Source organism: Bufo bufo, chromosome 1 (assembly GCF_905171765.1).
Source record: "Bufo bufo chromosome 1, aBufBuf1.1, whole genome shotgun sequence".
In the NCBI taxonomy this organism is placed as follows: Eukaryota; Metazoa; Chordata; class Amphibia; order Anura; family Bufonidae; genus Bufo; species Bufo bufo.
The window spans coordinates 688,226,571-688,370,749 of NC_053389.1; the positions used below are offsets into that span (position 1 = coordinate 688,226,571).

The window sequence follows — 144,179 nt, forward strand, 5'->3', positions numbered from 1 at the left end:
GCAGCTGCACGCAAATCATGACGCTGCTAAGCTGTCAGTGACAGCAGGGCACCCCAGAGAGAAGGCAGGAACCGTTCTTGGGTGTCCCTGCCTTCTAGATTGTTGTATACAAAGTGGAGCGCTGTGTATACAGATCTAGTGTTGGGCAATAAATCAGTATTAACGATATACCGCAGTATTTTAGTGACGTCATAGGGGCAGACACACGTCACAGTGCTGAATGCCTCTAAAATATCCGGCGCACATTACAGCCGGCACAGTAGAGAAGGAGAGAGTCCCTCCCCACTGTGATCCGGCTGCCGCTGCGCCACCAATGAGAAGGTAATAATGAGGAGGAGGGGAGGGGCTGTGGCCGCTGCACCACCAATGAGAATTACCCTCAATACAAATATAGACTGCGGGTGCCGGGCGTATCACATACCCGGCACCCGGTCTCAATGACAGGAAGCGGCGATCCCGCAAACTGAGGCAATTTACCCCTCAAATGCGGCACCTGAGGGGTTAATTGGCACGGTTCGGTGGGATCCCTGTCATTGAGGCCGAGTGCCGGCTGTGTGATATGGCTGGCACCCGCAGTCTATATTTGTATTATGGGGTTAATTACATTAATTGGTGGCACAGTGCACCCCCCCATAGCCCAGTATTCTAAATTATAATCATTGGTGGCGCAGTGCACCCAAGCCCCCCAGTATTATAATCATTGGTGGCAGTGGCCACAGGGTCCCCTCCCCTCAGAGGCGGCTCTTCCATTAGGCCACTTAGGCCACCGCCTAAGGCCTCGCGCTGGTGGGGGCCTCGCTCTGGCTCCCACCCGACACCGCCACAAGTACTTGCGGCAGTGTCGGGTGGGAGCGTCCTTAGGTCAAAACATTCCAGGCCCCGAATGCTATTCCCCACCCCCCTTGTACTTGTCTGTCCACTAATCTGCTAGGCTGCTGGGCTGCGCGGTCATGAATTCAGTCACTTGACAGCGCAACCCAGTCGTGCGGTGCGTTACGTGCGTAATCTCACGAGACCGGCGGGAGGTCACAGGTCTCGCAGGATTACGCGCCACAGGATGGGGTTGCGCTGTCAAGTGACTGAAGTTAAACTCATGCCCGCGCAGCGCAGCAGCCTAGCAGATCAGTGGACAAGTACAAGGTGGGGGGGAAATTTCATAATATGAAGCAGTGTGTGGGCAAATTTGTGAGGCAGTGTGGGGGGACAAATTACTTAATGGGGCACTGTGGGGGGACAAATTACTTAATGGGGCACTGTGGGGGGACAAATTACTTAATGGGGACAGTGTGGGGGGACAAATTACTTAATGGGGCACTGTGGGGGGACAAATTACTTAATGGGGCACTGTGGGGGGACAAATTACTTAATGGGGCAGTGTGGGGGGACAAATTACTTAATGGGGGAAGTGTGGGGGGACAAATTACTTAATGGGGCACTGTGGGGGGACAAATTACTTAATGGGGCAGTGTGGGGGGACAAATTACTTAATGGGGGCAGTGTGGGGGGACAAATTACTTAATGGGGGCAGTGTGGGGGGACAAATTACTTAATGGGGCAGTGTGGGGGGACAAATTACTTAATGGGGGCAGTGTGGGGGCAAATTACTTAATGTGGGCTGTGTGGGGGGGCAAATCACTTAATGTGGGCAGTGTGGGGGCAATTTACTTAATGGGGGCAATGTGGGGGGCAGTGTTACTAATGAGAGCATTCTAGAAGGGAATTACTATTGGTGGGACTATGAGGAGTACTATTACTATGGGGGGCACTAATATTTCTTCAGGATAGTATTTGGGGGCACAGTGAGCAGCAGGATAACACTGTGGGGACTCCAGGTTGGGGGATGATGATAGAAATGTGAGGAATCTAAGATGTCTGTGTGTCACACACTGCAGAGACGAGGCGGCTGAGAGAAGTTGTACGGACCGAATGGAGAAGACGATGACAGAGAAGATCTACATCCGAGGAGACGTCACCTGGAGGCCCTGGATGTGACAGGTATGTGCTGCTGTATAGCGAGTACAGCACAATGCGGTGTGTGGGGGGAGGGTCGATTTAGAGAACTGGGCCAGGGTTAATGCAAAGTGTTAATATGCACTGTGAATATAAGCCCTGTACTGTGTTGTCACTGTGCATATTAACCCTTTACTGTGATGTCACTGCATATTAAAGGGGTACTCCGGGATAGGAAAATAAATCCCCTATCCAAAGGATAGGAGACAAGTGTCTGATCAGGGGGGTCTGGCCGTTGGGATCCCCCACGATCTCCTGTATGGTACTCCGGATCTCCTTGTGCCCAAAGCGGTGGTCAACACTCCCTCTCCATGTATCTATGGGAGAGCCGCAGATACAACACTTGTGTATCTCCGAGTCCTCCATAGAGATACATGGAGGGGGAGTGTTGACCACACCACCGCTCCGTGCGGTGGTTGACACAGCTTATTTCTTGAGGATTGAGGCGGGGCGCCGTACAGTAGATCACGAGCATCCCAACAATCTTTGTGGGGGCCTCATGTTCGAGTTTCGCCTAAGGCCTCACAAAGTCTAGAGCCACCTCTGCCTCCCCTCTTCATTGGTGGCAGTGGTAGTTTCTGATCGGAGCCCCAGCAGTGAAATCTCAGGGCTCCGATCTGTTACCATGGCAGCCAGGACGCTACTGAAGCCATCCATGGCTGCCATGGTAATCTCCCTGCTGCCGTGTGTACAAAGCACAGGGCAGCAGGGACAATGTGAGATCCTATGCACTCTAATAGATCTCTATTTGGGGGCATAGGACAAGGGATGAAAAGATCCCAGGTTCTATCCCCATAAGGGGGAAAATAGTTATTAAATAAAAAGTAAAAAAAAAAAAGTAAAAACAAAACACCAAAACATTAAAATTTGAAATCACCCCCTTTCCCAATTTACATAACAAAATATATAAACAATAAAAAAAACTAATTAGGTATCGCCACATCCGAAAAAGTCCAAACGTATTGAAAAATATCTCTTGAACACCGTAACAGAAAAGAATTAAAAAAACACACGATTCTCAATTTTTTTGTCTCCTTCTCACGTAAAAAATAGGATAGGACAGTTCTATTATGGCCCGCACGTTCCATAAATTGCATTTAATTTTTCTTTTGCGTGGTATCGAGTATTGCATTACATTTTTATGGGACAGATATTGAATCAAAATTTTGGTATTGTGACAACCCTAGTCACAGGGGTATAAGTCCTTGAATGGCATCTAGTGGCTGTAAACCCCCAGAGCCAGGAGACCGGCGCTGGATAACAGTCGCTGCACTCTGGGGGTTGCTGCACAGAGAGGCCGGGACTGAGAACATGCCCCTTCCGAAGAAGCTGTGCGAAACGCGCGTCAGGGGTGCGCTCACCTAGGTTTCCAGGTTGGTTTCCCCCACATTTTACTTTATGTATGTTTTCCATGCTGGTTGTGTATTTAGGTGTTGGGTGCATGTTGCAATTCATTTAGCCATTTGGTGTGATTAATATCATCCACACATTGCACCCATTTACACTCATAACTGAGGCTAGCATGGCAACATTTATATTACTAAATAAGCTTACGCCACTATTTGGTCTGGATATGAGATTATTTATCTCAGTTATTTGCCATTAGGCTTACTCAGACTAACAGGTGACGTATGCTTACGGGATAGACCCACCATCTGGTACCTTGGTGTGGCACTGGTCCACAGTGCCACCAGATTACTGCTACTTGTTCATCAATTTTATTCATTATTGTCTATGTTGTTGTCCTTTATGTGACTATTTAATAAAATATATTATTCATGCATATGTGTTTTGTTGTTTTTCGGATATATTGAGTTGTTGCTCACATATGATTTTCTCATTTCTTTGAGAAACTATTTTCGGTTCTACTCTGGGGGCTGCAGTAATATGGCTGTAGTGTGTATATGGGAAGCGTCAGTCTTTAGTAAATGACCCTCAATGTTTTATTTGACTGAAAGGCATCTTTATGATGCCAAGGTGCCCTTCCTGACAATGTGCACCTATGATGGGCACACTCTGAACAACCCACTTTATCAGGGTTTTCCGCTAGGATGTCCCATTTTCTGTGGGAGCTGTGTAGATGGCTGATTGCTGCTATCTCCAGCACTCCCATAGTCAATGAATGGAGCAGCAGGGGGCACGACCACTCCATCAGACTTGGGATGAACGGTGACCCCGTTCTTGGCGGGCAACTAAGAGATATTACTGCATGGGGGCATCAAGGAGACATTATAATGTATGAGGGCAAGAAGGAAACACAAGTACATGTTTTGAGTGTTTCTAAATGGGCATTTATCGCAATATATATCGTTATCGCGATACATTTAATATTGTTATCGTGGGAATATTTTTTATATTGCACAACCCTATACAGATCAGGAAGCAATGTGCTGCTTCCTGTCCCGGACCGGTGCAGCCGGGGCCGGGGAGTGCAGGAGCTGTCGGGTCTTCCATAGACCACAATCAAGCCCTCCACTGAGGCTGTACAGCACAATATAAGGGTCCATTCACACGTCCACAAAATGAGTCTGCATCCTTTCCGCAACTTTGCGGAACGGGTGTGGACCCATTCATTTTCAACGGGGCCCGCAAAAGATGCGGACAGCACACCGTGTGCTGTCCACATCCACACTTCCGTTCCGCGGCCCTGCAAAAACAATACAACATGTCCTATTCTTGTCCGCATTCACAGACAAGAAAAGGCATTTCTATTAGGCTCCATTCACACGACCGCAAATGGGTCCACATCTGTTCTGCAATTTTGCGTAACGGGTGCGGACCAATTCATTATCTATGGGGACGGAATGGATGCCTCCATCAGCCCCCAATCGTTGGTGGAATTGGTGGTGCATGTAAAAATAATACTCACCCACCGCTTATGAAGTTGTCTCCCGGTCCTCCTCTCCGACGCTGCCCGGACTCGTCCCTTCGTTGCATGAACTATTCGAAAGGCCGCGCATGCGCAGAACTATATTCTTTTGTGCTGTATTGGAGCCGCGCATGCGCGGCTCTCTTCTAGACGCGGCTCAAAAGAATATCGATCTGCGCATGTCCGGCCAGCGACGTGCGCACTCACAGTGTGAGTGAGAGGCCGGCCGCAGCAAAACTACTGCCCAAGCGCGGCCCATGGATGCGGCCGGCAAGCAGTGGCCGTACCCATGGGCAGCGAAGATAAACAATGAATTTAGAAAATTTGATTTAAAAGAAATAGTATTTTTTTTTGATGATATATATAAAAAATAAATTTAATGGGGGATAAATAATTTAATAAAAGAGGATTAATAAGATGGGAATACCCCTTTAAGGACCAGGCTGTTTTTTGAAAATCTGACCAGTATCACTTTATGTGTGAATAACTTTTAAACGCTTTTACGTATCCAGGCCATTCTGAGATTTTTTTTCCGTCATATATTGTACTTCATGACAGTGGTAAAATGGAGTCAAAAAAATAAATTTTTATTTATAAAACAATACCAAATTTACCAAACATTTGGAAAAATTAGCAAATTTCCAAGTTTCAATTTCTCTACTTCTATAATACATAGTAATACCTCCAAAACTAGTAATTACTTTACATTTTCCATATGTCTACTTCATGTTTGGATCATTTCGGGAATGCAATTAAATTTTTTGGGGATGTTACAAGGCTTAGAAGTTTAGAAGCAAATCTTGAAATTTTTCTGAAATTTTCAAAAACCCACTTTTTAAGGACCAGTTTAGGAAAGATGTTACCCTACAATTGCCACAAGTACCACACCTAAAAAAGCCTTGTAGACCTATCCAATTTGAAATGGTTGGCTCCCACAGTTAAAAAACAACAACAAAATAGGGACTCAACCATTTCAAATTGGATAGGTCTACAAGGCTTTTTTAGGTGTGGTACTTGTGGCAATTGTAGGGTAACATCTTTCCCTAAAAGAACTAATGAAATAATATCCATCAACAACAATCATCGTCATCTAATTAGAGACTGTCTGACATGCAATTCCGAAAACGTAATTTACGCCATTGAATGTCCATGTAAACGACTATATATTGGTAGGACTAAGAGAACATTAAAAAAGCGAATTTCGGAACACATGAATAATATACGGAAAGGAGTAGAAAACCACTCATTATCATATCACTTCAAAATTAGCCATAGACAAAGTAGTAAAAGAATGGAGAGGAGGCAACCACATAGAGAAAATGTCCAGACTCGAAACAAAGAGAATATTTGAATTTGATTCCCTGATACCCAAGGGGCTTAACGCAGAATTTGAACTCTTTGGATTTTTATGAGTGAGATGGGGATCCATGTGTCGACGACAAACCGCATGTCTGGTATATTGCATGCGGTTTTTCCTCTACACAGGGGTCTCCATCCATATACTTAATTTCCCACAACAAGTTTTATGTATATAATATGTTTTATATATATAATGTTTTAAAGTGTTTTAAATATATGTATTTATTTATATTTTATGTAATGTTCCTCACTGATTATCGTTTATGGCCCATTATTATGATGTATGGCTTGTGGGGTAATAGTAAAAAGAAGAAAAAGAAAAAACGCATGGAAACCGCATCAAAAACGCATGGGGTGACCATGCGTTTTTTCTTTAGGAGGTATATAAGTCCAAGTTATACTAGTGGGTGAAATTATATAACTATATTTCATTGCTAAGAGTTATAAATATCCCTTTTAAGATTAGCCATTTCTGAGATCAAGTCAGAAGGGCAATTTTGGACACCTGTGTCAATTAGCAAACAGGTTTTGGTGTTTAAAGGAGTGACCAATGAAACCAGAGAAGATGGAGTATATAAGAGGGGCTTTGGTAGGGGTGAAGCATACCACTGAGGAAGGGGCAATACGTTGGACCCCGAAACGCGTCTGGTGCTACACCCCCTACCTAACCATTGAAGGATCCAAGCACCTTAAATCGACCATTTGACTGACTATACCTGGATACTCCTCCCGACGAGAAATCTCTGATATAACACCACTGCAAAATCCCAAGCATAACATCATTGCGGAATCTTCCATTCAGAGGCCGTAAGCCAGGGACTCTGGCAGTGACGTGAAACAGAACTACAGAGCCGTCGAGGAAAAACCTCCTGATACATTGTGCCGAATAACCACGGACACATTAAGGGAGAGGAATAGATCCAAAGTCTGCAAAGTCTTCGGTCGAATATAAGGTAATCAATCAACCTATACTTGCAAGTAATTTTGTAGCGGGACGCGCTACTTGTTTCGTTTCGGTGGGACGCTGCCGATATCGAGAGTGGACATAAAGACTTGACTTTATATACCTGATTTTATACACCGATACCCAGGTGCAACAACTATATGACATTATTTATCTTGGGACTATTGATTTACAACCACTATGCATTTCTAAGAATATTGCCTTGATTTTACATATTGTGTTAATCGAATCACCTATAGTGCCAATCGATTATTTTTATTTTATTTTTTATTGTATGCTGCCGAATATAATTCTCATTTGAGTATATAATCGATCATTTTTATGCTATCGAAGAAAATATCATATTGTATATACAATTGAACTCCAGCATTTTGATTGATTATAATCACAAATAAAGTATTTAACTGTTTAACCACATGGTCACGGTTTCTTGAGTGCCCTGTTATACTATTTATTAATGCTCTGTTTCTCCCTGCAGCGGGCGTGTGCTGGGGAGATTAGCAGTGGGGTGATTGCTCAGCTGCTCTATTCCTATGTGCTAGTGTTTCTGACTAATGGAGAGCTGAGTCATGGACCTATCAGGTTCTGATCCAGGGACTCGGAGCTCTATTTAAACCCCTTCCTGGCCATACACCAGTACCAGTGATAGCCTCTGACTCACTAGCTGTGTTCCTGAATCCTGTGCATATTGGATTGCTCGTTCCTCTGACCTTGGCTTGTCTTCTGACCACTCTTTGTCTCTCATTTGGCCCTGCATTGTCTGTCTAGTTCTGATATCAGATTGTCTTCTGACCACACTCTGTCTCTCTTTTGGTACTGCATAGCTTGTCTGGTTCTCACCCATTTACGCATGACTCTGGTATTGTGTTGGTCTGTCTCTGCACTTAAATCGCACAGTGGCCGTTGACCAGTTGCGGTCTAGCAATCTAGGTCTTGCACTGCAAGTAGGTAGAGAACAAGGGCTGGGGTTCTAGCCTTAGTGCTCAATGTCTTTGTCTATTTCTACCTACAGTTGTAACAGTGAACATTTAAGATTAGCAGATAATTTGAAGGTGAAATTAGAGCCAGTAGTTTTCAATCAATAGGATGACAATCGGGTGTGAGTGGTTTCGGCCAGTTTTTCTTAGATTGGGTCAGGATGGCTTGCCATTATAGATTGAACAATGAATTCTGAATTATACCAGCAAATTCTAAAGGAAAATATCAGTACATCTGTCCCTGAGCTGAATCTGAAGAGAATGTGGGTCATGCAGCAAGACAATGACCCTAAGCACACAAATCGATCTACCAAGGAATGGATAAAGAATCATAAAGGTAAATTTTTGGAATGACTACGTCAAAGTCCTGACCCTAATCCAATAGAAATATTACGGAAGGACCTGAAGCAAGCAGTTCATGGGAGGAATCCTACCAACATAGCAAAGGTGAAGCTGTTTTTTATGGAGGAGTGGACTACAGTATGTGCAGGACTAATCAACAATTATTGGAAACGTTTAGTTATTGCTGCACAAGGGATTCACACAACATACTGAAAGCAAAGGTTCCCATACTTTTATCGTTCACAGACGTGCTAGTGGATCATTTTCCTCAATAGATTCATGATCAAGTCTAATATTCATCTATTTGATTTGGTTATCTTTATCTACTTTTCGGAATCAAAATCAGAATTTTAGGTAAATACAGTATATGCAGAAATATAGAAAATTCTGAAGGGTTCACACAGTTTCAAGCACAACTGTAGATCAAAACAGGTTCAGATGATTCCTTGATTCCCTTTATCACACTATTCCATAACTTTACTGGTTAACTTGACTGGTTGCTCTAAAGCCCTAGACTTTAAAGCCATGGTTTCCACATATTGCACTGATGAGTGTCAAAAAATTCAAAAACAGATGTATAGCAGTTTTAGGGTATACTTTTGCTGGATACCAGTGGTTTACATATGACAATGATGTCACTGTGCCATTCTCTTAAAGCTCCAGGCCTAGTTGTCTTTGTCTTACGAGAGTGAACTTTGGAGCAAGGAGACATATGCTCCCATGCCCCGCCGTTCACTCTCATGTGCCATAGATCATTAGGCACTGAGAGAACGGTGCGATGACATCATTATCATCATTATGACAGCACTGACAGCAGTATGGTGGCTTTTACTACTACTGAAAGCACAATTGGGGAAATTATTACTGATGGTGGGCACTATGGTGGGCTTTATTACTACTGGGGCGCTACAGGGGGAATTATTACTACTGGAGGTCATTGTGGTGGGCTTTTTAACTACTGAGGCATTGAAGGGGTAATTTATTACTATTGGGGGCAAAGGGGAACATTATTACTACTGCGGTACTATGGGAGCATTATTATTGGGCACACTGTGGAGGGTACTACTACTAACAGGGGAACTCTGGGGAAGCATTATTATTATTTTTGGGACAATATTACTAAGCACTCTGGGAGATAATTACAATTGGTGCAACTTTTGGGAACACTATTACTGTGGTGGGTGTCCTGACACTGTATTAGCTTGGAACAGTTATTTTTGGTGCACACTATGGTGGTGGCACTGTTACTGTCAGGGGCAATATTTTGAGGACATGATTTAGCAATAATTATTAATGGGGCTCTATTTGTGCAGCACTAGTATTTTCAGGAGTTATATGTTTCTGCAGTATAGTATGTGATGGCATTGGAGAGCACCGCAGGCACATTTTTGGGGGTGGCAACAGAATGACACTATAGGGGCATCAGGATGGAGAGCTTGTGTTGAAAAGGTAGGGAGCATGAAATGTGAAAAACCTAAGATGTCCATATGGCAAACTATGCAGAGACATGTGGCTGGAAGAAGTTATCATGGAGTCTTGGGCCAAATGGAGAAGAGGAAAGAGAATGTCTACAAGAGAGAAAACGTCACTGGATGTAATAGGTATATGGGGCTGTATTCTCCTGTATGTTTGGTAGCATGGAATGTACACTGCTCAAAAAAATAAAGGGAACACTTAAACAACACAATGTAACTCCAAGTCAATCACACTTCTGTGAAATCAAACTGTCCACTTAGGAAGCAACACTGAGTGACAATCAATTTCACATGCTGTTGTGCAAATGGGATAGACAACAGGTGGAAATTATAGGCAATTAGCAAGACACCCCCAATAAAGGAGTGGTTCTTCAGGTGGTAATCACAGACCACTTCTAGGTTCCTATGCTTCCTGGCTGATGTTTTGGTCACCTTTGAATGCTGGCGGTGCTTTCACTCTAGTGGTAGCATGAGACGGAGTCTACAACCCACACAAGTGGCTCAGGTAGTGCAGCTTATCCAGGATGGCACATCAATGAGAGCTGTGGCAAGAAGGTTTGCTGTGTCTGTCAGCGTAGTGTCCAGAGCATGGAGGCGCTACCAGGAGACAGGCCAGTACATCAGGAGACGTGGAGGAGGCCATAGGAGGGCAACAACACAGCAGCAGGACCGCTACCTCCGCCTTTGTGCAAGGAGGAACAGGAGGAGCACTGCCAGAGCCCTGCAAAATGACCTCCAGCAGGCCACAAATGTGCATGTGTCTGCTCAAACGGTCAGAAACAGACTCCATGAGGGTGATATGAGGGCCTGACGTCCACAGGTGGGGGTTGTGCTTACAGCCCAACACCGTGCAGGACGTTTGGCATTTGCCAGAGAACACCAAGATTGGCAAATTCGCCACTGGCGCCCTGTGCTCTTCACAGATGAAAAGATGAAAGCAGGTTCACACTGAGCACATGTGACAGACGTGACAGAGTCTGGAGACGCCGTGGAGAACGTTCTGCTGCCTGCAACATCCTCCAGCATGACCGGTTTGCATTGGGTCAGTAATGGTGTGGGGTGGCATTTCTTTGGAGGGCCACACAGCCCTCCATGTGCTCACCAGAGGTAGCCTGACTGCCATTAGGTACCGAGATGAGATCCTCAGACCCCTTGTGAGACCATATGCTGGTGCGGTTGGCCCTGGGTTCCTCCTAATGCAAGACAATGCTAGACCTCATGTGGCTGGAGTGTGTCAGCAGTTCCTGCAAGATGAAGGCATTGATGCTATGGACTGGTCCGCCCGTTCCCCAGACCTGAATCCAATTGAGCACATCTGGGACATCATGTCTCGCTCTATACATCCAGCAACGTCACGTTGCACCACAGACTGTCCAGGAGTTGGCAGATGCTTTAGTCCAGGTCTGGGAGGAGATCCCTCAGGAGACCGTCCGCCACCTCATCAGGAGCATGCACAGGCGTTGTAGGGAGGTCATACAGGCACGTGGAGGCCACACACACTACTGAGCCTCATTTTGACTTGTTTTAAGGACATTACATCAAAGTTGGATCAGCCTGTAGTGTGTTTTTCCACTTTAATTTTGAGTGTGACTCCAAATCCAGACCTCCATGGGTTGAAAAATTTGATTTCCATTTTTTTAATTTTTGTGTGATTTTGTTGTCAGAACATTCAACTATGTAAAGAACAAAGTATTTCAGAAGAATATTTAATTAATTCAGATCTAGGATGTGTTATTTTTGTGTTCCCTTTATTTTTTTGAGCAGTGTACCTTGAAAAGTGATAGTTCAGGAAGATTTGATAGGAAGATTAGTACAACATGCTGCACAATTCTTTCCATCAAATCTGAAGGGACTGCTGACAGAGACTCAGAACAGAGCCTCTCGCAGAAGCATGAGAATTGCCTAATTTTGCTAACATTTATTGCTGATTGCCCCCTTGGGGTTACTCATTTGGAACGTCTTGTCAGTAGGGGGGTACTTGGCAAGAGAAGATTGAAAAATGTAGTGGTATAAGTGGCCAGATTAGTGAAAAGGAATGCTGTGAATGACTCTCACTATTGTACAATAAGGACTAATCCTTGGAATTTGTGATAATATTCACATACCTTTAGTTATACAAAAAAACTATTGTGCAATTCATGTTAATTCGGTAGAAGGCCTTTTCCTCACTACTGTTCCTCTAAGCTGTGTTCTCTAAATGTGAAAGAGTTAAAAATTCCAAACTCTACAGCAGGTAAAGCTCTTATTGAACTTGTTATTCCTCATTAGTATGCTGCTTTAACCCTCCCCTTTCCAGAGTGCACAGCTTAGGGTACTTTCACACTAGCGGCAGGACGGATCGGACAGGCTGTTCTCCCTGTCGGATCCATCCTGCCGCTATTTCGCTGTGCCGCCGGACTGCCGCTCCATCCCCATTGACTATAATGGGGAAGGGGCGGAGCTCTGGCGCAACACGGCAGTGCACGGCGAAAGGCCGCCAGACTAAAAGTACTGCATGTCTGACTTTTTAGTCCTGCGGCCTCTCACCGTGCTGCGCCGGAGCTCCGTCCCCATTATAGTCAATGGGGACGAAGCGGCAGTCCGGCGGAACGGCGAAATAGCGGCAGGACCGATCCGACAGGGTGAACAGCCTGTCGTATCCGTCCTGCCGCTAGTGTGAAAGTAGCCTTAGCATCCACATCGGAAGCTCACTGGTTACCTGCAGTTCCATACATTAGCAATGACACCTCAAGAAGGTTGTCCAAGACTTTGATATTGATGGATCAATAGTAAATTGGCATGGATCTGCACCGACCAGCTGTTACCTTGCTCTGGGATGGACTTCCATTGTCTAGTGGACAGAGCTGGTAACTGCAGCACTGTTCCCATTCACTTCACTGAGAGCAGCACTGCAGTTACCAGCTCCATCCACTACATAATGTTTGGAGCTGTGTAGTTCTGGCTCCAACTTCTGAAGTTACAAGGTAAGAGCTGATTATGGGGGTGCAGGGTGTTGGACTCCGCCAAGCTGATATTGATGGCCTATCATAAGGATAGACCATCAATATAAAAATCCTAATCCTCATTACATAGGTGGCATAGCTCTATTGAAACTCAATAAAAAGAAGTGGTGGTGACACTAGGAAATCTCTTCACTTGATGGCTCTACTATTTTCCAGTCAGCAGGGGTACAACCGTGCAAATGAAGTGAAGCCAAAGAGAGACCAAGCAGCACTTTCTACCACCAGGGGTATCACAAGAGACACAGTAGTGATTCACCCCCACTGTCTGTGAGGAGACCCCTTTATTATTCTGGTTTATAGACAGATGTGTAATAAATAATAATATATAGTGTTATAGTATAATAATAGTATAAATGCTTATTTAATCAGTTTTCATTTTTATTATAGACATACTTTGTGTAAATAGTTTTTTTTTTTTCACTAGTAACTCTCAGTATAAATTATATTGATGTAATCCCTTATTGTGCCACTTCAGCTAATATTACTTGAAAAATTTGCTGCCTATGAATTCACATCTCTTTTCAAGGCACATTCTCCTTATATCCTCTGCTGCTACAATCCCTCTTCACTGCCCTATTATGTGGGTGGCAATGTAACAGTCAAAAATAAGCTTTAAAATGGAAAAATAATAGTCCTTTAATAGCTCCATTATATGATTATCCTATTTTCAGATTATGGCATATATGTGTGCTATATTATATAATATGGAATTGTTCCAGCTCTTTTATTTCCTTCGTTTTCAGATACCAATAGACATGCACTTTCTGCCGGTCCACGTATTAACATATGAATTAAAAGATTAATGAACCGGGTGGGATGACAGTTACTGTAAATATAAAGTGGTCAGTACAGGAAACCCAATGCAAGGCATTCGTGAATATAAAGTAAGCCTGTGAACAATTTATTCTTTCGTTGTCGGTTGCCAACCATTTATCTTTCCATATTCATGTGCTGCCGTGTTCAAAATCAATTTAAGTTAAGTAACCTGAGAATGATCCTCAAATGAATTTATGTGTATGCCAGCATCATCTGCTCCGCGAGCTTCAGAATATGCACATGAGCAATCTGCCAACAAAACAAGCCTGTCGCCATTACAAACCCTGGCATGTTTCATATACCCCAATTCAAAAAATGGACGCATCTCATCAGTCACCCCTATATATACACTCACCTAAAGAATTATTAGGAACACCATACTAATACGGTGTTGGACCCCCTTTTGCCTTCAGAACTGCCTTAATTCTACGTGGCATTGATTCAGCAAGGTGCTGATAGCATTCTTTAGAAATGTTGGCCCATATTGATAGGATAGCATCTTGCAGTTGATGGAGATTTGAGGGATGCACATCCAGGGCACGAAGCTCCTGTTCCACCACATCCCAAAGATGCTCTATTGGGTTGAGATCTGGTGACTGTGGGGGCCATTTTAGTACAGTGAACTTATTGTCATGTTCAAGAAACCAATTTGAAATGATTCGAGCTTTGTGACATGGTGCATTATCCTGCTGTAAGTAGCCATCAGAGGATGGATACATGTTCTCATTCTGTTTACGCCAAATTCGGACTCTACCATTTGAATGTCTCAACAGAAATCGAGACTCATCAGACCAGGCAACATTTTTCCAGTCTTCAGCAGTCCAATTTTGGTGAGCTCGTGCAAATTGTAGCCTCTTTTTCCTATTTGTAGTGGAGATGAGTGGTACCCGGTGGGGTCTTCTGCTGTTGTAGCCCATCCGCCTCAAGGTTGTGCGTGTTGTGGCTTCACAAATGCTTTGCTGCATACCTCGGTTGTAACGAGTGGTTATTTCAGTCAACGTTGCTTTTCTATCAGCTTGAATCAGTCGGCCCATTCTCCTCTGACCTCTAGCATCCACAAGGCATTTTTGCCCACAGGACTGCCGCATACTGGATGTTTTTCCCTTTTCACACCATTCTTTGTAAACCCTAGAAATGGTTGTGCGTGAAAATCCCAGTAACTGGGCAGATTGTGAAATACTCAGACCGGCCCGTCTGGCACCAACAACCATGCCACGCTCAAAATTGCTTAAATCACCTTTCTTTCCCATTCTGACATTCAGTTTGGAGTTCAGGAGATTGTCTTGACCAGGACCACACCCCTAAATGCATTGAAGCAACTGCCATGTGATTGGTTGACTAGATAATTGCAATAATGAGAAATAGAACAGGTGTTCCTAATAATTCTTTAGGTGAGTGTATATATCAATACTGACATGAAAAATTAAAAATAACATTACCAAAAAATCTTTAAAAATATGTTTAAAGGGGTTGTCCCACGAAAAATATTCTACAGTTTTCAAACCAGCACCTGGATCTGAATACTTTTGTAATAGCATATAATAAAAAAATTTGCATAGCCACTGAGTTATTCAATAAAACGTATCTGTATAGTAAAACATGTTCGTTTTTTCTTTACTTATTTCTTTGTCCAGCTCACTTAGAAGGCCGCACATGCTCAGTTTCATCCTTCTACTGCCTCCTGAGCTGTGATAGGCAGAGCATGGACACGCCCTCTGAGCTGCAGCAGAAAAGACACTCCCCTGAGCTGCCAGCTTGATGTAAATCCAGCAGAGCAATGAATGTGGAGATCTCTGGATCCATATGAGGTACAGGGCCGGTTCTAGCTTTGTTAGAATGAGGTTGCCATGTACTATATGATGTCTGATTTTCATTTTTTTAAATTACTCATGGGATAACTGTCATGCCCTGCTCAGACTATGTGCGGAGGTCTGCCAGATTAGCAGCACGCGTCTAGTCTTTTGTTTTGTTTTGGAGTTGTGCTAGATCCGCCTCCCTTCAGGTGCACTGGGTGGGGTCGTTGGTTTAAATTACTCCTTCTCCCAGTGTTCCGTGCGGGTTATAGCTTCTGTCAGGCTGTGGAAGCAAGGAGTGAAGGATTGGCTTTTCCTGCTCTGATAAGATAAGTTGGTTTCTGATTTATATGGTTTGCTGTCTAGGCTGTTTGAGTGCCGTCTGTTCCCTTCTGGTGCTGAGGGAGCAGGCTGCCCCTTTTCCCCTTTCACCATCTCAGGGATTCTAGGGTATTCTCAGCCCAGCCACGAGGACACATTATTCCCACCTTCAGGGTCTAAATGTGGGCTTAGCAGAATAGGGAGAGCTGTAGGGATTTGCTAGGAGGTGACCTTATCCCCAGCTTCTCGCCTAGAAACTTGTTTGTTTTGTTATCTGTGTATATGATATCCTGTCTGCCATGACATTAACCCTTTTAAACAAGAGGTCATTTTCCCTTTAAAATTTGCAGTGCAGGTCAATTTCCACTGCGGATTTTAAAGCAGACTTTAAATCCCATCTACTTTTCTGCTACTCTAAGGCCTCATGCACACGAACGTTATTTTGGTCTGCATCCGAGCCGCAGTATTTGCAGGTCAGATGTGGACTCATTCACTTCAATGGGGCCTCAAAAAATGCGGACAGCACTCCGTTTTGCGGACAAGAATAGGCAGTTATATTAATGGCTGTCCGTGCCATTCCGCAAATTGGGGAACGCACACGGATGCCATCTGTGTTTTGCGGATCCGCAATTTGCAGACCGCAAAACATACAACGGTCATGTGCTTGAGGCCAGATCCACATGCATTTCTGTGCGGATTTATGTGCATTTCTGCAGCATGTCCGCACCAAAAACTGCAATGTCTACCAATGGATTTTGGTGCATATTTGATGCGATTTTGCCTCAAATCTCAGCCTTCCATTGAAAATGGTAAAATCCGCAGCTAAAACCACAAACATAATTGACATGCTGCAGATTTTTATATCCGCAATGCAGGTCAATTTCCGCAAGGAAAAAATCTGCAAAGTGTACATGAGATTTGTGAAATCTCATACACTTTGTTGATACTGTAATACGTTGCAGTTTTTCTGCACAGGAATCTGCGCCGTAAAACCACACATATTTCGCAACGTATGCAGATAGCCTAAGGGTGGGGACATACACAGGTTTTTGTAGCAGTCTTTGAACCGATAGACCTTGGTTTATAACTCTGTGTGATCACTACGCGCCTAGGCCAAGATGTCGACGGTGTGTGTCCCTGTGGGTGGGAGAACAATGATGAACTAAAATAACAGAAAGAGTCACACAGAACCAAACCTCTGCATGAATGGATCATCTAATTAGAAGAATGGCGTGTAGTGATCCATTCTGCACTGTAAGTGAAATTGGACGTCACATCCCAAGCCTAGAGTGGCAAACAGTGTCTACACAAACCATCAGAAGGCATTTGCATGACAATGGGCTATGAGCCAGCAATGGAGGCTAGAATGGAGGTCCATCCTCTTCAGTGATAAGTCCCGCTTTTTTCTAGAGATTAGTCTGGAGACCATGTGGGCAACACCATGAAGATGTCTTCACAAGGGAACATCACATTGGTCCTACTCCGGGGATTATGGTGTGGGTGGGTCTATTTTATAAATAATGCCCCTGTGCCCCTATTATAAATAATAATGCCCTATGCCCCCTGAATAAAAGAAATAAGGCTCTGGTGCCCCCAAATAAATAATAGAGCCACAATTGCTACCAAAAATTAAACCTTGCATGAACTTTACACTGCGTGCAGAATTATTAGGCAAATGAGTATTTTGACCACATCATCCTCTTTATGCATGTTGTCTTACTTCAAGCTGTATAGGCTCGAAAGCCTACTACCAATTAAGCATATTAGGTGATGTGCATCTCTGTAATGAGAAGGGGTGTGGTCTAATGATATCAACACCCTATATTAGGTGTGCATAATTATTAGGCAACTTCCTTTCCTTTGGCAAAATGGGTCAAAAGAAGGACTTGACAGGCTCAGAAAAGTCAAAAATAGTGAGATATCTTGCAGAGGGATGCAGCACTCTTAAAATTGCAAAGCTTCTGAAGCGTGATCATCAAACAATCAAGCGTTTCATTCAAAATAGTCAACAGGGTCGCAAGAAGCGTGTGGAAAAACCAAGGCGCAAAATAACTGCCCATGAACTGAGAAAAGTCAAGCGTGCAGCTGCCAAGTGCTGCCACTTGCCACCAGTTTAACCATATTTCAGAGCTGCAACATCACTGGAGTGCTCAAAAGCACAAGGTGTGCAATACTCAGAGACATGGCCAAGGTAAGAAAGGCTGAAAGACGACCACCACTGAACAAGACACACAAGCTGAAACGTCAAGACTGGGCCAAGAAATATCTCAAGACTGATTTTTCTAAGGTTTTAGAAAGGAGCCTTTTCGGGTTGAGGGTGGAGTCAGGCTCAACTCCCAGTCCTACTGCCAGTTTCTGGAAGACACCTTCTTCAAGCAGTGGTACAGGAAGAAGTCTGCATCCTTCAAGAAAAACATGATTTTCATGCAGGACAATGCTTCATCACACGCGTCCAAGTACTCCACAGCGTGGCTGGCAAGAAAGGGTATAAAAGAAGAAAATCTAATGACATGGCCTCCTTGTTCACCTGATCTGAACCCCATTGAGAACCTGTGGTCCATCATCAAATGTGAGATTTACAAGGAGGGAAAACAGTACACCTCTCTGAACAGTGTCTGGGAGGCTGTGGTTGCTGCTGCACGCAATGTTGATGGTGAACAGATCAAAACACTGACAGAATCCATGGATGGCAGGCTTTTGAGTGTCCTTGCAAAGAAAGGTGGCTATATTGGTCACTGATTTGTTTTTGTTTTGTTTTTGAATGTCAGAAATGTATATTTGTGAATGTTGAGATGTTATATTGGTTTCACTGGTAAAAATAAATAATTGAAATGGGTACAGTATATATTTGTTTTTTGTTAAGTTGCCTAATAATTATGCACAGTAATAGTCACCTGCACACACAGATATCCCCCTAAAATAGCTAAAACTAAAAACAAACTAAAAACTACTTCCAAAAATATTCAGCTTTGATATTAATGAGTTTTTTGGGTTCATTGAGAACATGGTTGTTGTTCAATAATAAAATTAATCCTCAAAAATACAACTTGCCTAATAATTCTGCACTCCCTGTATATATCAATAGATGTCTCTTGCTCTCCTACACCTGAATTTGAACAGTGCTGCGGTAGCACAGCAGTACCGCCCCTGCTGCAACCAAAATCTCAGCCACAAGAGTTCTAAACCATTGCTACTGCACAAGCTGTCTGCATCAATATCACCCTCGATTGCGTCATAAGGGTTCCTTGACTCTCTCTTTTTTATGCTGAGATCAGCGTCAATCACGGCATACAAAGGGTTAAGTGATGATCAGAGTTTGCTCTGTTCTCCGCAGTTAGGGCGGAGCTGCAGCTGGCTCCGCTCCCGATCACATGGATACCGTAGCAGCACCTATGCAACCACCAGGACAAGCACGCTTGTTATGATGCAGCTATTTATTATACTCACTTATATGGCGCTGACATATTCCGCAGCGTTTTACACCTTGTCATCATAAGCTCTCTCCAAGGGAGCTCACATTCCAAGTTCCTTATCTCGTGATGAGCACACTCCTCACTAGTAGTCCCAGCCTTAGTAAAAAAATAAAAATAATCAACTGCTAGTGGTCTCAAATGCATAGTAAAACATTATTATTGGTAGTGATTCTATACATATCATGCAGTTTTCATGTTAAGAAATAAAGGCCCCTATCTATATAGTCTTTCCTTTAATTTCTCACGAATGCTTGACGCCCGAAGAACAGTGCTGTGACAGACAAGGGAATTAATTACATAGCTGGCTGGAAATTATATGATAGAAATTACCAGCACAAAATGGCTAAAATAACATATTAATAACACTTAAGGTAATATTTCACCTAGGTCACGAAGAGTTTTTAAATCACTGTGAAGCATTGTATAATTAACACTCTAATAGAGAATTTTCCTCTTAAACCCCAAGAAGCCACACTTTTACACACCTCCAAGACCAGACTCATTTTTAATATGTTCACTGCATAGGGACTATTTGTTTCACTTTATCTAAAGTAGGTCTTACTTTAGATAAAAACTTAATATATTCTAATTTTGTCAGAATGGTTCCAGTTGTAGTAAGATTCATCACTATTGAATACCTGCATTGTAATCTATTACTAAAGATGCAATAATCATGGTGACAACAGTTTTAGACTGTACAACATTTATCCCATATGTTGACTGATGGAAAAGAGTGCAGAAATAAAGGGGTTGTTTCATTTGAGACAATGGGGGCATATCGCAGGCTAAAGTGGTCGCTGAAGGACTCCAGTCCGGCCACCACCAAGCGCTCTCCCCATAGAAGAGAATGGGAGCGCAACGTGCATGACCGTCACCGCTCCCATTCACTTCTAGGGGCCTGACGGGAGTATCCAAGCCGGAGTTCGGCTATTTTCAGTGGCCCCATAGAAATAAATGGAGGGCGGCTGTGTGCCCTGCACCAGCGGTGGGACCCGCACCTATGAGACAATGTGAGCATATCCTGTCTCAGATGAGACAACCCCTTTAACTGTTGACTCCTAAGGCCAAGCTCTTGATGAACACTTTAACGCAAGCCAAACAAAGCATAGAGCTCACACAAAACTATCATTTAGGTGAGGGCAAGACCATTAGCCAACAAACCAAACCGTACAAGACGGAAAACACCATTCTGAAAATATGCCAACCCTTGTCAAATAAATTCCACATAGATATTTTAGTCTGTCCTTTCTCTGAACAAGATGCTGCCCATGAAATTGCTGTGAGTCGGACCTTACACTGCTGTAATTTGCCCACTAGCTCCTGGTACTACCCATACGGTACAGGTAGGTTTAGCGTTAGGTCCCGGGCCTCTTGAGAAACCTTGGCGTGGTGCACGGGCTCAGGTATGTCCTTAATATAAGAACATACTGGCTAAAGTCTCATTTTTAACATCAGTGTGAGGGTTTAGTCAGATGTTACTGTTTGCATCCACCACAGTAGTGCACCTATTCTTGTAACTATTTAGCCACTCTATATAAAAATAAAACACCAGGCCAAGATGGCCTATCGGCAGAAGCACCCAGGTTCCCTCCTTGCTTACTTCTATGCTAAACTCTTTCAGCGGGGATCCTTTTTGGAAAACTTCTATAAAGCATGGACTCCAGCCAAAGCCAAACAGACGTGACAGATGTGGTGTAGTATCGCCCGATATCCCTCTAAAATATTGATTAGAAACTTTTGACGAGGATCCTGGCTGATAGACTTCAGGAATTCTTACCCACATAGTTAACACTTTACCAATTAGGCATTGTTACGGGGTGGCACTCTACTAAAAGTACGGGCCTGACAATTTAATTTTCCCTCTTTCCTTCTGTCCTTTCTTAAAGGGTTTTTGCCACTTCAGCAAATAGCATTTATTATGCAGAGAACGTTTCCATGGTTACGACCACCCTGCAGTCCAGCAGCAGTGGCTGTGTTTGCACACTATAGAAAAAAGTACCAGCTTACGTGAGCTCCCACAGTCCCGTCCACAAGAGAGGCTGTCATTTTTTCTTGTAGTGAGCAAGCACGACCACCACTGATGGATTACAGGGTGGTTGTAACTATGGAAACGAGCAGTGTATAATGTGATGGAAAAATGAACCAAGCCAGCAAAGGAGGCAAGTGCCTTGTATTAACTTTCTCTACATGATAAATGGATGTGGACAGCACACATATAACATTTGTGTGCTGTCCACATTTTTTTGCGGCCCCATAGAAATAAATTGGTCCGCATTTGATCCGTAAAAAAATGCAAGCCGAAAATACATTCATGTGCATGAGGCCTAAGTGTGTATACATATGTACATAGCTTTCAGTCACTGATAGTTGACCGGGGGCGGTCATAACAATGGTCGTAACCATGGAAATGAGCAGTGTATAATGTGATGGAAAAATGAATCCAGCCAACAAAGGAAGCAATATGGATAATACCAATACATTAGTAAGTGCCTTGTATTAACTTTCTCTACGTTATAAATGCTATTTGCTGAAGTGAGACAACCTCTTGTGTAATCTTGTGTACTCTCCGTTATTCACTGATCATCATCCATTATTTATTACACAGGTTATTGCGGATTATTAGAACAGCAAATATATGTATCTACCTTTACTACTGCTGATTGCAAGCAACTCTCCTTCTGCTTACTCTGCCACCTGGGATAATATATAGGGAGGTTTATAGAAAGGGGACATGGAAGGGCTGCTGGTCGGCAGAGGTGCCAGAAACCAAACCAAACTGCATTCAGATTGTCAGTAAATATGTAAAACTCCCAATAGGCTGCCCCTACCCAATATGGTCCAGCAGTGGGATCCACATGGAGATCACCAATAATTTCCAGGCCACACCTGTACTTGCTGGGCTGTACTTGTACATGGTATTTGAAACAAATGACGTGTACAGGTGCAGCCTGGAAAGTACAGATGTGGACTGGCAGTTATTGGTGATTTTCATGTGGATCCCACTGCTGGACCGGATCGTGGTCACTGGCACTTGTCTTATGGGGGCACTATGGTTCTGTTATGAGGGCACAGCCTACATTCAACAGTAGGGCTTAATAGGGCTTTCGTAGTTCTTTTTTCTTTAAGGGTTTTCCAAGATTTTTATACTGGGACCTATCCTCAGGATACCTCAGTATCTGATCGGTGGGGGTCTGACACCCCGGACCCTCACTGATCAGCTATTTGAGAATCGCCGCTGCCTTCTCGCAGCTCACCAAACACAGTGCCGTACACTGTATAGCGGCTGTGCTAGGTATTGCAGCCCAGCCCCATTCAATTGACACATAAATATGTCATCACCAGCCTAGGGAAAGCAAAGAGAAGGCCACTGCCAGGGGCAGACTGGAAACTTAAAGTGGCCCTGGGAAAAAGTGGCCTCATCCTGCGGGGGTCGGGTACAAATTGACAGAAGGCGTGGCAACACAAGTAGGCAGGGCAGCAATACCATAACTCAAAATACCGTCCCAGCAGAACCATATACCACAGTGCAGCACAATATATTGCCCTAAACGCTGTCCCTCTGTGGTGGCCATCAATTGCTGCCATTTTCTGTCCTCTTCCTGTCACGGCCTTTGGCTTGCGCTGTGACACTGTTGCCACACTTGCGATTGCCCGCGGCAACGTGTTGCTGTGAGAGCATGCGGTGGCAGTGTCTCGGCCTTCTGGGTGATTGCCGTCATATGGTTGCCACGCATGCTGTTGCCGGTGCTAACGTGTGGTTTGGTTTGCTTGTGTGTGCCCTTCCCCTTTAAGTGGCTTCCTTCCTCTGTCTGGTGTTGGAAGGGTTAACTCCCTTCCTAGTGTTTTGTGAACACTGGGTTTGTGTGGGTGTGGCTGCTTGGGCTATTTAGCCTCTGCTGGATACCTGAAGCTGATTGTTCCTCCAGCCTTGGTGTATGCTGGTGGTTCACTGTTCCTGGCTTTTATCTTCTGTCCAGTTAGGGCCATCCTTGTGGTCATTGATGTTCTTATGGTGTCTCCTTCCCTTCTTATGTTTTGGTTTGCGTGGGTTATGTTCAGGGTGTTGTATGTCTTGTGTGGTGTTACATGGCTGGTGATGTTTGGTGTCCAGCATGTTTGCTAGACATTCCCCTGTCTCACGTTTATTGCAGCTATGGGGGTCCTGGGTCCCTGTGTGGTTTGTGGTGTGTGCTGTGTCCTTTAATGTTGGTGTGGACAGCAGCACTTGTGCACGGGTTCCAGTCAGTGTGACTGTGGCAGGTAAGTGTGTTATGGGTTTCGCTTACCTGCCATCTCCATATGCTGTATGTGTTCCCCTCTCCTTGCAGCCTGGCCTCCGATAGAGACTCCTGTTCCTCCATGACTGGGATGAACAGGTCGTCTCTTCCCGGCTCCTTAGTGAAGGATTACCAGGGCGACTTAGGATCTCTAGGAATCCAGAGTATGAGTCGTCCTACCATCGGGGTCCACTCATACGTTGAGGAGTCAGGGAGAGGATTAGGGACGCTGTAGGAGGTGACCTGCTCCCTTATTACTCCTTTTGGCCAGGCTGATCCCTTTTTTACCATTTGACACCGCACGGTGGAGTGTTTCCGCAACTCCCCGCCGTGACACTTCCTCCAGTTGTCTCTTATTAAGATATGGAGCAGTGGGCTTATGAGGTGAGATGCGGGCCATTGCAGTTGAATTTGGGAGGGCATGTGCAGTCGCTGGCTGGGTACATGAGTAGAGTTGAGCGGACACCTGGATGTTCGGGTTCGGCAGGTTCGGCCGAACTTGAAAAAAAATTTTGGGTTCGGGACCCGAATTTGACCCGAACTTGACCCCGAACCCGAACCCCATTGAAGTCAATGGAGACACGAACTTGTGAGCACTAAAATGGCTGTAAAAATGTCATAGAAAGAGCTAGAGGGCTGCAAAAGGCAGCAAAATGTGCTTAAGAGCATGGCAAATGCTCTGCAAACAAATGTGGATAGGGAAATGAAATAAAAAAAACATAAAAGACCTTAAAAAAATAAAAATTAGGAATGATGTAGGAGGAAGAGGTTGAGGAGGCGGTGAATGGGTGGATATGGCCATGTAGGCTCACGTGGCGGTCTAGGTGGAAGCGACGGCGAAGGAGGAATAGGTAGCCAACACAGATGTGTGTTATTTTGCATTTTTACATAGGGGTATCCCCCAAAATATTGGGACATATAAAAAATAAAAAAAGGAATAAGTGCACTTGAGTACAAGGATGGATGGTTGAGGCGGTTAGAACTGTCTATTCTGCACAAGGTACAGACAAGTCCTGAGGGATCCAAGTCTGGTTCATTTTAATGAACGTGACCTTGTCCCCGTTGGCTGTGGACAGATGGCTGCGTCTGTCTGTAATGACGTCTCCTGCCGTGCTAAATACATGTTCAGAGAGAACACTGGCTGCAGGGCAGGCCAGCACCTCCAAGGCATACAGGGCAAGCTCTGGCCATGTGGACAATTTGGAGACCCAGAAGTTAAATGGGGGAGAACCATCAGTCAGTACGTGTAGGCGTGTGCACAGATACTGTTCCACCATGTTGTTCAAATGCTGCCTCCTGCTAACATGCTCCATATCAGCAGTTGGGGCCGGTTGTTGCGGCGAGGTGACAAAGCTTTTCCACATGTCGGCCATGCTAACCCTGCCTTCTGAGGTGCTGGCGCTGACACAGCTGTGTTGGCAACCTCTTCCTCCTCCCCTGCCTTCGCCTTGTGCTTCCACTTGTCCCCCGGCGTCAGTTGGGAATGCTCTCAGAAGCGCGTCTACCAGCGTGCGCCTGTAGTCGCGCATCTTCCGATCACGCTCCAGTGAGGGAATTAAGGACGGCACATTGCTTTGTAACGGGGATCCAGCAGGGTGGCCATCCAGTAGTCAGCACACGTTAAAATGTGGGCAACTCTGCTGTCGTTGCACAGGCACTTGCAGCATGTAGTCGCTCATGTGTACCAGGCTGCCCAGAGGTAAGGACAAGCTGTCCTCTGTGGGAGGCGTATCGTCTGCGTTCTCCGTATCCCCCCAACCATGCACCAGTGATGGGCCCGAGCTGCGTTGGATGCCACCCTGCTGTGAACATGCTTCATCCCCATTCTCCTCCTCATCTTCCTCGTCCTCCAGTAGTGGGCCCTGGCTGGCCAAATTTGTACCTGGCCTCTGCTGTTGCAAAAATCCTCTTTCTGAGCCACTTCTAAAAGACTGACCTGAAAGTGTTAGAGATGACCCCTCTTCCTCCTCCTCGTCCTGGGCCACATCCTCTTCCATCATCGCCCTAAGTGTTTTCTCAAGGAGACATAGAAGTGGTATTGTAACGCTGATAACGGCATCATCGCCACTGGCCATGTTGGTGGAGTACTCGAAACAGCGCAACAGGGCACACAGGTCTCGCATGGAGGCCCAGTCATTGGTGGTGAAGTGGTGCTGTTCCGCAGTGCGACTCACCTGTGCGTGCTGCAGCTGAAACTCCACTATGGCCTGCTGCTGCTCGAACAGTCTCTCCAGCATGTGCAAGGTGGAGTTCCACCTGGTAGGCACGTCGCATATGAGGCGGTGAGCGGGAAGGCTGAAGTCACGCTGTAGAGCAGACAGCCGAGCGGCGGCAGGATGAGAACGCCGGAAGCTCGCACAGACGGCCCACACTTTACGCAGCAGCTCTGACATGTCAAGGTAGTTGTGAATGAATTTCTGCACCACCAAATTCAGCACATGCGCCAGGCAAGGGATGTGCGTCAAACCGGCTAGTCCCAGAGCTGCAACGAGATTTCGCCCATTATCGCACACCACCAGGCCGGGCTTGAGGCTCACTGGCAGCAACCACTCGTCGGTCTGTTTGTTCTATACCCCGCCACAACTCCTGCTGTCACGGATGAAGAAGGCAGATAGCTGGAACATATAAATAAATGAGCGACTGGCTTGATCCCAAACTAAGGAGCTTATAGGTGAGCCCTATAAAACCCTAAGAGCTCTCCCTGACTGCTATGCACATGCAAGGGTCTGTATGGTAGACGATTGCATGCCCGCATACCTAATACTGTGTGACACCTGAAAACCCTATAATAGTGAGGGGACACGACCACCGGCTCCCTGCACTTAATACGGACGGAGTCAGGGTCACCTAGAATCAAGCCAGCAAGGAAACACAATAAAGTAAATGACTTATCTGAACAAACAGCAGAAGCAGCCTCCAGCAGTGAACACCTCATCCAGGAAGTAGTATAAACCGCAAAGTGAGGCAGTATGGGAGGGATTATAAAGGAAGACGATTAGTCGAAATAAGTGACACCTGGCAGAAGGAAAGGAGATGAGAAAGTGAAACCAAAACAAAGAACATCATACAAGAGGTAGAGAAGAACGTCTTATAGGAAACGTTTGTCCAGCTCACCTAGTCGGCATGTAGTATCCTGTGTGCCCGGAGTCAAGCCAGTAAGTTCCTGGACGTAGGCAAAATGAAATAAGAAAAAGACGATTCCGGCAGTTTTTTTTTTACGCATTTCGGAGACCTTCTCCTTAGTCGTAACAATGTGGTCTGAGAGTTTAGAGAAATTTAAAGACCCATGTACCCTCCCCCAATGGTGGGTGGTGGTAACATGATGTCATGAATCAATCAACCCACAGACTCACACCCGGAGTATCATTCTCAGTAAACATTCATTAAAATGGCCCCACAAGATTCTCCTCCTGCATCCCTGTGCTTGGACCACACACATCACAGCTGGAGACGTTCGCTTATCAAAAGCAAGCACAAGCACAGGGTGTGAGAAAACGCATCATGTGAATAAGGATATACAAAGTATCAAAATACAAATAAAATGTAAACTGTAGAAAACTCTACTTGCGAAAATGGATAAAGATGGATTACAAATGCCGCAATCATCACATCATTGTAATATAGTATAAAATGTAATATATGAATAGACGTGTTGGAATAAACCATAATGGGCGTACTTGGTATAACATGTGATGTAATAAATAGCACATGATATAATACATAACAGGTGACATCTAGAGACAAATGCAGGATTGAATCCTAGTTACCAATATAAAGGGGGTTTATTGATAAATGTACATCAATTCTTTCTTTTGATTAAGACCTGTTGGCACCCTTGTATTTAGCAGAAAGATCCAAAAGGCTTCTCTCAAGAGTATTTTCTTTTGGTAATCTCCTCCCCTGGTTGGTGCTATTACTTTCTCGATTGCAAAAGCACGGAGGGATCCCATGCTATGGCCATGCGTGTGAATGAAGTGTTTGGCAGCACCCGAAATATTAAGGATGGATGGATTTGAAATGTAGTTCAAATGTTCGAGTATTCTATTTTTGAACTTACGTATGGTGCTGCCAACGTACATCATGTCACACTCCACACATTGTATAACATGGATCACCCCTGTGCTGTTGCAATTGATGTATGTTTTTATGGGGAAAGTAGTTGAGTGGTCAGCATTATGAAAGCTTTTTTGAACTGATACATATTTGCATGTTTTACAAGGATGGCTACCACACTTGGTGAAGCCTTTGTAATTAATCCACGCACTCTGCATTTTTTTTTTTTATTGGCCACAAACAGGGAAGAAGAAAGGGAGCTTGCCATGGTTAGTGCTTTTCTAGGTACTATTTTGCAGCCATTTTTCAAAGCTTTGTACAGAATGTTATCATCAAATAAAATAGGCAGACACCTCTGTACAATGCTTCGTATTTTGTTGAACTGCCGGCTGTATGTCAAAACCAGGGTAGGTGGATCTTTTTCTGCTATCTCACATTTATTTGTCTCCTTAATTTGTGTATGATCATTATTAATAGTTTCCTTATTAATTTAATTTTTTACACTGATCTTTCGATCTACAGTTGTTTTGTAGGTATATTTTTAGATATTTTTAGTTCCAAATAATAGATCATATCTGGATTTATTTGACACTATATGAAGTCCTCTTTCTAACATCCATCTTGGATATCCTCAGATTTTTAGTCTCGTCTTAATATTTTCACATTCTTTATGGAAGGCCACCTCAGTATTACAATTTCTGCGTGCGCGCATAAACTCACCCACATGTATGGCCCTTATAACATGTTCCGGATGGTGGCTATTTGCATGCAAAATGGAATTACCTGCAATGGTTTTTCTGTGGGTCTCTGTATAGATTACAGCATCTGGGACACCTGTTAATCTCAAATCAAGGAAAACAAGAAAAGAACGTCTGCCAGATCTTCTCACAGAACTGGCGGTGACAGTAAACCCTCCCTCTAAGGGTGGACTCCGGACACTCAGAGCCCACCTTCTCAGGATGAGACCTATGGAAAGCCCTGATGAGACGAGTGGCCTTAATGTCCGCCACTGGGACCCACATCCTCTCCTCAGGACCATAACCCTCCCAATGAACGAGGTACTGGAGAGAACCGCGGATAATGCGAGAATCCACAATCCTAGAGACCTGAAATTCTAGATTACCATCAACAATAATTGGAGGAGGAGGCAAAGAGGAGGGTACAGTGGGTTGGACATAAGGTTTTAATAGAGACTTGTGAAAAACATTATGGATCTTCCAAGTCTGAGGAAGATCAAGACGGAAGGCAACGGGGTTGATGACGGACAAGATCTTGTAAGGCCCAATAAACTTAGGACCCAACTTCCAGGAGGGAACCTTCAGTTTGATATTCTTTGTAGACAACCACACCAGATCACCAACATTCAGGTCCGGACCAGGTACACGTCTCTTATCCGCCACACGCTTATATCTCTCACTCATCCTCTTCAGATTACCCTGAATCTTTTGCCAAATAAATGACAAAGACGAGGAATATCTCTCCTCATCAGGTAAACCAGAAGACCCCTCTACAGAGAATGTCCCAAACTGTGGATGAAACCCATATGCACCAAAAAATGGTGACTTATCAGAGGACTCCTGGCGACGGTTATTTAAAGCAAACTCAGCAAGAGACAAAAAAGAATACCAATCCTCCTGATTCTCCACCACAAAACAGCGCAGATATGTCTCCAGATTCTGATTGACGCGTTCGGTCTGACCATTCGACTGCGGGTGAAAAGCAGAAGAGAACGACAACCGAACCCCCAAGCGAGAACAGAAGGCCTTCCAGAATCTGGAAACAAATTGCGTGCCCCTATCAGAAACGATGTCTGAAGGAATGCCATGCAATTTAACAATATGATCAACAAACGCTTGCGCCAGCGTCTTAGCATTGGGTAACCCAGGAAAGGGAATGAAATGTGCCATTTTGCTAAAACGGTCCACTACCGTAATGAAGTCCATGGACAGATGCGTCCAAGGACGGGAAGGAATGGGTAATGGGAGGAGAGAACCCGATGGTCGTGAGTGAGGGACCTTGGCACGAGCGCAGGTCTCGCAGGCTGCCACAAAACCCTCAACTGTCTTACGAAGAGCCGGCCACCAGAATCTCCGAGCAATGAGATCCACTGTGGCTCTACTCCCCGGTGCCCAGCAAGGACAGTATCGTGGTGCTCCTTAAAAACCTTGTGTCGTAAAGCGAGAGGCACAAACAACCTCCCAGGAGGACAAAGATCAGGAGCCTCTGCCTGGGCTGCCTGAACCTCTGCCTCCAAATCAGGATAAAGAGCAGAGACGACCACCCCTTCAGCCAAAATGGGACCCGGGTCTTCAAAGTTCCCCCTTCCCGGAAAACAACGTGACAGGGCATCCGCCTTCACATTTTTAACCCCAGGGCGGAACGTAACAACAAAATTAAACCTAGAAAAGAACAAAGACCATCTGGCCTGTCTCGGGTTCAGACGCTTGGCCGATTCCAAGTAGGCCAGATTCTTATAGTCGGTAAACACGGTAATAGGGTGTATGGCTCCCTCTAACCAATAGCGCCATTCCTCAAAAGCTAATTTGATGGCCAACAACTCCCTATCTCCCACATCGTAATTTCTCTCTGCAGAGGAGAGTTTCCTTGAGAAAAAGGCACACAGTCGCCATTTGGCAGGAGAGGGACCCTGAGATAAGACCGCACCCACACCCACCTTAGAAGCATCCACCTCAACAATAAAAGGTAGAGAGACATTAGGTTGACCAAAATGGGAGCGGAAGCAAAACTCTCTTTAATACTAGAAAAGGCTTTAAGCGCATCTACCGACCACGGGGAAAAATCCACCCCCTTTTTAGTCATATCAGCGAGTGGCTTAACAACAGAGGAATAATTCAAAATGAACTTTCTGTAATAATTGGCAAAAACCGCATCAGCGCCTTCTGATTCTCAGGAAGCTCCCAATCAAGCACAGCGCGGACCTTCTCAGGGTCCGTCCGAAAACCAGAAGCGGAGAGAAGAAAACCAAGAAATTGAATCTCCGGAACTGCAAACACACATTTTTCCAGTTTAGCGTATAATTTATTCTCCTGCAGAACCAGCAAGACCTGACATAGGTGGTCCCGATGAGTCTTAATATCAGGAGAAAAAATCTAAATGTCATCTAGATACACCAGTACAAATTTCCCCATTAAATGATAAAAAATGCTGTTCACAAAATGTTGGAAGACGGCCGGAGCATTCATCAAACCAAAGGGCATACCCAAATTCTCGAAATGAGCCTCAGGGGTATTGAAGTCCGTCTTCCATTCGTCCCCCTCTTAAATCCAACTTAGAAAAAACTTTAGCCCCAACAATCTGGTTAAACAAGTCCGGGATCAGAGGAAGCGGATATGGGTCACAAATCGTGATACGGTTCAGCTCCCTGAAATCCAGACAAGGTCTTAAAGAAGCATCTTTTTTCTTAACAAAAAAAAAACCAGCGGCAACAGGTGACTTCGGGGGTCGGATGTGTCCCTTTCTCAGGCTCTCAGAGATATAATTACGCATAGCGACTCTTTCAGGTTGGGAGAGGTTGTATAGTCGTGATTTTGGTAGCTTGGCGCCTGGGATGAGATTAATAGGGCAGTCGTACTCCCGGTGAGGGGGCAACTCCTGGACACCACTCTTGGAAAACACATCCGAAAATTCAGAGAGAAAAGATGGCACAGTCTTGGTAGAAACCTCTGAAAGAGACGCCGTGAGGCAATTCTCTCTGCAAAACTCACTCCAACCATTTATTTGCCTTGCTTGCCAATCAATGGTGGGGTTATGTTTAGTGAGCCAGGGTAGCCCCAAGACTAGAGGAGTAGGTAATCCACTTAAGACGAAACATGACATATCCTCAACATGAGCGTCACCCACAGTCAAACGGATATTGTGAACTATGCCCTTTAACGATATTTGAGAAAGTGGAGCGGAATCGATAGCAAAAACAGGTATATCCTTTTCCAAAGTGCATACCTGGAAACCATGCGTTGTTGCAAATTGATTATCAATGAGATTGACAGCTGCTCCATTATCTACAAAAATCTCACAATGTTCTTGCCCTCTATCGCCACCCTGGCAGGTAGGAGAAAACGGGAACTACAAGCAAACGGCAAACCTTCAATTTCCGCATCAACCTTGCCAATAGTAGCAAATGGAACGTTTTTAAAGGTTTTTTTTTGTTTTGTTTTTATTACCCTCAGAAAACGACATGAATCTCTTAGAGGGGCAAACATTAGCCAAATGATTTATACCCCCACAACAGAAACAAACCCTCCTCTTAGGGCTGAATCCTCTACTATCAGAGGCAAGCAAACCCAGCTGCATGGCATCCTCCTCAGAGGGGATTGAGACATACTGAAACCCCTGCGCACTGAATGAGACAGCCCCACTGTCCTTGGGCTGAATATGACAGGAAAGAGTAGTCTCCTCTCTCTCTCTAAGACGCCTGTCAATACGAACAGCTATGGCTGACTCTAACGACGCTGGTCTCTCATGAAAAGCGAATGCATCTTTCAATCTTTCCGAAAGACCATGGCAAAATTGACTTCGGAGTGCAGCATCATTCCAACCAGTATCAGCTGCCCAACTCCGAAATTCAGAACAATATATCTCTGCGGACTGTTTACCCTGGCATAAAAGACGCAGTTTAGATTCAGCCAGAGCAATACGATCCGGGTCATCATATATCTGCCCCAGGGCTACAAAAAATTCATCCACCGATTGGAGGGGCAGCGAAAAGGTCCAAGACTGAGCGTTATCCCTGAGCAGTGAGATGATGATCCCCACCCTCTGCTCCTCATCACCAGAGGAATGGGGAAGTAGGCGAAAATGGAGTTTGCAAGCCTCTCTAAAGCGAACAAAATTCTCACTACCCCCGGAGAACGTATCCGGGAGCGAGATCTTAGGCTCGGAACAAACTCTATGAACGCCAGCAGAACCGGTCACCTAAAACTGAGACACAGTTTTACGAAGATCTGCTACCTCCAGCGAAAGACCTTGCATGCGGTCAATCAAGGCTGAAACCGGATCCATGCTTAAGACGGTTATGGTGGTTTATAATGCCACGGATGAAGTTAGCAGATAGCTGGAACATATAAATAAACGAGAGACTGGCTTGATCCCAAACTAAGGAGCTTATAGGTGAGCCCTATAAAACCCTAAGAGCTCTCCCTGACTGCTATGCACCTGCAAGTGTCTGTATGGTAGACAATTGCATGCCCGCGTACCTAATACTGTGTGACACCTGAAAACCCTATAATAGTGAGGGGACACGACCACCGTCTCCCTGCACTTAATACGGACAGAGTCAGGGTCACCTAGAATCAAGCCAGCAAGAAAACACAATAAAGTAAATGACTTATTTGAACAAACAGCAGAAGCAGCCTCCAGCAGTGAAGACCTCATCCAGGAAGTAGTATAAACCGCAAAGTGATGGAGTATGGGAGAGATTATAAAGGAAGACGATTAGTCGAAATAAGTGACACCTGGCAGAAGGAAAGGAGATGAGAAAGTGAAACCAAAGCAAAGAACATCATACAAGAGGTAGAGAAGAACGTCTGCCAGATCTTCTCACAGAACTGGTGGTGACACCTGCTCGGTGTGGGGCCTGTCCCCCAAACACATCAGTTTCAGAATGGCCTGCTGACGTTTACCCCTGGCTGTGCTGAAGTTGGTGGTGAAGGTCTGTCGCTGACCGGATGAGGAGGTGGTAGAAGAGGAGGAGGAAGCTGAGTAGGAGGAGGAGGCAACAGGAGGTAAAGAATGATGCCCTGCGATCCTTGGCGGCGTAAGGACGTGCGCCAAACAGCTCTCCGCCTGGGGCCCAGCTGCCACTACATTTACCCAGTGTGCAGTTAGGGAGATATAGCGTCCCTGGCCGTGCTCACTGGTCCACGTATCTGTGGTTAGGTGGACCTTACCACAAATGGCGTTGCGCAGTGCACACTTGATTTTATCCGATACTTGGTTGTGCAGGGAGGGCACGGCTCTCCTGGAGAAGTAGTGGAGGCTGGGAACGACGTACTGTGGGACAGCAAGCAACATGAGCTGTTTGAAGCTGTCCTTCTCCACCAGCCTGAATGACAGCATTTCAAAGGCCAGTAGTTTAGAAATGCTGGCATTCAGGGCCAGGGATCGAGGGTGGCTAGGTGGGAATTTACGCTTTCTCTCAAAGGTTTGTGAGATGGAGAGCTGAACGCTTCCGTGTGACATGGTGGAGATGCTTGGTGACGGAGGTGGTGTTGTTGGTGGCACATCCTCTGTTTGCTGGGCGGCAGGTGCCAACGTTCCTCCAGAAGCGGAGGAAGACGCCGAGGCAGCAGCAGAAGAGGGAGCAGGAGGGGTCTGAGCCCTTTCTTGGTTTTGAAGGTGCTTACTCCACTGCAGCCCGTGTCTCGCATGTAGATGCCTGGTCATGCAGGTTGTGCTAAGGTTCAGAACATTAATGCCTCGCTTCAGGCTCTGATGGCCCAGCGAGCAAACCACTCAGGTCTTGTCGTCAGCACATTGTGTGAAGAAGTGCCATGCCAGGGAACTCCTTGAAGCTGCCATTGGTGTGCTCGATCCCTGGTGACGGTGGCCAGTAGCAGGCAAACTGTTTTGGCGACGGCTGCTCTGCTTTTGCACCCTGCTCCCGCTTTTGCTACACTGTTGGCTCGGTCTCACCACTGCCTCTTCCTCCGAACTCTGAAAGTCAGTGGCACGACCTTCATTCCATGTGGGGTCTAGGACCTCATCGTCCCCTGCATCGTCTTCCACCCAGTCTTCCTCCCTGACCTCCTTTTCGGTCTGCACACTGCAGAAAGACGCAGCAGTTGGCACCTGTGTTTCGTCATCATCAGAGACGTGCTGAGGTGGTATGTCCTCATCAGGAAACATAAGTGGTTGTGCGTCAGTGCATTCTATGTCTTCCACCCCTGGGGAAGGGCTAGGTGGATGCCCTTGGGAAACCCTGCCAGCAGAGTCTTCAAACAGCATAAGAGACTGCTGCATGACTTGAGGCTCAGACAGGTTCCCTGATATGCACGGGGGTGATGTGACAGACTGATGGGCATGGGTTTCAGGCGCCACCTGTGCGCTTTCTGCAGAAGACTGGGTGGGAGATAATGTGAACGTGCTGGATCCACTGTCGGCCACCAAATTGACTAGCGCCTGTACCTGCTCAGGCCTTACCATCCTTAGAACGGCATTAGGCCCGACCAAATATCGCTGTAGTTTCTGGTGGCTACTGGGACCTGAGGTAGTAGTTTCAGTAGGATGTGTAGCTGTGGCAGAACGGCCACGTCCTCTCCCTGCACCAGAGGCTCCACCAACACCACCACCACGACCGCGTCCCTTATTAGATGTTTGCCTCATAGTTAGCGTTCACAAAGCAAAGTAAAAAGTTGTTAAGTCTGTTAAAAATAATTAACCGCCAATAAAAACCCTGATGTAGGGTATTGCACTCAATTATTTAATATTTTTTTTAACTCTATATGACAGCGGTATTTGTGGCCTAAATTTCACAGTAACTTATGCACGTCTAATCCCAGATGTGCAGTATATCAGAGGGTTTTTTCACCCAAGTAAGCACAAAGATGTATTTCTGGCTTAAATGTGACAGTCACTTATGCATGTCTAATCCCAAATGTGCAGTATATTAGAGGGTTTTTTCACCCCAGTAAGCACAAAGATGTATTTCTGGCCAAAATGTGACACTCACTTATGCACGTCTAATCCCAGATGTGCAGTATATTAGAGGGTTTTTTCACCCCAGTAAGCAAAAAGATGTATTTCTGGCCTAAATGTGAAAGTCACTTATGCATATCTAATCCCAGATGTGCAGTATATTAGAGGGTTTTTTCACCCCAGTAAGCAAAAAGATGTATTTCTGGCCTAAATGTGACAGTCACTTATGCACGTCTAAACCCAGATGTGCAGTATATTAGAGGGTTTTTTCACCCCAGTAAGCAAAAAGATGTATTTCTGGCCTAAATGTGAAAGTCACTTATGCATATCTAATCCCAGATGTGCAGTATATTAGAGGGTTTTTTCACCCCAGTAAGCAAAAAGATGTATTTCTGGCCTAAATGTGAAAGTCACTTATGCATATCTAATCCCAGATGTGCAGTATATTAGAGGGTTTTTTCACCCCAGTAAGCAAAAAGATGTATTTCTGGCCTAAATGTGACAGTCACTTATGCACGTCTAATCCCAGATGTGCAGTATATTAGAGGTTTTTTTCACCCCAGTAAGCAAAAAGATGTATTTCTGGCCTAAATGTGACAGTCACTTATGCACGTCTAAACCCAGATGTGCAGTATATTAGAGGGTTTTTTTCACCCCAGTAAGCAAAAAGATGTATTTCTGGCCTAAATGTGACAGTCACTTATGCAGGTCTAATCCCAGATGTGCAGTATATTAGAGGGTTTTTTCACCCCAGTAAGCAAAAAGATGTATTTCTGGACTAAATGTGACAGTCACTTATGCATGTCTAATCCCAGATATGCAGTATATTAGACGTTTTTTTCACCCCAGTAAGCAAAAAGATGTATTTCTGGCCTAAATGTGACACTCACTTATGCACGTCTAATCCTAGATGTGCACTATATGAAAAAAATAAAATCTTTTAACCCCAGTAAGCAAAAAGCTGTATTTCTGGACTTGCAGACATGCAGATAGCCTGTGCTGGTGCACTATCGCTGCATAAAATGGCTGCCGATTATGTATTGATATTGACAAACAGAAGTAAAAAAAGTTCGTTTTCAGCAGTAGTTGGCTCAGGGCAGGCTTAAAAATATTGTACACTGCACCCACAAAACACATTTGCTGTAGATTGCTGAGTAAAAAAAGCAGTTCTTGATAAGATCGCTCCCTGATCTCTCCCTCACAGCAGCTGCAGCCTCTCCCTACACTAATCTGAGCAGAGTGATGGGCGGCGCTACGTGACTCCAGCTTAAATAGAGGCTGGGTCACATGCTGCAGTTGGACAATCACAGCCATGCCAATAGTAGGCATGGCGGTGATGGCCTTTTGGGGCAAGTAGTATGACGCTTGTTGATTGGCTGCTGTGCAGCCTTTCAAAAAGCGCCAAGAGAGCACCGAACCCGAACTTTTACGTAAATGATCCGGTTCGGGTGCTGAAAAACCTAAAGTTCGGTATGAACCCGAACTTTACAGTTCGGGTTCGCTCAACTCTATACATGAGTCTCTGACTCTCACAGCGTTAAAGGGAACCTGTCACCTGGATTTTGGGTATAGAGCTGAGGACATGGGCTGCTAGATCGCCGCTAGCACATTCACAATATCCAGTCCTTACAGCTCTCTGTGCTTTTATTGTGTAAAAAAAAACGATTGTATAGATATGTAAATGAACCTTAGATGAGTCTTGTCTCCTCCATGCTTCAGAGATGAGTCCAGCCTTCTCTCACTCTGAGCCCAGCCACGCCCACTGTGAAGGAGCCCAGCACCGCCCCGCATCCTCCAAATCTCCTCCTTGCTCACCGACGTCACAAAGCTATAGCGGCGTAATCTCGCAATGCGTGAGCTAGCGCATGCACAGTTCATTCCTTGAGGCTGATGCCAGCACAGGGAAGGAACACTATGCCGACACTGCACATGCGCTAGCTCACGCATCGCGAGATTACGGTGCTCTAGCTTTGTGAAGTTGGGGAGCACGGAGGAGATTCGGAGTATGCGGGGCGGTGCTGGGCTCCTTCACAGTGGGCGTGGCTGGGCTCCGAAAACGTTAATAGCCTCATTTACATATATATAAAATTGACACAATAAAAGCACAGAGAGCTATGGGGACTGGGTATTGCGGATGTACTAGCGGCGATCTAGCAGCCCATGTCCTCAGCTCTATACACAAAATCCAGGTGACAGGTTCCCTTCAGGTTCAGGGCTCAACCTGGACATATCCCCATCTTCTCCTACTCAGCCCCTCTGAGATGAGCATTTCATGCTCCGATACTCTCTCTCCCTTGCCCTGAATCTCGCAAGGGCTTTTTCTGGAGATCCGGTGACGTACCGAGCTCTCCATGGGTAAGCTAGGCGGAGACTTCCGCTTCGCAGTGAGCCCGGTGACATCACCTGCACTAATGGACGGGCTTTAGCGCTGCCCTAGTCGTTTAGCAGCGCTAATGGCTACCGATCAGTGCCGGTGACGTCATTGGGAACACTGCAAGGCGAGAGCCTCCGTCTGGCAGTGTGCCATCGTAAATAAAAAAGCCAAGTATGTTAACGAATCTCCAGAAAAAAAAAACTTGCCCTTCACGATTCAGTGCAGGGCAATGCTCCGAGGCTCATATCAGGGGGCCTGCCTGGGTCGAAAACAACTCTTAATCACCACTGAGAGCTAATTATGTACCTGGCCAGCATCAATGAGGAAGGCTTGGGCGGCCCCCGAGGCATCGGCCCACCGGGAAATGTCCCTGTAAGGTCTATGGCCAATCCGCCTCTCACCGCTGCCTTCTCAAACAGCTAATCAGCGGGGTTCCCAGGTGTCTGACCCCCACTGATCAGATACTTATGACCTATCCAGAGAATAGGTCATCAGTAAAAAAAATAATCTCGGAAAACCTCTTTAAAGGCAGGGAAGACATCAAAATAATAAAAACTTGTACTCGATATCCAAAGCCCTTCCATTCCATCCTCCTGCAGCAGTGATGTTCCTGGTGACCACTGCCGCTAACGGAAGGCCTCATCGGCCACGTGTGGTATACAGACGTGTACACCATCACAGCGGCCTGAGTACAGGGAGGGGCAGTGACACAGGCGGTGTTCGGGACGGTGAGAATACGTATTATTATTATATTAGCTTCCCTTCCACAACTCCTGTAACCTTAAAAAAATAAAAAAATAAAAATAAATCTGGCATCCCATCCCCGGATTTCTCCATGAAAAACTATAGTTTTGTAAGCTGTATCTTTTCCTTTGCAAAACGTTTTTTTTTTTTTTTGTTGCTGTTAGAAAGCTGCACACTGTAACGTGTGAACATTCCTGAGTCTCCGGGTGGGAACAGACGCCACAAAGAATCGCAACCTTCTACACAGAACACGACACCACATAGGCAAGCGGCATGAGAAAAGCGCACGCGCAGACCATGCAAGGGCCTGCCCCGGGTGGCAATACCCATCTGCGCAGGCGCATACGGACACTTGTTACCAGCGCACTACTGAGCATGCGTGGAAGAGTTTCGCGTTTTGCATAGTTAGTTGAGGCAACGCGAGAGTAAGTCTGCGCATGCACGGTCCTGAACGGTGAGTACCCGGGGGCTGCTAGCGCTGGAATGATCAGTGCTGAGCGCTGTCACTTACCGGCAGGGTGTGTTAGTACGTGGTGTCTGGTCACTGCAGTGAGCTCTCTGTACATGTACGGCTCCGGTTAGAAAGCGGATATTGGTTATCAGCTGTCTGCTGATGTCACAGTCAGAGTTTACAGCTACTTTGTGGTGGAGATGCCTGTGGCTGCCCCGGTGCCGCCATGTGGCCTCCTCACACTGTATAAAGTAAGGTATACCGCATGATAGGTCCCAGGGCTGTGTTCACACCAGGCTGCCCCCTGTGAGCTGATACGGTGTATTTACATTAGTAGATACATTGTTTCAAGCACAGGGTAGGACCTTTGTGCTGCTATAGGTGATTTTTGGAGGGTACATATGGCATACCCCATGTTAGTGCTGTATGGGGAGTCCCATTCACTGACAGCAAAAAGACCTACTGAAATAAAATAAAAAAAGACAAAGTAAAGCAGAAAGTTGCCTCACAGCACCACCCCATTGTGTTCTATGACTTGTGTTATGAGAAGAACTGCCCATCTCCTGCCCATATGACCACTATGGCGTGTGGCCATTGTAGAAGTGGCGCCCATAGTGGACGTAGTGCATGGGTCACCGTTACTGTGAACACTACCTGCTCCAGTGCACATACCGTTATAAAGTGCACTTTAATACAAATCCGTCCCCTAAATCTGACGTGAATGACAATGTTCCGTTTTGCAGCGGTTGTCAGGCTGGACGACCTGTCCTAGGGCGCCACGGAAGCTGTGTGGGAGATATCTCCGCACATGTGGAAACCAGCATTACATTCTTTGCTGCTCATTGGTGAGATTTTATTTTTGGGGCGGCCATAGTTTTTCACTGCTGTCAGACAGACGATGTATACGCTGACCGCTCTCTCCCATACACACCCATCCTCGCCTTGGCTGAATGTGTATTCAGTGGGGAGAGCGGTGAAGACCGCCATCTCCAATGGCGGCTAATCTCCCAGGAGAACAAGAATTTCCGAGGGGGTTTATGTGCCTTTCTGCAGCATATCCGCACCAAAACGTCTAACAGCGGATTTGCTGCAGATCTCGTCCTAACATTGAAAAGGGTGAAATCCACAGCTATAACCGCAAACCTAATTGATAGTCTGACCATGTGGAAATCGGCAATGCAGGTCCATTTCCGCACTGAGATGTACATGAGATCTGTGTAATCCCAGATGCTTTGCTGGTTCTGTACTACGCTGCAGGTTTTCTTCGCCGCTGAAAAACCGCACATATTCTGCAACGTGTGCAGGTGGTCTTCAGGGTGCATTCACAATATGGATGTATCCATAGGCCCCCCCCTTCACCAGACAGGGATAGAAAGTGTCCTTTTGGCCTCTGCGGTGCGGTATACGGTGGTATACCTTTTATTTATATATGATTATTTTTTTTTTTTTGCTTCCTCTATAAAATACTGAGCTCAACTTCACTATTCTATTTTTTTTTTTACATGAATACCTTTGGTTATTATATGCCTACATAGTGCAAACACTGGAGGCATGGGCAGACACAAAGAATGTACCCCACCCCCCATGCCAAGTTCTCAACCTAACCTATGCCCTTCTAACATTACATACATCAATACAAAACACAAGTGGGTGCCCCCATAATGCTCCTCTCCCCCTTCCCCATAGTGCCCCCATAATGTGTGCCAGTATAAAATGCCCCTGTAGTGCTCCTTCCCACCCCCATAGTGCCCCCATAATGTGTGCCAGTATAAAATGCCCCTGTAGTGCTCCTTCCCACCCCCATAGTGCCCCCATAATGTATGCCAGTATAAAATGCCCCTGTAGTGCTCCTTCCCACCCCCATAGTTCACACATAATGTGTGCCAGTATAAAATGCCCCTGTAGTGCTCCTTCCCACCCCCATAGTTCACACATAATGTGTGCCAGTATAAAATGCCCCTGTAGTGCTCCTTCCCACCCCCATAGTTCACACATATTGTGTGCCAGTATAAAATGCTTCCCATTGGATGCCCACATAGTGCTCCTCTCCCCCTTCCCTATACTGGGCAACAGCATAGTGTAAATGAAAAAAATAAACACTTACCTCCATGCTGCTTTCAGCGACGCGATGCAGGCCTCTTTCAGCGCTGTACGCTGCCCGGCGACGTCATTGTGCCACCTGCATCGGCCTCTGGCCTAGTGCCTGTAGCCTATCAGAGGAACAGGGTAGGGAGGTGCATCTCCCCTGCCCCTCCGCAGCGTTCAACTGTGTCGCCACTCTAAGAACAGTGATATAACAGTTGAATGTGGAGAGACGAGTGCTTCCACGATCCATAGAAATGAATGGAGCATGGTAGGAGTTGTAGTTTACCGACCCCAGTCTTACATTATATGTCTTTTAATTTGAGAGACAGAATCTGTTTTAAAGGGAACTTGTCACCACGAAAATGCAGTGTAATCTGCAGGCATCATGTTATAGAGCAGGAGGAGCTGAGCAGATGGATAGATAGTTTTATGGGAAAAGATTCAGTAAAACTTGTATTTTATTCATCTAAATTCCTGCTTATTTTGAGCTTTGCAGTCACGGAGGCGGTCCTATCAGTGATTGACAGCTATGTCTGTATACACAGTCCCAGAGGGAAGCTGTCAGTCACTGGTAGGACCGCCTCCTGGACTGCAAAGCTCAAAATAAGCAGGAATTTAGATGAATAAAATACAAGTTTTACTGAATCTTTTCCCATAAAACTATATATCAATCTGCTCAGCTCCTCCTGCTCTATAACATGTTCAACGTGACAGGTTAGGAACGGTCAGGAACGGTCAGGAACTGTCAGGAACTGTCTCTTGGGACGTAGCTGCTGCATTGTTCAGATGTTGATTTTATTAATTATATATATATATATTTTTTTACAGATGAAGTTATGTTTAAGATGGATCCTGACACCCCTACAATTAGACCTAGGAGAATTCAGAACCAAAATGTAATCCATCGCCTCGAACGTCGGAAAATCAGTTCTGGGAAGCCAGGTTCTCACTGGCACCAAGTTCGCATCTTCCATCAGAATGTCTTTCCTAACTACACGGTGGTCAACGTGGAAAAGCCACCTTGTTTTCTGCGCAAATTCTCCCCTGACGGGAGATACTTTATTGCCTTCTCCTCAGATCAGACCTCCTTAGAGATTTATGAATATCAAGGCTGCCAGGCAGCTGAAGACCTTTTAAATGGATACGAAGGCGAAATCTTGGCCAACTCTAACGATCAGAGGTCTGTGAACATCCGAGGCCGGTTATTTGAGCGCTTTTTTGTTCTCCTCCATATCACTAATGTGGCTTCAAACGGGGAGCACTTGAACAGAGAATGCAGCTTATTCACTGATGACTGTCGCTATGTCATTGTGGGGTCAGCAGCCTATCTGCCCGAGGAACCATATCCACCTTTTTATGAAATTTATCGTAACAGCGAGTCTGTGACTCCCAACCCACGATCCCCACTAGAGGACTATTCCCTTCACATCATAGACCTGCACACAGGCAGACTCTGCGACACAAGGACCTTTAAATGTGACAAAATCATCCTCTCGCACAACCAAGGCCTGTACTTGTATAAAAACATTTTAGCTATTCTCTCTGTGCAGCAGCAAACAATTCACGTTTTTCAGGTGACCGCAGAAGGCACCTTCATTGATGTACGGACGATAGGACGATTCTGCTACGAGGACGACCTTTTAATATTGTCAGCCGTGTACCCCGAAGTTCAACGTGAAACTCAAACTGGAATGGCAAACTTATACAAAGAGCCATTTATTAATTCGTTGAAGCACAGACTTCTGGTGTACTTGTGGAGACGGGCAGAGCGAGATGGAAGTGCTATGGCCAAAAGGCGTTTTTTCCAGTATTTTGATCAGTTGAGACAGCTCCGAATGTGGAAAATGCAACTACTGGATGAAAGCCACCTATTTATCAAGTATACCAGTGAGGATGTGGTGACTTTACGGGTCAACGACCCATCACAGGTACAGGTATAAAGAAATTCCTAAATTACTTTTGTGGGGGGTGGTAACAATTTATTTAAAGGGGTGTTTTCCCACAATTGACATTTAGGGGGTCAATTGTGAAGCTGAAATACGCTTATGTTGCGACTTCTCCCCGCTCACGCCAGGTCTAAAGAAGTGGGCAGCCCGGTCTAGGAAGCTATCTTACATTTAGAACTGGCGGAGGGTCCGCTGAAGTTATGGAGAGGCCGGCGCCTCTTTATGACTATGGCGGATCCACCGTCAGCTTAGAGGTTTATTAAGACCGGCGACTAAAACTTCGGTCTTCATAAATGTGTCCCTTAATGTCTGATCATGCCTCGCTACTGGGACCTCCACTGATCACTAGCATTGGGATTCCAGTCTCCCCATTTCTCCTCACTACATGACCGCAGTGAGAAGTAGGTTTAATTGACTGATGATCAAGCACATGGAGGGAGAGAGCTGAATGTAGTGCACAGGTATCTCTGTCAGTCCCATAGGTTTGGGGGTGCAGTTGCAGTTTGCAGTCCTGCAGGGCATTGCGATAGTGAGGTCACGGTTACTTAGGCAAACGAGGGTTGCTCTTGGTTGCTCACAGTTTGTAGGGAAACCCTGGGCAGGCGTACAGCAGTGATGGAGAGGCTGGCACAGGGGTCCTCTGGGGCACTCTCTGTGTATAGGGACCAGGCCGGTGGTAGCTGAGGTGCCCTGGGTGTTGCAGGATTAATGTGCCGGTGGCAAGATCTCTTTAAGATTCGTGACGCCCGTGCCTGTAACGGTGGCACACCGATTTACAGTAGTAAGAACTGAGGAACACAGTTTGTAGTGAACCAAAACTTTCTTTACTGGAACAGTTAACTATTTGCAGTTCTTTTAGGTTCAGTTCCATATGACAGAAGCAAATCACAAGCAGGCTTTTATAAATGGCAGGCACAATGTTCTTGCAAGATACTCAGAGGGTTAAACACACTCACAGATCAGGCTGCACCTTTTCCTCAGAAATCCTGTGCACTATTCCTCAGAACTCCTGTCTGTCTTAATCCCAAGGCCCGTATGCCCTATTGGTGGCTTTATCCTTGGTAAAGAAACTTCCTCAGGTATATATCTCCTTGCATTAGATAGATCCTTCTGCCCTTCAGCTCTCTTGTCTGGCTGGAAACACTTCTGCTCTGCTCTGTACTGTACTTGGTAGGAACTGCAGGTTTCTCAGGAGGTAACTCTTCCCCTGGTAATAACTTCTGAGCTAACTCTGGCTCAAGAACCTCAGGCAGGCTAGACTGCACTCACTAGCCTCCTGGACTACACTACTCTCTTCCTGTCTGGGCCTAACTATATATATTAGGGGTTCCCTAGCTCCCTATACTGTCTAGGAGGAGGAACTACACCCTAACAGGCCTGATACACATTTAAAGGGACACTGACAGGCCAAAACAACATATATAGTTAGATATATCACATTACAGGTCTTATACAGTCTTTTAAAAGCATATAAGTATCCCCCCTGTCCACCTTATAAAGAGCGAAATATAAAGTTTTATAACCTGCTTCTCCGTTCAGCAATCTGCCCAAGGGGCGGCGTTTCATGTGAAAATGCGCCCAGCCAGCCTTCCCAACTGCCGTTCTTAAGCCCCACCCAGCTCATCATTATTCACTTCGCTGGGCGGCGGCTAGAACTCTCCCCAGTCCCGATCCTGCGCCTGCTCAATTCAATCCTCCGGGCATCGTTCATGCCCAATCTTCTGCGCCCCGCCGTGCCGTTAGATCGCGCCTGCGTACACACACCAGCCTGCGTCTTCGAAGACGCAGGCTGGTGTGTGTACGCAGGCGCGATCTAACGGCACGGCGGGGCGCAGGCGCAGAAGATTGGGCATGAACGATGCCCGGAGGATTGAATTGAGCAGGCGCAGGATCGGGACTGGGGAGAGTTCTAGCCGCCGCCCAGCGAAGTGAATAATGATGAGCTAGGTGGGGCTTAAGAACGGCAGTTGGGAAGGCTGGCTGGGCGCATTTTCACATGAAACGCCGCCCCTTGGGCAGATTGCTGAACGGAGAAGCAGGTTATAAAACTTTATATTTCGCTCTTTATAAGGTGGACAGGGGGGATACTTATATGCTTTTAAAAGACTGTATAAGACCTGTAATGTGATATATCTAACTATATATGCTGATTTGGCCTATCAGTGTCCCTTTAAAGCAGGAAAATGTACATAAAACATCATATAAATTACAATGGTCATATTAGCCCTTGTGTAGTGCCCACATTTACCTAGTGGGACACTACACAGTGCAAATGCCCCGACCCCTGCTCCATTCAGACTCCTAAATCTACGACCACTCAGACTGTGGACCCCGGTTCTACAGATCTTTGGGTTGCCTAGATCCACATGGAGCTGAAAAGTTGCAGATGGGTCGCTGCAGATTTGTGTGTGGCACATCTGCAGTATTTTATAGTACCAGCAACGTGGGTGAGATTCTGAGAAGAATTGACCTTTGGTTCAGGTATTAAATCTGTAACATTTCAATTCATGATGCAGATTTCACACTGTGCAATCCCCGGTAAATGCACAGCAAAATCCATGAAAAATCCACATGTAACTCATGCAGATTTTGCCATGGATTTATCGCAGATTTTTCCACCGCGGATTACATATTGTGTGTACTTACTGTGCATTTACACGGCCCGAGAATCGGACGGATTATCGGGAACGACCGTTGCTGCGAACAGTGGTTCCCAACAATCTGGCCATGTAAATGTACCGGCGACCTCCCGATGAACTAGCGAAACGCTCGTTCTTTGGGTGATCCTGTCATTCATGCAGATTATGGCTTTTGGGCAGCAAATCGTGTGGTCTAAACAGCGATCTGCTGCTCAGAAACCATGATTCTGTATAAAGATGACTGATCGCTATATAAATCCATCCTCCTCATACAGTGAAGGAGATCTCTGCATGTAGATGCATGGTCTCCTTCACTGAACAAGTAGCCGAATGTCGGGAAGGAACGCTTCCTTCCCGACAATCGGCCACTCAGTCGGCCCGTGTAAATCCAGCTTTATCCTAAAGGTTTAAAGGGAACCTGTCACCAGGATTTTGGGTATAGAGCTGAGGACATGGGTTGCTAGATGGCCGCTAGCACATCCGCAATACCCAGTCCCCATAGCTCTGTGTGCTTTTATTGTGTAAAAAAGCAGATTTGATAAATATGCAAATTAACCTGAGATGAGTCAGAGCTTGAAAATATGACTCTTCTCTGGTCACACAAGTAAGATATGACTCTTTTATGTTAATTTGCATATGTATCAAATCGTTTTTTTTACACAATAAAAGCACACAGAGCTATGGGGACTGGGTATTGCGGATGTGCTAGCGGCCATCTAGCAACCCATGTCCTCAGCTCTATACCCAAAATCCTGGTGACAGGTTCCCTTTAACTGTCTCTCTAGGGCCAGTAAATAGCCGCAAATAGCTGCTAGAACAGAAATGCATGTGAAACACAAGAAAACACACGACCACATTAGTGTTGGTAGATTCGGATTTGTCCACTCTTAGACGAATCTGAATCTTTTAGATTCATGTACTGTTGGTCGCGGCCCATTCAAAACTGTATTACAAGACGAATCCGAACCCGCAATCCAGAATGAGTCCAGGTTCATATTCATTCTGCATTACAGTTCTGCATGCGTGAGACTCGCATAGTCTCACGTTACTGGCAACCACCTTCATGTGGCAGATCCTATACATTCTATTACAGGTATGGCAATCGGGAACTCCAACTAGGGTTGTAGCGGGTATCGAATTATCGATACCCAATTGACACTTTTGTACCGGTATCGATTCGATACTGGGATTTGACATTAACCGATACTAGGCTGCACTGCTGCGTAGCCTAGTATCAGAGAAAATTGCGCACGCTGCTCTCAGCGCGTGCCATGTTTTTCTCAGCGGTACAGGGGAGAATGAGTCTCTAATTCCCCCCCCCCCCCCGTGCCGCTTCCGCCACCAATAAGAAGAGAGAGGGGCGGAGGAGGGGAGGGGCTGTGGCCACTGCGCCACCAATTATAACTCACCCATTAATACAAATACAGGAGGCTTCTATGACAGGGCGCTGCGATCTGTGGCAGTTAACCCCTCAGGAGCCGCACCTGAGGGGTTAACTGCCGTGGATCGCAGTGCCCTGTCATAGAGGTCGGGTGCAGGCTATGTGATTCTGCCGCCGGCACCCGCCTCCTGTATTTATATTAAGAGGTTACTTCTCTTCATTGGGGGTGCAGTGCGCCCCCCCCACCCCCAGTACTAAAAACATTGGTGAAGCAGTGAGGCCCCCCCCCCCCCCCCAATCCCCACAGTATTATAATCATTGTGGCAGTGGCCACAGGGTCCCCTCCCCTTCATTCATTGGTGATGTAGTGGCAGCTTGTGATCGCAGCCCCAGCATGGCAGCCAGGATGCTACTGAAGCCCTGGCTGCTATGGTAAGCTCCCTGCTGCTGTGTGTACTATGCACAGGGCAGCAGGGAGAGTGTGAGGTCCTATTGACCCTAATAGAGCTCTATTAGGTTGAATAGAACAAGGGATGAAAAGATCCCAGGTTCTAGGCCCTAAGGGGGGCTAATAGTTATTAACCCCTTCAACCCCGGGCCTGTTTTCACCTTCTTGCCCAGGCCATTTTTTGCAAATCTGACATGTTTCACTTTGTGGTGATAACTTTAACACGCTTTGACTTATCCAGGCCATTCTGAGATAGTTTTTTCGTCACATATTGTACTTCATGACACTGGTAAAATGGAGTCAAAAAAATTTATTTTTATTTATAAAAAAATATTTACCAAATTTGCAAAAAAATTTGAAAGATTTGCAAGTTTCAAAGTTTTAATTTCTCTACTTTTATAATACATAGTAATACCTACAAAAATAGTTATTACCAGGGCTGTGGAGTCGGTAGATAAATGTTCCGACTCCGACTCCTCAGTTTTATGTACTTCCGACTCCGACTCCTCTGTATTAATATGCGAATGTATTTTATACATTCCTTGAGGGAAAGAAACGCAACCTACCACAGGACTACTGGCTGGGAAGCCAACAGTCTACTGTATTGCACAGTTTAAGCAAAAGACAAACACAATAAAAACAAATGAGGATCCAGGAAGGGGCATTTATTCTAAAACATGATTTTCCTAGGAGAATCCCATAGTCATGTTTAAAGTTTAAGCTAACAATCAGAGTTTACAAGTTTTTATAGCCTTAGCTAAATGACAGCAGTTTTTCCAATGGTTTACAGCTTCATTCTTGAACTATTGGCCCTCCATTCCCTTCACTTATACAAGTGTCTCACTCTCTAGTCCTGCAAAAAACACATTTATTTAATCCCTTATCAGTGAGAGGCTAGGTTACACATGGACGCTGCATTCCCTGTAAAAGCAGAACACAACACTACGGAAAGTATAAGTATTGCAGCTCCTAATTGTGCGTTGCGTGCCATATAGTGAAGCACATGAAAAGCTTCTTCACGGTCACTTAACGTGTTCGTTTTGCGGTTACGTGAGGCACTGCATGCATTGGTCTTTATTCTTACAGTAGAGAAGTCATTAATTATAACTTTTTGTGAATTGGGACATTTAAACTTGCTTTTTTTTTTTTTTATTCCAATCTAAATTTAGTAGGAGTCGGAGTCGGTGCATTGTTTGCCGACTCCGACTCCAGGTACCCAAAATTTCCCCCGACTCCGACTCCTCGACTCCGACTCCACAGCCCTGGTTATTACCGTATTTTTTGCGCCATAAGACAGACTTTTTCCCCCCAAAAGTGGGGGGAAAATGCCCCTGCGTCTTATGGGGCGAATGCTTCCATTTTACATCACAGTCTGCGATGCTACAGCATTGCAGACTGCGATGTATGAGCTGGGAGAGAGGAGGGGCTGGAGTCCAGAACTAGGGGCGGGGCCCGGTGCAGTCACTGTACTCTTACACCGGGCCCCGCCGCTCACCGAAGTATTTATAAACATGAATCCTTATCTTGTTATTAAGTTGAACTAACGCTGCGCTCTCCCATGTTCCCATGTTCCCCTCTATCCCCACAGCACTTACGAACAAGCTTCAATAGCAGGCAAAGCGGACGGCAGCAGTAACGTTACTCACTGACGTCGCGCGCCTGCTCCTCCCACTTTATGAATGAAGCAGGCGGAGCAGACGCGCGCAAGGTCAGTGAGTGACGTTACTGCTGCCGTCCGCTCTGCCTGCTATTGAAGCTTGTTCGTAAGTGCTGTGGGGATAGAGGGGAACATGGGAACATGGGAGAGCGCAGCGTTAGTTAAACTTAATAACAGGATAAGGATTCATGTTTATAAATACTTCGGTGAGCAGAGGGCCGGTGTATTGGGGGACACTGTTATGAGGGGGATCTGTGGATGACATATAGCAGTGTCATCCACAGATCCCCCCCCCCCCCCCCATAACAGTTCCATCCACAGATCCCCCCCACCCCATAACAATGCCATCCACAGATCCCCCCCACCCCATAACAATGCCATCCACAGATCCCCCCCACCCCATAACAATGCCATCCACAGATCCCCCCCACCCCATGACAATGCCATCCACAGATTCCCCCCACCCCATAACAATGCCATCCACAGATCCCCCCACCCCATAACAATGCCATCCACAGATCCCCCCACCCCATGACAATGCCATCCACAGATCCACCCACCCCATAACAATGCCATCCACAGATCCCCCCCACCCCATAACAATGCCATCCACAGATCTCCCACCCCATAACAATGCCATCCACAGATCTCCCACCCCATAGCAATGCCATCCACAGATCTCCCACCCCATAGCAATGCCATCCACAGATCTCCCACCCCATAGCAATGCCATCCACAGATCTCCCACCCCATAGCAATGCCATCCACAGATCTCCCACCCCATAACAATGCCATCCACAGATCTCCCACCCCATAACAATGCCATCCACAGATCTCCCACCCCATAACAGTGCCATCCACAGATCTCCCACCCCATAGCAGTGCCATCCACAGATCTCCCACCCCATAGCAGTGCCATCCACAGATCTCCCACCCCATAGCAGTGCCATCCACAGATCTCCCACCCCATAGCAGTGCCATCCACAGATCTCCCACCCCATAGCAGTGCCATCCACAGATCTCCCACCCCATAGCAGTGCCATCCACAGATCTCCCACCCCATAGCAGTGCCATCCACAGATCTCCCACCCCATAGCAGTGCCATCCACAGATCTCCCACCCCATAGCAGTGCCATCCACAGATCTCCCACCCCATAGCAGTGCCATCCACAGATCTCCCACCCCATAGCAGTGCCATCCACAGATCTCCCACCCCATAGCAGTGCCATCCACAGATCTCCCACCCCATAGCAGTGCCATCCACAGATCTCCCACCCCATAGCAGTGCCATCCACAGATCTCCCACCCCATAGCAGTGCCATCCACAGATCTCCCACCCCATAGCACTGCCATCCACAGATCTCCCACCCCATAGCAGTGCCATCCACAGATCTCCCACCCCATAGCAGTGCCATCCACAGATCTCCCACCCCATAGCAGTGCCATCCACAGATCTCCCACCCCATAGCAGTGCCATCCACAGATCTCCCACCCCATAGCAGTGCCATCCACAGATCTCCCACCCCATAGCAGTGCCATCCACAGATCTCCCACCCCATAGCAGTGCCATCCACAGATCTCCCACCCCATAGCAGTGCCATCCACAGATCTCCCACCCCATAGCAGTGCCATCCACAGATCTCCCACCCCATAGCAGTGCCATCCACAGATCTCCCACCCCATAGCAGTGCCATCCACAGATCTCCCACCCCATAGCAGTGCCATCCACAGATCTCCCACCCCATAGCAGTGCCATCCACAGATCTCCCACCCCATAGCAGTGCCATCCACAGATCTCCCACCCCATAGCAGTGCCATCCACAGATCTCCCACCCCATAGCAGTGCCATCCACAGATCTCCCACCCCATAGCAGTGCCATCCACAGATCTCCCACCCCATAGCAGTGCCATCCACAGATCTCCCACCCCATAGCAGTGCCATCCACAGATCTCCCACCCCATAGCAGTGCCATCCACAGATTTCCCACCCCATAGCAGTGCCATCCACAGATCTCCCACCCCATAGCAGTGCCATCCACAGATCTCCCACCCCATAGCAGTGCCATCCACAGATCTCCCACCCCATAGCAGTGCCATCCACAGATCTCCCACCCCATAGCAGTGCCATCCACAGATCTCCCACCCCATAGCAGTGCCATCCACAGATCTCCCACCCCATAGCAGTGCCATCCACAGATCTCCCACCCCATAGCAGTGCCATCCACAGATCTCCCACCCCATAACAGTGCCATCCACAGATCTCCCACCCCATAGCAGTGCCATCCACAGATCTCCCACCCCATAGCAGTGCCATCCACAGATCTCCCACCCCATAGCAGTGCCATCCACAGATCTCCCACCCCATAGCAGTGCCATCCACAGATCTCCCACCCCATAGCAGTGCCATCCACAGATCTCCCACCCCATAGCAGTGCCATCCACAGATCTCCCACCCCATAGCAATGCCATCCACAGATCTCCCACCCCATAGCAGTGCCATCCACAGATCTCCCACCCCATAGCAGTGCCATCCACAGATCTCCCACCCCATAGCAGTGCCATCCACAGATCTCCCACCCCATAGCAGTGCCATCCACAGATCTCCCACCCCATAGCAATGCCATCCACAGATCTCCCACCCCATAGCAGTGCCATCCACAGATCTCCCACCCCATAGCAGTGCCATCCACAGATCTCCCACCCCATAGCAGTGCCATCCACAGATCTCCCACCCCATAGCAGTGCCATCCACAGATCTCCCACCCCATAGCAGTGCCATCCACAGATCTCCCCCCCCATAGCAGTGCCATCCACAGATCTCCCACCCCATAGCAGTGCCATCCACAGATCTCCCACCCCATAGCAGTGCCATCCACAGATCTCCCACCCCATAGCAGTGCCATCCACAGATCTCCCACCCCATAGCAGTGCCATCCACAGATCCCCCATAGCAGTGCCTTATAAGACTTAACGTTTAATAAATATTCAGATAAAAAGTACGGACATAACACATAATATCAAAAAAGTGTGCACACCACAAACGTGTCACAAACAACATAATTACCAAACATAGACAATCACCATGGGAAACCACAGTAGTATGGTTACACCCATGTGAACAAGGTAACGCAATACCCCAACACAGGTATAAATTCCACAGAAAATAATAAACGGGAACAGTCTTACCGGTGGGTGACGGACATCTGGGTGTAGTGGCGCAGTCCCAGAAGCCAGTGTTACTTGTGGGGCAGGGTCCAGATGAGAATCGCTGTCCCTAAGAATCCCTACCAGGCCTATAGAGCGCTAGGGTCCGCACGTCCAGGAGCTAACCCAACAATATTGGACGCCCTAGACAACCCTACTTGGGGGTACACAGCGATTTAATTCCCTGCGGTGCGATAGATTCCTACGCGTTTCGTCGCTAAATTAAAGCCCGATGTAGAGGTGGACGTTATACACGTAACCAACCCAACCAACAAGGTTTTTTAGAACAGGGATCCCACTACCTCCTCCGCAATCGGAATACACAAGGGTCGACAACATAATAACATCAGTTACGAATAACCAGGTGATTAATCTATCTTCTAGACCCATATCCACTGCCGAAATTACACTACTCGGCCGTGGACTATCATTTGTCCCCACCTCCAACTTTGAAACATTCAATTGGATTAAAGATCTCCACCTGTTTGCGCACAGATTTAGATGGCACAAACATTTTAAAATCCAACAAAAAAAGGAAAGCCGCGAACTGGGCATCCCGGTGGAGATCTTGGAGGACGTGAAAACCCTCTTATAACCTTGATTCCGAGCTACCATCCAACAAAGAGTTTGGCCCTTTCACGAAATTGAAGAATAAAAGTTGCAGAATGCCACCACAGGGGGATATCTCCTGTATAGACGTGTTTCTTAAACACACGATCGCTGACTTAACCATGCTTGAACCATCTCCCTTTAGACATAATTGTAGGCAAGAAGAGAGGAGGGCCATCAGTGATCTGGAAAAGGAGGTGTCCATCACTTTCAAGCTGTCCGATAAGGGGGGCAACGTGGTAGTGATGGACACCTCTGCATATCGCTCTATGTGTCTCACTATCCTGAAAGATAGGAATAATTACGAATCCATTCCTATGGACCCCACTACACAATACAGAGCAGAACTTCATGAGATTCTGTTGAAAGCGAAACTTAACCATCTTATTAGTCAGAACGAATTTGACTACCTGTATCCCCTACACCCAGTGATGGCAACATTTTACTGCCTACCCAAGATACACAAGGGGGTGTCACCCCTGAAGGGGCGCCCCATTGTGTCTGGGGTAGGTAGTCTCTCACAAAATTGTGGGATCTACATAGATCAACTGCTGAGACCATTTGTTGAAAGTCTCCCTTCATATATCAGGGACACTGGTGATCTTCTGACCAAACTTGAGGTCATCTCAATTGAGGATAACTGGTTCCTCGCATCAATCGATGTAGAGGCCCTGTATTCCTCAATACCCCATGAAGCAGGTATCTCGGCCATTAGTCATTTTTTGAGGGCAAGGGGTCAACAGTTCTTGAGCCACAACGATCTCATTATTGAACTCCTTCGGTTCGTACTAATACGTAACTGTTTCCTTTTTAATGGCACGTACTTCCACCAGCTCAGGGGCACCGCGATGGGCAGTTCTTGTGCGCCGTCGTACGCAAACCTGCTCCTGGGCTGGTGGGAAGAAACCATGGTATTTGGTGATCCCCGATGACCGGTCTCACCAATGTAGTATTGTGGTCACGCTTCATCTATGGCATTTTTGTCATCTGGAGCGGGCCAGAACGGTCTTTCCAGGAGTTCGTGGCTGATCTCAACAACAACTTGATAAACCTGAGATTTACATCGGTTATTGAGAAAGATCACCTGCCATTCTTGGACATCTTAATTCGTAAGGGCTCATCAGGGCAAATTGAGACCTGTATCTATCGCAAACCAACATCTACTAATTCCCTGTTGAAATGGGAGAGCAACCACCCAGGTCCCCTGAAACGGGTATCCCCACAGGGCAATACCTGCGTCTTAGACGTAATTGCTCGAATGATGCAGAATTTATCAACCAGGCAGGTGACCTACGCAGAAGGTTCCGTGAACGGGGCTCCCCAGACAAGGTTCTGCGTATTGCTTTTCAGAAAGCATTAGCTCGAGAACGTACAGACTTGCTCCATGCTACCAATCACCCAGAGAGGAAGACCACGAACACCATGAGAGTGATAGGTACATTTGACACGGCGGCTGGTCAAGTCTGCAGTATTATCTCCAAACATTGGGAGACTCTCCTAATGGACCCAGATCTGGGTGATGCCCTTAAGCCCTACCCCTCCATTACGTATAGGAGGGGTAGGAATTTGAGAGACCGTCTGGTGCATAGCCACTTCGCCGGAGCATCCAGCCACAAAACTTGGCTGGGTGGTCCTCTGATGGGCTGCTATAGATGTGGCAGTTGCAGTTTTTGCAACTATGTACAAACTGGGTTCCATCAGAATCAATAAACATAGATATCACGGGGTATAGAAAATATATATCAAGGTTCCAGCATAGAGAAAAAAAAACTAAAATCCTGAATTTAATGATATACCTTAAAAAGATCTCAATTGGATCTACTATACACAACACAAAAAATGCAAAAATACATATAGGATATGTGGCCGATAATTTCATCCAGCTCTAAATAATAACCTGGGGTATGGGAATAGTTGTCCCTATATCTACCCCTATCCTACAACCTCAGCACAGGGAAGGCTCCTGATGGGGGAGGCCCCCTGTCCACGTACCTAGACTGCTATCCCTCAAATATCCCTGAAGGGATGCTACAGGGATTGTTCTAGAGTGCCCCAGGTATGAGGTGAGGATAATGGAGTGCTATTGGTACAACAATAGCTGGATGAAAGAAAGACAAGTACAGACGAAACATATAGATAGTCAGGGTAGTCATACACCTGGTTTACCTCGACGCGTTTCCCCCTAGACAATGCTATGGGATCATCAGGAGGTTAAATACAATACTGTTAGTCTATACAGTGTAAGTGTAACAGGATAAATACTAGCATATAGCCAGGTCACAAAAACAAAATCAGATGGTCGCTCTACATATAAATGATACAGGGGGCTGTATTAAGGCCAATATATATGCATTATAGCACCATTCCAGGCCAATCACGGACAGACACTATCGTATGTAGTTATGGTGCCTAGGTCAGAGCTCCTTGAGACCAAAGGTGTGTTCCGCATCCTGTTGGGCAAGAAATAATCATACACCCAAATCGGTACATTATTCATAGCTAATATAAGCAGAGTACAATATTGTTTAGTGTTAACTCACAGTTCAGATGGTATGATATACCCCAGCAGGGCATCGTCCCTGTTGTCTCACTGTGAGACGGGCTGAATAAGACCCACAATCATGAAAGCCTCCCCTCAGTCACCGTTCCCCCTGGTAGGTCCTTTGTGTTGTGTATAGTAGATCCAATTGAGATCTTTTTAAGGTATATCATTAAATTCGGGATTTTAGTTTTTTTTCCTCTATGCTGGAACCTTTATGTACAAACTGGCAAATCTTTCGCTAATCGTGACAATGGGTACAATCATCACATAAATGGCTTTATCAACTGTCGCACGTCAGGAGTGGTGTACCTAATCACTTGCGACTGTGGTGCCCAATACGTTGGCAAAACGAAAAGAGAGTTTCGCCGCCATATCGGGGAACACTTGAACGATGTCCGGAACAAAAGGGACACCTCTGTGGCAAGACATGTGAACGAATGTCACCATGGTCTGACGAGTGTCCTTAAATTCAAGGGCATTGAAGTAATCACCAGACCCCCTAGGGGAGGGGACTGGGACAAACGTATCCTCCAGAGGGAGACCTGGTGGATATACAAGTTGAATACTCCCTGCCCAAATGGACTCAATGAACAGTTGAGTTTTGGCTGTTTCATTTAATTGCTACATCTATCAGGGCTCCAGATGGCGACCAAAACGGTCGCCAATGCGTCTTAAAATTTGCAGATGGCGACAAGACTTTTTAGTCTTGTCGCCATTTGCGACTGTACCGCCGCGATCCTGCGCAGTAGCACACTGCACAGTGGAGAAGGAAGGAGCCCCTCCCTCTCCACTGTGACGCGGCCGCCACTACCACCAATGGGGATATAGCAGGGAGGAGGAGGGGAGGAGCTGTCGCCACTGCGCCACCAATGAATGTAAAACATAAGTGTCGGCAGCGGTATCACAGACCCGGCCTCAATAACAGGGCATGCGATCCGCGGCCATTAACCCCTCAGGTGCCCCAGATCGCATGCCCTGTTATTGAGGCCGGGTGCCGGGTCTGTGATACCGCTGCAGACACTTGTATAAAGGAGTCAAAGAGGACCTTTCATGGGTCCAAAGTAGGGATCGACCGATATTGATTTTTTAGGACCGATACCGATAATTTGTCAACTTTCAGGCCGATAGCCGATAATTTATACCGATATTCTGGGTATTTTTATTTTTGAGGGGAAAAAAAATTTTCCTACACAAATCTGCTGAAAATTAATGTTTATTGTTAACGTGTATTATTATTTTATTTTTTTTGTAAATCTTTTTCATTTATACTTAATATTTTTGTGTTTTTTTTTTTACTAACTTTTAGCCCCCTTAGGGACTAGAACCCTTGTCCCATTCACCCTGATAGATCTCTATCAGAGTGAATAGGATCTCGCACTCTCCCTGCTGCCCTGCTGCTCTGTGCACACAGCAGCATGGAGCTGACTATGGCAGCCGGGGCTTCAATAGCGTCCTGGCTGCCATGGTAACCGATCGGAGCCCCAGGCTTACACTGCTGGGGCTCCGATCGGAGGAGCAGGGGAGAGGGGATCCTGTGGCCACTGCCACCAATGATTAGAACGGGGGGGGGGGGGGGGGCGCACTGCGCCACCAATGTTTTTACTATTGGGATGGGGGTGGGGGGCGCACTGCGCCACCAATGACTAATACTAGGGGGCTTGAGGGGGGGGGGGCGCACTGCGCCACCAATGTTTTTACTATTGGGGTGGGGGGCGCACTGCGCCACCAATGATTAAAGGGAATCTGTCACTAGCAATGTTTAAAAAATTTTTTTTCATGGATCCATGTTTAATAAAGTACCTTTTTTCCATCTGTGTTCTTCTTTTCCATGTCAGTCTTGTCCTTTCTTCTAAAAATCGATTCTTAGGATATGCAAATGACGCTGTAAGGAGCCCAGAGGGGCGTTTTTCTTTCTCCACGGTGCCCAGGAACGCCCCTCTGAAGTGCCGTGCCCGCCTAAATATGAAAACTACTAACGCCTCCATGTTTAGCTGAATCGCCTCCCAGAGGCGCGGCTAAGTCCTCAACACCCCCCCTCCTCCTCCTCAGCGCCGTGCTCTGCGAACACCCGATCCTCCTCTCGTCGGCGTCCCAAATCCCGCGCAGGCGCAGTGCCGGCGATTGCCTGCGCTCTGATAATACGGCTGAGGGCAACAGCTTCAACATCGTCACTGGGCATGCGCCGAGCCCAGTGACGATGTTGAAGCTGTTGCCCTCAGCCGTATTATCAGAGCGCAGGCAATCGCCGGCACTGCGCCTGCGCGGGATTTGGGACGCCGACGAGAGGAGGATCGGGTGTTCGCAGAGCGCGGCGCTGAGGAGGGAGGGGGAGGGGGGGGTGTGAATGTTGAGGACTTAGCCGCGCCTCTGGGAGGCGATTCAGCTAAACATGGAGGCGTTAGTAGTTTTCATATTTAGGTACTTTTTTAAACATTGCTAGTGACAGATTCCCTTTAATGCTGGGGGGCTTGGAGGGGGCGCACTGCGCCACCAATGATTAATACTAGGGGGCTTGAGGGGGGGGGGGCGCACTGCGCACTGCGCCACCAATGAAGATACCTCTCTTTCACATACAGGAGGCGGGAGCTGGCTGCAGAATCACATAGCCGGCTCCCGACCTCTATGAGCGGTAGCTGCGATCCGCGGCACCTAAGAGGTTAACTACCGCGGACCGCAGCTGCCGTTCATAGAGGTCGGGAGCCGGCTATGTGATTCTGCAGCCAGCTCCCGCCTCCTGTATTTGAATCAATGAAAGACTCATCTTCATTGGTGGCGCAGCGGCCACAGCCCCTCCCCTCCTCTTGTCTTCCGTCCTGTCATTGGAGGCAGCGGCAGCAGCATCACAGGGGGAGGAGACACTGCTTCCTTCTCCCCTGTGCTGCGGAGGGAACACAGAACGCGCTGAGAGCAGCGCGTTCTGTGTTCCCAATACGTTATCGGTATATCGGCAAAATAGATGCCGATACCGATAACGTTCAAAATCCTCAATATCGGCCGATAATATCGGCCAAACCGATAATCGGTCGATCCCTAGTCCAAAGAATATGAACTTATCAGCAGGCTGCATAGAGCGGCGCCCAGGGATCTAAGTGCACTTACTATTATTCCTGGGCGCCGCTCCGTTCGTCCGCTGTGGCCCCCGGTATTTTCAGCATTCAGAGGAAGGAGGAGGAGGAGGAGATGCCAGTGTCTCTCCTTCTCCCTGACAGCAGCGCTGTCCAATCAGAGCGCAGAGCTCAGAGCCAGGGAGAAAAAAACCTCCCTGGCTCTGAGCTCTGCGCTGTGATTGGACAGCGCTGCTGTCAGGGAGAAGGAGAGACACTGGCGTCTCCTCCTCCTCCTTCCTCTGAATGCTGAAAATACCGGGGGCCACAGAGGGTGAACGGAGCGGCGCCCAGGAATAATAGTAAGTGCACTTAGATCCCTGGGCGCCGCTCTATGCAGCCTGCTGATAAGTTCATATTCTTCATTGGTGGTGCAGTGCGCTCTCCCAAAGCCTCCCCCCCCCCCCACAAGTCGTCGCCCCCCCCCCCCATTGTTACATGGTGGCCACAGGGTCCCATCCCGTTCATTGGTGGCAGTGGCAGATTACACTGCTGGGGCTCAGATCATTACCATGGCAGCCAGGACGCTACTGAAGCCTTGGCTGCCATGTCCAGCTCCCTGCTGCTGTGTGCACAAAGCCCAGGGCAGCAGAGAGAGTGTAAGATACTATTCACCCTGATAGAGATCTATCAGGGTGAATAGCACAAGGGTGTAAAAAGATCCAGGTTCTAGTCCCTAAGGGAAGAAATGGTTATTAAATAAAAAGTAAATAAAAAAAAAAAAAAAAAAAAAAAAAAAAAAATACTAAAAGTTTAAATGGCCCCCTTCCCAGTTTTACATATAAAATTTACAAACAATAAAGAATAAACATATTACATATCGCCATGTCCCAAAAAGTGTGAGCTATTAAAATATAAAAAAATATTTCCGCTCGGTGAAGGCCGTAACAGAAAAAAAACCTCTAAACCACGCAATTCGCCATTTTTAGTCACCTTGTCCCCCAGAAAATGTCCCTGGATGTGAGAGGTATGTGCAGTGCTCCAGACTAAAAAAAATACCTAGTAGCCATTGGCTCCTGAACTGAAAAATTTAGGAGCCAAATCAAATTTTTAGTCGCCAAATCGAAACTGAATCAAAATTTTGCTATCGTGACAACGCTACGCTGATCAGATCGGCGTAGGGTTGTTTTGAAACCAAAATTTTGATTCGCTTTCGTCACCATAAAAAAGTATTGCGATACTCAATACCGCGCAAAAAAAAAAAAAAAAAAAAACACCAAAAAAAGCTGCATGCATTTAGCATTTTATGAAACGTTCGGCCCATAATAGAACAGTCCTATGCTATTTTTTGGGGTGACAAGGTGACTAAAAAATGGCGAATGCTCACCGCATAGGAGATACTTATTAATAATTTAATAGTTTGGACTTTTCGGACGCAGCGCTATGTAATATGTTTATTTAATGTTTATATATTTTATATGTAAAATTGGGAAAGGGGGGATTTAAACTTAATATTTTAGGGTACTTTCACATTAGCGTTTTTCTTTTCCGGCATAGAGTTCCGTCACAGGGGCTCTATACCGGAAAAGAACTGATCGGGCATATCCCCATGCATTCTGAATGGAGAGTAATCCGTTCAGGATGCATCAGGACGTCTTCAGTTCAGTCATTTTGACTGATCAGGCAAAAGATAAAACCACAGCATGCTACGGTTTTATCTCCGGCGAAAAAAACTGAAGACTTGCCTGAATGCCGGATCCAGCATTTTTCCCCATAGGAATGTATTAGTGCTGGATCCGGCATTCAAAATACTGGAATGCACCCGCACTAAATCCGGACCCATTCACTTCTATGGGGCTGTGCACATGAGCGGTGATTTTCACACATCACTTGTGCGTTGCGTGAGAATCGCAGCATGCTCTATATTCTGCGTTTTTCACGCAACGCAGGCCCCATAGAAGTTAATGGGGCTGCGTGAAAATCGCAAGCAAGTGCGGATGCGGTGCGATTTTCACGCACGGTTGCTAGGAGATGATTGGGATGGAGACCCGATGATTATTATTTTCCCTTATAACATGGTTATAAGGGGAAATAATAGCATTCTGAATACAGACTGCTAAGTAGAAGGTCAATATAATAAACATTGGTGGCGCAGTGCGCCCCCCCCAACACCCCAATATAATAAACATTGGTGGCGCAGTGTGCCCCCCCAACACTCCAGTATAATAAACATTGGTGGCGCAGTGCCCCCCCAACACTCCAGTATAATAAACATTGGTGGCGCAGTGCGCCCCCCAACACGCCAGTATAATAAACATTGGTGGCGCAGTGCGCCCCCCCATCACCCCAATATAATAAACATTGGTGGCGCAGTGCGCCCCCCCATATAATAAACATTGGTGGCGCAGTGTGCCCCCCCATCACCCCAATATAATAAACATTGGTGGCGCAGTGCGCCCCCCCCATATAATAAACATTGGTGGCGCAGTGTGCCCCCCCATCACCCCAATATAATAAACATTGGTGGCGCAGTGCGCCCCCCCCATATAATAAACATTGGTGGCGCAGTGTGCCCCCCCCAACACTCCAGTATAATAAACATTGGTGGCGCAGTGCGCCCCCCCATCACCCCAATATAATAAACATTGGTGGCGCAGTGCGCCCCCCCCCATATAATAAACATTGGTGGCGCAGTGCGCCCCCCATCACCCCAATATAATAAACATTGGTGGCGCAGTGCGCCCCCCCTCAATATAATAAACATTGGTGGCGCAGTGCGCCCCCCCCATATAATAAACATTGGTGGCGCAGTGTGCCCCCCCCAACACTCCAGTATAATAAACATTGGTGGCGCAGTGCGCCCCCCCATCACCCCAATATAATAAACATTGGTGGCGCAGTGCGCCCCCCCCCACCACCCCAATATAATAAACATTGGTGGCGCAGTGTGCCCCCCCAACACTCCAGTATAATAAACATTGGTGGCGCAGTGCCCCCCCAACACTCCAGTATAATAAACATTGGTGGCGCAGTGCGCCCCCCAACACGCCAGTATAATAAACATTGGTGGCGCAGTGCGCCCCCCATCACCCCAATATAATAAACATTGGTGGCGCAGTGCGCCCCCCCATATAATAAACATTGGTGGCGCAGTGTGCCCCCCCATCACCCCAATATAATAAACATTGGTGGCGCAGTGCGCCCCCCCATATAATAAACATTGGTGGCGCAGTGTGCCCCCCCATCACCCCAATATAATAAACATTGGTGGCGCAGTGCGCCCCCCCCATATAATAAACATTGGTGGCGCAGTGTGCCCCCCCCAACACTCCAGTATAATAAACATTGGTGGCGCAGTGCGCCCCCCCATCACCCCAATATAATAAACATTGGTGGCGCAGTGCGCCCCCCCCCATATAATAAACATTGGTGGCGCAGTGCGCCCCCCCATATAATAAACATTGGTGGCGCAGTGCGCCCCCCCATCACCCCAATATAATAAACATTGGTGGCGCAGTGCGCCCCCCCTCAATATAATAAACATTGGTGGCGCAGTGCGCCCCCCCCCATATAATAAACATTGGTGGCGCAGTGTGCCCCCCCCAACACTCCAGTATAATAAACATTGGTGGCGCAGTGCGCCCCCCCATCACCCCAATATAATAAACATTGGTGGCGCAGTGCACCCCCCCCATATAATAAACATTGGTGGCGCAGTGCGCCCCCCCATATAATAAACATTGGTGGCGCAGTGCGCCCCCCCATCACCCCAATATAATAAACATTGGGGGCGCAGTGTGCCCCCCCATCACCCCAATATAATAAACATTGGTGGCGCAGTGTGCCCCTCCCCCCCCCAATATAATAAACATTGGTGGCGCAGTGGGAAGTGCCAATAAGGGTTAAAAAATAAAAAAATAATTTACTCACCTCCTCCAGTTGATCCGTAGCTGCCGGTCTCCTGTACTTACTTCTTTCTTCAGGACCTGTGGTGACATCACTGTGCTCATCACATGATCCATCACCATGGTAATGGGCCATGTGATGAGCTCAGTGACGTCACCACAGGTCCTGAAGAAAGAAGTAAGTACAGGTGACCGGCAGCTACGGATCAACTGGAGGAGGTGAGTAAATTTTCTTTTATTATTTTTAACCCTCATTGGCACTTCCCACTGAGCCACCAATGTTTATTATACTGGGGGGGGGGGCGCACTGTGCCACCAACGTTTCTTATACTGGGGAAGGGGGGGGGGGCGCACTGTGCCACCAACGTTTCTTATACTGGGGGGGGGGGGGGGCGCACTGTGCCACCAACGTTTCTTATACTGGGGGGGGGCGCACTGTGCCACCAACGTTTCTTATACAAATACAGGAGGCGGGTGCCGGTATCAAATAGCCGGCACCCGACCTTTGTGACAGGGGGCTGCGATCAGCTACAATTAACCCCTCAGGTACCGCACCTGAAGGGTTAACTCAACTGCAGCTGATCGCAGCTCCCTGTCATAGAGGTCGGGTGTCGGCTATTTGATTCCGGCACCCGCCTCCTGTATTTGTATTACAGGTCAGTTATCTTCATTGGTGGCGCAGTGGCCACAGCCCCTCCCCTCCTCCTCCCGTCTCTTCTTATTGGTGGAGGCGGCGGCAGCAGCAGCACAGGGGGGAGGGAGAGACTCCTCCTGCGCTGCTGAGAACGATCATCTCCTGTGCCGCCGCTGTATTGAGCAGAGCTGCGGCGGCGGGTCTAGTCGCAAATGGCGACAAGACTAAAAAGTCTTGTCGCCATTTGTAAATTCTAAGTCGCATTGGCGACCATTTTGGTCGCCATCTGGAGCCCTGATGTGGTGCTGTATTCTCCTATATGTAGTGCTGGCTCACTACTGGGACCTGCGTCTCATCTTCTCAAAGTCCTTTTTTAAAAATGATATGCATTTTAAATTTGGCGACTAAAAAATTGAATTTGGCTCCTAAATTTTTTAGTTTAGGAGCCAATGGCTCCTGGTCATTTTTTTTGTTGTCTGGAGCACTGTCTATCGTGTCTGTGTTTTAGCACAGCTTGGAATAATTATCTTTTTAGTTGCATTATCTGTGTTCGCCGCCGCCTATGAAGTGAAGCCAGCGACCCAAAGCTTTTTCTATGTTCTATGGAACGCAATGCGCTGATTTGCTGCCGCTAACTTGGCACCATCAGCACACTAATAAATATGTTGCACCTTGTTAATAACATTTCTCTAGTCTCTGTATGTATAGGGCTTGTCGCCGCCTGTAAGTGTAGCCGGCCTCTCTAAGTCTCCTCTATGCCCGATGGGATGCGCACACTCCTGTTGGAGTAACCGCCCCTTCATCCAGTGACGCGCTGATTAGCCGCCTTCAACACGGCATCACTAGCGCGTCAGCGATAGCCGTGCCCCCACACACTTCCTCTCAGGCTGTCTGTGACGGGATAATGACGTCACCATAACTCATGCCCCGGGGGGGCGGGCCGTGCGCGCGTCAGTACGCACATTTAAATTGTGGACGGCGATACAAGCCGACTGCCGCCACACGTGCATAGGGAATCGCCACACGTTGCCCCTTCTTGCAGTCACCAGGACCAATGGACCCCCATTACCAGGGATTAGGGTCTGTTTTCTATTAGCCGCACGCTGTCCAACAGCCCTTATTAGGTCCCCTCTTGGTCTTAGGTTATTGCTCCAATATTTTACTTATTAGAATAAGGATTGTGTGTATGTGACACCAATCAATGAGGACACACTCCCTCCCATTCATTGCTAGCCCTTGATCCCCTGATGAGTCCGGGGCTTTAATTTGGCGATGAAACGCGTAGTGAATTAAATTGCTGTGTACCCCCCGAGGTTAGCTCCTGGACGTGCGGCCCCTAGCCGGGCCATAGGGCTCTATAGGCCTGGTGGGGATTTTTAGGGACAGTGAGTCTCATCTGGACCCTACCCCACAAGTAACACTGGCTTCTGGGACTGCGCCACTACACCCAGATGTCTGTCACCCACCGGTAAGACTGTTCCCGTTTATTCTTTTCTGTGGAATTTATACCTGTGTTGGGGTATTGTGTTACCTTGTTCACATGGGTGTAACCATACTACTGTGGTTTCCCATGGTGATTGTCTTTGTTTGGTAATTATGTTGTTTGTGGTGTGCACACTTTTTTGATATTATGTGTTATGTCCGTACTTTTTATCTGAATATTTATTAAACGTTAAGTCTTATAATACGCTACCTCTTCTTCCTGTATATATATCCATTATTGTGGTAGCTGGCGAGTGATATCCATTACTTCTCGCTAGGGATGAGCGAACCTGAACTGTATAGTTCGGGTTCGTACCGAATTTTGGGGTGTTCGTGACACGGACCCGAACATTTACGTAAAAGTCCAGGTTCGGTTTTCGGCGCTTTCTTAGCGCTTTTTGAAAGGCTGCAAAGCAGGCAATCAACAAGCGTCATACTACTTGCCCCAAGACGCCATCACAGCCATGCCTACTATTGGCATGGCTGTGATTGGCCAGTGCAGCATGTGACCCAGCCTCTATTTAAGCTGGAGTCACGTAACGCCGCACGTCACTCTGCTCTGATCAGTGTAGGGAGAGGATGCAGCTGCTGCTGTTAGGGCCAGATTAGGCAGGGATTTATTTACTGAAGTGATCGATATACAGCTGTGTATCATACAACCTCTGCTATTCAATTGCTCACTGTTTTAAGGCTGCCCAGAGCGTTTTTCAGTCACTTTTTTCTGGGGTGATCGGCGGCCATTTTGTCCAAGCTGCCACCAAGTCCATTTAACCATCAATAGTGTTTTTTTTTTTTTTTGCTATATCCTAAATCAGGGGCTTGGCTGTGCTTGCTATTTTATTGAGGGGTGAAATACAATTGCCAAAATAGCAGTACCCTAAATCTGGTGTTTCAGCTGTGGCTAGCCAATTGTAATACTGTCTGCTGTCTGGCAAAGGATATATTTTTTTCTGGGTTGAAATACAATTCCCAAATTAGCAATTCCCTAAATCAGTGGTTTCTGCTGTAGCAGACCAAGTTTAAATCTATCCATAAAAGGGTATATTGCATTGAAGGTGCTGATAGGGTAATCCTCAATAACTTCACACGCTACCGGGCATTTCCAAGTCTAATTCTGTCCGTAAAAGGGATACCTAAATACTAGGCCTACAATTTATATTCAGCTAAATCTGTGGTTACTGCTGTGCCTGTATTAGTGTAATACGGTACCTAAATAGATAGCCAGATAGTGTTAGGTGCCTGTAAAAAAAAAATAAAATAAAAAATACCTCAGGTCCCAGTAGCCGCCAGAATTTACAGCGATATTTGGTGGGGCCCAGTGCCGTTCTAAGGATGGTAAGGCCTGAGCAGGTACAGGCATTAGTCAATTGGGTGGCCGACAGTGGATCCAGCACGTTCACATTATCTCCCACCCAGTCTTCTGCAGAAAGCGCACAGATGGTGCCTGAAAACCAAGCCCATCAGTCTGTCACATCACCCCCATGCATATCAGGGAAACTGTCTGAGCCTCAACTTATGCAGCAATCTCTTATGCTGTTTGAAGACTCTGCTGGCAGGGTTTCCCAAGGGCATCCACCTAGCCCTTCCCCAGCGGTGGAAGACATAGAATGCACTGACGCACAACCACTTATGTTTCCTAATGATGAGGACATGGGAATACCACCTCAGCACGTCTCTGATGATGACGAAACACAGGTGCCAACTGATGCGTCTTTCTGCAGTGTGCAGACTGAACAGGAGGTCAGGGAGGAAGACTGGGTGGAAGACGATGCAGGGGACGATGAGGTCCTAGACCCAACATGGAATAAAGGTCGTCCCACAGACTTTCAGAGTTCAGAGGAAGAGGCAGTGGTGAGACCGAGCCAACAGCGTAGCAAAAGAGGGAGCAGGGGGCAAAAGCAGAACACCCGCCGCCAAGAGAGTTCGCCTGCTACTGGCCACCGCCACCTGGGACCGAGCACCGCAAAGGCAGCTTCAAGGAGTTCCCTGGCGTGGCAGTTCTTCAAACAATGTGCTGACGACAAGACCCGAGTGGTTTGCACGCTGTGCCATCAGAGCCTGAAGCGAGGCATTAACAGAACGAACCTTAGCACAATCTGCATGCAAAGCATGAACTGCAGTGGAGTAAACACCTTAAAAACAAGGAAGTCACTCAGGCTCCCCCTGCTACCTCTTCTGCTGCTGCCGCCTCGGCCTCTTCTGCTGCTGCCGCCTCGGCCTCTTCCTCCACCTCTGGAGGAACGTTGGCACCTGCAGCCCAGCAAACATGGGATGTACCACCAACACCACCACCTGCGTCACCAAGCATCTCAACCATGTCACACGGCAGCGTTCAGCTCTCCATCTCACAAACATTTGAGAGAAAGCTTAAATTCCCACCTAGCCACCCTCGATCCCTGGCCCTGAATGCCAGCATTTCTAAACTACTGGCCTATGAAATGCTGTCATTCAGGCTGGTGGAGAAGGACAGCTTCAAACAGCTCATGTTGCTTGCTGTCCCACAGTACGTCGTTCCCAGCCTCCACTACTTCTCCAGGAGAGCCGTGCCCTCCCTGCACAACCAAGTATCGGATAAAATCAAGTGTGCACTGCGCAACGCCATCTGTGGCAAGGTCCACCTAACCACAGATACGTGGACCAGTGAGCACGGCCAGGGACGCTATATCTCCCTAACTGCACACTGGGTAAATGTAGTGGCGGCTGGGCCCCAGGCGGAGAGCTCTTTGGCGCACGTCCTTCCGCCGCCAAGGATCGCAGGGCAACATTCTTTGCATCCTGTAGCCTCCTCCTAATACTCGGCTTCCTCCTCCTCTTCTTCCACCTGCTCATCCAGTCAGCCACACACCTTCACCACCAACTTCAGCACAGCCCGGGGTAAACGTCAGCAGGCCATTCTGAAACTCATATGTTTGGGGGACAGGCCCCACACCGCGCAGGAGTTGTGGCGGGGTATTGAACAATGAGCCGATGAGCCTCAAGCCCGGCCTGGTGGTGTGCGATAATGGGCGAAATCTCGTTGCAGCTCTGGGACTAGCCGGTTTGACGCACATCCCTTGTCTGGCGCATGTGCTGAATTTGGTGGTGCAGAAGTTCATTCACAACTACCCCGACATGTCAGAGCTGCTGCATAAAGTGCGGGCCGTCTGTGCGCACTTCCGGCGTTCACATCCTGCTGCTGCTCGCCTGTCTGTGCTACAGCGTAACTTCGGCCTTCCCGCTCACCGCCTCATATGTGATCCATACAATACAAAGCCATATTACATCTGTGCAACAAGACATCTTATGCTTCATAACTTGGACATAATGGTCCTATGTTTTACAGATCCATAAATGTTAGTTTTTTCGGGAATTGCATACTAAGTAGCTCACTACGGAACCTGTTATATTAGCTGACAATCAAGGTGCACCAAAACCAGATCTTAAAGGATGCTCGGTGCTTCTAATCCGAGTACCATGAAGCTGAATTCTACATTGCCCTGAAATTTGAAGGCCAAAATCCCAGGAGAAGCAAGTTTTTTTTAGTGTAGTTTCTAACTGGTGGAAGCCACCTCGTCGCTGGTAGATGGGCCCCGACAATTTTGATTTAAAAAAAAAATCTATTTAAAGAGCTTCTAATTTTCATATAGCAAGTATAGCTGTGACATAATTCAGATCTATTTATGTTTTCAATGTCTGCATGTGTGTTTGTGTATAAACCAATGTGCTGCTACTTGTAGTCCTTGTTTGCTTCCAGCTTCCTAAAAAGTCAGAGTTTTCATAAAACATTTTTTTGTAAACATCCATGTTTTGATGTAGTCTAGTGTTGGTAGATTCGGATTTGACTACTTTTGGATGAATCTGAAGCTTGTACATGTGTGTACGGCTCCTGTAGAAGGCAGTTCCCGATGCCGTGCAAGGCATTGGGCAGCCTCTGCACGGCATCGGGCTGCCTTGTGTCGCATCGACTGCATGTATTTTGCGTTCTGCAAAAAACGGATCCACAAAAAATACAGATGATGTCCGTGTGCATTCCGTATTTTGCGAAGCGGAACAGCTAGCCCCTAATAGAACAGTCCTATCCTTGTCCGTAATGCGCACAATAATAGGACATGTTCTTTTTGTTCCTCAACGGACATATGGAAACGGAATGCACACAGAGTAACTTCCATTTTTTTTTTTTTGCGGACCCATTGAAATGAATGGTTCCGCATACGGTCCGCAAAAAAAATAGAATGGATACGAAGTGAAAATACGTTTGTGTGCATGAGCCCTAAGATTGATTATGGACTGTTGTAATTTGCAAAGCTTTTCTGGGTCTAGGGAGACTCGGACGTTTGCAATGCATTCAGAAAGTCTTCAGATGACTTCACTTTTTTCGCATTTTGTTTTGTTGCGGCCTTCGCATATGGTCAGTCCCATATTCAGGATTTGTAGGAAAGGTCAGGTTAAGGGTCTATATACCTACAAGTCCACAATAGAGTTGTGCCTATTTCTAGTACAACCCTAAAAGGCGAGCACCTTTTATCTTTCAATCAATTCATTTTGTATTGAACATACTATCCTATTGTGCGCCCCCCACCCCTTTTTGTTTTCTTTATTCCCCTCGTGACCGAGTGGAATTTAGATTCGCCCGTGGTTGTTTAAGATATTCAGGATTTAGGCTACATCCTGTCATTTCTCAATTGCACCCATTGATTGCTATGTGTAAAATTCTCAAGAAATTTTGTGAAGAATTGCTCCTTTCTATAACTGTTCTCATCTCAAGCCCTCTTTTAACCCCTTTACCCATTATCATGTATATGATCAAAAAGTCGTACGTACCCCAAAAATGGTACCAATGGAATAAAACAGTTCTGTCAGAAAATGGTGATGCAAAAATAAATGTTTTTTTTTTAAAAGTAGAACAGCAAAATAAAAACGATACAAACTTATTTAATTCTAATGACGTCATCTCATTATTTGCACACAGTGAAAACCGTAATATCAAAACCTAAAAAACCTTGACGGGATTGTGTTACAGAGAAATAGTTCAGCTGAATATTGACACATAAAATAGCAAAATTCTTAGCAATGTATGATGGATTTTCAGGTCCTGACGGTGTTAACGTTATTACTTTATGTTCTGGGCACACCAGCATTGTGTCTTCTTTTTATAATGGAGCCAGGGCAGCGATGTCGGATTTGTTGCGGTGAGCCCATTGACTTCTGTTGGGGTTGCAGTTTTTTGATGCTACAAACTGCGCTATTCTTGATTTGAAATCTACAGAAAAGCTTGATTGAACAATCCCTACAGAAACCTTAAATGGGTTATCTCACTTCAGTAAGTGGCATTTATCATGTAGAGAAAGTTAATACAAGGCACTTACTAATGTGTTGTGAATGTCCATATTGCTTCCTCTGCTGGCTGGATTCATTTTTCCATCTCATTATACACTGCTCGTTTCCATGGTTACAGACCACTCTGCAATCCAGCAGTGGTGGTCATGCTTGCACACTATAGGAGAAAAAGTCAGCCTCTCCGGTGGCCGGGACCATGGGAGCGCACATAGACTAGTGCTTTTTCCTATAGTGTACAAGCACGTCCACCACTGATGGATTGCAGGGTGGTCGTAACCATGGAAACAAGCAGTGTATAATGTGATGGAAAAATGAATCCAGGAAGCAATATGGATAATAACAATACATTAGTAAGTGACTTATATTAACTTTCTCTACATGATAAATGCCACTTACTGAAGTCAACGACCAGATGGCTGGCACTCCACATATAAATAAACTTTGGTGCTCAGTGATGGGAAGATATCCCAAATTTATAGGAAAAGGTTAGCGATACAGGTGGACTCAGCATATTCCTACTTATTTACCTATACATGCTCTATCCATCTTTTTCTTGTTAATGGATATATATGTGGTTTGTTTCCTTACATTTTTATGACACTGTAGTTTTGACTGATTATGCATCTTAATTACCCTATGCTGTATGCCCAATAGTCGTTCGTGTTTATATAAGATCAATTGTTATTTTATTTTTTGCTTTATTTTTGTTTTCTGGCTTTTTTTGGTTTTCATTACTGTAAGTTTTAGTTTTTATATTAATTGTGTAAATGTATATCATGTTTTGTAGGCCGTGAACAAGGTCTGGGAAGGACCGAAACATTGGCCATAAATATTGAAAACCTTTTTCCTACTTACTTAAGTCAGACACCCCCTGTAAAGGGGTATTCCCTTCTCAGACAATGGGGGCACATTGCTAGGATATGCCCCCATTGTCTGATAGGTGCAGGTCTTAGCACCTATCGCATAAACTGAGCTGGCAGAGTGGTGGAGGGCGCACTGCACATGCGCCGCCTCGCTCCATTGAAGTAAATAGAAGCGGTGGGCATGCAAGTGTGGTGTGCCCTCCTTCACTTTTTCGGCTCAGTTTACGAGATAGGTGTGGGTCTCACCTCTGGGACCCTCACCTATCAGACAATGGGGGCATATCCTAGCAATGTTCCCCCATTGTCTGAGATGGGAATACCCCTTTAAAGGGAACCTGTCACCTCCCAAAACCATCCCAAGCCACCAGCAGTACCTGCGTGTAGCCAGCAGTGTGTTTCTGACAATGCCTTTCTTCCTGAAGACAGATGCAGTAAAAGTACTGAAAACATATCCCCTGCCCGACGCACTTCTCCACACATGCTTGAAGTCAAGGGGGCAGCGGCCTCCTTGCTTCAAGTCACAGTAACCACGCCCCCTTCCCTGCCCCTTCGCTGTGACTGACAGCTGCCAGTTCGGCTGGCTTTGCCAAACTCTCTGTATTAACGCGCTGTCAGTCACAGCGAAGGGGCAGGAAAGGGGGCGTGGTTACTGTGACTTGAAGCAAGGAGGCCGCTGCCCCCTTCATTACAAGCATGTGTGGAGAAGCGCGCTTGCAGGGGATAAAACAACGTTTTCAGTACTTTTGCTCCATCTGCCTTCAGGAAGAAAGGCATCACAGGGCTCCAGATGGCGACAAAAATGGTCGCCAATGCGACTTAGAATTTACAAATGGCGACAAGACTATTTAGTTTTGTCGCCATTTATGACTAGAGCCGCCGCCGCAGCTCTGCAGTTGAATAGAGCGGCGGGGCACAGGAGCTTATAGTTCTCTGCCCTGCCGCCGATGTTCTATTCAGCAGCGAAGAGAAGGAGTCTCTCCCTCCCCCCTGTGCTGCTGCCGCCGCCGCCAATAAGAAGAGACGGGAGGAGGAGGTGGAGGGGCTGTGGCCACTGCGCCACCAATGAAGATAACTGACCTGTTAATACAAATACAGGAGGCGGGTGCTGGAATCAAATAGCCGGCACCCGACCTCTATGACAGGGAGCTGCACCTGAGGGGTTAACTGCAGCAGATCGCAGCTCCCTGTCATAGAGGTCGGGTGCAGCTTATTTGATTCCGGCACCCGCCTCCTGTATTTGTATTAACAGGTCAGTTATCTTCATTGGTGGCTCAGTGCGCCCCCCCCCCCCAACACCCCAGTATAATAAACATTGGTGGCTCAGTGCGCCCCCCCCCCCCAACACCCCAGTATAATAAACATTGGTGGCTCAGTGTGCCCCCCAACACCCCAGTATAATAAACATTGGTGGCTCAGTGCGCCCCCAACACCCCAGTATAATAAACATTGGTGGCGTAGTGGGCAGTGCCAATGAAGGTTAGAAAAAAATAATAATAATATTAACTCACCTGCTCCAATTGATCGCGTAGCTGCCGGTCTCCTGTTCTTTCTTCAGGACCTGTGGTGACGCCACTGAGCTCCATCACATGGTCCATTACCATGGTGATGTATCATGTGATGAGCACAGTGATGTCACCACAGGTCCTTTGACAGGTCCTGAAGAAAGAACAATTGGAGGAGGTGAGTTAATTATTATTATTATTATTATTTTTTTTAAACCCTCATTGGCACTGCCCACTGCGCCACCAATGTTTATTATAATGGGGTGTTGGGGGGGCGCACTGTGCCACCAATGTTTATTATACTGGGGTGTTGGGGGGGCGCAATGCGCCACCAATGTTTATTATACTGGGGTGTATATAATGTTTATTATATTGACCTTCTACTAAGCATTCTGTATTAAAGAATGCTATTATTTTCCCTTATAACCCTGTTATAAGGGAAAATAATACAGTGAATAGACTTTCATCCTAGCAACCATGCGTGAAAATCGCACGGTTCAACCGGAAGGACGGATCCTGCATTGCGGTATTTTGAATGCCGGATCCGGCACTAATACATTCCTATGGGGAAAAATGACGGATCCGGCATTCAGGCAAATCTTCAGTTTTTTTCGCCGGAGATAAAACCGTAGCATGCTGCAGTTTTATCTTTTGCCTGATCAGTCAAAATGACTGACCTGAAGACATCCTGATGCAAACTGAACGGATTACTCTCCATTCAGAATGCATGGGGATATGCCCGATCAGTTCTTTTCCGGTATAGAGCCCCTGTGACAGAACTCTATGCCGGAAATGAAAAACGCTAATGTGAAAGTACCCTAAAATATTAAGTTTAAATCCCCCCTTTCCCAATTTTACATATAAACAATAAATAAATAAACATATTACATAGCGCTGTGTCAGAAAAGTCCAAACTATTAAATTATTAAAAAATATCTCCTGTGCGGTGAGCATTTGCCATTTTTTTGTCACCTTGTCACCCCAAAAAATAGCATAGGACTGTTCTATTATGGGCCGAACGTTTCATAAAATGCGAAATGCACACGGCTTTTTTTGGTGACGAAAGCGAATCAAAATTTTGGTATCGAAACAACCCTACGCCAATCTGATCGGCGTAGCGTTGTCACGATACCAAAATTTTGATTCAGTTTTGATTTGGCGACTAAAAATTTAATTTGGCTCCTAAATTTTTCAGTTCAGGAGCCAATGGCTTCTAGGTATTTTTTTTAGTCTGGAGCACTGCATCATCAGAAACACACTGCTGGCTACACGCAGGTAACTGCTGGCGGCTTGGGATGGTTTTGGGAGGTGACAGGTTCCCTTTAAGCATGAGCAAATCGAAAAAAAAAAAACTGATACTGTATTACCAGTTTATGTTTGAGTGGCGAGAACACGACTGTTTTGTAAAAACGTAAATGTCCCTAATATATTCATGTAAGAAGTTGTCTTTATTTAAAATTACACTTATTATAAAAAAAATATATAGTCACTTTAGTTTTTCAACATAATTGTTCAAAGGATTCAGGTCTTAAATGTTAAAGGGAAAGCCAAAAGTCAGCAATTGGACTTTGTAAACCACTTTGGTTGTGTTAAAGCTGTTACCGTAATTTGCTTCATGCCCTCCCTACCATTTTGTCCTTCAATCATATGAACCAGAGTACACATTAAAAGCTCTTAGCGACTTTTAGCATTTTAGGGGGGGAAAAAACACGGTGAGTGAAGACTGTTTGCAGGACAATTTGGTGAGTGAAAAATGTGTATGCCTACACATGTAACCAAGTTGGGAAACATAATGGAATCTCAAGGGAACAAGGCAAAGAGCGAAATTCATTCATTCAGTGCAAAATCAATAAATTCTAACATTGTATAAAAAAGAGCAAACAATATTACAAAAGGAGATATTTTTTTCTCAAACTCTCGCTCTACCCTTTATGAAGACAGATATTCTGCATGGTGATATGTGCTCAGATTGGAATACTCCTCATATGCTACAGCCAGGGATGAACTGAGTTACAGAAACAGTCAGCTGTGGAAAGCTGTTTCCGTAACTCCCTTGTACCCCATAAACACTAGATGGTTGTCTAGTCCTGCCAAAAGTGCTGGGTTTAGGATTCATGCACCAGACCAAATCCATTTTACAGTCTGCAAAACACGGATCACTTCTGCATTGCATGCATTTTTTTTTTTTACTTCAGTGGGTCCATAGTGTTCTATTTTTTGCGGAACAGGCACACAGATGCAGACAGCACACTGATGACATATTTTGCATCTGTGTCCGATTCACACTTTTTTGCAGATAGCGCACAAACCCATTCATTTCTATGGGTCCTTTGTCAGTACCTGGCTGCTGGAAGCTACAAAGGTGCGAAAAATGTTGCATGTTATAATCTGTATGCAAGGTGTGGTAAATGATTATTTCTGGATGTTTCATACTGGTCTTGTTTTGTTTCTTTTCAGCCTTCCTTCTTTGTGGTGTATAATATGGTTACCACTGAAGTTATTGCGGTCTTTGAGAACACATCCAATGAGCTGCTAGAGCTTTTTGAAAACTTCTGTGACCTTTTCCGGAATGCTACCCTTCACAGTGAAGCCGTGCAGTTCCCCTGCTCTGCCTCCAGCAACAACTTTGCCAGACAGATCCAGCGGCGGTGAGATGCGCCAATTTGTCTTTTGGTCTTTGCTTAAAGCCTAGGTACACCTTTGGAGGCAATTTTTGTTTACGATTGCATTTTACTCATTTTTGGCTAAAAATAATATTTTCAATTGGCCTTTATTAAATATTGAGCCATTCTGTCGCAAAGGGTTAGCAGTTTTTCTAACTGTGTGACTGGTACTTTCACTTTTTGCAGATCATCTAATAAACCTTATCTTTAAACTACTAAGAGATCCTAAACACTTATTTAAGCGACAGCCGTATCAGTAAGATAAGAACTGAGCTATAATGAGTGTTTATAATGTCTGAGATAAGGAGACCGTCGGCTCCCCAGGTGGCGGAAAAGACAGAAAACCCACAGGCTGCTACTACAGCATCTCAACTCTGTACACAAACAAGGATTTCATAGTTTTAATAATGATCAACTGAAAAAATGATTTGTAGCTCAAAATAAGTACAATGCAATAATAAAAAATGCCACAAAGGTGTGCATAGCCTTTAATGCACATATGCAAAGAGGTATTTCCCATAGACAGAGATCCACCTCGCTAGTCCCACCTTGTGGAAGTGGCTCCCTATGAGTCAAAATCCGAGTCGGATTGTGATTCATAGGGAGCCACCTTTATAAGGTGGTGCTAGTGAACCAGTTCTCTTTCCTTCGGAGATACCTCTTTGAGTATTTTTATTTATTTTTTTCCCATTGAGCATTGCCAATAAATGTCTATACCATGGAGTGCTTACAGTAAGTCTCCATAGAGGGCTGGTCTCTTTAAGGGTCCATTCACACATCCGTATGTGTTTTGCGGATCTGCAAAACATGGACACCGGCAATGTGCGTTCCGCATTTTGCAGACCGCACATCGCTGGCACTGTAATAGAAAATACCTAATCTTGTCTGCATTTGCGGACAAGAAGAGGACATGTTCTATTTTTTTCGGGAACGGAATTGCGGACCCGGAAGTGTGGATGCGGATCCACATTTCCGGATCCGGACAGCACATAGTGTGGCCCCATAGAAATGAATGGGTCCGCCATTCCGTTACGCAAAATGCCGAACAGAATTGCAGAAGTGTGAATGGATTTCATCAGAAAATGACCTGTTGTTTAAAGGGAACCTGACAGCTACAAAATGCACCATAAACCACAAGCATTATCTTATAGATGTTGTCATCATGTTTCTAAAGATGTTTTTGTCTTAGATGTCAGATGTGAATGATCGCTGAAAAAGGACTTTTAATCCCCTGCAGGTCGTATGTAAAGTAGGTTCTTAAAGTCAAGTGGGTAGTGGCTTTCTCGCTTGAAGTCAAGCTCAGCGCGCCCCCCTTCCCTCCCCTTTTTTCTACATAATTTGGACCCCGACACATGTAAAGGCACTTAACACTATTTTTACAATTGGTCTACTGACTATTAATTTGCCCTATTTTAACATGTGCCTATTTTCACTTTAATAAAACTTAACTTTTATTGTGCTAAATGTTAAATCCCTTCCTTGACCATTAATCTATTTCCTTTAAAATTATCAGTTGTGTCTCCGCATTGTTACTAGTCTTATATTATTATACTCCAGCACTGTGATCCTTAGTGCTGTAAAAATGTGGTAAGAATCTGGTAGCCGCGCGCTTAGCTCCTGATTCTTGTTCTCATTTTATATTCTTCCTACCACTTATTGCTAGTCATTTCCTCCTTAATATGCTGGCGTCACTGCTGTGCTAAAAGTCCCTCAACACTGCCCCCTCGACATGTTTCGCCAGCTGCTCTGGCGTTTTCAGGGGATCTGGCAGTGAGCATTTGATAGACATGGCACGGATCCTTTATAGCCTACTGCTATGATGTCATCGCCATTGTCTTATCAGGTACAGTGACATGGTTTGTACATAGTTATTGTTTCTTATTTACGCTCCTATTGGAGCCGATGCGTTGTTTCTCCTCCCCTATTTACCTCCTCCTTCAGAGTTCGTCCCTACTTCTCGCGTTAGCTTTACCAAGTCCTGCACATGTCCGTGGACTTGGAACGATTTACATTGCCGTGCGCTCACTGCGCATGCTCCAGAACTTAGAGCTATGGCTTCAACTCTTCACATTACAGCGCATGCTCAGGAACTTAGAGCTACAGCTCCCACACTTCACATTACAGCACATGCTCAAGAACTTAGAATATCTTCTCTGGCTTTAGCGCTTCTGCGCATCCTCAAAAACTTTGAGTTTCTGCTCTACTACATTAGTTCTGGGCATGCCTGAGTTGAACTATACTTAGATGGATTCTTCAATATTGCTCCACTTCTTTACTTTATGATATACTAGCTGAAGGACCCGGCTTCGCTCGGGTATATTTAATCAATTTAATGTTTGTGTGTGTCGTTAAAAGATATCAACACTATCCACTATAACAGTGACCTCTACAGCACCCCGCCCCCTTAACAGTGACCTCCACAGCCCCCCACCCCTTAACACTGACCCCCACAGTGCCCCGCCCCTTAAAATTGGACCTCCACAGTAGGTGCCCCGTCCCTTAAAATTGAACCTCCACAGTAGCCCACCCCCTTAACTTTGACCTTTTACAGCAGCCTTCCCCTTTAACAGTGAGTTTCACAGCACACCACCCCCTTGACAGTGACCGCCACAGGGGCCCGTCCACTTAACAGTGCCCTTTACAGCAATCTGCCCCTTAACACTGACCTCCATAGCGGACCATCCCCTTAACTGTGACCTCCACAGCAGCCTGCCCCTAGGGTGGCCAGAGGTCCAGTTTTAGGCCGGACAGTCTGGCTTTCAGACTCCCTGTCCTCTGTCTGGCGCAGGGCCTGGATGGACACAGGGATGTCCTTTTGAACAGCTCACTCTCAGACAGCAGCACTGTGTCTGAGCGTGAGCTGCATGTAGAAAGTCACCGTCCCTCCCACCCCTGACAGAAGTTGATTTTTAACTTCATTTTTTCAATCCCTGTCGGCTGAGGAGTGGTAGGGGGCATGGCCTAACCATATTGGGGCGTGGCTTAGCGGTACCTAGAAGTTGATTTTTTAACTTCATTTTTTCGATCTCTGTCGGCTGTGGAGTTGGAGGGGGCATGGCCTAAATGGATCGGGGGAGTGTCCTTTTGAACAGCTCACACTAATACTGCAGCACTGTGTCTGAGAGTGAGCTGCAGGGAGAAAGTCACGGTCCCTCCCATCCCTGCAGCTGACAGAAGTTGATTTTTACCTTCATTTTTTCAATTCCCGTCGGCTGAGGAGTGGGAGCGAGGCCTAACTAGATCAGGGGTGTGGCTTAGCAGGACCTGGTGGCGGGGTTTTAAGTTTGTCTTTTGAGGGTGGACACATTGTGGCAGGGGGCGTGTCTGGGCTCCTTCCTGCAAGAGTGACACCCCTCTGGGCACCTTACTGGCTCATTTGCATACCAAATAAACTGGATTTTCAGAGGATAAAAACATCTATTGCTGATACAAAGGCACATCTGGAAATAAGGTACTAAGTGCTATTAGGCCATGGCTTTACTTCAAAAGCAATTATCCTGGTGACAGATTTCCTTTAAAGCTCTCCTTCAACAGTGAAGATAAATAGCTGGGTTGTTATGGAAACCTGGAGTAAAACTGTGTGTATGTGTAGGCTGGAGGACCTGCGAGCTTCATGTGACCAAGCTTCTATTGGCTAATGCATTTTTTGGGAATATCTCTACGTTCTAGAGATCTGAGACCTGGTCTAAAACCTTCCCGGACACCTGATGTACCTGTGTGCCAAATTTCGTGATTGTAAATGCGACGGTGCGGATTCCTTTAGCGGACATACACACACACACACACACACACACATACACTCAGCTTTATATATAAAATTTTAGCCAGAATGATACTCTATCATGATTACCGTATGTTTCGCCCCATAAGACGCACTCCCCCCCCCCCCCCCCCCAAAAGTGGGGGGAAAATGTCCCTGCGTCTTATGGGGCGAATGCTTCCATTTTACATCGCAGTCTGCAATGCTGCAGCATCGCAGCCTGCGATGTATGAGCGGGGAGAGAGGAGGGGCTGGAGTCTTAAACTTGGGGCGGGGCCCCGCCGCTCACCGCAGTATTTCTAGACATTAATCCTTAACCTGTTAATAAGTTTAACTAAAGCTGCGCTCTCCCCTGTATCAGTACTGCACTTACTAACAAGTTTCCATAGCAGGCAGAGCTGACGGCAGCAGTAACGTCACTCACTGACGTCGCGCGCCTCCTCCGTCTGCAAAGTGGGAGGAGCATGTGAGTGACGTTACTGCTGTTGTCCGCTCAGCTTTAGTTAAACTTATTACCAGGTTAAGGATTAATATTTATAAATACTGCGGTAAGCGGAGGGCCGGTGTATTGGGGGATCTGTGGATGACACATATATAGCAGTGTCATCCACAGATTCCCCCCCCCCCCCATAACAGTGCCATCCACAGATCCCCTATAGCAGTGCCATCCACAGATCCCCCATAGCAGTGCCATCCACAGATCCCCCATAGCAGTGCCATCCACAGATCCCCCATAGCAGTGCCATCCACAGATCCCCCATAGCAGTGCCATCCACAGATCCCCCATAGCAGTGCCATCCACAGATCCTCCATAGCAGTGCCATCCACAGATCCCCCATAGCAGTGCCATCCACAGATCCCCCATAGCAGTGCCATCCACAGATCCCCCATAGCAGTGCCATCCACAGATCCCCCATAGCAGTGCCATCCACAGATCCCCCATAGCAGTGCCATCCACAGATCCCCCATAGCAGTGCCATCCACAGATCCCCCATAGCAGTGCCATCCACAGATCCCCCATAGCAGTGCCATCCACAGATTCCCCATAGCAGTGCCATCCACAGATTCCCCATAGCAGTGCCATCCACAGATCCCCCATAGCAGTGCCATCCACAGATCCCCCATAGCAGTGCCATCCACAGATCCCCCATAACAGTGCCATCCACAGATCCCCCATAGCAGTGCCTTCCACAGATCCCCATAGCAGTGCCTTCCACAGATCCCCCATAGCAGTGCCATCCACAGATCCCCCATAGCAGTGCCATCCACAGATCCCCCATAGCAGTGCCATCCACAGATCCCCCATAGCAGTGCCTTCCACAGATCCCCCATAGCAGTGCCATCCACAGATCCCCCATAGCAGTGCCATCCACAGATCCCCCATAGCAGTGCCATCCACAGATCCCCCATAGCAGTGCCATCCACAGATCCCCCACATGACAGTGCGCCATCCACAGATCCCCCACATGACAGTGCGCCATCCACAGATCCCCCACATGACAGTGCGCCATCCACAGATCCCCCACATGACAGTGCGCCATCCACAGATCCCCCACATGACAGTGCGCCATCCACAGATCCCCCACATGACAGTGCGCCATCCACAGATCCCCCACATGACAGTGCGCCATCCACAGATCCCCCACATGACAGTGCGCCATCCACAGATCCCCCACATGACAGTGCGCCATCCACAGATCCCCCACATGACAGTGCGCCATCCACAGATCCCCCACATGACAGTGCGCCATCCACAGATCCCCCACATGACAGTGCGCCATTCTTATATTCATGATTTCTCATATCATAGCGCTATATTTCCATTTGTCCTATATCCACAATAGTGTTTCCAAAAAATCATCATATAGATATTAAATCAATATTGAAAACCATCTATTTTTTTTAATAATAAAATAATAGCTTTAGATGTGTATCATGTTTATCACTCTGGCTAATTTATTATTCATGATCATGTTTGTATGTATGTATGTATATATATCTCAATAATCATGTATTTAATAAATCAATTACCTCTAATGCATTCTTTTTAGTTCACCTGATTAAATATAACTTGAGGGGCGAACCATTGTGCTGAATCATGATTTTTTAAAATTAGAACACATAATGAATTTTAATTAATCATGGAGGAAGTAGGGTAGGGGAATAATTTACCTAAAAGATCATAATTTCATAAGGATCCGTGCCATTTCTCACTAATACCTAGTATTGACTCTAATGGTCTTATATCTACTCTGTACATTATTTGTTTAAACCACAATCGTTGTTTTACCGCAATTTTTAGAGAAGAGAAGCGAAGGTGAATCCTTTGTTTAATCCTAGAGGAGCCAAACTTTTTAGCCAATAAATCAATCTGGCTTCCTCCTGCTTTTTTTTTGGTAATATCGATAAATTGAGGAGGAAATGACTAGCAATAAGTGGTAGAAAGAATATAAACTGAGAATAAGAATCAGGAGCTAAGCGCGCGGCTACCAGATTCTTACCACATTTTTACAGCACTAAGGATCACAGTGCTGGAGTATAATAATATAAGACTAGTAACAATGCGGAGACACAGCTGATAGTTTTAACAGATTAAAGGTCAAGGAAGGGATTTAACATTTAGCACAATAAAAGTTAAGTTTTATTAAAGTGAAAATAGGCACATGTTAAAAGAGGGCAAATTAATAGTCGGTGGACTAATTGCATAATCGCCAGAAATGCAATCCTATGGCGCATGTGCGAAATCTAGGTTAGAATTGTGCCTGAAATTATACTAAAGGCTGTGTAAAAGCTAAGGGGAGGGAAGGGGTGCAGCGTCCTTGACTTCAAGCGAGAAAGCCGCTGCTCCCTTTAAGAACCTAATTTACATACAGTTTGCAGGGGAATAAAAGTCAGCGATCATTCACATCTGACATCTAAGACTAAAACATCTTTAGAAACCTGATGACAACATCTATAAGGTAATGCTTGTGGTTTATGGTGCACTTTGTAGCTGACAGGTTCCCTTTAAAACACATTTTTATGTTTTAACATATAATTACATTTTCCATGTCAATATTTAAACAAAAACCTAAAATCCTGCAGTTTTTGCTAAGCCTAATAATTGGCGCCACTTCTTGATCTGTACAGATTCTTTACTGCCGTTTCCTGCTTATCTGTCATTCTAATCCTGCCTGTAATGATATCACCTCTGTGGACAGGACCCACCATTCACAATAGGTGGTGGTCAGACATGATCTATTCTTTCCTTGTACAATAACCTCTGCACAGGGCACACAGCATGCCCAGAAAACTCTCCCATAGAAGTCAATGAGGCAATTTTCTTTCTAGATGCTGGTAAGAACATCTAAGGCAAGATGGCCGCCCCCATAATAATGTTCAGATAATAAAATAAAAAGATTTGTAATCGGATAAAAACAGATTAGAAAAAAAATGATGCGTCACTCTCTGGTTTTAACTGGCAGGTAACGTTTTTGGTGACACATTTCCTTTAAGAACCCCCGCACCCCACCTAATTTTCCTACACATAAAAGGCTTTATCAGTCAGTACGGTGAAATGGTACTGATACTTGGTCTCAGCCCGTCTTGAGTTAGGATCCTTCTACACAGGTGGATTTTCAGCCCGTTAGCGAGCACTGATCGGCCCATACAACCCGTCAGTCAGTGCCGCTTACCGCTGCCAGTTATTGTTAGTATCCGGATGATCATTTATTAATACGATCCTTCTTCCCCATACAGTTTTCCCTCGTTTACACAGGTTGATGTGCTGCCAACTATGGTTTAGGGTGCAATCAGCTGACAGATATGAAATGTGATTTAAACCAAATTAAATGTTCCTAAAAACGTAATTTAAGAACGCATTTTCCCACACTCACACCAGAAATTGCCCAAATCCAAAATTGCTTCACATTAGCCTTCCATTTTTTCTATGGCAATTTTTACAGTATGAACTATTCCTTGAGATCCTCGTCAAAGATTAAAAAAAAATATTTACTTTTCCGTACCTGTTTCGGGCTCCATGTGGAAATCGCACTGGGTAGCAAAACGTGGTTCATTTGTGGGAGGATTCCACGACAGTGCAGCAGTCAAAGGGTCAGCCACAAAGGACTCCACGGCAAAAATACACATTGTATTTGTGCCTTTTATATGATTGTCCTCTGGGTTCGGCCACACGTGGCGTAACTGCTGTGGGTCTTCTGCAGCGGAATTGCACGTGGAAAATCCATACTTTACAGTAGCAGCAAAGTGCATGAGATTTTAACAGAACTCATCACAACAAAACCCACACATAACTTGACATGTGATATGGATAGCGTCTCAATTTTTGCCACCGATTTCACAAATCCATAACAATTTCATGGTGAATTCCGCTATTTCATGTGGATTTTGCTGCTGCTGAAGTCCAGCAGATACACAGAAACTCGGCGGCCATACTGGTAATGTGTTGCAGGAAGAGAAAAGAATGACTGTAATGTTTATGCATATTATGTTCTCTTCTGTCTTGCTCCATTTTTAAAAACATAGGGCCAGATTTATCATTAGCTCAAGTCAAAATAATGGAGTGAAAAAGTCGCCAATTTTTGCGCATCGCTATAACTGCGCAAAAATGTGCGACTTTTTTTGGCTCTGCGCCATGCTCGCCAGTTTTCTGAAAGTGGGCGTGTTTTCTTATGTAAATTAATCTCAAGACAGATTTACTATTGAGACAATTTAAAAAGTCGCAAAAAATTGCGCAGTTTCACTCCAGTGAGAACCATGCTTATCTTATGCGACTTTTTAGAACATGCGACTTTTTCGTAAAGACGTGCGACTTTTGTAAAGCGGCTTACTGAAGGATAAACTGCTAACGGCAAACCACATTTATCACAGTATTAAAGGACCATTAATAAATCTGACTTGGCCAAAAGTGACTTTGACAGATGTAGAAGTGGAGTAAGATGTAAGTGTAATGATAAATCTGGCCCATAGTGTTAACGGACATCTCTCCGATTCTAGGTTTAAAGATACAATTGTGAATGCCAAGTATGGAGGTCATACTGAAGCGGTGAGGAGGCTTCTGAGCCAGCTGCCTATCAGCGCCCAGTCTTATAGCGGTAGCCCTTACCTTGACCTTTCTCTCTTCAGCTACGATGATAAGTGGGTTTCTGTTATGGAGAGGCCTAAAACATGCGGTGATCACCCTATCAGGTATGCCAAATGCTGTGCGGCCAACATACATTTGTGGGTCATCATACTGCAGCTATGCACTTGTGCATACTGAGATAAATTGCCTATTTGGGGTCCATTCACACGTCTGTAGTGTATTGCGAATCCGCAATACACCCGGCCGGCACCCCCATAGAACTGCCTATTTTTGTCCGCAATTGCGGACAAGAATAGGACATGCTCTATTTTCTTAAGGAGCTGCGGACCGTAAGATCGGGGGCGCGCTCTGGAAATGCGGATGCTCTCTGCATCCATTCCGTCCCCATAGAGAATGAATGGGTCCGCACCCATTTCGCACAATTGCGGAACGGATGCGGACCACAATTGCAGACGTGTGAATGGAGCCTTATGCTGGGGATTTTCTCTCTCAATGTATTGTATTGTTAGTCAGTGATACTTACACTCTTGCTTTATTCCACTGATATCAAGTTTATGATTTGTGTCCTTCCTTTAAAAAAAAAAAAAAGCGGGGGGGGGGGAATAATTGTGTGTTTTCATCTAAGGCATTACAATACACGTTCCTGTGAGGCTGCTCAGCCATGAGTGTGTGTGGCACACAGGATGGCATCATTACCATTAACAGTTTGCACTTACAGTAGTGGAGATATACAGTCTGGCTAAGCAGCCTGATGCAAGTCTGTGCAATGTACAGTAATGCCAAGAGCCAAAGCACAGTGTAGCGAGGCCCCTCATCCCCACTAAGCAGCTCTGCGACTGCAGGCAACCCGTCCTAGTCACTTTCTAAGTCATTATTACATAAGGCTCCATTCACACGTCCGTAATTTCGTTCCGCATTTTGCGGAACGGAATTGCGGACCCATTCATTCCTATGGGGCAGCACGATATGCTGCCAGGACACGGAATTGCAGATCCGCACTTCCGTTCCGCAAAAAAAATAGAACATGTCCTATTTTTGTCTGCAATTGCGAACAAGAACAGGCATATTCTATTAGTGCCGGCAATGTGCGGCTGTCCGTGTTTTGTGGATCCGCAAAACATGTCGCGGACGTGTGAATGGAGCCTAAATCCCAGAAAACTCCTTTAAACACTTGTGTTTGCTTTTGGATGGATATCACACCTTCTGCCTAGGACCTGACCATCTGGTCAGTTTGCAAGAGAGCCCTGGAGAAAGACCCTCATGCGTCTTGAGGTTCTCAGGGTCCAAGCAATTTTGCTGCCTCAAGCACACTTACATTCATATTTATCAGGGTAAGTTTAACATCTGTGTTAAGTGTGGGATGAAACCCGAGTTTCAGGGACATAAGTAGGTAATTTTTTGGTTGGTAAAAACATGAATGTGGGACTGTATTAAAACTTTTATTGAATCTGTTGGTTGATTTTTCATAAACTTCCCATCCTTTTTCATTATACCCTCTTCTTGGAATAATGTGCATATATTCCTATTCCCAGGATACTTAAAAGGGTTTCCAAGATTTTTTACTGATCAGTGGGGGTCGGACACCCGGAACCCCCGCCCGCCAGCTGTTCGAGAAGGCAGCGGCACTTCTGTGAGTGCCGTGGCCTTCTCGCAGCTTACTAAGCACAGCGCCTTATGTTGTACAGTGGCTGTGATTGGTATGGCGCTCAGCCCCATTCACTAGAATTGGGCTGAGCTGTGCCTAGGCCACGTGACCGATGAACGTGTCATAGCTTGCGTAGGGAAAGCAGTGAGAAGGCCATGGTGCTACTCCGAGCGCCTCTGCCTTCTCAAACAGCTGATCGGCGGGGGTCCCGGGTGTCCGACCCCCAACGTTCAGAGGATATAAGTGATGGCTAACCTCTTGCACTCCAGCTGTGGTGAAACTACAACTCCCAGCATGCTCCATTCATTTCTATGGAGTTCTGAGAACAGCCAAGCAAGTGTACATCTTGGGAGTTGTAGTTTTACCACGGCTGGAGTGCCAGAGGTGAGCCACCACAGGGATAGGTCATCAGTTTTAAAGTGTCAGAAAAGCCCTTTAATGTCCAAGCCATTCATTTCTACAATGATTTGTTCCTCCGTGTGTTTTAGGGGGGGCTCTGCACATAAGTTCTTGTATATACATGTATGTAAGACAGCTGCTCGCTCTGCCGGCTTGAATGACTCGAGAGAAGTGCAGTTTCTATTATAGCGATGCCACTGGATGAATTGTCTGTAGTAGATTGATTCATATTCTTTGAATTAAGCGCCTGGAAGTGGAGGAGAATTCCTTTACTTGTTGTTTCCATCAGAATAAGCCCGCACTTGTAGGCACTCATGTCATTTAAACGCTTCTGTTCATGCACGTAAGCTGCACACAACATTGGTCCCCAAGGGTAGGTAGAAATTGTGCCGTGTAAAGCTGTCAAAATAGAGGATGTGAGAGTACTCTATTGCTGCAAAGAATTACCCACAGGGTGCGAGAAAATGCCCCATGGCTTTTAAGTACATGAACTACATGGTGCTCAATGATACCCCCCAACATGCCACATACCTAGTCCAGGACTTTGGTGGAATAAAAGAGAGGGATGCAGAATCCATAACTCCTAGTCTTCTGAGCCGTCCACACCGGGATGTTAATGTTGCCTAATCTTCCATTTTGGACCACATTTAATGTCGGTAAATGAGTGTAACTGCTTTCAGAATGGCCCTGATTACTTGCTGCTTAAATACATTTTTAGTTGTTGGTAACCTTGTCAGAAATTACCGAGAATTTGCCCTGTGTGCTGTAAATTGCTTCACATCAGAGATTTGCAAACATAATTTTGCTAATGTTTTTCTTGAAGGAAAAGCTTTCCTCTTTAGTACTGGAAACGAAACAGAAAATACAGGTAATCGCCGCCCTCCATTACACACATAGCATTTATGTCATCTCTAATGGGAAGAGCTAGAATTCCTAGTCCAAATCGATTTTAATTTATTTTTCTTCCATTTTGTACGGGGCTGTGTTTTTTGTTTTCCAGTTCTCTTGGAACATACCTAAAGCCAAGATGAAGATTTTCTGTATACAGAGGTATTAACAGTTGGAGAGCTTTTAGCCAATGCATAAATCAGCGGTGTAAAAGCATCGAGGAGCGCAGACATCCCATGCATGTCAGTACTGATTATTACTCACATAGCTTTCTGGGGTTCTTCCACTATTAGGCCGTTGGCGTTTTTCAGACCTCACGTTTTCTACCTGGAGGTATTTTTCATAGGATTGTTGTGCAGAATTTCTATGCACACACAGATCATGAAGCTGTATATTCTCGGGATCCAGAGTGCAGAATTTCATTCATTATTAGAATTCACATAGTAGTGGGCACAGCATCGATAGCGGAGATTCGATTATTTCCAAACAGCTTCGAGTACATCCCAACATTGCTCTAAAGCCTCATGCGCACAACTGTATTTTGGGTCCACGTCCGATACGCTTTTTTTTTTGTGAATAGCACGCACACCCATTGAGTTCTACAGGGCCGGGAATAAAAATATAAGACAGCACATGGATGTCACTCGTGTGCTGACCACATCCAAGAGGATGTCCTGTGAATCGCAGTCCCTTTCTTCTGAGTGGTAGCTGTAGCATCCAAACAGGAGACCGCTACAGCTGTCACTCAGAACAGAGGGGAGGGGCTCTGACGCAGCTTAATGCAGAGAGCACATCACAGTGAACCTCCGGCTCGTGGACACTTGTAGGAGCAGAACCTGGCAGAATAAAAGTTTATATTCATATTGTGCCTGATAATAAAAAGCTTCACAAATTGTTTGTACTGCTTTTCCCAGCATCTGTCGTTAAATTAAAAACTAGGATCCTTGTGGTGAGAACTATATAAAGTGGAAGCTTACAACCTTTTATACCTTGTGAGCTACATAAGAGCCACATTACCGTAAATCTGAGGAAACAAGAAAACATGAAGTTGGAATTGCTTGGTCCCTATACTTGCAACAAACTTTACACAAATCAATAGTACATTCAAATACAAGAAACGTTATAATATATCTAATCAGAAAAAAATGCTTCTTTCTTATGCTTTCATCCTCCCAAACTGTTCACTCACTCTGAATTCACTGTGAAATCTGTCATGTTCTCCATTCTGACCAGAGAAGTTTATAGTGGAGTGTGGAAGGGAGAGGTTGCAAAGAGGCACATGCAGCCGATAGAAATCTGCAGAGAGGGCAGAGGGAGGGGTAGAGGAGCAGCCACATACACGGAGGCTGCTGCAGCTCATAGTGAGTTCTCTATATGGCCCGAAGTGCTTTATTCACATCACATCAAGTTCTATATGTTACTGCATACTTACCAGCATTGGAAAAGGTCATGCACCTGTGACTGAGGGCGCTGCCTGACGGATAGCAGTCACATGTATGTATACGGCACATCATCACTTCTGGCCTTGGGGTACTGGGATGGTGCCGCTAGAACAAGGACACTGTGACTAGGTGTTTTTTTTTTTTTTGTTGTTTTTTTTTTTTTTACTGCATGTTACATTTTTTCCCGTGTCGGAGAACCCCTGTAAAATATATGCATTTGTTAAAAACAGCTCTTCCAATTGTATCTACAGTCATATACACACTAATATTTTTAAATATTCCTATTGCTGGGCCCCGACAAAGTACATTCACGTTTTGTTTACTCATGCCAAAAAAGCTGACATGTTGCTAGGCAACACGTTATATTAAAATCAGCGCAAACACACTCATGAGAGACCTCTGTAAGAATGAAAACAAAGTACATACATTTATTGAATTTTTCATGTTGAGGAAAGGCTTGTCTGCCCAGTAGATTATTTCTACCGCAGCGCTGTAAATTAAAGTGGAGGCATTGCTAATGATGACAAATGAGTCCCTTTATTGGTAAAAAGTGATGTGCAGATCATTTGGAGCCGCAGAGGTCCATCCACCTTTTTACATTTTATGAGAGAGTCTTAAAAATCCTTCTGTCCATACACAGTATATTGAATTGCAGGGATTGATAGAATGGCTTTTTCTGAGCAGTTTATTTTTCTGGAATATTAATGTATAAATAATGTCATAAATGATATGCATGTTTTTTTTTTTTTACTGCCTGGCAAGTAGATCATTATAAGAAACTTGGTGGAAAAAGCAGTTCTTTGAAGTAATGCTTTTTATCCTTAAATTCTCCCTTCGCTTCAACCCCTTCAAAATGTGTATGGGGGAGTCATGAAGAATAGCTGTGGGCTGTATGGGCTCTTACAGGGCGATGATCCAAAACAGCACCTGATATACACTCATTGACAAACAGCGCACCAGGAAGGAGTGGTTGGAATGAAACTTTAGATGTGCGAGTGTAATGATATATGTAAGTGAGTACAATGTTAGAGTGAAAGGATACGTTTTTTTGGGGATGACTGTACAGTTTAAAGGAGACTCTAGTGCCCTGTTGGGTGGCCTCTAGCCTGGATATGAGATGAGATACGGTTTCACATAAAGATCTCCAGATTCTGTATTGTAGGCCATAATGTTTAATTAGTCCTATAAATGCTTGATTGCCGATTTAAATCTGGTGACCGGGCAGAACAAGGAAGTGTTGCTATCTGGTGGAGACATTCCTGGGAAACATTTGCTCTGTGTGAGTGAGCATTATCCTGCTGAAAAATGCAAGTTGGGAGCCCCGCCGTGAACAGCAACACATGTGGCCGCAGGATGTCCTGTTCGTATCACCGAGCTGTTAGTGTCCCTCATATTACTACAAGAGGTAGCAGTTGGGGCATCTGATATGGTTCAAGTTCATAGCAGTCCTCATTCACAACACCACAGGAAACGAAGGCAACAGTTGGCTGTCAGTAGCAGGACACGTAGTGGGTGATGCAACACCAGATTTCCTTCTGATAAGCACCTGGAAATGGGCCGGGCAGAGACAGGGGTATGTAATGAAGATACCACCTGTGTCTGGATGGTGGACATCGAAAGAGTGGGAGCTGCTTGTGCTTGTCGGCAGATTAAATGATCCTCTCTAGTTGTGGTCTGTCTGTGCCATCCTGGGCCTGTTTGCCGTGTGTGTGCGCCCTCATGCAACCACTACAACGCCTCCTAACAGCTAGGTTAGAATGGCCTAGATGGTGGGCAGTTTGTTGAAATGGCCATCCTACTTCTTTTAATCCAATCATACTTCCTCTCTCAAAGTTTGTCAACTGGACACATTTCTTTGAGTGCGTTGTAGAGGAATGTATAGCAGTCGCCGATCTCTTACCAACGGGTACACTACCCAAAAGTAGCCTGTGAGAGCCATTTTACTAGGTAGCCTGGAAAACAATTTTGCACTCGCTGGCAAGACCCAGAGTCTAATCAGACCACACCTGCAATCATTTACATATCCATCTGAGACATTACTGCATGCTGAGTTTTGCAGCAATCCAACATTTCTAACTGGGTGCTGATTAATTTTTTATTTATTTATTTTTTATCATTGTCTGTATATTGCCATATTGCCAGTGTCCTGACAAAGTTTATATTTAACATATAGACACTATAAAACTGTAGAGTAGATACATATTGCATACAGCATCTAAAATATCTATGGGTCCGCCAACCATTTAAAATTTATAGTTTATTGGGATAAGTGGGTAATAGAATTAAAACTAATATCATTAACTACTGGCCCAAGGCAGTGAAACTGGTTGTCTGATGTCTAAGAAGTTAACAAAAACCCCTGGGCTTTCAAGTGAAGGAGGCGGACCTATCAGTGATTGACAGCCTCCCCCCCCCCCATGACTGTGCATACAGAGATAGCTGTCAATCACTGATAGGACCGCCTCCTGGACTTCAAAGAATGAGCAGGAGTTTAAATATTTAAAGTATAAGTTTTGCCGCCTATTTCAAATAATGATATATATCAATCTGCTCAGCTTTTCCTGCTCTATAACCTGCAGCTAGCAGATTAAACTGCATCTTTATGGTGAGAGGTTCCCTTTAATTCAACCCTCTGGTATAAGAAAAAACAATTCACATTAACTGAGGAACAAACGGAACACTAAAATGGTGCCCAACATCTAATTTTTTAGATGCAGATCCATCAGTTCCCGGGCTTCTCTTCTACCATCCAAGAGGTCGTACCACTTCTCAGACTGCCTGATGCATACTGTGCATTTGGTAGCCCAAGACACTTCCTGCTTCCCTTGGATAAGCCACCACTGCTCTCGTGAACAGTGCTGGCTAATCCAAGAACAGGACTGGACAAGTAGGAAGTGTCCTGGGCTACCGATGCACAGAAGTGGTGCAGCCATCTTGGATGGCAGACAAGGAGCCTGAGAATTAGCAGATCTGTAATTAAATAGATGAAGAGGAAGTCACTCATGCAAGTGCTCTGCTTGTTCCAAGTTGATGTGATATTTTTTTCTTCTTGAATTAGAGGGTGGCTTTAACCTCTTAAGGAAATATGACGTACCGGTACGTCATGTGAAGATCGGAACAAGGTGATCGGAACAAGGTGCCTGCTCAAATCATTGAGCAGGCACCCTGGGACAATGCAGACCTGCGGCTTTTACGGGTGGTTGCGGAGGTGCCATCGGGGCCCCGTGCAGCTGTAAGGGGGACCCGATGGCATCGGCGCTGCCTTCCGGTGACGAGCCTGTGAGTTCCAGCCCCCTGGATCTCACAGGCAGGAACCTGTATGAGTAATACACACTATATTACTCATACAGCCAATGCATTCCAATACAGAAGTATTGGAATGCATTGTAAAGGGGATTAGACCCCCAAAAGTTGAAGTCCCAAAGTGGGACAAAAAATAAAGTCCGTCCGTCCGTCCCCCAAAAAAAAATCGCATTTCCCCCAAATAAAGTAAAAACAAATTGCCACAAAAATAAAAAAAACTGTGGCGCAGAATATGGAGACACTAAAACATCATTTTTTTTTTGTTTTAAAAAAGCTGTTATTGTGTAAAACTTAAGTAAATAAAAAAAAAAAGTATACATATTAGGTACCGCCGCGTCCGTAATAACCTGCTCTATAAAAATATCACATGACCTAACCCCTCAGGTTAATACCATTAAAAAAAACGGTGTAAAAAAGTGTAATAGCAAGCGATCAAAAAGTCATACGCACCCTAAAATAGTGCCAATCAAACCATCATCTCATCCTGCAAAAATCATACCCTACCCAAGATATTCGCCCAAAAACTGAAAAAACTATGGCTCTCAGACTATGGAGACACTAAAACATGTTTTTTTTTTTTTTTTTTTTTTAAATGAAATCATTGTGTAAAACTTACATAAATAAAAAAAATAGTATACATATTAGGTATCGCCGCGTCCGTGACAACCTGCTCTATAAAAATACCACATGATCTAACCTGTCAGATGAATGTTGTAAATAACAAAACCTAAAAACGGTGACAAAACAGCTATTTCTTGTTACCTTGCCTCACAAAAAGTGTAATATAGCGCAACCAAAAATCAAATGTACCCTAAACTAGTACCAACAAAACTGCCACCCTATCCTGTAGTTTCTAAAATGGGGTCACTTTTTTGGAGTTTCTACTCTAGGGGTGCATCAGGGGGACTTCAAATGGGACATGGTGTCAAAAAAAAACAGTCCAGCAAAATCTGCCTTCCAAAAACCGTATGGCATTCCTAGGGGTGGGCGATATAGACGATATGCGATATAAACTATATAAATCTGACCAACGATAGAGATTTCGTTTATATCGCCATATTGCAGTAGAACATGGCATGCGCCGCTCTCGGCACATACCATGTTCTCCTGAGCCGGCACAGTGGAGAAGGAGAGAGTCCCTCCCTCCCCACTGTGTGCGGCTGCCGCTGACCACCAATGAGAACAGACTAGGAGGAGGAGGGGAGGGACTGTGGCCACTGCGCCACCAATGAGAACAGAGAGGAGGAGGGGAGGGACTGAATACAAACGTAGCCTGCATATGCCGGCCATATCCCATACCCGGCCTCTATTACTGCGCACCGTGATCTGCCGCAATGAACCCCTCAGGTCCTGAGGGGTTAATTGCGGCGCATCACTGCGCGCAGGAATAGAGGCCAGGTATGGGATATGGCCGGCATATGCAGGTAGCTACGTTTGTATTCGGGCGTATTAACAATATTCATTGGTGGCGCAGTGGCCACAGCCCCTCCCTTCTACTCCCCCTCTTCAAAGTATTACATTAATTGCTCCCCCCCTACCACACGATTAAATCATTGGTGGCAGTGGCCCTAGGGTGGTAGCTTCTGATTCGAGCCCCAGCAGTGTAATCGCGGGGCTCCGATCGGTTACCATGGCAGCCAGGACGCTACTGAAGCCCTGGCTGCCATAGTCGGCTCTCGGCTCCCTGCTGCTGTGTGTACTATGCACAGAGCAGCAGGGAGTGTGAAGTCCTATTCCACCCTAATAGAGCTCTATTAGGGTGAGTAGGACAAGGGTTCTAGCCCCTAAGGAGGCTAATAGTTATTAAATAAAAAGTTAAAAAAAAAAAAGTTTACCCCCCGAAATATAGAATATATCGCGATATATATCGCACATGCTTAAAATTATATCGCAATATAGATTTTAGCCAATATCGCCCACCCCTAGGGATTCGTTTTCTTCTGCACTCTGCCGTGTGCCTGTACAGCAGTTTACGACCACATATGGGGTGTTTCTGTAAACTACAGAATCAGGGCCATAAATATTGAGTTTTGTTTGGCTGTTAACCCTTGCTTTGTAACTGGAAAAAAATTATTAAAATGGAAAATTGTATCTCTATTTTCCATTAATTCTTGTGGAACACCTAAAGGGTTAACAAAGTTTGTAAAATCAGTTTTGAATACCTTGAGGGGTGTAGTTTCTAGAATAGGGTCATTTTTGGGTGGTTTCTATTATGTAAGGGTCCATTCACACGTCCGTTTTTTCTTTCCTGATCTGTTCCGTTTTTCCAGGAACAGATCTGGACCAGATCTGGACCCATTCATTTTCAATGGGTCCTGGAAAAAATCTGACATTGAGCTGTCCGTTTTTTTCCAGGACCCATTGAAAATGAATGGGTCCAGATCTGGTCCAGATCTGTTCCTGAAAAAACGGAACAGATCAGGAAAGAAAAAACGGACGTGTGAATAGACCCTAAGCCTCACAAAGTGACTTCAGACCTGAACTGGTCCTTAAAAAGTGGGTTTTTGAAAATTTCTGAAAAATTTCAAGATTTTCTTCTACACTTCTAAGCCTTGTAACATCCGTAAAAAATAAAATGTAATTCCCAAAATGATCCAAACATGAAGTAGACATATGGGGAATGTAAAGTAATAAAATTTTTTGTAGGTATTACTATGTATTAGAAAAGTAGAGAAATTTAAACGTAATTTTTTTTTTATACGGTAAATAAAAATGCATTTTTGGACTCCATTTTACCAGTGTCATGAAGTACAATATGTGACGAAAAAACTATCTCAGAATGGCATGGTCATGCACACGACCGTATTTTATTTCCGTGTCCGTTCTATTTTTTTGGCGGATAGAATGCGGACCCATTCATTTCAATGGGTCCGCAAAAAACACGGACAGCACACCGTGTGCTGTCCACATCAGTATGTCCGTTCCGTTGCTCCGCAAAAAAAATAGTGCATGTTATATTTTTTTCTAGTTTGCGGACAAGGATAGGCATTATTACAATGGATCCGCAAAAAAAACGGATGGCATACGGAACGTCATCCATTTTTTTTGCAAAATGCATACGGTCGTGTGCATGTAGCCTAAGTCAAAGCGTTTTGAAGTTATCACCACATAAAGTGACACTGGTCAGATTTACAAAAAATGGCCTGGTCCTTAAAGTGAAAATGAGCCCGGTCCCTAAGGGGTTAATGCCCAATTACCTAGTGATTTAGACCTAGGTTCCCAACCTGAGGTATATGTACCCAAGGCAGTTACGTGTCATGCATCCAAGGAGTACTTTTGTCTTCATGCTAAGCTTTTTATGTGCCAGGCAGCAGGGGGCAGACCCTCCCCCCCTCCCCTGTATTTAACTCATTGGTGGCCAGTGCGGCCGGCTCCCCCTCCCCCCGTTTTTAACTCATTGGTGGCCAGTGCGGCCGGCCCCCCCTCCCTCCCCCCAATTAAAATGACCGACCCCCCCCATCATTGGTGGCAGCGGAGAGTTCCGATCGGAGTCCCAGTTTAATCGCTGGGACTCCGATCGGTAACCATGGCAACCAGGACGCTACTGCATTCCTGGCTGCCATGGTTACTTAGCAATTTTAAAAGCATTATACTTACCTGCGATGTCTGTGACCTGCCATGCGCTCCTCCTACTGGTAAGTGAAAGGTCTGTGCGGCGCATTGCTTATAGCACAGACCTTTCACTTACCAGTAGGAGGAGCGCCCGGCCGGTCACCGACATCGCAGGTAAGTATAATGCTTCTAAAATTGCTAAGTAACCATGGCAGGCAGGAATGCAGTAGCGTCCTGGTTACCATGGTTACCGATCGGAGTCCCAGCGATTAAACTGGGACTCCGATCGGAACTCTCCGCTGCCACCAATGATGGGGGGGGGGTCGGTCATTTTAATTGGGGGGAGGGAGGGGGGGCCGGCCGCACTGGCCACCAATGAGTTAAAAACGGGGGGAGGGGGAGCCGGCCGCACTGGCCACCAATGAGTTAAAAACAGGGGAGGGAGGGAGGGGGCGCCAGCCGCACTGGCTACCAATGAGTTAAAAACAGGGGGAGGGAGGGGGGCCGGCCGCACTGGCCACCAATGAGTTAAATACAGGGGAGGGAGGGGGGTCTGCCCCCTGCTGCCTGGCAGCACCTGCCAGGCAGCAGGGGGCAGTCATGTACACAGTTCTTTTAGTATATTCTAACTTGAAGCGTCCCCATCACCATGGGAACGCCTCTGTGTTAGAATATACTGTCGGATCAGAGTTTTCACGAAGTGAAAAATCAGATCTGAAAAAAACAGTTATGCAGACGGATCCGTTCTGAACGGATGCAAGCGTTTGCATTATAGGAGCGGATCCGTCTGTACAGACACCAGACGGATCCGCTCCTAACGCAAGTGTGAAAGTAGCCTTATTTTGTTTACCTTCTTCCTCCTCTGCACTGATCATAGAGAGCACTTTGATCACTGGGGAGACGCGGGTTCATGGGGAACATGTTCCCAGGACGGGAGAATTTTTTAACTTGAACACGTTTTGTTTTTGTGTAAATGGTCGAAAACTGTATTCAAACAAACGCACCAAATACATTCACTTCAATGAAGGCAAAGGCAGTCTAAAGAATTCATCTTGGACTTTGTTTGACCTGCTTGCCATTTGTTTTTCTCCCCCCCCCCAGACAGAACAGCATAGTCTGCCATGCAATTCTGTCCAGCAGAAAAGACTGAAACAAACAGCTGGCAGGTCAAATAAAGTCCAAAGATGAATCGTTTGGACCCTGTTTGCCTCATTGAATTGAATGTATCCATCGCAATATGCATTTGAATACTATTTTCGGGTATTGTACCCCCAACAGAAAGCCCAGTGTAGAGCTAAAATGCAATGCAAACCCAGCCTAACAAAGCAGCTTGCAGTAAAAATTCTATTAAAGGGGTTATCCAGGAAAATATATTTGACTTGGGCTCCATTCAGACATCCGGACTATGGGTCCGGATCTGTTCCGCAATTATGCGGAAAGCGTGCGGACTCATTCATTTTCCATGGGGATGGGAAAAAATAGAACATGTCCTATTCTTGTCCGCAGCTGCGGACAAGAATAGGCATTTTTATTGGGGTTCTGGTCCGGTGTTTTGCCGATCCGCAAAACACTGCGGACATGTGAATGGACCCTTATCCTCAGCATAGGTCATCAGTATCAGACCTGCGGGGCACGACACCTGGGACACCTGTGGATCAGCTGTTAGACGTAAAAGATAAAATAAAAAATTGGAGTGGATGTGTGGAAAGGGGGAATGGGACAGGGAAAGGAAAATAGGAGGGGTGAAGCGCCAGAATATAGCCATTGAATCCCTGCAATATAACAATATTTAGTTATAGTTCCCCACCAACACACTTCCTGTTCCGGCCCTGGAGGTCATGTGACCAGGAAGTTACTGCCCACAATGAGATGCCACATGGAACCAACCAAACGAATGATATGCATCCTCCCTATTTAACCGTGAGTCTTTCCAGTGTTATATTATGCTTATATTTATGCTCTTGATAAAGGGGACTTAGTTGTAATCCCCGAAACGCGTCAAGCTTTTTATTGGAATAAAACAAGCATCCTTGGTTTGAAGCCCTCAAGTTTTCTTTCATCACGAGGACGGGGTGTGTATCCATCTTACAGGCGACCTCGGCGAGGGAGGTAAGGAGGACAGGTGTCTTGAGTTTATCCTGTTCATCCTCCTCCCTGGTGAAGTAAGTCCCTTGACTTAACTTATTTCTAATTTTAATTATTATTTTATTATGGTTATGGCATGTTTCTATATAGCTCCAATATAACATTAATAGACCCGCCATTCGAGCTGTTGTAGATAATTTGTATATTGCTATATATACATACATTTCTATACTGCCATCCTTGTAATACCGGTCATGTGTAACTGGCGCCCCACTATACTGTTATGTGATCAGCTGTTAGGAGAGGCCTTGAGTGCCGCAGGCTCTTCCTAGGCTAGTGACATCACTGTATATCGGTTACATGCCAATAAGGCTAAGCTGCAGTACCAGGCACAGCCACTATATGATGTAGGGCAACATCCTTGGAAAGCTGCCGAGAACCTGCATCGCTCACCAGAGCTCCGGTGAGTACAGCTGCTCCCTGAAACAGCTGGTAAGCGTGGGTGCTGGGCCTTGGACCTCTGCTGATGTGATAATGATTACATATCCTGAGGATAAGTCATCATTATCTTTAACAGGATAACCCCTTTAAAGCTGCATCTGAAATTTTTTAAAGAAAGACAGTGGGACCCTGATAAAATGAACAGACCACTTCTATCATAATGATACTCTAGACATTTATGTTCTATTAGTAGACTACAAACCTGTTTATTTGAACAGTCATATCTACCTTTAGGCTGCTCTTCACAGCCCTTTGTATTTTTGGTTTGACAGTGGTGATTATTAGCCATTCACCTTTAACAGGAGGCAGATCACTCAGGGTGATAGAGATGTGTCATTGTCACCTGGTGCATACCTGGATTATTGCTACGCAATGACCCAGGCACATTCTATTTTTTTAAATCTATTTTCTTATGCACAGTACCAGAAGAAACATTGGCTTCAGGTATCATCATATCCGATGAGAAACCATGTGAGCAACTCATTTTCAAAAAGCTATATAATAGAAAGCTGACACTGCTGGGCTCATAGACACTCTCACTTCAGTCCACTTCAGCTCTGGTAACTGCCTTTTTCTGCTACCACTAACGATGGTGCTCAACAGTAGTTCAAGTCTCACATGTAATCCAAACAGAAGAAAAGCAGTGGCAATCACCAATGTGCAAATAAACCTCTTTATTGTGGCATGGTCATAGGATGTGGAGGATCCAGCCCATGGTCGTTTCACATGCTCCCACACTTTGTGACCATACCACAATAAAGAAGTTTATTTTTACACTCGTGAGTGCCATAACTTTTCTTCTGTTTGGATGTCCTTTTCGAAAAGTTGTGAAATGCCTAACATCAAGATATGGTAAAGAAAAAATTTACTGAATTTTAAAAAGGATTTTTTGTCTGATATTACCTGCACTTGAAATGATTTGGCCCAGTAAAGTCATCCTGAAGTCAAGAAAGATTCTGCCCTGAGAGGCAGAATTGCATACAAGTTAAGCATATTACAAGGGGTTAAATGTGGGTTAAGAGAGAGTTCTAAGTGTCCACGGTGTGACTTATCTGGGGCTGATCACTTACATAAGCTTTGGTCTTGCCCAGAACTAAAAGAATACTGGACTGTGATTAACAACTTTGTTACTCATAAATTGAGACTCTCAATTCCATTTATGGTTGAATGTTGGATATTGAGTGATTTTTCTAAGGTAAATTGCCATAAATATAAAAAGATTCTTTTGAATAAAATACTCTTCTTGGCGAGATTTTTGAAAGCTCGAGCCTGGTTCTCACGAAATGCTCCAAATCTGAACACATGGATAAACTTGGTTAATAGGGTTAAAAACTATGAAAATATTCTATATAAGCAAAGAAACAGATAAAATGGATTAAGATATGGGAGGTTTTAAACTTCCTCGCCCCCACTTCTATGTTTCAACTCTCCATGACTCTTCTTATTTTCTCCCTTAGGGCTCTATCGCACAAGCGGATCCCGTGCGGGTAATCCACTGCGTGAAAGAGAGCCAAGCCCCGTTCTGGACAGCAGAGACACGGAGCATTCTTCTCCAGGCTGTCCCTGGATATTAAAGGCATCGTCCCCAGGGGGAGGGTGCCTGAGCTTTAGGTTTCTTAGTTTGTCCCCAGGGAAGGCGTGCTCTTCTGAGCATCTGCTTGTGTACCATACCCGTCTGTGTTACTGACTCAGATTCTCTGCTACATGTCTTGACCTTTGCCTGTCTCTCGTATTGATCCATTTCCGCCTGCCCTGACCTTGGACTAGTCTCTCTGTTATGCACAAATTCCACCTACTCCTGGGATGGCTCACCTCCGGCACTCCAGCTGTGGTGAAACTACAACTCCTAAGATGTACACCTGCTTGGCTGTTCTCTGAACTCCATAGAAATGAATGGAGCATGCTGGGAGTCGTAGTTTCACCACAGCTGGAGTGCCTGAGGTTAGCCATCACTGACCTACTCTGTTTCTTAACTATGAATATTGTCCGACGACTCGTTGCTTTGGTCTGGTGTCTCTGATCCCTGTGGGTCAGCTGCCAACTACATCGGGACTATCCCAAGAGGTATCAGCCTCATAGCCACCCTGCAGTGAAGACTGTATATTAGGGTGTTTCATTTTTCCAAAGATGATTTTCAGATGACTTTGCTTACACCCCGAGTCTCAGTGATGTAAAAGATTTATATACCAAATTTCAAGAAGATTGGATAATATTTAGGGGTTGCACACATTGATCACTTTTATTACTACTCTCACTCCTGTATCTAGGAGGTTGGTCTAAAAACTACTTCAGTTTCAGGATCCCAGGGGCTCTGCATCAAGCAAGGTGGATGGCAAAGGCAATATATGCACTTAAAATTGTCCTTCACTAAACAGTTGAATATTCCTAAAAGTAATTAACACACAAGTGTGCAACCGCTAAATATTATCCAATCTTCTTGAAATTTGGCATATATATCTTATACATCACTGAGACTCGGGGCATAAGCAAAGTCTTACAAAATGAAACACCCTACTGTATATACTTGTATTGGAGCTAAAGCATGAAAACCAGGGGACTGCCAGTATAACACCCTTGGGGATAGCCCAAAGCCAAAACTGGTTAGTTGGTACAGTGGGCCCGTACCCACTGTCTGTTCTCGAATGTTATTTTTTTGTTTAGTTTTTTAATTCACTAACCTTCATTTACTGCACGTGCCAAAAGGAAGGTTGCCAGGAGGAAGTACAAAAGATTTCCAGTAAACATATTAAACATAGTAAACATATTAAAGAGCACCTATTAATGGGATCAACCCATTAAACCAGGCATTCTGCCTGGTTGACCCTACTGATTAAAGTGGTAGTGAACAAAGTGAAAATATCACATATTTTAAGCACAAATTCATAATGTGCACAAAGTAAATTAATTTTTATGACAGTTTGCATGGTTAAAATGTGCCAAAGTTATAAAGATGCTTGTGCCTTGGAACTGGTAAATGTGTTCATAAACTAAGATTTATATATTTGCGGTGCAGATAATGTTTAAGCTGTGTCCAGAATTGTCTTGTGTCATAACTGAAGGACCACGCAACGCCAATTTTGTTATGGGTCGGGTTCCACCAGTTCCCCACGCGCCGCATTGACTTATAAAGGGGTCTGTCCAGTTCTGTCATTTTGACAAGAAGAATATTTAATACAAATATCTACAAAGCCTTTTTACTATGAACATGTGAATTTCACTATTTACAACTGAAATTTTAAACAATTTTTTTGTAATTATATTAGCTGTTTTTTAAATCGACCATCATCATTTAGAGATTATTTGCGAGCACCCTATATAAGGATAGATTGAAAGACCGTTCATCTGTAAGCATGTTTTGACCCATATTGGAGTCTGTTAGAAGCATGAATGTTCAATTTTAGAGTCTTATCTACTATTCTTGAACAAATACAATTGTTTCCAGTGTTGCTGTCTTTTTAGTAAAGATTTACTCTGTTCGGTCCAGAAAATAAGAAGCATCTGTACAACGAGGACTTGTTTCTCTGCCAAAAAAGAAATTTCTATTCTTATTGGAGAGTGAGCTCACTGTAAAGGAAACCTATCCAGACTATGGCTTCCTTACTATTGTGCTGTCCTTTCATACCCAATGTGTCTTCCTAATTATCAGAATATTCTATTAAGCCATCGCACAGAAGGCAACAAGAGAAAAAAGGAATGTAATCCATTTTTACAGCTGTAGCAATACACCAAAACACCCCTGTCACTCCTGTATGGCTCCTTCACCCTCCATTGTCTTCTCATGAATACAAGAAAATGCTGGTTGCCATGGAAACCTTTTGCTTTTATGGTACTTATGGTGAATAGGCTACACTTCACGCCTGCCTCTCTCAGCTTCACAGAAACCTACTTCTTGCCAAGCCTTGCCCATCTGCTCAAATGCTGCGGTGCACATAGGGAAAAAGATGAAATGAGTACAATGTAGTATGATGACTGAATAGAGGTATGAATGCTTCCACCACAGGTTTGGCGTCATGTAACTTTTCCTTACCATACGAAACCATCATCAATCCATTTTTCAGCTAGAAGTACATCTTTTTCCGGAGATTTTCTATACCTTTTATAGTACAACATTTTGTAATGTTTCGAAGGCTCAAGTGTATTCAGTGATCTTAGTGTCCATCATACAAGATCAGTCATTTGAAACCTAATCTAGAAATCTATATTTCATGGAGGTATTTTTTTTTTTTTTTATGATAAACCACATTCTGTAATGTTTTGTAGCCTGTTGAACAATGGACATACAAGTCATAAAAATGCAATTTCGGAGTAATATCCATTGCTCCTAAGAATCTGCCTGTACTAGTAAAAGACTATGATGGTTGTCTGCTTAAAAGTACCTCACTAAATTTATATGTTCAATTCTGTCATCCCAGATTGTCATTTTTATTATTTTTCAAGACCACACCTATCTTCTAGCGCTGTACTTGTAACCTACATAGACAATAGGAGGTCTTTAATAATACCTTTTTCCAGAAGGCATTGCATCATTTTCGTTGTCTTCAATTTCTGCCAGTTGTCCAGAGCAATCACTACTCTATTAATGCCCTTTTCTGCTCGCCCAGTAATTTTGCTGTTCATCTCTAACAAAGCTATTTTGTCAGAGCACCAATCTAATTTATGTGACAGTATGCATCATTTTGTCTGTCTCGTGAACATCCTCCGTATCCTCATCTTAAGCATTTGTAGCAAATCCACAGGATGTGCCTTCAATGCCTGGATCTTTCCCCTGCTGTGCAAGGATCAGGGACAAGTGGCCTCCTCTCACAAAAACTTAGGGAGACACATCTGCATCGGCCTCTGTCTAGGTTACTGCTGAAGCCTGAAAGTCTCATTTTCGCCCCTGGTGCCTCTGTAGGTGGCTATCCTGTAAGATAGTCACCTATAGGTGGCACTAGAAACAGTTTAATTCCTTTTGGAAGAGAGACATTTTCCCGTGAAGACTTTCCATAAGGCGGCATACATAGTTGAAGGAGTATTCCCTATAAGTCAGTCTCCAGGTGAAAACCCATAAGTCATTTCAGAACTTGCACCATTGATTCAATAAAACATAATTTTTATGATGATTCTGATTACTAGATAAGTTTTTGTTGCACTAATAGAAGATATGTATCAGTAAATTTAACCTTTGTGAATTATGCCTTTTTACAATAAAGAGGTTTTCCCACAAAAAAAAACACTTATCCCTTATACACAGTATAGTGGATAAGTGATCGTGGGGCGGAAAACAGGGGTCCCGGATTCTTCTATGTGCATGAAATAGTGCATAGAAGTGAATGCAGCGGTGATCACACATGCACGCCACTGTTCCATTCACATAGGGGACGCCTGGACCAGCATTTTTGTGATCAGTGAAGGTCCAAACGTTTGGACCCTAAGCAATTAGATGCTTATTGTCCGACCTATGGGATAAGTGTTGTTGTCTTGGGAAAATGCCTTTTAAATTTTGTTACATTGTACTCAGAGTGGAAACGTTAATTTGTCTTGAATTCTTTTGCTTCTTTCTTTTTAGGTTCTATGCAAGAGATTCAGGACTTTTAAAGTTTAAAATCCAGGCTGGCCTTCTTGGGCGACCTATCAACCACAACGTGCGCAGGCTTGTGGCTTTCACGTTTCATCCATTTGAACCATTTGCAATTTCTGTGCAGAGGACTAATGCAGAATATGTGGTGAACTTTCACATGAGACACATCTGTACGTAGAAGGAATTCAGAGATGTAACCTGTTGCCTTAATCCCGTCCACTTTTAAATTTTTTTATACTAGAACCCAATTCAGAATGTTATCCTCAAAAGCTTACAGTGCAAATTATGAATAAAATACAGGTGCGGTGAAAATACACCACACTAATATGTTCAACGTTGGTGCAAAGTTTTCAACTTTTTACTTTGTGTTTTGCAATCCACCACAATTAGGATGATATCTACCTCTAAGATTACGTGACGTTATAATCTGACACTTATGGTACCAGAAATGGGAAAAGCTTTGATCCTGTGTTATCTTCCAATGTGTGGCTAATTGAAATATGTATTTTTATATTCAGTCATTCTTTTACTTGTAGGGGTGTTCTGGGAATATGGCCAGTCCTTAGGATAGGCCGTCAATGCATGGGTGTTGGGTTTCCCGGGGTGTAGACAGCAGAATGAAAGGGCTGCGTTGTGCTCCTTCAGTGTCTACCCAGTCACTAAACAGTGTCTGTCCATTTGGCAGTGCCTGGTACTACAGCTCAGCTCCATTCATGGGGATAAGGCATAGCTGCTCTACCTGGCTGAGTGCCGTTTCTAGTTTAGCACATTCTACACTTGAAGTGCATTTGTCACTTGAGGAATACACTATATACACATTAGGAAGGGGAAACCCGCTCAAAATAATCTTAAATGTGATATCTACTATAAAGTCTAGTATGATTACTATTGATGAAAGGGCTCCCTACAGCACTCCAAACCCTGCTGGAACTGCTCAGAGATTTGTTACTGACAATCTGACAACATTTTAAGTAAATGGCAGTTTGCTTAGAATGTTGTCAGATAATCACTAAAAGTATTTTAACTATTTACAGTATATGCAATGCTAATGGGGTTTTGAGTATTCTATAGAGCACTTTCATCCAGCAGTGGTAGACTAATCATAGTTTACAGACTTTACCTATGAGTTTCTCATGTGTCCATCACATTTAAATGGGTTTTCCAAGATTTTACAACTGATGACCTATCATCAGTATCTGATTGTGGGGGCCTGACACCTGGGACCTCCACGATCAGCTGTTTGAGAAGGCACTAGCGCTTCTGTGAGTGCCGCGGTCTTCTTCATGCTTACCAAGCACAGCGCTGTACATTTTATAGCGGCTGAGTGTGGTATCACAGCTCAGCCCCGTTCACTTCTAAGGGGCTTAGCTGCGCCTAAACTATGTGAGCCGTGAACATGTCATCACTCGGCATAGGGAGAGCAGCTCGAAGGCCACTGCGCTACTGCAAGCGCTGTGCCTTCTTAAACAGCTGATTGGCGGGGGGTCCCAGGTGTTGAACCCCCACCGATCAGATACTGATGACCTATCCAGAGGATGGGTCTTCAGTATTAACATCTCAGAAAACCCCTTTAAGATTATTTTGACTGGATGTCTCCTTTCTCATTTTTGTGTTTTCTTTTTGTGTATTTCTTTTCTGTCCGGAAACCTGTGGTGTTCTGGGATCAGACTTAACCAATTTGACCTTGTTACATTTATCTAAACTATAAGATGCTCATTTTGAATTGATTTCCCATTTCATGAATTTATGGTAAGCAATAGGTGCCATTTGTGCCTACAATACAGCTATCCAGACTGCATATCTACCCACTGTTTCCTCCTTCTCTCTGTTACCATCTGGTACGGTGGCATTGTGGTGAGGAATTCCTTGCCTTGTCAATAAAGCAGGATGGGTTGATTGGGAAATCTAGGTAGAAGAGCCGCAAATTTCTTACACTGCACCTCCTTCTTGACTGTTTAAAATGTGGTAATTTTCAGACCATCAACGATCGTACTTTTATCTCCTATTATGTGGATAGTTTATAAATGATGTTTTATAGGAAGCCCCTTAAAGAGGTTGCACAGGACATTAATAGCGATGGCAAGTCCTTAGGAGAGGCCATCAATATCAGATTAATGAGAGTCTGACAACCAGCACCCCTATGATCAGCTGTTTTCTTGTAGCATTGTGTAGTGGATGTAGATGATAGCTGCAGCAGTGTTCCCATTCTCTTCAATGCAGCTGCCAGGTAACAGCTGATTGGTGTGGGCTGCCAGGCCCCTGCTGATCTGATAGTGATGGCTTATCCTGAAGGTAGTCCATCAGTATCAAAATATTAACATTCCATGTATAGTATTTTTCATGTATGAAAATGTGTAGTTAGTATTGCAATAATTTGGATGTTAAATAAGATATAAAGCCATCTGTGCCATATTTGGCTTTAAGCTACAAAACACCTATATTTTATACTTTTCACGTGTGAGACTTTTATATATCTATATTGGTCCTATACTCTTTAGACAAAGGATCATGGATTAAATTCACAACAATTGATCAAAAACGTATTTGTTTTACTTTTTAAAGAATTTGGATATGCTGTTTGATAACCAGGTCTAGTTTATGACCGCGTCTGTCTCCTCTATAGTCCCCTTTAAAGTAGCAGGCATTTTTTTGCTTGCATTTTCCCCTAATCAGACTATGATGGGCACTGAAACCAGTTCAGTCCTCTTCTATAGAAATATGCAGTTTCCTCTAGATGTTTATATATTTTAAGTGTGGCATTAGTGGAACACCACAGACAATACTGATAAACTGTGTTTATTCCTAGGTCAGGACCTCAGGGGTGGTACATCGTACAAAGATTCCAAAAACACTCCTCGTTTCATGTGTTCCTTCTTAGGCCTTCTTCTATTCACAACAGTGTATCAGTTTTGTTCAGAGTGTTAGGTTAAAATCGGATGTCCAAATTGAACTCCTGAACATCCATTTATCCTCTTGGTATGCGCCATAACTTACTGAATGGGAGGATCTTCAGTGTCTTGTGGATGGTGATCTATGCTTTACATAATATTATTTTACCAGTCCTGGAATGCTTGTTTTAGGGGGCATTCACACAGCCTATTTCTGTTTTTTGTGTTTCTCGCTTTTCTCAGGCCCCATTGTAACAATGCCTGTTCTTGTCGGCAAAATGGAAAAGAATAGGACATGTATCTTTGCAGATATACAGATGCCGTGCTGTCAGTATTTTTTGCGGCAATATTGAAATTAATAGGTCCGCATCCCAGCCGCAAAAAATGTGTTTCGGATATTGACCAAAAATACACTTGTGAAAATGGGGTCTTAGTATATAATCATATTCCTGATGAAATAATAGTTTAGCAATAATCTGTGCAGGCCCTCTAATATTCTTCCTAGAAATATATGAATAAATTGACCACTAGGGGTTACCAGTCCCCTTGTCAAAGCGAAGTGTCACTACAGTTTTTCGGGACACCTCACCCTCAATGTCGTGTCCATATTTCCATGCCAAAAACCACTGGTGTATGCATGTGTGAATGAGTCACTGTGCTATCCATAAAAGATACAGAAAGCACATGGATGAAAGCCTTAGGAGGAATAACAAAGGATTGGCACAACACAGAGTTGTAAGAAAAGATGTTCCAGAATTATTTAATAAGAAATACAATTTATGCTAAAAGACATGTCAAGAAAGGTAACCCCTTTCCATTTAACATCGGGGCACTTATTTGGTTAGTGGTTAGCGAAGATTAAAAACATATGTTTCCCAGTGGTAAAAGATTATAGATTGAGTAATGTCTTCAAAGCAACTGGATAAAAAGCATAGGCAGCAGACAATCAGAATTATCCTCAGGTTCTTTTTATTTTCCTACTATGCAGACACTTTGGAGTACCTATACTGTACAGAATGCCAACTGCATGGACCGAAGACTCAAGAAGATTATAGTCACTCTGCTGTTTAGCTGCTAATATGTAAGATTTTTTTATTTTTTGCTAGGATTGGAACAATTTTCCATGTAAAAATGAATTCAAAACCAATGTGGCACAATTCATGCTTTCCCTTCTCCGCAATTATGGGTCTACAGATCTGTCTGATAGATATTCCAGCCATTCATTGTCATATGCTGGCTGCAGAATTATCTGTACTTCCATGGCTTTAGTGGTATGGAGGTGCTTTGTATTACATTTGGAACTCAATATGATAAGTGTTTTAGGCTGGCTATACTCTTTGCTGATTCCAAGGACCTTTCCAAAGATGGCACAATAGTAATTCAATTATGATCCCTCTAACGCGCTTTTGTATTTTTCCCTTTACAGTACTATTGAAAGCCTTCAAAATGAAGTAAAACTCAGACAAAACCTGTAAAGCATAATGTGGGAAAACCTTGTACCCTTTTGTGTTGAAGAGTGCTGTAAAACCAAATATCTTTAAATGACAAATATATTTAGTACTAAGGAGAAATCCATTTTCTGTAAAGACTCTCCTCTAAAGATCCTCACTTTATGTCAGACCTTTCAACCTCGAGGTTTAACGGGGACTCTGTCTCTATTCAACAAGCCTTTGTCTTCTGAAGGTGAAATCTCTGTGTGGGCGTGATAAAGCTAAACACATATATTTTATTTAAAAGAGGCATTTTCATGTAAGCCTATAAAGATAATGTTTTCTAGCTTGATCATTTTGTCTTTATGCATTTTATGCTTTTCTGTTTTTAAGGCTATTTTCTCTGCTAGGGAGGAGGCAAAATGTTTAAGATTGTAGAATTTCAAATGCCAAAGGTGGTACTTTTAATGTATTCAGATGACTATATTTTACAAGGTAATGATGAATTATACCTATGTACAGCTTTTTGTATTCGTGTGTACAGATGGTAAAATATTTATGTTTTAATTTAAATAAAGGATTTTTTTTTTTTTTTTTTTTACATATTGGAGGCTGATGATCTGATTCTCATTGTCGAATAAACAATATGTTTTATCAATTCCTTTTTTGAATGAAAGAAACTGATACAATTTTATCCAAATTGCTGTAAAGGAAAAGGGGAGTTACCCGTAGCAACCAATCACATTGCTTCTTTAACTCCTTAGAATCACACCACAGCAGCACGTACCCCTTGGAGTAGATACTATGAGGCTGCTCCTAGGTCCTACTACTTCTAATCAGCCGAGCATTCCCCTGCACAGGCTTGTCAGTACAATCTCAATGCCAGCATCTTCCACAGCATCTGCCCAGTGATAACTGACACAATAGTCTGTTTCTGGGCATGTGATCACTACGATAGCCAATCGCTATAAAATGTATTTCAAAAGAAATGTCTGGTGCTGCCCAGTGTCGTCGTCCTTCACTCTCCTGTCAGCCAGCTGAGAGAGGAGACTGATGGATACAGGCAACTAATGTGAATAAAACAAAGTAAAAAGTCATTATAAACAAATACATTATATCCATAAAGTGTGTATATATATAACTTTGGCTCATCGGACCAATACTTTCTAATACTGTACAGAGCTCCTGCTCCATACAGTATTAGAACGAAGTTTTATGCAAATCAATTCGGTTAATCCCTAGTGAAGAGCGTAACTTTTATTTCTTTGTCAACGCGTTTCAAGGGCTCAGAGCCCTCTTCCTCAGGACCGTTACCAGTTGGGGCATGCATAGGAGTATATCTTTGTATTTTGTAAAAATCCCTTTAAGGCCTGTTTACACAGTGCAATGATCTTTCATGCAAGCATATAAATTATCATTTGTTGGCAGCACATTCCTTCATGTATTCACGATGTTCTTCCGACACTAAAGTAACTCTGTAAGAAGGGAGAAATTAACAATCTGTGATAACTGTAATGTAAATGAACGCAAAAACCACTGATGGACTTGTTATAAAAGGACCTTAGGTCAGTCTCAGCAAAGCTAATTCACTCTGCAAAAAACACTGCATGTGGGAGGGTGATTTCTCGTTCTGACCTCCGTTCCTTAAATCTACTGAATGGTTCTGACATAATGCTGTCAGTGCAATTCAGTAGATCCAAGGTCTGGCAGGGACATAGTATTATAAATCCTTATAACGCTGTGCAATTTTCATCATGAAAATTCAGTAACTGGTTACTGTGGTGTGACAAAAAAATGCCTCGCTTCCTCAGAATCTCCTCCTTGCTCCCCGACGTCAGAAAGCTAGAGCGCCATAATCTTGCGATGTGCGAGCTAGCGCATGTGCAGTGTCGTTATAGTGTTCCTTCCCTGCGCTAACTCGCGCATTGCGAGATTATGGCGCTCTAGCTTTCTGACATCGGTGTAACAAGGAGGAAATTCTAAGGATACAGGGCGGTGCTGGGCTCCTTCACGCTGGACTCCTCTCAGGGACAGGACTCATCTCAGGTTAATTTGCATATGTATCAAATTGGTTTTACACAATAAAAGCACACAGAGCTATGGGGACTGGATATTGCGGATATGCTAATGGACATCTAGCAACCCATGTCCTCAGCTCTATACACAAAATCCCTGTGACAGGTTCCCTTTAACCACCTCCCGTCACACTAACGCCGAAAGGCGTCATTGCTGCGGCGCTCCCAGGTCACACTAACGCCGATTGGCGTCATCTCGCGTGAGCCGAGATTTCCTGTGAACGCGCGCACACAGGATAACAGCGTCTAATATACCTGCTACCTGGTCCTCTAGTGGTCCCTTTTGCTTGGATCGACCACCAGAGGACACAGGCAGCTCAGTAATAAGTAGCACCAAACACCACCACACTACACCCCCCCCCCCTGTCACTTATTAACCCCTGATCACCCCATATAGACTCCCTGATCACCCCCCTGTCATTGATCACCCCCCTGTAAGGCTCCATTCAGACGTCCGTATGTTTTTTACGGATCCACGGATACATGGATCGGATCCGCAAAATACATACTGACATCTGAATGGAGCCTTATAGGGGGGTGATCACCCCATATAGACTCCCTGATCACCCCCCTGTCATTGATCACCCCCCCCCCCTGTAAGGCTCCATTCAGACATCCGTATGTTTTTTACGGATACATGGATCGGATCCGCAAAACACATACGGACGTCTGAATGGAACGACTCCCTGATCACCCCCCTGTCATTGATCTCCCCCCTGTAAGGCTCCATTCAGACATTTTTTTGGCCCAAGTTAGCGGGAATTTTTTTATTTTTTTTTTCTTGTGTCAAAAAATAAAATCTCACATGAACTCACCATACCCCTCACAGAATCCAAATGCGTAAATTTTTTTAGACATTTATATTCCAGACTTCTTCTCACGCTTTAGGGCCCCTAAAATGCCAGGGCAGTATAAATACCCCACATGTGACCCCATTTCGGAAAGAAGACACCCCAAGGTATTCCGTGAGGGGCATATTGAGTCCATGAAAGATTGAAATTTTTGTCCCAAGTTAGCGGAAAGGGAGACTTTGTAAGAAAAAAAAATTAAAAAATCAATTTCCACTTGTGCCAAAAAAAAAATATTTCGATGAACTTGCCATGCCCCTCATTGAATACCTTGGGGTGTCTTCTTTCCAAAATGGGGTCACATGTGGGGTATTTATACTGCCCTGGCATTTTAGGGGCCCTAAAGCGTGAGAAGAAGTCTGGGATCCAAATGTCTAAAAATGCCCTCATAAAAGGAATGTGGGCCCCTTTGCTCATCTAGGCTGCAAAAAAGTGTCACACATATGGTATCGCCGTACTCAGGAGAAGTTGGGCAATGTGTTTTGGGGTGTCATTTTACATATACCCATGCTGGGTGAGAGAAATATCTTGGCAAAAGACAACTTTTCCCATTTTTTTTTTATACAAAGTTGGCATTTGACCGAGATATTTATCTCACCCAGCATGGGTATATGTAAAATGACACCCCTAAACACATTGCCCAACTTCTCCTGAGTACGGCAATACCAGATGTGTGACACTTTTTTGCAGCCTAGGTGGGCAAAGGGGCCCACATTCCAAAGAGCACCTTTCGGATTTCACCCGCCATTTTTTACAGATTTTGATTTCAAACTACTTCTCACGCATTTGGGCCCCTAAAATGCCAGGGCAGTATAACTACCCCACAAGTGACCCCATTTTGGAAAGAAGACACCCCCAGGTATTTCATGATGGGCATAGTGAGTTCATGGAAGTTTTTATTTTTTGTCACAAGTTAGTGGAATATGAGACTTTGTAAGAAAAAAAAAAATCATCATTTTCCGCTAACTTGTGACAAAAAATAAAAAAATTTAGGAACTCGCCATGCCACTCACGGAATACCTTGGGGTGTCTTCTTTCCAAAATGGGGTTATTTCGATTAATAACAACAAAAGTAAAAATGTCAGCAGCAATGAAATACCACCAAATGAAAGCTCTATTAGTGAGAAGAAAAGGAGGTAAAATTCATTTGGGTGGTAAGTTGCATGACCGAGCAATAAACCGCTAAAGTTGTGGAGTGCCGATTTGTAAAAAAGGGCCTGGTCACTAGGGGTGTATAAACCTGTGGTCCTTAAGTGGTTAAAGCCACAGGTAAACACCGCAGCATAAATAGACATGTTGCAATTTGTAAAACCGCAGAGCAAGTCAGATTGCCAAGTTTTTTTTCTACAGTACCCAAAATTTCCTAAATCTCATCCACTATGTTCATACACTAAATGCAGGTTTTCCACAGGAAATTCCACTGGGGAGAATCTGTAGCATTTACGGCACGTGTGGCCATACCCTAAATCTAGGGACCTCCCAGCAATTACAATGATGTCATGTCCCAACGTAGTGTGAGCCTGGCCTAACAATATGTGAAACTGCATACAGAATTTATAATGTATATGAAAAATAAGTTAACCACATTTTTACATGTGATAATTCAGTTGGTCATGGTCTAGTGGCAAATGAAGGCAGAATTGAAGGTTTCAATAAGCAATTGAGCAATAAATATACATAAGCCTGATAATGATTTTGTGCATTTGGAAAGCAGATGGTCCCTGTATTGTAGTGTGGGTATAAAGTATAGCTGTTTATCATTGTGAGCCTAAGGGGAAGCATCTTGAGGCTGGCACACAGTATACTTGGCAGTCAGCGCCAGATTCTCTGCTTCCTTGTAGCTTCCAATAATCAAGGACTGGGTTGGGAGGATTATATGTACCTGCTGACCTTAGTTACTGTACATTGAGGTACAGAATGTCCCTCCTCCCTCTAGACTGACTTGATATTTTAGCCTTTGCTAATCACTGTAACTATGACAACCAGATTGGCTGCAATGCTAAGAATAGCTATTAATAAGGAAATAAATTAGTTTGGTCTGTCCTTCACTGGATTTGCAGGCAAAAAATATTGTGTAAAACAAACAGGAAAAATAAATATTTTCAAAGGCATTAATAAAAATAATATTTCCATGAGTATTAATGCATATGATTGCTTTAGAGCTGCAAATTAATTCACACAGTTTATACTACTAAGTTTTCTTTTGTGTGAGTTTTATAAACTGACAAAAAATGAAGCAAAATGAAAATCTGCTAAGAAATTAGAACATCCTTTGATTTTTGGGCTGGGTGCTTAGCCTGGGGGTCCAACTCGTGTTCACAGCACGGCCAAAGACTTTTCCTATATGCAGTTTTACTGCAGATCGGCACAGTTTACAAATTGATTTTTAATGGCCATATGGCTTGGAGCAAACAGTTTTACCCATAAAACCAAATGGCCACATCAATCAGTTGAAAACCTTTCTAATGTGTAGTAAAACCCCAAGTCAGTGCAGTTTTCAGATACATAATGGCTGCTATGTGGTAATCCAGCATAAGATCCCTCCTTTCTTTTGATTTTAAGATTGTTATACACTTGCTTTGCTTTAAAGCATGCCTGAGTTCTCAAAAAAGTTTGCATACTGGCTGTGCTTCTTTGTACAATGATAACTGTGAAGGAACAGGTCTTTTTCAGTCTTCTCTAATGTCTTTTTGAGCCTAATTATTGCTCTCTTCAGCTGCACAGCTAGATGCATTTCTCTCATAAGCTGGAGGCATCTTACTTCCGTGGATCTGCCAGCTCTGTACTGCTGTGACGCTTTCCCTTACTTCCCACTATCTTTGTTTTCAGCTCCGAAGCTCACAGAACAGATATGGAGGGACAAATCACACTCATAGACACACAGGATGCTCCTGTGATCTTCAGAATCAGCTCTTTTATCAGGCTTACAATTTCAACTAGCTTTGACATTCCCCTTATTTCCTGTGAGCAATCATCTCTGTTACTAGGGATGGATCTTGACTGACAACAGGCAGTGGACTGGAAATTAGATAGAAGTGAGACCTCTAGTGGCCATGACTTTACAGCTCTTTTTTCAGGTGGATGCAGGCAGATTTTTTATGAATTGATTTAGAAATTTGCTAGTCACTCCATTCTGTAGTAGTTTTCCCATGACGAATGTAAAGAATGAAAACCGGAAATCATATAGTAAATGACGATCTCTTTTTAACAACAGTAGAACCAGCCCTGTATCTCACATGGATCCAGAGATATCTTCTTTCATTGCTCTGCTAGAATTCTATCAATGAATAGAGCATTTTAGATGAAGTACAGATGTAGCAGGGTTAACACACAAATTGAGTTAATAACTCAAATTTCTTAACTCATCGCGTTATCTTGAAACAAAAGCCATTGAAAAGCAATTGAAGGTGTTTGGTTAATGCATTTAGTTTAGATAACATGTCTCATAAAGCATGTGTGTTAACTATACTACTCCGATCAGAGCCCTTTCAGTGAAATTGCGGGACTCTGATCGGTTACCATGACAGCCTTCACCCTGCTGAAGGTTCCCAGGCTTGTCATGGTAAACTGCCTGCAAAGCCTTACACAAGGCATGGCACAGCAGGCAGAGCATCAAAATCCCATAGAGATCTATTATAGTCTATGAGACAAGCAATCAGAAGATTGCACGTTCTAGCCCGCTAAGGGAGCTAGAAATTAATGTGTAGGAGGTAAAAAAAAGTTGTTAAAAAAAATACATAAATAGTTGAAATCGCCTTCTTTTCCTAAATTTACATATAAAAGTAAACAACAAAAAATAAACATAACAGTAATACTGTGCCTAAAATATTAACATATAAAATATTGTAGGAAATGTAGGTTGTTTTTCAATTTCACCACACAAATAATTTGTTTCCCATTTTCCAATACAAAACATGATAAATAAAATGGTGCCATTAGAAAATATAACTTATTTTGCAAAAAAATAAGCCATAATATGGCTACATGAACAGAAAATTAAAAGATTATGGCGATTAGAATGTGGGGTGAAAAAAAATGAAAATGCAAAACAGAAAAGGGGTTTTCTCACTATTCGCAGGGTGGTTGTAACCCCTGGAAAAGAGCAGTGTATAAGGTGATGTAAAAAATTAATCAGGCCAGCAAGGGAGGCAATATTGACAATCACAATACAATAGTTAGTGCCTTGTATTAACTTTGTCTACATGATAAATGCCAGTTACTGAAGTGAGACAACCCCTTTAAGGGGTTAAACTATACTCAAACCTTTGTTGTTGTTTTTTTAAACTGCTAAAAATACCCTAATACTCTGCATAATACATTGGTGCAGGATACCCTGCACCCATGTGTTATGCCAGGCTTGGGCAGAGCGAGGACAGGCAGGAGCAGTGGTGTGCTCCTTCCACTACAGATTCTATATGCTCTGCAATGAAAAGCACCATTGACAGGTTTGAGTTTCAGAAGTCTGTTTTGGTAAAAACTGTAGTGAAGTGAGGAACCGCACTCAATCAAAAATGTCTCTGGTGCCAATCAAGGGCTGTTAAACCACCATCCAAGTAATGAAGTATTGAGGCACTCAGATTAAGGTTTTGCAATTAAAGAATAGCTTTATTTTACATAATCGGCATCATCCATTTGCCCAGTGGTACATATCAATAACAGAATATTTCTGACCGGACGTTTCGGTCACGGTGGACCTTCATCAGCGGTCACATTATCTGTGAAGCGGGTAAAGGCATTCCTAGGGTGCTGGATGCGCATACAGCGCCCTAGGAATGCCTTTACCCGCTTCACAGATAATGTGACCGCTGATGAAGGTCCTCCGTGACCGAAACATCCGGTCAGAAATATTCTGTTATTGATATGTACCACTGGGAAAATGGATGATGCAGATTATGTAAAATAAAGCGGTTCTTTAATTGCAAAACCTTAATCTGAGTGCCTAAATACTTCATTACTTGTTTTGGTAGAAAAACAAAATCAATAAAAAAATATTACAAAAAATAATATTTCGGTATTTGTAGCAGTTAAAAAATAATAATTTTACGTTTAGGTATACTTTAAAGCTGTCAAGCCTCCTAAACCACCTCCTGTTCTCACAAAGGCTAGGATATTATTCTGTAAGGGAACATAGTGGTTTAAAATACGTTCCAGACACAGACATATTTAGAGGTGCCAAAAAAAGGAAAAAACAAACCAGCTACCTGGTGAAGCAAGTAGCTCTGCCTGATTTCAATTCAGGTCACTTACTGTTAATACACCCTACAATCGTTTTGTCTTTCCTGCTACACTCACTTATCCTCCTTCCTAGTTAGAGTAAATGAGGAGGTGATAAGCGAGGCACGTATACTGGAGACGGCCTTTTGGAAACCAGTTGCTTGGTTCTTTGAAATTAATGGATTGATTTGTCAGCGGTGACCCAGTTAAGCTCTTAATAGCACCTTCAGCAATGATTACAGGGAAGGTGAGATTGGCCTAAATTGCACTGAATGCTCCTTTGCTAGTCATGAAATAGGGCACCGAATGGTTTGCTTTGATGCTGTTAACTTAAAATGAGAGAAAGACACTAGCAGATCCATGTTTTGGAAAGTTGCCAAGTATGACCACAAGAGTTGTTCTGCTAATTTCAAAAAATGCGTAAAAAGGATCCTGAATACATAAAAACACCCTGTACATAAGCTCAAATACATACTCATTTCTCGTTAAAGCAATTTAACCCCTTAATAACCTAAAAAAAAAAGTCTTGGTCTATCAGATATATTTTGTTTAAATAAAGTTTTGTTAAACATTTTTGAATAATTCTAGATGATTTTTATTTACTTTTCCATATTACTATCTACAGTATATAAAAATAAAAATTAAGAGGACCTTTCACCACTCCTTCATGCTTTAAATAGCTTCATGCATTCCCTGTGTAATAACAATTCTGGAGCATTTATTCTTATGACTCCATGTTCTGCCATTCTTTTATTATTTCTACTAAAAGTTATGAATCAATTGTTAGCAGTCGGCAGTAAGGGTACAGAGGCGTTGTAACCAGTTGGTGGGGTGTCTCTGCACAGTCTCACTCTATCCAATCAGTGCTGCCATTTCCAGACTGTGCAGGTACACCCCCCCCCCTCCAACTGGTTACCACCCATCTTTACTCTTACTGCCGACTGCTAACAATTCATTCATAACTTTTAGTAGAAATAATAAAGGAATGGCACACTATAGAGACATAAGAATAGATGTTCCAGAACTGTTAACTGTTATTACACAGGGAATGCATGAAGCTATTAAACCAGACATGTCAGGAGTGGTGACAGGTCCTCTTTAACCCCTTATGGACCGGGCTCATTTTCACCTTAAGGACCAGGCCATTTTTTGCAAATCTGACCAGTGTCACTTTATGTGTGAATAACTTTTAAAACGCTTTTACTTATCCAGGCCACTTTGAGATTGTTTTTTCGTCACATATTGTACTTCATGAAACTGGTAAAATGGAGTAAAAAAAAATCTTTATTTATAAAAAAATACCAAATTTACCAAAAATTTTGAAAAATTTGCAAATTTCCAAGTTTCAATTTCTCTACTTCTATAATACATAGTAATACCTCCAAAAATAGTTATTACTTTACATTCCCCATATGTCTACTTCATGTTTGGATCATTTTAGGATTGCCATTTTATTTTTCGGGATGTTACAAGGCTTAGAAGTTTAGAAGCAAATCTTGAAATTTTTCAGAAATTTTCAAAAACCCACTTTTTAAGGACCAGTACAGGTCTGAAGTCACTTTGTGAGGCTTACATAATAGAAACCACCCAAATGGCCCCATTCTAGAAACTACACCCCTCAAGGTATTAAAAACTGATTTAAAAAATGTCGTTAACCCTTTAGGTGTTCCACAAGAGTTAATGGCAAATGGACATAACATTTCAGAATTTTGATATTTTTTTGGGCAAATTTTCCATTTGAATCCATTTTTTCCAGTAACAAAGCAAGGGTTAACAGCCAAACAAAACTCAATATTTATTGCCCTGATTCTGTAGTTTGCAGAAACACCCCATATGTGGTCGGAAACTACTGTACGGGCACACGGTAGGGCATAGAGGGAAAGGAGCGCCGTGTGGTTTTTGGAAGGCAGATTTTGCTGGACTGGTTTATTTACACCATTTCCAATTTGAAGCTACCCTGATGCAACCCTAGAGTAGAAACTCCATAAATGTGACCCCATTTTGGAAACTACGGGATAAGGTGGCAGTTTTCGGACTATTTTTAGGGTACATATGATTTTTTTGTTGCTCTATATTACATTTTTGTGAGGCAAGGTTACCAAAAATAGAAATTCTGAAATTTCATCTCCATTTGCCATAAACTGTTGAGGAACACCTAAAGGGTTAATAAAGTTTGTAAAATCAGTTTTGAATACCTTGAGGGGTGTAGTTTCTTAGATGGGGTCAATTTTATGGAGTTTCTACTCTAGCGGTGCATCAGGGGTTCTTCAAATGGGACATGGTGCCAAAAAAAGGCCATCAAAATCTGCCTTCCAGAAACCATATAGCGTTCCTTTCCTTCTGCGCCCTGCCGTTTGGTCATACAGCAGTTTACAACCACATATGGGGTGTTTCTGTAAACTGCAGAATTAGGGTAATAAATATTAAGTTTTGTTTGGCTGTTAACACTTGCTTTGTTACTGGAAAAAAAAAACTGATTAAAGGAGAAAACTTGCCAAAAAATAGATGTTTTGGCACTGTTTTTATTTTATTTTTTTGACCGTATTCATCTGAGGGGTTAGGGCATGGGGTATTTTTATAGAGCAGATTCTTACGAACGCGGCGATACCTAATATGTCAACTTTTGTTTTAGGTTTTAAGCTATATTATCCTTTTTTAAACAAAAAAAAAACATTTTAGTAACTCCATAGTCTGTCAGTTTCTTTTTTTTAGTTTTTAGCCGATTATCTTAGGTAGGGGCTCATTTTTTGCGGGATGAGAGGACGGTTTTATTGGCACTATTTTGGGGGGGCATATGATTTTTTGATCGCTTGCTATTACACTTTTTGTGATATAAGATGACCAAAAAATACCTTTTTTTTTGCACCGTTTTTTTTTTTTGACCGGGTTAATCGGAGGGGTTAGGTCATGGGTAGAGTTGAGCGAACCCGAACTGTAAAGTTCGGGTTCGTACCGAACTTTAGGTTTTTCGGCACCCGAACCCGAACATTTACTGTATGTAAAAGTTCGGGTTCGGTGTTCGGCGCTTTCTTGGTGCTTTTTGAAAGGCTGCACAGCAGCCAATCAACAAGCGTCATACTACTTGCCCCAAAAGGCCATCACAGCCATGCCTACTATTGGCATGGCTGTGATTGGCCAACTGCAGCATGTGACCCAGCCTCTATTTAAGCTGGAGTAACGTAGCGCCGCCCATCACTCTGCTCGGATTAGTGTAGGGAGAGGCTGCAGCTGCTGTGAGGGAGAGATCAGGGAGAAATCTTATCAAGAACTGCTTTTTTTACTCAGCGATCTACAGCAAATGTGTTTTGTGGGTGCAGTGTACAATTTTTTTTAAGCCTGCCCTGAGCCAACTACTGCTGAAAACAAACTTTTTTTTACTTCAGTTTGTCAATATCAATAAATAATCGGCAGCCATTTTATGCAACGATAGTGTACCAGCACAGGCTATCTGCAAGTCCAGAAATACATCTTTTTGCTTACTGGGGTGAAAAAACCCTCTAATATACTGCAAAATCTGGGATAAGACGTGCATAATTGACTGTCACATTTAGGCCAGAAATACATCTTTTTGGTTACTGGGGTGAAAAAACCATCTAATATACTGCACATCTGGGATAAGACGTGCATGAGTGACTGTCACATTTAGGCCAGAAATACGGCTTTTTGGTTACTGGGGTGAAAAAACCATCTAATATACTGCACATCTGGGATAAGACGTGCATAAGTGACTGTCACATTTAGGCCAGAAATACATCTTTTTGCTTACTGGGGTGAAAAGACCCTCTAATATACTGCAAAATCTGAGATAAGACGTGCAGAAGTGACTGTCACATTTAGGCCAGAAATACATCTTTCTGGTTACTAGGGTGAACAAACCCTCTAATATACTGCAAAATCTGGGATAAGACGTGCATAAGTGACTGTCACATTTAGGCCAGAAATACATCTTTTTGGTTACTGGGGTGAAAAAACCCTCTAATATACTGCAAAATCTGGGATAAGATGTGCATAAGTGACTGTCAGATTTAGGCCAGAAATACATCTTTCTGGTTACTGGGGTGAAAAAACCCTCTAATATACTGCAAAATCTGGGATAAGACGTGCATAAGTGACTGTCACATTTAGGCCAGAAATACGGCTTTTTGGTTACTGGGGTGAAAAAACTGGACTTTTATCAATGAATTTATGGAAACCTGATGCCATATTCCCATAGATACCTGCAGCTCTGAAACTAAATGAGAGCGGAGACGGAGGGAAAGTAGGACCCAGGAGACTGGAGACGCTCTCCAGGAAGCGGCTACAGAGTCACGTGGGACGCTACGTTTGACTCGGAAACCACGCGGGACGCCGCGCTGCGGTGACAGCATTGACATTATCTACGGGATATCTCCTGTGTGACGTTTCCACATCCCAAATACTTTTTAAAATTTGTTTGCGCATACACTTCCAAATCCTATGCTACTGTACGTGTGACATACTTTCAAGCATATATAACATTTACACAATAAGTAGAAAAAGCTGCAGCGCTCACCTGTGCACATGCGAGGAGGCACGGAATAGCTTGACCTGGACGCGGCCACGTAGAGACTCCAAAAGAAAAAATGGATTCCAGCTCCTCATAAAAGGTAATATTTATTGACTTCGGATTAAAAGCCAGACATCATCAAGGTAGACAGAAAAAATTATTCACAGTGACGCGTTTCGGGCTCCTTAATTACTGCCCTTCATCATGACATACAAAACTGAAATAAAACCAGCTTTAAATAAAAAGTAGGAACTCACACTGATTGGCTCCTTGCCCTGGCTCAACCCATTCACAGAGGTAATCTGGTGGTGTTCAGGGGGAGGGGAACGAGCAGAAACAGCATAATAAAACAATCAAAAAACGTACCAATATTGCAAGACAAAATCATATTATTTATTAAGACCATTTGGTACACGAGTTCCCAAACTGAAAAGCCAAAAGGTTTCTCTGCTCAGTAACTTGAGCCTCCGATCACCTCCCCTAATCAGCAAAGTGACTCTTTCAATTCCCTGAACAGCAAACGCAGATGTATCACCTCTATGTATAGTTGGAAAGTGAAATGTCGCTGCTGAAACATCACGTGACTGGTAATGTGGTATATCTGAAAGATGTTTCCTAATCCTGACCTTCAGCTGATTGGTAGTACAGCCCACGTATTGTAATGAGCAGTCTCTGCAGGTAATGACATAGACAACATATTCTGGATTACAGTTAATATACTGTTGCACTGTATACCCATTGCCATTAGCCGCAGAGACAACATTGTTGCTGACTGTCATATATTTACAGCAGATACATTTAGTACTACCACACCTGTAACTACCCACGGTGGAAAGCCAGGTGGGTTGATTAGCTTCGCGGTCATGAAATAAAAACTAGGGCTAAGGGCTCTTTCACACTTGCGTTCTTGTCTTCCGGCATAGAGTTCCGTCGTCGGGGCTCTATGCCGGAAGAATCCTGATCAGGATTATCCTAATGCATTCTGAATGGAGAGAAATCCGTTCAGGATGCATCAGGATGTCTTCAGTTCCGGAACGGAACGTTTTTTGGCCGGAGAAAATACCGCAGCATGCTGCGCTTTTTGCTCCGGCCAAAAATCCGGAACACTTGCCGCAAGGCCGGATCCGGAATTAATGCCCATTGAAAGGCATTGATCCGGATCCGGCCTTAAGCTAAACGTCGTTTCGGCGCATTGCCGGAGCCGACATTTAGCTTTTTCAGAGTGGTTACCATGGCTGCCGGGACGCTAAAGTCCTGGCAGCCATGGTAAAGTGTAGCGGGGAGCGGGGGGAGCAGCATACTTACCGTCCGTGCGGCTCCCCGGGCGCTCCAGAGTGACGTCAGGGCGCCCCAAGCGCATGGATCATGTGATCACATGGATCACGTCATCCATGCGCATGGGGCGCTCTGACGTCATTCTGGAGCGCCCAGGGAGCCGCACGGACTGTAAGTATACCGCTCCTACTATGGCAACCAGGACTTTAATAGCGTCCTGGGTGCCATAGTAACACTGAACGCATTTGGAAGACGGTTCCGTCTTCAAATGCTTTCAGTACACTTGCGTTTTTCCGGATCCGGAGTGTAATTCCGGCAAGTGGAGTACACGCCGGATCCGGACAACGCAAGTGTGAAAGAGGCCTAAGAATTCTGTCCTACAGTGGGCGCTTTTTTCGCCACAAATCTAACTCCTGCTGTAACTAAATCTGACCATTCCTTGTCATTATTTAAAATTGGTAGATGTTTGCGAATGATGTTACATATTTGTGTATACTAAGGGCTGGCCTTAGGTGTTCACGCGCCCTGAGCGAGTTAATCTTGTGGCGCCCCCCGGTTCACCTAAACATACACAAAGAGGAAAACAATCTTTGTAACAGACATTTTTTTTTTTTATTACAGATAATTTAAGTGCAAGTGCAAACAAGTAAAATCATACCCAGTGTCACCCATAGCCAGTCTCCTGCCCCCCTTAATCATACCCTGTCACCTTTGCCCAGTCCCCTGCCCCCTTTAATCATACCCAGTGTCACCCAGAGCCAGTCCCCTGCCCCCCTTAATCATACCCAGTGTCACCCTTACCCAATCCCCTGCCCCCTCAATTAGACCCTGCTCCCCTTAAATTAAGGGTGACAGACACTGGGTATTATTAAGGGGGCAGGGGACTGGATAAGGGTGACACTGGGTATGATTAAGGGGCAGGGGACTGGCTTTGGTTGACACTGGGTATGATTAAGGGGGGCAGGAGACTGGCTATGGGTGACACTGGGTATGATTAAGGGCCTTACTCATACCCAGTGTCACCCATAGCCAGTCTCCTGCCCCCCTTAATCATACCCTGTCACCTTTACCCAGTCCCCTGCCCCCCTTAATCATACCCAGTGTCAACCAAAGCCAGTTCCTTGCCCCTTAATCATACCCAGTGTCCCCATTATCCAGTCCCCTGCCCCCTTAATTAGACCCTGCCCCCATTTGATGAAAGATATTTGGTAAAAAACAAACAAAAAACAACAACAATAACAGGTACTCTCTATTTGAAGTCTTCTGCTCCCTCCCTGTCTGCAGAACACCGGCCGCCGCCTTCACACATTGAGCGGATCCTTCCACGGCTCTCTGTGAAGGCGCAGCACTTGGACGCTGCGCCTGCGCCCCTAAGCTCCTCCTTCACTCTCCGGAACCTGACCTGGCAGCTGCAGCGGCTCAGCTCGCCAGGCTTGCCTCACACAATCTCGGGCCGGCCTGCTGTAAGAGACCGACTGCGAGCTGTGTCGGCCGCCGGGCGCCCCTGTTGCCATGGCACCCTGTGCGGCCGCACAGCTCGCACACCCCAAAGGCCGGCCCTGTGTATACTCCTTGCTGTAATTTGTGACGAAAGTGACAGGTGAGTTAGAATGATTGTCCTTGCGCTTATGTATGGCTTTCCTGCGTTTTTTTATCTCCTGCAGGGTTATGTGGAAATAACAAAGTTTCCCTGTCACGTGCTGCCGCCCATCCTTTGGCTCTATTCACACTACGTGAAGTGTATTGCCTAGTCTGTAATCTTGCTGCAATGGTAGTCGCTTCAGATTCAAATAGATCGGGGGTAGAACAATTGAGCTTGGCTCTCAACATTTCTTCCTTTGGAATATTTTTGATGACATGTTGGGGATGGCAGGACGAGGCCAGCAGAGTGGTATTGCCCGCAATCGTCTTCCTGAAGGTGCGCGAGCTGACACCGGCTGTGGCGGCGTCCACCTAAAAAAGCAAGTCCAGGAAAACGATGGATTGGGGATCACTCTGGTAAGTAAGCTGGATGGAGGGAATACAGTGATTGAAGTACTGGACAAAGACCGCAATATCACTCGCCTCGCCCTGCCAGACCCACAACATGTCATCAATGTAACGACCATACCATTTTAAAGAGTGGGCATAAGGGTTGCTATCAGAAAACAATCATTTATTCTCCCACCAAGCCATAAAAATGTTTGCAACTGATGGTGAGAATTTGGCACCCATAGAAACTCCTGATATTTGGAGAAAATATTCACCATTAAACATAAAATAGTTATGTCTGAGCAGAAAATCAATACAAATACAAATAAAATCCTGTAACTCAGCAGTGTAGATGCTATGGGTAACCAAATACCATTGTAAAGCTCAATGGCAAGATGATGGGGGATGTTAGTGTACAGAGAGGTAATGTCTGCGGTAACCCAGGTATAATGTTTGCACCATTTGAAGATGACAACATTTTGCAAAACCATGCAAGTATCCCTAAGATAGCCAGGCATTTGGGGTACCAATGGCTGGAGAAGGGAATTGGCCCACTCCGACAACCTTTCGGAGAAAGAGCCGATACCCGCGACAATAGGTTGCAAGGGGGGATGAAAATCCCCTTTATGTATCTTAGGGAGTGCATGGAAAATGGGGGTCACCGCATGTTCAACAAAAATATAATCCATTTCCTTTTTATTCAGGATGTCCAAAGAGACACCCTCACCCTTTCTCCGAAAGGTTGTCGGGGTGGGACGATTCCCTTCTCCTATTTTAATTTTTGACAAGGAATGGTCAGATTTAGTTACAGCAGGAGTTCGATTTGTGACGAAAAAAGCGCCCTCTGTAGGACAGAAATCTTAGCCCTAGTTTATTTTATGACCGCAAAGCTAATCAACCCACCTGGCTTTCCACCGTGGGTAGTTACAGGTGTGGTAGTACTAAATGTATCTGCTGCAAATATATGACAGTCAGCAGCAATGTTGTCTCTGCGGCTAATGGCAATGGGTATACAGTGCAACAGTATATTAACTGTAATCCGGAATATGTTGTCTATGTCATTACCTGCAGAGACTGCTCATTACAATACGTGGGCTGTACTACCAATCAGGTCAGGATTAGGAAACATCTTTCAGATATACCACATTACCAGTCACGTGATGTTTCAGCAGCGACATTTCACTTTCCAACTATACATAGAGGTGATACATCTGCGTTTGCTGTTCAGGGAATTGAAAGAGTCACTTTGCTGATTAGGGGAGGTGATCGGAGGCTCAAGTTACTGAGCAGAGAAACCTTTTGGATTTTCAGTTTGGGAACTCGTGTACCAAATGGTCTTAATAAATAATATGATTTTGTCTTGCAATATAGGTACGTTTTTTGATTGTTTTATTATGCTGTTTCTGCTCGTTCCCCTCCCCCACCGCACCACCAGATTACCTGTGTGAATGGGTTGGGCCAGGGCAAGAAGCCAATCAGTGTGAGTTCCTACTTTGTATTTAAAGCTGGTTTTATTTCACTTTTGTATGTCATGATAAAGAGCAGTAATTAAGGAGCCAGAAACGCGTTACTATGAATATTTTTTTCTGTCTACCTTGATGATGTCTGGCTTTTAATCCGAAGTCAATAAATATTACCTTTTATGAGGAGCTGGAATCCATTTTTTCTTTTGGAATATATAACATTTAATATGAAGAAGGCGAGCAGTAAGGGACGGGGAAGTAGCCGTGATGTTGATGGTGCACGCAGAGGCCGTGGCCCTGGGCACATAGAAATTGTGCCTGCTGCCAGAGCAAAAGAAAAACAATCATCCACGATACCTAGCTTCATGTCCCAGTTTGCAGGGTGGTGCAGGACACTACTTTTAAAGTCAGACCAGTGCGACCAGATGGTCGGTTGGATTGCAGCAGATAATGATTCCAGTTGGTTAAGCACCACCCTGTCTTCCACCAAGTCCAGTCTCAGTAGCCAAGAGTCTGATCAACACAATCCTCACCCTGATTCTCCTTCCTCCCACCATGGAGAGTCTGGCCAAACAAGTGATCCCACACTTGGATATTCCGAGGACCTCTTTTCATCGCCATTCCTTGATTTGACCCTCTCGCCAAGCACACTTGAAGATGGACAGATCTTGCTCCCTGATTCCTAAACTCTTAAGCATCCACAGTCACAAGAAGATGACGGTGGGAAACAACAATTACTGTTTAATGAGGTGGATAAGGATCAGACACAGTTGCCAATAAGTCCACGGTAATTAGTGTCTCAAGAAGTTGATGAAGAGGAAGAGACACAGTTGTCAATCACTGAGGTTGTGGTTAGGTCAACAAGTCAGGAGGATGAGCAGAGTTAGGAAGTCGAAGAGGAGGTGGTGGACGATGAAGTCACTGACCCAACCTGGGAAGGTGGAAAGCCAAGCGAGGACAGCAGTACAGAGGGGGAGGGATCTGCAGCACCGCAACAGGCTGGAAGAGGCTGTGAGGTGGCAAAAGGGAAAAGGCGTGCCACACCAAACAGGCCCGCAACTGTTCCACAGAGCACCCCCTTGCGGAAATTTTCCTTGCCAAGAGGTAGGTGTTCCACAGTATGGCGCTTTTTTGAGGAAAGTGCGGACAACAATAGAATAAGTAGTTTGCAACCTGTGCCGTACCAAAAAGACCCGGGGCATGAACACTAGCAACCCCACCACCACCAGCATGATCCGCCACATGGCATCCAAGCACTGTAATAAGTGGGCCAAATGTCTGGGTCCACAATCTGTGTCTGTGGGTCACACCACTACCTCCTCTTCCCCTATGTTACGTGCTGGCCAATCCCCTGTTGAAGGCGCAGGCCCGGATGCCTCCCGCCCCCTGCACCTGGACCTTCGCAAGCACAATCAGCGACCACATCCACTTCTGTGTCCCAGCGCAGTGTCCAAATGTCCTTACCCCTGGCCTTTGAACACAAGTGCAAATACCTAGCTACTCACCCACAGGCCATAGCACTAAGGCCTCATGCACACGACTGTATTTTTTCACGGTCCGCAAAACGGGGTTCCGTTGGTCCGTGACCAATTTTTTCGTCCATGGGTCTTCCTTGATTTTTGGAGGATCCACGGACATGAAAAAAAAGTCGTTTTGGTGTCCGCCTGGCCGTGCGGAGCCAAACGGAACCGTCCTGAATTACAATGCATGTCAATGGGGACGGATCCGTTTGACGTTGACACAATATGGTGCAATTTCAAACGGATCCGTCCCCCATTGACTTTCAATGTAAAGTCAGGAGTTAATATACCATAGGATCGGAGTTTTCTCCAATCCGATGGTATATTTTAACTTGAAGCGTCCCCATCACCATGGGAACGCCTCTATGTTAGAATATACCATCGGATTTGAGTTACATCGTGAAACTCAGATCCGACAGTATATTCTAACACAGAGGCATTCCCATAGTGATGGGGACGCTTCTAGTTAGAATATACTTCAAACTGTGTACATGACTGCCCCCTGCTGCCTGGCAGCACCTGATCTTTTACAGGGGGCTGTGATCTGCACAATTAACCCTTCAGGTGCCGCACCTGAAGGGGTTAATTGTGCGTATCATAGCCCCCTGTAAGAGATCAGGGGCTGCCAGGCAGCAGGGGGCAGACCCCCCTCCCTCCCCAGTTTGAATATCATTGGTGGCCAGTGTGCGGCCCCCCCCCCGCCCCCCCCCCCCCCCCTCTATTGTAATATCATTGGTGGCCAGTGTGCGGCCTCCGTCGGCCCCCCTCCCCCCCTCTATTGTAATTTCATTGGTGGCCAGTGTGCGGCCTCCGTCGGCCCCCATCCCCCCTCTATTGTAATTTCATTGGTGGCCAGTGTGCGGCCTCCCCTCTCTCTCCCCCCCCCCCCCCCCCCGATCATTGGTGGCAGCGGAGATTCCAATCGGAGTCCCAGTTTAATCGCTCTGGGGCTCTGATCGGTAACCATGGCAACCAGGACGCTACTGCAGGCCTGGTTGCCATGGTTACTTAGCAATATAACAATATTAGAAGCATCATACTAACCTGCTGGCTGCTGCGATGTCTGTGTCCGGCCGGGAGCTCCTCCTACTGGTAAATGACAGATCATTAAGCAATGCACCGCACAGACCTGTCACTTACCAGTAGGAGGAGCTCAGCAGCCAGCAGGTAAGTATGATGCTTCTAATATTGTAATATTGCTAAGTAACCATGGCAACCAGGCCTGCAGTAGCGTCCTGGTTGCCATGGTTACCGATCGGAGCCCCAGAGCGATTAAACTGGGACTCCGATCGGAATCTCCGCTGCCACCAATGATGGGGGGGGGAGAGAGGGGAGGCCGCACACTGGCCACCAAATAGAGGGGGGGCCGACGAAGGCCGCACACTGGCCACCAATGAAATTACAATAGAGGGGGGGAGGGGGGCCGACAGAGGCCGCACACTGGCCACCAATGATACTCAAACTGGGGAGGGAGGGGGGTCTGCCCCCTCCTGCCTGGCAGCCCCTGATCTCTTATAGGGGGCTATGATATGCACAATTAACCCCTCAGGTGCAGCACCTGAGGGGTTAATTGTGCGGATCACAGCCCCCTGTAAGAGATCGGGTGCTGCCAGGCAGCAGGGGGCAGTCATGTACACAGTTCTCAGTATATTCTAACTAGAAGCGTCCCCATCACTATGGGAACGCCTCTGTGTTAGAATATACTGTCGGATTTGAGTTTTCACGAAGTGAAAACTCATCTCTGAAAAAGCTTTTATGCAGATGGATCTTCGGATCCGTCTGCATGAAACTAACCTACGGCCACGGATCACGGACGCGGATGCCAATCTTGTGTGCATCCGTGTTCTTTCACGGACCCATTGACTTGAATGGGTCTGTGAACCGTTGTCCGTCAAAAAAATAGGACAGGTCCTATTTTTTTGACGGACAGGGAACACGGATCACGGATGCGGCTGCAAAACGGTGCATTTTCAGATTTTTCCACGGACCCATTGAAAGTCAATGGGTCCGCGAAAAAAAAACGGAAAATGGCACAACGGCCACGGGTGCACACAACGGTCGTGTGCATGAGGCCTAAATGCGCAGCTTTCCAAATTACTGGCCCTGAAAATGTTGCCATTTAGGCTTGCGGACACTGAGGCCTTCCGCAGCCTGATTTCGGTGGCCGTCCCGCGTTACGCAGTCCCCAGCCGCTACTATTTTTCAAGATGTGCCGTGCCTGCCTTACACCAACATGTGTCCCGTGACATCACAGGTGTCCTGACCAACGCAGTTACTGGGTAGGTCCACTTAACCATGGACAGGTGCATTCGGCCATGCGCGCTACATTTCGCTGACGGCACACTGTGTCAATGTGGTGGAATCCGTGAGCGAGTCGTACCCTGGGATGGCACAAGTGCTGCCGATGCCAAGGATTACGGGCCCTACGTCGATTAGGGTTTCCGCCAGCACCTACGTTAGTGGCTCCAACCCCCACTTCTCTTCTCCTCCTCCACTTCCACCTCCGAATTATCCGCGTGCAGCACCAGCCAGCCACCAGTCGGTAGCTGGAAGCAGTGTACCACTGCAGTGGGGAAGCGGCAACAGGCCGTGCTGAAGCTGATGTGCTTAGGGGACAAATAGCACACCGCCGCATAGCTGTGGCAAGGCATAAGAGACCAGACTGAGCTGTGGTTCTCGCCACTCAACCTACAACCAGGCATGGTTGTGTGTGATAATGGCCGTAACTTGGTGGCAGCTTTGGAACTCGGCAAGCTGACACACATCCCATGCCTAGCCCTCGTCTTAAACTTAGTGGTTCAGTGGTTTCTCAAAACCTACCCCAATTTGCCTGAGCTACTGGTGAAGGTGCGCCACGTGTGTGCACATTTCCACAAGTCATCGACAGCTTCAGCCAGTGTGTCAATGCTGCAGTAGAGCTTGAAATTGCCAGCTCACCGGCTGTTGTGCGACGTGAGAACGCGCTGGACCTTGACGTTCCACGTTTGCCAGGCTTTGTGAACAGCAGAGGGCAATAGTGGAATACCAGCTGCAACATGGTCGTCGCCTTTCCAGTCAGCTTCCGCTATTCACAAGCGAGGAGTGGGCATGGATGTCTGACCTTTGTGAGGTTTTAAGGAACTTTTTGGAATCAACACAGATGGTGAGCAGCAATAACGCTATTATCAGCGTAACCATCCCACTTCTGTGTCTACTCAAACGCTCGCTGCTCGCAATTAACCCCTTAAGGACCAGGCTCATTTTCATCTTAAGGACCAGGCCATTTTTTGGAAATCTGACCAGTGTCACTTTAAGTGCTAATAACTTTAAAACGCTTTGACTTATCCAGGCCATTCTGAGATTGTTTTTTCGTCACATATTGTGCTTCATGACACTGGTAAAATGAAGTCAAAAAATTTTTTTTTTTGCACAAAAAAATACCAAATTTACCAAAAATTTGGAAAAATTTGCAAATTTCAAAGTTTCAGTTTCTCTACTTCTGTAATACATAGTAATACCCCCAAAAATTGTGATGACTTTACATTCCCCATATGTCTACTTCATGCTTGAATTATTTTGGGAATGATATTTTATTTTTTGGGGATGTTATAAGGCTTAGAAGTTTAGAAGCAAATCTTGAAATTTTTCCGAAATTTACAAAAACTCAATTTTTAGGGACCAGTTCAGGTCTGAAGTCACTTTGTGAGGCTTACATAATAGAAACCACCCAAAAATGACCCCATCTAAGAAACTACACCCCTCAAGGTATTCAAAACTGATTTTGCATACATTGTTAACCCTTTAGGTGTTGCACAAGAGTTATTGGCAAATGGGGAGGAAATTTGAGAATTTCATTTTTTTGTCTAATTTTTCATTTTAACCCATTTTTTCCACTAACAAAGCAAGGGTTAACAGCCAAACAAGACTGTATCTTTATTGCCCTTACTCTGCCGTTTACAGAAACACCCAATATGTGGCCGTAAACTACTGTACGGCCACATAGCGGGGCGTAGAGTGAAAGGTGCGCCGTTTGGTTTTTGGAAGGCTGATTTTTATGGACTGGTTTATTTACACCATGTCCCATTTGAAGCCCCCTGATGCACCCCTAGAGTAGAAACTCCCTAAAAGTGACCCCATCTAAGAAACTACACCCCTCAAGGTATTCAAAACTGATTTTACATACGTCATTAACCCTTTAGGTGTTGCACAAGAGTTATTGGCAAATGGAGATGAAATTTGAGAATTTCATTTTTTTGCCTAATTTTCAATTTTAACCCATTTTTTCCACTAACAAAGCAAGGGTTAACAGCCAAACAAGACTGTATCTTTATTGCCCTGACTCTGCTGTTCACAGAAACACCCCATATGTGGCCGTAAACTACTGTATGGCCACACAGCGGGGCGTAGAGTGAAAGGTGCGCCGTTTGGTTTTTGGAGGGCTAATTTTGCTGGACTGTTTTTTTTACACCATGTCCCATTTGAAGCCCCCCTGATGCACCCCTAGAGTAGAAACTCCATAAAAGTGACCCCATCTAAGAAACTACACCCCTTAAGGTATTCAAAACTGATTTTACAAACTTTGTTAACCCTTTAGGTGTTGCACAAGATTTAATGGAAAATAGAGACACAATTTCAAAATTTCACATTTTTGGCAGATTTTCCATTTTAATATTTTTTTTCCAGTTACAAAGCAAGGGTTAACAGCCAAACAAAACTCATTATTTATGGCCCTGATTCTGTAGTTTACAGAAGCACCCCATATGTGGTCGTAAACCGCTGTACGGGCACACGGTAGGGCGCAGAAGGAAAGGAATGCCATACGGTTTTTGGAAGGCAGGTTTTGCTGGACTGTTTTTTTTGACACCATGTCCCATTTGAAGCCCCCCTGATGCACCTCTAGAGTGGAAACTCCAAAAAAGTGGCCCCATTTTGGAAACTACGGGATAAGGTGGCAGTTTTGTTGGTACTATTTTAGGGTACATATGATTTTTGGTTGCTCTATATTACACTTTTTTGTGAGGCAAAGTAACAAAAAATAGAAATTCAGAAATTTCATCTCCATTTGCCATTAACTCTTGTGGAACACTTAAAGGGTTAACAAAGTTTTTAAAATCAGTTTTGAATACCTTGAGGGGTGTAGTTTCCAAAATGGGGTCATTTTTTGGAGTTTATACTCTAGGGGTGCATCGGGGGGGGCTTCAAATGGGACATGGTGTCAAAAAACCAGTCCAGCAAAAACTGCCTTCCAAAAACCATATGGCGCTCCTTTCCTTCTGCGCCCTGCCGTGTGGCCATACAGCAGTTTACGACCACATATGGGGCATTTCTATAAACTAAAGAATCAGGGCAATAAATATTGAGTTTTGTTTGGCTGTTAACCCTTGCTTTGTTATGGGAAAAAATGAATTAAAATGGAAAATTTGCCCAAAAATAGCTGTTTTGGCACTGTTTTTATTTTTTATTATTTACAACGTTCATCTGACAGGTTAGATCATGTGCTATTTTTATAGAGCAGGTTCTTACGGACGTGAAGATACCTAATATGTATACTTTTTTATTTATTTAGGTTTTACACAATAATATCATTTTTGACACAAAAAAAACATGTTTTAGTGTCTCCATAGTCTGAGAGTCATAGTTTTTTCAGTTTTTTGGCGATTGTCTCAGGTTGGGTATCATTTTTGCGGGATGAGATGACGGTTAGATTGGTACTATTTTGGGGTGCATATGACTTTTTGATCGCTTGCTATTACACTTTTTGTGATGTAAGGTAACAAAAAAATGGCTTTTTTGACACCGTTTTTATTACATTTTTTTTACAGTGTTCACCTGAGGGGTTAGGTCATGTGGTATTTTTATAGATCAGGTTCTTACGGACATGGCAATACCTAATATGTCTACCTTTTTATAATTTATCAGGGTTTTACACAATAATATCATTTTTGAAACAAAAAAAATCATGTTTTAGTATCTCCATAGTCTGAGACCCATAGTTTTTTTATTTTTTGGGCCATTGTCTCATGTAAGGGCTCATTTTTTGCGGGATGAGGTGACGATTTGATTGGTACTTTTTTGGTGTACATGCGACTTTTTTGATCACTTTTATTACCTTTTTTGGGAAGTAAGGTGGGCAAAATTTCAATTTCCTCATAGTTTTTATTTTTTTATTTTTATGGCGTTCACCGTGCGGGGAAAGTAACATGACCGTTTTATAGATCAGGTCGTTACGGACGCGTCGATACCTAATATGTGTAGTGTATTTTTTATTTTTATTTTTTATTCAGTGATAAATGTGTTTTTTTGAAACTTTACTTTTTTCACTTTTTTTTACTTTTTTTTTTACCCAGACCCACTTGGTTCTTGAAGATCCAGTGGGTTTGATGTCTGTATAATACAGTACAGAACAATATATATTGTACTGTACTGTATTTTACACTTGTCTGAACAGGTCTATGCCTTTTAGCACAGATCTGTTCAGCACCATGGACAGCAGGACGCCTGAGAGGCGTCCTGTTTCCATGGGAACCTTCCCCATCTGCTCAGTACTGGTCAGAACTGCGCAGACGGGGAAGGGTAAGCACAGGGCTGAGGGGGGCTCTCTGGGGGCTCTCTCCCTCTCCCATCGGGGGGCTGCAAAGGCACAGCAGCCCCCCGATGGGAGAGGGAGGGAGCTCCCTGCGCTGTTAACCTTTTCCATACAGCGGTCCGTACGGACCGCTGTATGGAAAGGGTTAAACGGCTGACATCGCATCGCAGATGTCAGCCGTTTATACCAGGGTGCCAGCAATGTGCTGGCACCCTGGTATAACCACTTACCACCAACGATCATTCAAGGGGAGGCGGGCGGGGGATCGCGATCCCGCCTGCCGCACCGCCCGCCTCCCGCACTTTCCCGCACCTCCCGCACCGCCGGCGACACCCCCCCTGCACCACCCGCCCACATAATATCATTCAGGGGTGCAGGGGGGGGTGAAAAAGCTTTATTTTGGACATACTAAAGTTTCTGATCCCCGCGTGGGGATCTCTTCTGCGTGGGTGGGCAGAAGAGGAGATTGATCTTCCTGATGATAGCAGCGGTCTTGCCTGTTGGTACTCTAGCACACATGGCTTTCTTCATGTTAGGCTGCCTTTCCGGTTGTTTACCCTTCTCGACCCCTGCTACAAAAATAACTTCTCATCTCTCATTCCTCTGGTGGAGAGGATGAGCAAAACGGTGCAATGCCAGAAGATCCTTGTTGAAAAATTGCTCCAAAAATTTCCTTCTGACAACGCTGGCGGCAGAGTCCGTAGTTCCAACCAAGGAGGGGAGACAAGGGGAACACACGGCAGTTCCAACAGAGGCAGGGCAACACTCTCCTAAGCCTGGGACAGTTTCATGACACCCCGCCAGCACCCTCGCCATGATGCGTGGTCTACTGTCACAAGGAGGAAAAATTTTGGAAGATGGTGAAGGAGTACATAGCAGACCGTGTCAGCGTCCTCAATGATCCCTCAGTGCCTTACAACTACTGGGTGTCCAAGCTGGACAGGTGGCACGAATTGGCACTATACGCCTTAGAGGTACTGGCCTGCCCTGCCGCTAGCGTTTTTGTCTGAGCGGGTATTTAGTGCTGCTGGGGACATTATAACAGATAAGCGTATCCGCCTGTCAACTGAAAATGTTGACAGGTTGACTCTTATAAAAATGAACAAGGCCTGGATTGCCCCTGACTTCTCGACTCCACCAGAGGAAAGCGGCTGAACATAAAGGCTCTTTAAATGTGTTGTTTATAATGTATTGAATACACTGTAGTCCCATGCACCCCTTCCACCACAAAAAAGGGTATATGGTTGAATCTTCCTTTTCTCATCCTCCTCCTCCTCTTCCATCATATCAACATGCTTATTCATCGCATATAATGCCCTCGCATATAATGTTTTACAGGGTCAGGTCATCTGCAATCCCACGCATATAATGTTTTACAGGGTCAGCTCACCTGCAGGCCCTCACATATAATGTTTTACAGGGTCAGCTCACCTGCAGGCCCTCGCATATCATTTTTTAGAGGGTCAGCTCGCCAGCAGGCCCTCACCTATAATCTTTTACAGGGTTAGCTCACCTGCAGGCTCACGCATATAATGTTTTACAGTGTCAGCTCACCCGCAGGCCCTTGCATATAATGTTTTACAGGGTCAGCTCATCAGCAGGCCCACGTATATAATGTTTTACAGGGTCAGCTCACCAGCAGGCCCTCACCTACAATGTTTTACAGGGTTAGCTCACCTGCAGGCTCACGCATATAATGTTTTACAGTGTCAGCTCACCCGCAGGCCCTTGCATATAATGTTTTACAGGGTCAGCTCATCAGCAGGCCCACGTATATAATGTTTTACAGGGTCAGCTCACCAGCAGGCCCTCACCTACAATGTTTTACAGGGTCAGCTCACCTGCAGGCTCATGCATATAATGTTTTATAGGGTCATCCCACCAGCAGGCCCTCGCCTATAATTTTTTACAGGGTTAGCTCACCAGCAGGCCCTCACCTACAATCTTTTACAGGGTCAGCTCACCTGCAGGCCCATGCATATAATGTGTTACAGGGTCAGATCACCTGCAGGCCCTGGCATATAATGTTTTACAGGGTCAGCTCACCTTAAGGCCCTGGCATAAAATTTTTTACAGGGTCAGCTCACCTGCACGCCCTGGCATATAATTTTTTAGAGGGCCAGCTCACCAGCAGGCCCTCGCCTACAATCTTTTACAGGGTCAGCTCACCTGCAGGCCCACGCATATAATGTTTTACAGGGTCAGCTCACCTGCAGGCAATCGCATATAATATTTTTGAGGGTCAGCTCACCAGCAGGCCCTCAACTACAAGTCCAGTCTCGCTATCTAAGAGTCTTGTCAACACAATACTCACCGCCGGGGGTCGCGTAACTATTTATTACGGAGGAGTCTCGTTCGTTATCGGAATTAACTAGACAAATCGCTCCACCAACTAAGAACGTCCATGCACCACCACCAGAATCGAGGAAGAGCTATCAATCTGTCAATCCTTTCCGTGTCTGGGCCGGGTTAGGTTTCCCGTGTTGAGTCAAATTAAGCCGCAGGCTCCACTCCTGGTGGTGCCCTTCCGTCAATTCCTTTAAGTTTCAGCTTTTCAACCATACTCCCCCGGGAATCCAAAGACTTTGGTTTCCTGGAAGCTGCTCAGTGGGTCATGGGAATAACGCCGCCGGATCGCCGGTTGGCATAGTTTATGGTCGAAACTACGACGGCATCTTATCGTCTTCGAAACGCCGACTTTCATTTTTGATTCATGAACACATTCTTGGCAAATGCTTTCGCTTTGGTTCGTCTTGCGCCGGTTCAAGAATTTCACCTCTAGCGGCGCAATACGGATGCCCCCGGCCGTCCCTCTTAATCATGGCCCCAGTTACGAAAACCAACAAAATAGAACCGGAGTCCTATCCCATTATTCCAAGCTGAAGTATTCAGTCGACCCGGCCTGCTTTAAACACTGTAAATTTTTTAAATGGTCAGCTCAACAGCAGGCTCTCAACCATAATGTTTTATAGGGTCAGCTCAGCAGCAGGCCCTCAACCATAATTATTTCGATGGTCAGCTCAGCAGCAGACCCTCACCCATAATGTTTTAGAGGGTCAGCTCAGCAGCAGGTCCTTGCCCCTAATGTTTTAGATGGTCAGATCAGCAGGCCCTTGCTCCAAATGTTTTAGAGGGTCACCAGCAAGCCATCAATCATAATTTTTCATGGCTGTGTATGATGCCCTCCATTATGTGTAACAAAGGGTGTATTGGAGTGCCGGTTCCTTGTAATTTTTGGCAGCCCTTTTACTTAGTGCATAGGCTTTATGAGTGTAGGAGTCCCACTACCTGAACAATTGTACCACAATGTGAATGAGGCCCTCCTTTATGTGATATGCAGGTTGTATCACAGTGCCTCTTGCTTGTAATTTTTGGCAGAACTTGCACTTTATATATAAGTAAATATACAGGAAAGAATGTTTCCTAACAATTTTTTCTCTAAAATCGATTTTTTCTTTGGTTTTGAGCCTATTATTGTCAGTCTGTAAATGTGGCGTACTACTCGGACAACATCGTTCCCAGCAGCGACCTGCAAGTACAAGATGCATCCAGACATCCTCCCCATGCTGTTCCCGAACCATTTCGGTGATGTTTCCATCAATTTCTGACATTTTACTATGAACCAGGCACCCTCCCCTCTTCAGAGCAGGGGTTGCCTGATTTAATGCTCAGGTTCTCCCATTTACTTCCATTATGCTCAGGTGCTCGGTAGAGCACCTGAGCATCCCGATGTGTTCGGCCAGAGCACCCGAGCACTTTGGGGCTCGATCAACACTAATGGCCACCCTAATAGGTTAGGATATCCGAGGGGAGCTGTGGACAAACCACCATCTTATTATTGATGGCACAGAATCCCTGTCTTACTCATGTGTACTCAGGCTGATTTCCCCCTGTCATTCTGTCTTGTGGAGGCCAGCAGAATCCATGGCATAAGTCATGCCTTGACTGTTCAGGACTCCACAACACAAACACAGGCCACACTCTGCTGTCAATCACTCTGTGTCCAATTTCAATCAGAGCTGTGTTATCTGATCGGACTAAACAAAAGTGAGTGCCCAGTGTAACCTCACACTGAACCTAGTGCCAAGGTTACCTGATCGCAACCCACTGCCCGTAGTCCCCAGTATAACACAGCCCTATCGAAAACCTTGAGCAAAACAGTGTTACCTGTATCGATCTGAGACCTTGGTTGCACAGTGTGACATCCCACTAAACCGTGTACCAATGTCGCCCGTTCCGTAAAACCAACACCTTTCTCAATCCACAGTATAACACAGTTCTACTCAAAGGGGACACAAGAATAAATCAAAGACAGCAGCGACTGGACTTACAGCGGGGAATGTAAAGTATAAAAATCAGCAGGGTGAAACATATTCGGAAACAGGGGCTACCGACATTAACATAAAAAAAACATACAAACAGATAACAAAAACACATTACATGGACATACACAGGGAACAAACGTGTAACTAATATTACAGGGGTGTCAAATATCTCCTAGCCTAGCTTGGCCATTCTGACCCCTCAGCGCCTGGTGAGGCGTGTGCTGCTGAGAGGTAACCCCTTAATGGCCGAGCTGACTAGACCCCACTGCACGATTTGTTACTTGGATACCACTACTGGACACATTGCAATTATCTGCACAAGAGCAATTCCTTGCAATGTGTCCTTTGTTCCCACACCTGAAACACCTGACTTGGTTTCCTGTCTTGTGTGTTTTGTTCTTACCTGTTTTGCAGTGTTTCGTTATATGACCTCAGCCAGCACATGCAAAACATCTGATGTTTGCCCTGCATGGCTAAGGTCTGTATACACTGCCGTCATTCTCCCTTCTCCTGAACTGTTTCATTCTCAGGGAGGCACTTTTCACAATATTTCTTTTTCCCAAAGTCAGGGAAAAATCTCTGTTAGTCTGCACAGGCTCAAATTTTGGGAGACTAATCTCCCCCTTTTTGCCCTGGACAGGGCAACATTTTTGGAGATTCTGGCCCTGACTTTAAGGAAAAAGAAAGGGCCGGCACCATTTTGGATTATGATTTTGGTGATGACGTGTTACATGCCGGTCATCAATTTAGACCTAACAACAACCTCATCCTTCAATTTGGCTACCATCACGTCAGTAGAGGAAGCCCGTTCCTTGAAGGCCTTGATCTCAGCATACGACTGAGTCAACTAAGCCTCTATTTCTTCCTTCTGCCTCTGCAGCTCTACTAACTGTGACTTTATACTAGCCAACTGCGTATCTCAGTCAATGGTAGACTGTACATTCTCTGCCAGCTGTGCCCGCAATGCCGAAACCTGGTTCAAATTACTGGCACAATGAATGGTAGGAGGAATTGTCTCTGTTGACCGAGACACCAGTGCAATTTGCTTTGGCTTGCAGATGCTAACCTCAAATGTATGCACAAGTTTGGCTAGCATCTGAAGCTGTTTGGTTGCCTTATTCAATACCGTCCGTTTGTTAACACATAGCTTGTCATAACTCCAAGCCTGTGCTAACAAATCCGACCACAGCATTTCTGCCGACTTGTGAGTGGTGGGGTGGATTGGGTTGAATGTACTGTGTTTTGCTAAGTGCTGTAGTGTGGACAAGTCCATACTCACTTTTTGTTGAGAAGCCATCTTCTTTGGTGCTGCTGACTTTACTTGTCCTTGGTGTGCTGCGTGGAAGAGGTCCTCTATACCAGGAATGCCTTCTTCCGACCAGCTGGACTTCTTCTGTTCAGCTTCAACCGCAATGTTGCTCTTACAGTGAGAGTATGTGATAACTTCTTCTGTGGACGCTTGCACGTATTTAGTGGGCTTGTAAGACAATCAGAAAATCAAAAGATTTTAGGTTCTCTGCTGTAGATATTGCCTTGAGTTTAGTTCTGATTGAAAAAAAAACTTTACCTCTCCGAACTATCAGGCCCTGGACACACAGATTCCAACTGTCCGTGTCTCTTTTGCCTGACTAGTTCACAGAGTAAGGGTACTTTCACACTAGCGTTAGTGTGATCCGGCAGGCAATTCCGTTGTCGGGGCTGCCTGCCTGATCCGCCGATCAGTGTGACAACTGACAGCATTTGTAGACGGATCCGGGTGCAGATCTGTCTACAATTGAATTGCAAGAACGGATCCATCTCTTCGCTTGTCATGCTTCGCTTGTCTTCGCTTGTCTCTTCGCTTGTCTTGCAGTCTTTTTCACAGTTTTCCTTCAGTTGTTTTTTTAATGCCGGATCCGGCACTAATGCAAGTTAATGGGAATTAATGCCGGATCCAGCATTCCGGCGACTGATCAGGCATTTTAGACGGACATAATACCGTAGCATGATGCATACTGAAGCAAACTGAACGGATTTCTATCCATTTAGAATGCATTGGGATATGCCTGATCGGTTCTTTTCCGGCATAGAGCCCTTTTGACGGAACTCTATGCCGGAAAAGAATAACGCTAGTCTGAAAGTACCCTAAGCGATATTTATTCACCAAAACCAAACACAAAAACAAATTCTTAGCAGTGGGCCTGGCTCGTCAATGTTAAAGGGAAATATTAATTATTAATATTTTGTGTTAATATTAATAATTAATATTCCTAAATAGGCGTGAGTCATCTATTGATGACTCCACCTATTTATACTAACTAAATACAAACTACCTGTTGCCACTACCTATTTACTGAACTACGTGCGTTATACTACTACTACGGCGGCGACTACAAAGAGACTATATGCTGTACTTTAAACAATAAAGTATTTATTACACAATAAAAAGTCTACAGTCTATATCTATATATATTTATATAAATGGTTATAAATATATATACATATAGAAACGCACACCGCAATACATACATAAACACAATACTAACAACACTATCCTAACTACACTAGCACATTACAATACCATATATTACACAATTCCACCCCACAAATCTACCTAAACTTAACTTACACTCACACACACAATATCAGCAGCTCCCACCCACCTGGCTATATACTGTCCCTACAGGGAATAAAGGGTTGGGTTAACAGAGTGGCACTGCAAGGGTTAATACGATGCAGGCCAGTTGAATAGGCAGGGATGTAGCTGTGGGCTACAGGGAAAGGTAGGGGAATCAGTGATGTAAAGGGTTCAGTCGGACAATGCAGGGGTATAGGGGTTCAGGGGTTACTCAGCCATCCAGGGTTTAATGTTAGTCTCCAGGGGAAGATCTCATTTTCCTGGGGATGAATCTGGCTTGTCCATGGGGCTGACTGATGTCCACTCTTCTCTGTGTGCCTCTGTTTGTCGTCATGAGAGCCCTCCTCCCTAGTCCCAAATGCTGGACTATTTATCATAAGTAGGAGGGGGAAAGTGTTTGGCCATGGGGCAGAGGTGTCGATAACCCATGTTATAAAAACAGGTTTAGCATTTCTTGTTTGGGGTCTGACTAGATCTCTGGTTCAAAAGGTGCCAGAAAGTCTGCAATCTCCTGTCCTGAAGTGACCAGCAAATGGTCCCATCCTCATTAGCATCTCTGTGCTAACTACCTCCCAGGGAGCAGTTTGGCTGTTTCCCAGGTTCTAGGCAGACAGCTCGACTCTCTATGCAGCCTTAAATCAATTACCCCAAACATGACTGCTGGCCTTGTATCAGCTGTTATAAACCTTACAATGCAAGCCATGGCCTACAGGCCAAACATGGCCCTGTATCAACTAGTGGGATCAAGGTACATATCCCACTTGGCCATTCAGGGCCAATATATACACTCACCTAAAGAATTATTAGGAACACCATACTAATATGGTGTTGGACCCCCTTTTGCCTTCAGAACTGCCTTAATTCTACGTGGCATTGATTCAACAAGGTGCTGATAGCATTCTTTAGAAATTTTGGCCCATATTGATAGGATAGCATCTTGCAGTTGATGGAGATTTGAGGGATGCACATCCAGGGCACGAAGCTCCCGTTCCACCACATCCCAAAGATGCTCTATTGGGTTGAGATCTGGTGACTGTGGGGGCCATTTTAGTACAGTGAACTCATTGTCATGTTCAAGAAACCAATTTGAAATTATTCGTGCTTTTGAGACATGGTGCATTATCCTGCTGGAAGTAGCCATCAGAGGATGGATACATGTTCTCATTCTGTTTACGCCAAATTCGGACTCTACCATTTGAATGTCTCAACAGAAATCGAGACTCATCAGACCAGGCAACATTTTTCCAGTCTTCAACAGTTCAATTTTGGTGAGCTCGTGCAAATTGTAGCCTATTTTTACTATTTGTAGTGGAGATGAGTTGTACCCGGTGGGGTCTTCTGCTGTTGTAGCCCATCCGCCTCAAGGTTGTGCGTGTTGTGGCTTCACAAATGCTTTGCTGAATACCTCGGTTGTAACGAGTGGTTATTTCAGTCAACGTTGCTCTTCTATCAGCTTGAATCAGTCGGCCCATTCTCCTCTGACCTCTAGCATCCACAAAGCATTTTTGCCCACAGGACTGCCGTAAACTGGATGTTTTTCCCTTTTCACACCATTCTTTGTAAACCCTAGAAATGGTTGTGCGTGAAAATCCCAGTAACTGAGCAGATTGTGAAATACTCAGACCGGCCCGTCTGGCACCAACAACCATGCCACGCTCAAAATTGCTTAAATCACCTTTCTTTCCCATTCTGACATTCAGTTTGGAGTTCAGGAGATTGTCTTGACCAGGACCACACCCCTAAATGCATTGAAGCAACTGCCATGTGATTGGTTGACTAGATAATTGCATTAATGAGAAATAGAACAGGTGTTCCTAATAATTCTTTAGGTGAGTGTATATATATATATATATATATATACAGTCAGGTCCATAAATATTGGGACATCTACACAATTCTAACATTTTTGGCTCTATACACCACCACAATGGATTTGAAATGAAACAAACAAGATGTGCTTTAACTGCAGACTGTCAGCTTTAATTTGAGGGTATTTACATCCAAATCCGGTAAACGGTGTAGGAATTACAACAGTTTGCATATGTGCCTCCCACTTGTTAAGGGACCAAAAGTAATGGGACATAATAATAATCATAAATAAAACTTTCACTTTTTAATACTTGGTTGTAAATCCTTTGCAGTCAATTACAGCCTGAAGTCTGGAACGCATAGACATCACCAGACGCTGGGTTTCATCCCTGGTGACGCTCTGCCAGGCCTCTACTGCAACTGTCTTCAGTTCCTGCTTGTTCTTGGGGCATTTTCCCTCCAGTTTTGTCTTCAGCAAGTGAAATGCATGCTCAATCTTATTCAGCTCAGGTGATTGACTTGGCCATTGCATAACATTCCACTTCTTTCCTTTAACCACTTGCCATCTGGGCCATTTTCCCCCTTCCTGACCAGGCCTAATTTAGCAAAACTGATATATCTCACTTTATGTGGTAATAACTTTGGAACGCTTTTATTTATCCAAGTCATTCAGAGATTGTTTTCTCGTGACACATTGTACTTCATGATAATCATAAATTTGAGTCAAAATATTTCACCTTTATTTATGAAAAAATCCCAAATTTACCCAAAAATTGGAAAAATTCGCAATTTTCTAAATTTCAATTTCTCTGCTTTTAAAACAGAAAGTGATACCTCATAAAATATTTATTACTTAACATTCCCCATATGTCTACTTTATGTTGGCATCATTTTGGAAATGTCATTTTATTTTTTTAGGACGTTAGAAGGCTTAGAAGTTTAGAAGCAATTCTTCAAATTTTTAAGAAAATTGCCAAAACCCACTTTTTAAGGACCAGTTCAGGTCTGAAGTCCCTTTGTGGGGCCTACATAGTGGATACCCCCATAAATGACCCCATTGTAGAAACTACACCCCTCAAGGTATTCAAAACCGATTTTACAAACTTTGTTAACCCTTTAGGCGTACCACAAGAATTGAAGGAAAATGGAGATCAAATTTTAAAATTTCACTTTTTTGGCAGATTTTCCATTTTAATCCAATTTTTTCTTTAACACATCAAGGGTTAACAGCCAAACAAAACTCAATATTTATTACCCAGATTCTGCAGTTTACAGAAACACCCCACATGTGGTCATAAACTCCTGTATGGGCACACAGCAGGGCGCAGAAGAAAAGGAACTCCACATGGTTTTTAGATGCCATGTCCCATTTGAAGCCCCCTGATGCACCCTTACAGTAGAAACTCCCAAGAAGTGACCCCATTTTGGAAACTAGGGGATAAGGTGCCAATTTTATTTGTACTATTTTTGGGTACATATGATTTTTTGATCATTCATTATAACACTTTATGGGGCAAGGTGACCAAAAAATTGGTTGTTTTAGCACAGTTTGTATTTATTTATTTTTACAGCGTTCACCTGAGGGGTTCAGTCAAGTGACATTTTTATAGAGCAGATTGTTACGGATGTGGCGATACCTAATATGTATACTTTTTCTCATTTATTAAAATTTTACACAATAATAGCATTTTTGAAACAAAAAAATTATGTTTTAATGTGTCCATGTTCTGAGAGCTATAGTTTTTTTATTTTTTGAGAGATTTTCTTATGTAGGGGCTCATTTTTTGCGGGATGAGGTGACGGTTTTATTGGTACCATTTTGTGGGACATACGCATTTTTGATCACTTGGTGTTGCACCTTTTGTGATGCAAGGTGACAAAAATTGCTTGTTTTGACAGTTTTTTTTTTTTTTTTACGGTGTTCACCTGAGGGGTTAGCTCATGTGATATTTTTATAGAGCTGATTTTTACAGACGCGGCAATACCTAATATGTATACTTTTTTTTATTTGTTTCACTTTAACACAATAATAGCATTTTTGAAACCAAAAAAATGATGTTTTAGTGTCTCCATGTTCTAAGAGCTATAGTTTTTTTAATTTTTGAGAGATTTTCTTATTTAGGGGCTCATTTTTTGCGGGATGAGGTGACGGTTTTATTGGTACCATTTTGTGGGAATACGCGTTTTTGATCACTTGGTGTTGCACCTTTTGTGATGTAAGGTGACAAAAATTGCTTGTTTTGACACAGTTTTTTTTTTTTTTTTTTTTTTAGATGTTCACCCGAGGGGTTAGGTCATGTGATATTTTTATAGAGCTGGTTTTTACGGACGCGGCAATACCAAATATGTCTATCTTATTTGCTTTTTTCTATTTTTTCTATTTATTTTTTTATTCCTTACTTGGGGACTTTTTTTTTTTTACATGTGAAACTTTTTTTTATTTTATTTTTTCAACCCTTTATTTATTTATTTATTTATTTTTACACTTTTCGTCCCCCATAAGGTCATACAAGACCTCTGGGGGACATTTGCTTCACTTTTTCTTTTTTTTTTTCACTATTGA

The 144,179-nt window shown here is 44.8% G+C and overlaps 1 protein-coding gene across 3 annotated transcripts; it reads left to right on the plus strand.

The window, feature by feature from the left end:
• The first annotated feature begins 38,870 nt into the window (after positions 1–38,870).
• Positions 38,871–103,425, plus strand: DET1 (DET1 partner of COP1 E3 ubiquitin ligase). 3 transcript variants are annotated; one of them, XM_040414171.1, is made up of 5 exons: positions 38,871–38,956; positions 41,867–42,972; positions 74,668–74,858; positions 83,629–83,820; positions 103,080–103,425. In XM_040414171.1, the coding sequence occupies exons 2-5, from the start codon at positions 41,875–41,877 to the stop codon at positions 103,267–103,269; spliced, it is 1,671 nt and encodes a 556-aa protein (XP_040270105.1). In that variant the 5' UTR covers positions 38,871–38,956; positions 41,867–41,874; the 3' UTR covers positions 103,270–103,425. The 3 variants fall into 3 exon arrangements, with proteins under 3 accessions (XP_040270105.1, XP_040270106.1, XP_040270107.1); XM_040414172.1 differs by having other exon boundaries at positions 41,867–42,966; XM_040414173.1 differs by lacking the exon at positions 103,080–103,425 and having other exon boundaries at positions 83,629–83,677; positions 83,758–83,816.
• Positions 103,426–144,179: the final 40,754 nt, after the last annotated feature.

Excerpts from the sequence above, each read along its gene's own strand:
- DET1 (XM_040414171.1), top strand. The coding sequence starts at position 41,875 with ATGTTTAAGATGGATCCTGACACCCCTACAATTAGACCTAGGAGAATT. Across the intron at positions 42,973-74,667 it reads ACGACCCATCACAGGTACAG|CCTTCCTTCTTTGTGGTGTA; the intron begins GTATAAAGAAAT and ends GTTTCTTTTCAG. Across the intron at positions 83,821-103,079 it reads TGCGGTGATCACCCTATCAG|GTTCTATGCAAGAGATTCAG; the intron begins GTATGCCAAATG and ends CTTTCTTTTTAG.